The 144179-nt window shown below is 44.6% G+C and overlaps 4 protein-coding genes across 6 annotated transcripts in view; 2 read left to right on the top strand and 2 right to left on the bottom strand.

Annotated features, from left to right (window-relative positions):
• Window positions 1-26245, bottom strand: part of atp2a1 (ATPase sarcoplasmic/endoplasmic reticulum Ca2+ transporting 1) — a gene marked incomplete at both ends in the record, with an annotated part of 37977 nt that extends 11732 nt beyond the window's left edge. The window contains 19 exons of the mRNA XM_084181497.1: window positions 3016-3218; window positions 3552-3772; window positions 3966-4189; window positions 4605-4716; window positions 5320-5538; window positions 5700-5825; window positions 6092-6223; window positions 8022-8124; window positions 8210-8298; window positions 14395-14561; window positions 14847-14988; window positions 15429-15584; window positions 15910-15995; window positions 16513-16593; window positions 18590-18728; window positions 19112-19216; window positions 21459-21541; window positions 24771-24788; window positions 26128-26245. Coding sequence (XP_084037623.1) covers window positions 3016-3218; window positions 3552-3772; window positions 3966-4189; window positions 4605-4716; window positions 5320-5538; window positions 5700-5825; window positions 6092-6223; window positions 8022-8124; window positions 8210-8298; window positions 14395-14561; window positions 14847-14988; window positions 15429-15584; window positions 15910-15995; window positions 16513-16593; window positions 18590-18728; window positions 19112-19216; window positions 21459-21541; window positions 24771-24788; window positions 26128-26245 — 2524 coding nt within the window. The remainder of the gene's footprint in view (window positions 1-3015; window positions 3219-3551; window positions 3773-3965; window positions 4190-4604; window positions 4717-5319; window positions 5539-5699; window positions 5826-6091; window positions 6224-8021; window positions 8125-8209; window positions 8299-14394; window positions 14562-14846; window positions 14989-15428; window positions 15585-15909; window positions 15996-16512; window positions 16594-18589; window positions 18729-19111; window positions 19217-21458; window positions 21542-24770; window positions 24789-26127) is intronic.
• A 56361-nt stretch (window positions 26246-82606) lies between these two features.
• On the bottom strand, window positions 82607-97526 carry LOC311144104 (ADP-ribose pyrophosphatase, mitochondrial-like). Of its 2 annotated transcripts, none has more exons than XM_084180076.1 (8): window positions 97108-97526; window positions 96647-96931; window positions 96432-96521; window positions 85135-85221; window positions 84379-84490; window positions 83958-84104; window positions 83755-83839; window positions 82607-83515 (listed from the first exon to the last, which is right to left on the bottom strand). In XM_084180076.1, exons 2-8 carry the CDS (start codon window positions 96826-96828, stop codon window positions 83370-83372), a joined length of 849 nt encoding a protein of 282 aa, XP_084036202.1. In that variant the 5' UTR covers window positions 96829-96931; window positions 97108-97526; the 3' UTR covers window positions 82607-83369. The 2 variants fall into 2 exon arrangements, with proteins under 2 accessions (XP_084036202.1, XP_084036203.1); XM_084180077.1 differs by having other exon boundaries at window positions 83273-83515; window positions 97126-97470.
• A 6653-nt stretch (window positions 97527-104179) lies between these two features.
• On the top strand, window positions 104180-120307 carry LOC311144836 (mitogen-activated protein kinase 1-like). The gene is made up of 9 exons (XM_084180992.1): window positions 104180-104577; window positions 106075-106257; window positions 107650-107839; window positions 108531-108647; window positions 108768-108882; window positions 110538-110669; window positions 112080-112189; window positions 118644-118770; window positions 118913-120307. The coding sequence occupies exons 1-8, from the start codon at window positions 104375-104377 to the stop codon at window positions 118761-118763; spliced, it is 1170 nt and encodes a 389-aa protein (XP_084037118.1). The 5' UTR covers window positions 104180-104374; the 3' UTR covers window positions 118764-118770; window positions 118913-120307.
• Window positions 120308-124138: 3831 nt separating this feature from the next.
• LOC311137641 (lysophospholipase D GDPD3-like) lies at window positions 124139-142990 on the top strand. Of its 2 annotated transcripts, none has more exons than XM_084172155.1 (10): window positions 124139-124737; window positions 125053-125095; window positions 131453-131588; window positions 131853-131898; window positions 133595-133713; window positions 135102-135191; window positions 135370-135503; window positions 135834-135893; window positions 136008-136059; window positions 142090-142990. In XM_084172155.1, exons 1-10 carry the CDS (start codon window positions 124599-124601, stop codon window positions 142216-142218), a joined length of 948 nt encoding a protein of 315 aa, XP_084028281.1. In that variant the 5' UTR covers window positions 124139-124598; the 3' UTR covers window positions 142219-142990. The 2 variants fall into 2 exon arrangements, with proteins under 2 accessions (XP_084028281.1, XP_084028280.1); XM_084172154.1 differs by having other exon boundaries at window positions 124180-124737; window positions 131399-131588; window positions 142090-142517.
• Window positions 142991-144179: the final 1189 nt, after the last annotated feature.

Below are 144179 nucleotides of genomic sequence, written 5' to 3'. Positions count from 1 at the left end.
TGAAGTATCGAGATGAGGACATACTTTGTTATTTGCTTGTGTGGAAATTCGCTTTGCATCACTTTTAATTTAATTTATATTTTTTACCTACTGTGTTCCTTTATCACGAGGATGTACAGAAACGGTATAACATTAATTTGATTATTGCTTTGGCTACAGTTTGTATCCCACCACCATGCCAATAAAGCACTGCTCAATTTGAATGTGGTGTGGTAGAGGGGGGCAGGGAGTCTAGGCTGTACGCCAGAGAAGGCTCCTCAGAGGAGGAAGGGCTGTTTTTTGTTGTTGTGAAACATAAAACACGTTATCCTTTTTAGATAAAACTATACTAAATATATTCACGGCACCAAATACTTCATTAAAGGTCTACAGTAGCCTCAACAGCACTCTGTAGGGTAGCACCATGGTGTAGCTGGAGGACAGCTTGTTTCCGTCCTCCCAATCAAAAGATCAGAGAATGAATCTAGTACTGAAAGCATAAAATGTGGTGAGTAGTTGACTCAGAGAAAGACAATAGTTGAACAGTTTTGAACAAATTCATTTCTTCAAAAATGATGGAGAAGCGAGAGAGAGAAAGCTAGCTATATATATATATATATATATACAATTTATTTTTTTCACCCTCACTTACTTAGCTAGTGAATGCAGCTAACTAGTTTAGCCTACTTAAACACCTGGCTCAAACAGAGAGGGATGCTATGTTAGCTAACTAGCTATGGCTATCCAACACTGGAACTCTTCTAAGTCAAGGTAAGCTTTTGGTATTCCCATTGGGGCCCGCCGGTGTAACTACTAAACTGCTTGCTGACTGTACTGCATGATTGTAGCGGGTTTACTAACGCGTTGGTTCTAGTAGCTATGTTGACTATGACGTTAGATAATATGGTGACGATGTAGGCTGTTAGCGGTTATGACAGCTGATATGTTGTGCACTGAAGTCCCCAAGCGAAGGGAAATGTGAGAGGAGGAGATCACGTAGATGCGAGAAGGAATTATACTACAAGAAAAGTGATCATGCTGTTTGTATGTGGCTGCTATGAACTGTGTTTGCGTGTGATCAGGGGTGTATTCATTCTGCCGATTCTGTTAAAACGTTTTTTTAAACGGAAGCAAACGAACAAAACGGGGATAAACGTCCCTGAATTTGTCCAATAGAAACTCTTGTTTGTAACTGTTGGACTAATGATTACACTCTAGATCGGCTAGATATAGGCAATAGTGTGCAAGGCAGAAGAAACAATATCCACCATAGCATACTACTTAAACAACATCCACACTAGCAAACTACTTAGAATGAGGCAATGTATTGGTCATGCATTCACAATGGTATTCTACTGACCCCAACAGTTGTTGAAAGAAAAAGAGAGGAGGAAAGCAGAATGGACAGCGCATTTGTAATTGTATTGTTTTGTTGTGTATTTGGTGTTTTTGATGTGTTCCTGACTTCACAGAATACATTTCCATGCAAATGGACAATAAAAGTGTTGTGTCATATTATATGGTACAGTTGAAGTCGGAAGTATACATACACTTAAGTTGGAGTCATTAAAACTCGTTTTTCAACCACTCCACAAATGTCTTGTTAACAAACTATAGGTCGATTAGGACATCTACTTTGTGCATGACGCAAGTAATTTTTCCAACAATTGTTTACAGACAGATTATTTCACTTATAATTCACTGTATCACAATTCCAGTGGGTGAGAAGTATACATACACTACGTTGACTGTGCCTTAAACAGCTTGGAAAATTCCAGAAAATGATGTCATGGCTTTAGAAGCTTCTTATAGGCTAATTGACATCATTTGAGTAAATTGGAGGTGTACCTGTGGATGTATTTCAAGGACTACCTTCAAACGCAGTGCCTCTTTGCTTGACATCATGGGAAAATCAAAAGAAATGAGCCAAAAAAATCTACAAAAAATTGTAGACCTCCACAAGTCTGGTTCATCCTTGGGAGCAATTTCAAAACGCCTGAAGGTACCACGTTCATCTGTACAAACAATAGTACGCAAGTATAAACACCATGGGACCACGCAGCCGTCATACCGCTCAGGAAGGAGACGCATTCTGTCTCCTAGAGATTAACGTACTTTGGTGCGAAAAGTGAAAATCAATCCCAGAACAACAGCAAAGGACCTTGTGAAGATACTGAAGGAAACAGGTACAAAAGTATCTATATCCACAGTAAAACAAGTCCTATATCGACATAACCTGAAAGGCTGCTCAGCAAGGAAGAAGCCACTGCTCCAAAACCGCCATAAAAAAGCCAGACTAAGGTTTGCAACTGCACATGGGGACAAAGATCGTACTTTTTGGAGAAATGTCCTCAGGTCTGATGAAACAAAAATATAACTGTTTGGCCATAATGACCATCGTTATGTTTGGAGGAAAAAGGGGGACGCTTGCAAGCCGAAGAACACCATCCCAACCATGAAGCACGGGGTTACCAGCATCATGCTGTGGGGGTGCTTGCTGCAGGAGGGACTGGTGCATTTCACAAAATAGATGGCATCATGAGGAAGGAAAATTATGTAGATATATTGAAGCAACATCTCAAGACATCAGTCAGGAAGTTAAAGCTTGGTCGCAAATGGGTCTTCCAAATGGACAATGACCCCAAGCATACTTCCAAAGTTGTGGCAAAATGGCTTAAGGACAACAAAGTCAAGGTATTGGAGTGGCCATCACAAAGCCCTGACCTCAACCTATAGAAAATGTGTGGGCAGAACTGAAAAAGCGTGTGCGAGCAAGGAGGCCTACAAACCTGACTCAGTTACACCAGCTCTGTTAGGAAACATGGGCCAAAATTCACCCAACTTATTGTGGAAAGCTTGTGGAAGGCTACACGAAACGTTTGACCCAAGTTAAACTATTTAAAGGCAATGCTGCCAAATACTAATTGAGTGTATGTAAACTTCTGACCCACTGGGAATGTGATGAAATAAATAAAGTTTAAATGTATTTAAACTTTCGACTTCAACTGTATGGTATCGTATCTTATCCTATCGTACCTCCGATGGCGAGGTATCTGAAGAACAGCCATCCAGAGATAAGGGGCTCCTTGGGGGAGCGGGGGAGCTTGCCCATGATGTCCAGGTCAGGGGGGTTGAAGCCCAGGGCAGTGGCAGGGAGACCATCAGTCACCAGGTTGACCCACAGCAGCTGGACAGGGATCAGAGCCTCCGGCAGACCCAGGGCAGCGGTCAGGAAGATACTGAGAAAGATGGAGGGATGGATGAGGAGAGAGAGAAAGAAAAGGAGAGCGAGGGAAAGAAAGAAACAAAGAAAGAAAGAGAAAGAAAGAAAAAAGGAGAAGAGTAAGTTGTGACTAGAACTGTGTGTGGCAGTCATATTGCTGTTCTTGGCCACAGGGGTGTCTTGGTCACACTCATACTTCTGTATTGGCTGTCAAGTAGTTATGCTGCTACTACAGTGAATCTCTGTCTTCCAACAAGTCCCTCTGGATTGGCGGTCAACCACGGTTATGTCTGAGCCGCGATGTGGTCACGATGTGTTCACTTCAACCCCTTCCCCACCGAACACTCACCAGACTACCTCACCAACGTTGGAGGAGATGAGGTAACGGATGAACTGCTTCATGTTGTTGTAAATGGCTCTGCCCTCCTCAACGGCTGCCACAATGGAAGAGAAGTTGTCGTCAGCCAGGACCATCTCAGAGGCAGACTTGGCAACGGCAGTGCCAGAGCCCATGGCGATGCCGATCTCTGCCTTCTTCAGGGCGGGGGCATCGTTCACTCCATCTCCGGTCTGGTGGAGGGGGAAGAAGAGAGAGAAAAGAGAAGAGAAGGTAGAGAAGGAGGATGACTGTTAGTGATGTGTTCTGTGTGATATGAATCGTATTTCGGCAAATATTCTGTTTTATGTAAATTGGATGGTTGTACAATAAAGCTTTTCAGTTTTGAATAGGAGTGTATCCTCTGTTCCTGTTCCCTCCCCTCACCATGGCGGTGATCTCGTCGAAGCCTTGCAGGAACTCAACGATCTTGGACTTGTGAGAGGGCTCAACACGGGCATAGCAGCAGGCCTTGCGGACTGCTTTTTTTTGCTCGTGGAGGGGCAGGTCGTCAAACTCACGGCCAGTGAAGGCTCGGCCAGTGGTGTCCTCATCCTCTTTGAAGATGCCAATACGACGGCAGATAGCCACGGCTGTTCCCTTGTTGTCACCTGGGAGGGAGGGAGAGAGAGAGAGAGAGAGAGAGAGAGGGAGAGAGAGAGAGAGAGAGGGAGGGAAGATAATGAGTTGTCATAAGATATTGTTTCTCAATTTATTTCAGTCCTCTCTGAGACCACCAGAGTGAAATATAATGGAGGAAAGACAACCAACGGAGAAGAGGTAGATGGATGGAAACTGTGGGAGTGATAAAGACATGGAGACAGAGAGAAAAGGTGAGTTAGGGTTGCAAAAATCGGGTAACTTTCCCAAAATCCCCAGGTTTTCAAGAAATCCTGGTTGGAGGATTCTGGATTTCCTATTTATACCGTCTTTATTCCGGGAACTTCCAACCGGGTTTTCTGGAAACCAGGGAATTTTTGGAAAAGCACCAGATTTTTGCAGATTTTTGCAGTCCAGTATACTGACCAGTGATCATGATGACGCGGATACCAGCAGCCCTGCACAGCTCGATAGCTCCAATGACCTCCTTACGAGGGGGGTCCAGCATGCCCACGCAGCCCACGAAGGTCAGGTCAGTCTGAGGACCACAGACAGAGAGAGAGAGGGGAGACGTAGGGTAAGTGCTTTGGAAATGAAATGAGTTGTTGTTCAAATAAAGCTTGAATGCAATGAATTTAGATAGAAATTCCAGTAGTACTGTTTGTATTTACCTAGTAATTATTATTATTATTAAATGTTTTGTTGTTTTTACCCCATTTTCTCCCCAATTGCTAGTTACGACCTTGTCTCATCGCTGCAACTCCTCAATGGTCTCGGGAGAGGCGAAGGTCGAGACATGCGTCCTCCGAAACATGACCTGCCTACTTCTTAACACACTGCACGCTTAACCCGGAAGTTAGCTGCACCAATGTGTCGGAGGAAACACCGTTCAATACCACAAGGAAACGCTAGAGCGCGATGAGCCAAGAAAAGCCCCCACGCAAACCCCCCCCTAACCCGGATGGCACCCGACCACCCTATGGGGCTCCCGGTCACGCCTCAGCACTGCGATCCAGTGCCTTAGACTGCTGAGCCACTCAGGAACCCCTTTAATTACCTAGTAATTAATACAGTAGGTACTTAAATTCCTCTTCCCCCCCCCTCTCTCTCTCCCTGACGCCCCCCCCCCCCCCTTTCTCACCTCGTAGTCGCCGAACTTGGTGGCGTCTTCGAGGTTCATCTCTTCCATGCGGAGGGGTGTGTCGCGGGTGGCCAGTGCCAGGCAACGCAGGGTGTCACGGCCGGTACCCCACTCTTTGATCACAGCCATGATCTTGTTCTTGACAGGCTCGGACAGGGGCACACGGGTGGTGCCAACGCGCACATATGCACACCTCTCAATAACACCTTCGGGAGCGCCCTAGGGAGAGAGGGAGAGAGATAACGGTCAGGACTCAAGGAACATTTTGGAACTTTCTAAACAATCACTGCAAGATTGCTATAGAGATTGTTGATATGACAACGTCACTGGGACGTTTACCCTGAACATTTCCATAGAGACGGGTGCCGGTGTTCTCTCACCTTGACGAACATTTTGTTGCCGACGGCGGCCTTAGAGGACTTGGCTGGGGAGCAGAACACTGACATGGACTTCCTGTCTCTGGAGAACTCAAGGGTGAACTCCTTCTTCATCAGCTGCTTAATCACCTGGGAGAGAGATGGAGAGGACAGGGGTTAGACAGGGAGGGAGGAGAGGGTTTGAAAAGGAGGGAGGAGTTAGAGAGGGATGGAGGGAGGGAGAAATGGGAGCTAGGCTGGAGAGGGGAGGGAGGAATGAGAGGGATGGGATGGGGAATAGGGGAAGGGGGAGTAGGGGGAGAGGGGAGCCAGAAGGAAAAGACGGAGGTGAGAGAGGGTGGACTGGAGAGGAAAGGAGAGAGGGAGGAAGGGGGGGGTTAGGAAGGAAGACTTACAGAGCAACAGGCGTTGGCCCTGTCGGGCTTGGACATGCCGCGCACTTCAGTGTTGAACACGTTCATCTTCTCAACCAGGCAGCACAGAGCGGTCTCAGTGGCCTCGCCCACCTTCTCATAGATGCCCTTAGACTGCAGGAGAGAGAGAGGGGAAAGACACTATCAGATCTGGGCTAGACTAATGCACATATCAGCTACAGAAAATAACAGCTACACATACAGTGGGGAGAACAAGTATTTGATACACTGCCGATTTTGCAGGTTTTCCTACTTACAAAGTATGTAGAGGTCTGTAATTTCTATCATAGGTACACTTCAACTGTGAGAGACGGAATCTAAAACAAAAATCCAGAAAATCACATTGTATGATTTCTAAGTAATTAATTTGCATTTTATTGCATGACATAAGTATTTGATCACCTACCAACCAGTAAGAATTCCAGCTCTCACAGACCTGTTAGTTTTTCTTTAAGAAGCCCTCCTGTTCTCCACTCATTACCTGTATTAACTGCACCTGTTTGAACTCGTTACCTGTACAAAAAACACCTGTCCACACACTCAATCAAACAGACTCCAACCTCTCCACAATGGCCAAGACCAGAGAGCTGTGTAAGGACATCAGGGATAAAATTGTAGACCTGCACAAGGCTGGGATGTGCTACAGGACAATAGGCAAGCAGCTTGGTGAGAAGGCAACAACTGTTGGCGCTTTATTAGAAAATGGAAGAAGTTCAAGATGACGGTCAATCACCCTCGGTCTGGGGCTCCATGCAAGATCTCACCTCGTGGGGCATCAATGATCATGAGGAAGGTGAGGAATCAGCCCAGAACTACACGGCAGGACCTGGTCAATGACCTGAAGAGAGGTGGGACCACAGTCTCAGAGAAAACCATTAGTAACACACTACGCCGTCATGGATTAAAATCCTGCAGCGCACGCAAGGTCCCCCTGCTCAAGCCAGCGCATGTCCAGGCCCGTCTGAAGTTTGCCAATGACCATCTGGATGATCCAGAGGAGGTATGGGAGAAGGTCATGTGGTCTGATGAGACAAAAATAGAGCTTTTTGGTCTAAACTCCACTCGCCGTGTTTGGAGGAAGAAGAAGGATGAGTACAACCCCAAGAACACCATCCCAACCGTGAAGCATGGAGGTGGAAACATCATTCTTTGGGGATGCTTTTCTGCAAAGGGGACAGGACGACTGCACCGTATTGAGGGGAGGATGGATGGGGCCATGTATCGCGAGATCTTGGCCAACAACCTCCTTCCCTCAGTAAGAGCATTGAAGATGGGTCGTGGCTGGGTCTTCCAGCATGACAACGACCCGAAACACACAGCCAGGGCAACTAAGGAGTGGCTCCGTAAGAAGCATCTCAAGGTCCTGGAGTGGCCTAGCCAGTCTCCAGACCTGAACCCAATTGTAAATCTTTGGAGGGAGCTGAAAGTCCATATTGCCCAGCGACAGCCCCGAAACCTGAAGGATCTGGAGAAGGTCTGTATGGGGGAGTGGCCCAAAATCCCTGCTGCAGTGTGTGCAAACCTGGTCAAGACCTACAGGAAACGTATGTTCTCTGTAATTGCAAACAAAGGTTTCTGTACCAAATATTAAGTTCTGCTTTTCTGATGTATCAAATACTTATGTCATGCAATAAAATGCAAATGAATTACTTAAAAATCATACAATGTGATTTTCTGGATTTTTGTTTTAGATTCCGTCTCTCACAGTTGAAGTGTACCTATGATAAATATTACAGACCTCTACATGCTTTGTAATTAGGAAAACCTGCAAAATCAGCAGTGTATCAAATACTTGTTCTCCCCACTGTATACAGATACTGAGTGCTGACACAGTACTGCACACACATGCACACGTACGCATGCACACGTACGCATGCACACACACGCACACACATAGAAAGCTTCTCCTTACATCGTTGTAGTCCAGAGAGGAGTCATTGCACAGAGCACAGATGGTGGACAGCTCCACCAAGCCATCATACTGGCCACACTTCACTAACGCACCATTCTTAGTACTGAGAGAGAGATGGAGAAGACAGCAAGTCAAGTAGGTGTGTGTCTGTGTGTGTGTGTGTGTGTGTGTGTCCAGACTATACTCACACTTCTCCCTCTGGGGTGTACTTGGAACCGGAGATGTCGAAGGAACCCAGAGAAACGCTGTCTCCGTCCACTTTGTCAATAATGAACATCTGGAATCACATTACAAAGACACAACACACACTGCTTATCTATGCACTTTAAAAAAGCCAACTGAACCAATTTCTTAATCAGCGTTATTTTGTGAGTTGGGTGGACTTTAGAAGGACCATAAATTGATCTAATATGTGTGTGTAATTTTTGGAGTAAAATTACAAATTAATGTTTGCCTTTGGAAGGCAACACTGTATACATTTACGTCATTTAGCAGACGCTCTTATCCAGAGCGACTTACAGTTAGTGAATGCATTATTATTATTATTATTTTTTCATACTGGCCCCCCGTGGGAAATGAACCCACATCCCTGCCGGCCAAACCCTCCCCTACCTTGGACGACGCTGGACCAATTGTGCGCCGTCCATGGGTCTCCCGGTTGCGGCCGGCTGCGACAGAGCCTGGACTCGGACCAGGATCTCTAGTGGCACAGCTAGCACTGCCATGCAGTGCCTTAGCCCACTGCGCCACTCGGGAGTCATGTATGTTAGGTCTGCTACAGTATATGCCCAAATGTTGAGCATACTCACAATACTATTGCAGTTGGCTGCCTTACAATTGTACTTTGAATCAACAAACTCTGCTCGAGGTGAGCTGAATTTGAACAAGCTTGATGAGTAAAATTACAAAATGTATATTTGCTCAAAACCACTGAAAACCAGAGCCATCATTATCCTATTTCCCAGCATGCTTTATTGCAGTTTGAGTTTTTCAATTCCTGTGTTTTTGCTTTCATAAAGTATTCATACCGCATGATTTATTCCACATTTTGTCGTTACAGCCTGAATTCAAAATGGATTAAATGTATTGATTTTGTCACCCATCTACACACAATACCCTATAATAACAAAGTGAAAACATGTTTTTAGACATTTTTGTTTTAAACAGGCTATGTCTAAATACACTTACAGATACCACAATTGCTTCCCGTGGGCAGATAATATTAAAACAACGCAGACTATGGAGGGTTTTACGCACATCTAAACTTTTCACACAGTAGCTGGATAAAGATCCAATATAAACAGAAAGGGAGAATGTCCACTCACCCTTATACTGATCCCAAATATAATGTTTTATATACATATTGGAACCATCTTACAGATCACATTCACAATTCTCGCATTAACACCTTAACGCCAGCCGAAAATAGAGCCCTATGGGGTATTGTGTATAGGCGAGTGACACAAAGGCCTCTATGTTCGGCTGGCGTTTAGGCGGCACTTGTGTCAAACGCATGTTAGTTTGCAATTTCGTTATGTAAAAACTGGCGCACTGGCATTTTCCAGCTCTAACGCCAGGTACGGTAATTTACCTGCCTTATATCAGCACGCTTGCGCTCAGATGGGAGGGGTAGAAATATTTTAGGCGTGTCCTTAAAAACATGATCTTAAGTGCTAATTTCAGGCAGAGCCGGTAGCGATATTTAAGACCAACCAAAAGCTGGTTTTAGCAGTAACTCAATTGATTATGGCATGAATTTTGACAGCGGAAACGCAGCCTATCCAGCCGTGACGCACACTGCCCATATGCGCATGTAACAAGAGTAGCCTAATGTGCTTTTGGTGCCTGTATACTTCCTATTTAGAAACATAAAAAAAAAAAAAAAAATCCCATTTCGTTTAATTTGGTTAAAAACCAAGCATTGCCTTCCCTCCTCTCAATTAAGGCTTGTTTTTGTCCTGCCCAATGCAATCGCGAAGTAGTCATGACTGTTGATAAAGGGTTTGGCTCCTGAGACCGCTTGGAAATAAATCTTAATCACCAAACCTTTATTAAAATATGAAGTCTGAGAGGAGTAAAACAGTGAGCTGACGTTCCCTTTTTATCTATGCATTGTAGGCAGGCCCACATTATTTTTGCCATGTAGGTCCCGTTTTGGAAGTGCATCCCTCCAGGATGTAAGTAGGCTACGTGTCATGCCCATCAATAAACGAGAGACGAGAACCTCGGTGAATAAAGGTGAACCTCATATTTAGAATTTATCTGTAACCTGTAACAATTGCTTGTTTTTTTTCCGTTTAATCTGTTCAAAACCCAAGTCCTCCCTTAAACCTACTATAATGAAGGCTGGTTCAACAGCAATGCGTGTATTTTTATCCTGGTGATTTTATGATATCATTACATTTTACATGTATGTATTGTATTGTTTTTTAAACAACAACAACAGATTGCTTGTTTTTCGTTAAATTTTATTACAAGCAATCTTATTAGAATGAGTCACCTTTCTGGTATGGTTCCGATTATGTTAATAAAAAATAGGCCTATTTGGGAGGGAGCAGTATAACGGCGAGTGGACATTCTCCCTTTCTCTTTATATTGGATCTTTGTCCAGCTACTGTGAAAAATTTGGAGGTGTATAAAACCCTCCATAGTCTGCATTGTTTTATAATAATAATATGCCATTTAGCAGACGCTTTTATCCAAAGCGACTTACAGTCATGTGTGCATTTTTACGTATGGGTGGTCCCGGGGATCGAACCCCCTACCCTGGCGTTACAAGCGCCATGCTCTACCAATTAAGCTACAGAGGACCGCATTATATGCCCACAGGGGAAATTATGGTGCCTGTAAGTGTGACATAGCCTATTTAAAACAAGTTGTTGTTTCGTTTTGTTTAGATTAAAATTATTCGTTGTCTTTGTAGGCCTTATCAATAATGAATGTAATATTGCTAATTGACAATGTTTGGCATGTCCATGCTCAGCCATGCAATTACTTAGAACAATTTGGGCTGAAAATGGGTTCAAGTTAACGTATTTGGCAAATATAGGTCTACATTTTGTTATTTTGTTTCTGTAAGCCATTTCACAAACTATAATGGACTAACATTGGAATTGGAGTTGATTCCAAGGCAATACATAAATTACCGTATAAAATACCGTAAATACACAACTTAAAGCAACAACATATTTCGCCATGGAGCACGTTCTGATTGGTCAGTGAGCCAAGCCTCAACACACCCACATCTTGTTTATTCATCAAAACGCAGCCCTTTCGCGTCTACGCCAGATAATTGTAATAGTGAAAACAGCCCAAGGGCTCTATTTTCGGCTGGCGGTAAAGAGGCGCAAGTGCCAAACACACGTAAATTTGCAATTTCGTCAATTTCACACTAGCATTTTCCAGCCCTAACGCCAGGTTCGGCAATTACCTGTCTAACATCAGCTCACTTGCGTTGTTGTGGGAGGGGTGGCAATATTTGAGGCGTGTCCTTAAAAACACATGCAATTTCATGCAGTGATAATGGGAAGTTTTAAGACTCACAAAAAGCAGGTCTTAGCAGTAATGCAGTTGATAATTGAATGGATTTTGAGAGCGGAAGCGCAGCCTATCCAGCCATGGTGCACAGTGAGTGCCCATGCAAGAGAGATGTGATTTTATGCTGGTGAATCTAGTATTTAGAATCATAAACTATTGGTTTCCCCCCCATTTCGTTTAATTCGATTAAGAACCAAGCATAGGCTACCCTTCCCTTAATCAAGGCTGGTTTAGCAGCATCACATAGGTGCATCTTTGTATCCTGGCCATTAGCCAACTAGCCTATGAATAAATGATTTTTAAATGGTATACTGAGCGTGCTTTGAAATATTTGAGAGGTTTTTGCCCTCAAGCTTTTTCATTAGGTATTCAAAATTCACATACCTGCATACTTCATTTTGCTTGTTTGAGTAGGCTATCCATCCCCATATTCAAAGAGCGCCCCTCACCCGATTACCAAAGACAACCGCGCTCCTCCAAACTATTAAATCCTCCTATAATGCCATATCAATGCTGTATTTCTTTCAGAATCTCCCTAGGACATAGGCAATGATACAATTGACAGGAGCCTAGTTTGTATATTGACGTGCAAATGTTATGCATAAAGACATTTAGGCTTACCTGTGCACACATGCCAAGGAATGAGATAAGCGATTTATGATATCAAGCTTCTGACCCAATACTTATTAGAAATATTGTTGTTGGTTTAAAACGCAGATTGAATGTTTTTCGTTTAATTTGATTGAAAACCAAACTTATTAGAAATATTCACATCCATGGGTTTTTGGTGATGAAGTAGGCTGCTACATGACTCGAATGCAATGTAATTTCATCTGCTATTTCTGGAGTGCAAATATGATCTGTAAGATGGTTCCATTATGTTTATAAAACATTACATTTGCCAGTAGTATAATGGTGTGGACATTTCCCCTTTCTCTTTATATTGGATCTTTATCTGTGAAAAGTTTGGATGTGCATAAAACCCTCCATAGTCTAAGATGCCTTGTCTGTATTATATGCCCACAGGGAGCAATTATGGTACCTATAACTGTATTTAGACATAGCCTATTTAAAAAAAGTTGTTGTTTCGTTTTTATTAGAATTTGACTCGAATTATACACTGTCTTTTTAGGCCTTATCAATAGCCTAGTGAATGTAATCTTGCTTATTGACTACGTTTGGCATGTCCATGTCCAGACTGCAATTTACAGTAGGCCTAGCAGCCCTTATATTATTTTATTTATTTATTTTACTTATATCAGTGCAAATGCTATAGCCTATTTAACAATATATTTCCATACTGAAGCAATGCAATGCTTATATAGACAGGTGGACTGCAAACATGTTCAACATATTTTGCAAATATGGGGCAGGCTATTTAACGAACTAGGCTATAACGGAGTAACATTCTAATTGGAGTTGATAACAACGCAATACATAAAAGAGCGTAAATACACAACTTGAAGCAACCACCTATTTAGCCATGGAGCACGTTCTGATTGGCCAGTGAGGGGCAAGCCACGACACGTTTATTCATCAAAACCCAGCCCTTTCGCGCCACCGCCAGCAACTGCGCCTATAATTGTGGTGGTGAAAATAGAAAAAAAAATTCTGACACCCCCCCAAACCTATAGCGCTACCGCCAGTGCTTACATTTATCACTGCATTAGGTTTGTTAAAATAGAGCCCAAAATCTCAATTTAATCTATTTTAAATTCAGGCTGTAACACAACAAAATGTGGAAAAAGTCAATACTTTCTTAAGGCACTGATTGGTTGATTACATTGGCTGATTGGTTGATTGCACAAAAATATATAACATACACTGAGTGTACAAAACATTAGGAACACCTTCCTAATATTTAGTTGCACCCCCTTTTGCCCTCAGAACAGCCTGAATTTATCAGGGCATGAACTACAAGGTGTCGAAAGCATTCAACAGGGATGCTGGCCCATGTTGACTCCATTGCTTCCCACAGTTGTGTCAAGTTGGCTGTACAGTATGTCCTTTGGGTGTTGGATCATGCTTGATACACAGGAAAACTGTTGAGTGTGAAAAAACCAGCATTGTTGCAGTTCTTGACACACTCAAATCGGTGCGCCTGGCACCTACTACCATACCACGTTCAAAGGCACTTAAATCTTTTGACTTGCTCATTCACCCTCTGAATGGCGCACATACCCAATCCATGTCTCATTGTCTCAAGGCTTAAAAATCATTCTTTAACCTGTCTCCTCCCCTTCATCTACACTGATTGAAGTGGATCAATAAGGGATCTTAGCTTTCGTACTGGATTCAACTGTCAGTGTTCCTAATGTTTTGTACACTCAGTGTACATTTTCAGAAACTAATCCAATCTGTTAGTAGTTGGACGTTTTGCACCTGTTACTGAAATATCTGTTCCAGTTTATATGATTTAGGTAGTCTCAATAATCAATCTTCCCTACCCCGGCAGTCATTCTCAATGCAGGTTGCGGGTAATTAAAAGTTGAAATTGTTGGATATCCTCACTCTGGATTCCAATAGGAATTACAGATGTAATTCCAATAGGAATTAAACATCACTTTGCAAGCCAGCATTGAGGTTTGAATCAACGTACAATTGTAAGGCAACCAGCTGCAATAGGATTGTGAGTTTGCTCAACATTTGATCAACAAAAGTGGAACAAACTCACAATCCTATTGCAGCTGGTTGCCTTTCAATTGTATGTTGAATCCACATATATTTTTACAGTGTGGTGGATCTCTGGTGCGTTTGTGTGTATGTGTGTGTTTGAACGCACAGCGCGCGTGTGTGTGTGTGTGTTTGTGTGTTTGTACGGCGTGTGTGTACCCACCTTGGTGACACACATCTGGTTGGTGGTGAGGGTGCCGGTCTTGTCGGAGCAGATGACGGAGGTGCAGCCCAGGGTCTCCACAGAGGGCAGGGAGCGGACGATGGCGTTCTTCTTGGCCATGCGGCGGGTACCCAGAGCCAGGCAAGTGGTGATCACAGCGGGCAGACCTGGGAGGGAGAGAGAGGGGGAAAGAGAGGGGGAGAAGGGGGAGAGATGGTAGAGAAAGAGAAAGAGGGGGAAAGAGTGTTATTAGTTATACAGTGAACCATGTTCTTGTGATGAGAAACCTTGCTCCAGACCTGAAGACTTGCATTAGCTTTGCTACATAGGCTTTAGCTCAGCAGGTTAACACAGTCTAGAGGGTGATTGGTTGATTGACTTTTGTCCACTTTACTTTGACCCATCTAGACTTTTTAGATTAGATTAGTGCTAGTCCAGTATCAGGTGCTTACCCTCAGGAATGGCAGCCACAGCCAGGGCCACAGCGATCTTGAAGTAGTAGACGGCCCCGCGGATCCAGGAGCCTCCATGGACGGGGTCGTTGAAGTGGCCGATGTTGATCATCCACACGGCAACGCAGATCAGGGAGATGACCTGTTATGGAATAGACAACAAAAGGTTGTCAGATAAAGCCTGATTAAAAAATATATATAATACAATTGTCATCATTACACTATTGGTTTCCTTACATTGTAAGTCTATGGACAAGATATGACTTGGTTTTATTTCCCTGGCACTGTTTCCAAATGCTTACATTTGACCATTTGTGGCACAAATCCCATTGTAATTTTGTAATTTGGGTGAAATATCCCTTTAAGTTGCATCAAATCAAAACGGGCAAAAATTGGCTACTTGACCATTTTAAGGCAGTGGGGAAACTAATCTTGTCAAGTTGCAACAACTAAAATAGTGTAGTAGTAGTAGTGTAGTAGTAGTGTTGTATTAGTAGTAGTGTTGTAGTAGTAGTAGTAGTAGTAGTAGTAGTAGTAGTGGTAGCAGTGTAGTAGTAGTGTAGTAGTAGCTGTCTGTCTCACCTTGGAGAGCTGCTCTCCAAACTCGTCCAGTTTGGCCTGCAGGGGGGTCTTCTCCTGCTCTGTCGCAGCCATCTGGTCGCGGATCTTCCCGATCTCTGTAGAGACACCGGTCGCCACGGCTACGCCGATAGCCTTGCCTGAAGCGATGTTGGTGCCCTTGAGGTACGGACAGAGGGAGGGAGAGAGAGGGGAAGAGGGAGCGAGGGAAAGGGAGGGAGAGAGAGAGAGGGGAGAAGGAGATACAGAAAGAGAGAGGGGAGAATGAGATACAGAAATAGAGAGGGGAGAAGGAGATAGTGGAAAGAGAGAGAGAGAGAGCGGTCAATGAATGGCTGTAAGGGTGGAGGAGATGGAGAGTAGAAGAGGCTCATATAGGGAAGGGCAGGAGTGTGGAAATCGACAGTTAGATTTATGGAGAGATTCCGAGATTGAGGAATAGAAAGATAGATGGATAAATATATACAGTAGGAGAGGCCCTCACAGAGAAAAGCATGTTCTTCTTGTCCTGGTTGACAGCTCTCATGTCCGGGACGGCATCGGTGTGCTTGATCACACTGACAGACTCACCTGAGAGAGGAGAGAGACAGAGAGACAGATAGTGAGACAGAGTTTTACAACAAAAAGGTTTTACATGTATTTATTTTAGGGCTGTCAAAAGATAAAAAATATTTAATTGAGTTAACTCTCAGGATTTAATTGCAAATTCCAAATGTAATTTACGATTTTTCATACAAAAAACATTACAAGAATATTAATGTTTTTAGTTTGTATAAAATAATGGTTATCCAAATAGATTTATTTTATTTTGGCCAAATTGAGAAATCACACTTTATTTAACCTCAATGTCAACTTGTTTTTACATGGCATTGTAGATTTTAGCTGTATAGATTATGAATGTAGGATGTTTTCAGTGTATTTTCAATGCTTTCAGACAATGCGATAAATCTTGAGAAAAACAAAGTGCACTAAAATTACTAAAAGTTAACTCGAGTTAACTGATTAACTCTGACAGCCCTAATGTATTTCCATTGTAGTTCTGTAAAGAGGGTTAAGACTGATAGACAGAGTTGATAATATCACTCACCAGTGAGGATGGACTGGTCAACACGCAGAGTAGTAGAGTTTATTTTGACGAGTCTGATGTCAGCGGGGACTTTGTCACCAACTGGGAAAGAAAGAACACACATAGACAATGTTAGTTCAAAGTAGCTCTCTCAACCTCACGCATATACACACAAACTACACTCCACTTCAGAGTTAATTTTACGAATGTTCAAACATAATTACTACATTTTAACTCAGTCTTTATCACAATCAAGGTTTCCCCTGGTTAACATTGTGCTTATTCTGACTTTTTACAGTGCATTCTGACAATACACTGCTTTTTTACACTGTCAAAATATCACTATTTGAAGTTTTGACTCTTCAGTATGTCAAAACAGAGAGAGAGAGGGTGTGAAAGAGAGAGGTAGAGAGAGAGGGAGAGAGAGAGGGGGAGTTGATAATAGAGAAAAGTCCCCTCATCCAACTAGTCCTGAGACTAAAGTTTATTAACCACTACCAACCCAACAACGCCTCAGGACAGCACTCAGACCATCTGCCCCAACCACATTATATAACCCCAAAAAAGTACATTATATTACCTATTGAGAAAACATTTGTACTATTTATAACAACACTGTACATAGTTAATAATAGAACATTTAAAACACTCTTTTGAAATGTGTGTGTTTAATGTTAACTGTTAATTTACCTACCCCAAATAAATGTATGGATGATGGTTACACTATTTATTACTTGTAAGTTATATACAATGTATATAACTTTCTCTCTCTTGTTCTCTCTCTCATTCTTTCTATACCTCCCTCTCTCTTACCCTCTGATTGCCTTAAAAGGACCCACTGTCTCAAGGACACAAGGACAGCCTCCCTCCCTCCCTCCCTCCCTCCCTCCCTCCCTCCCTCCCTCCCTCCCTCCCTCCCTCCCTTCGTCACAAAATGACACTTAGTCATTGTCATACACTCTCTATCCCTCTCTCTCTTTCTCACCCTCTCAAATACACACGGGCACACACACACTCATTCACATGTCCAAGCCACACATCTAGTGCATTGGTGCACGTCCCGTGTGGCTCATTTGGTAGAGCCTAGCACTTGCAACGCCAGGGTTGTGGGTTCAAAATAAAAAATGTATGCACTCACTACTGTAAGTCACTTTGGGTAAGAGCATCTGCTAAATGACTAAAATGTCAAATGTAAAAGTAATGCATTGATTATAGTGTATATTCTTAGTAGATCACCTGCTAAATTTGGAAATGTTGTGCCCGCAAATGAATAACACGCAATAAACATTAAAATGTGCCCTTATTAGTAAGATCTGCCCCGTTTATCTATACTAGGATCAGATTAGCCAACCCTAAACCTAACTTTAACCATTAGAGGGATAAACCAATCTGACCCAGGACCAGCCGCTGGTATACATCCCAAATGGCACCCTATTCCCTGCATCAGTGGTTCGCAACCTTTTTCGGTTATTGTACCACCAACTGAATTTTGCTCTGCTCTGAGTACCCCTGAAGTACCCCCTCATGTGCATTTTACCAGTAGTCCAATGGTGTCATGAGTCTTCAAGTACCCTCTGTGGATAGGCCAAGTACCTTCAGGGGTCCTAGGGCCTACATAGTGCACTACTTTTGACCAGAGCCCTATGGCTATAAAGTAAATAGAGTGCCTTTTGGGATGCTCCCTGTGTCTGTCAACCAGGCAATATTCACTATGGGTGTTAGGCCTTGTTTTGGTTGGTATAATATATTAGCAAACCCTAAAGACGTGATGTCAATCTGAGAGGACTTTGAGACTCATTTTGTGACAAATTGTACACTTTGTGATAAAAGTTGTTGTAAAAATCTCTAAACCTTCATCTCTGATAAGCAAGGTAGATTATTTCGCTTACACCAGATCTACATTCATTTTTAGTGGCTAGTGGGTATTGGGGCTAAGGGTCGACTTGGGACTGGGCCTACAACTCTTGGGTCTATATGGGTAGATGTTGCCCTTGGGCTCGAATCTAGAATCAGCTTACCCCAAAATCGCAGCCCTTTAGTCATTAGGTATACAGTTCTTACCTGAATCTGAATCTCTGAATCTGAATCTGAAGCTTACCGGACACCTCCACCACATCTCCAGGGACGATCTCCCTGGCCTTGATCATCTGGACGTTCTTCCTGTCCGACCGGTAAACCTTCCCCATCTCAGGCTCATACTCCTTCAGAGCCTCGATGGCGCTCTCTGCATTGCGCTCCTACAGGGCAACAACAACCCCACAGAACATCAGTTCCTCCTAACCTCCCTTCCAGAAGTGTAAAGCCTGACTTATGCCAATATGCCCACCCCCTACCCCCGTCACATCCACCCCCTCCCCGCTCCCTCGTCCCATAACCCCCTATGTGTGAATCCTTGTGCATAGTTTCCAAATGACCACCACAAGGCCAATATGGACCCGCTGCTTGTGGTAACCCGATCGTCCCTCTGTATTTTTACTGTGGGTTTGGGGGCTGCTGCATTTTCCCCTATAACACCCCTCCCCCCACGGGTAACACATTCGGACCCTGAGTGGTTAAACTAACGCATGTGATGTATTATATGTGTGTGTGTGTCTGTGTGCGTGTATTTCCACTAACTGACCTGCCAGACTCCAACGATGGCATTAGCGATGAGAATGAGGAGGATGACTAAAGGTTCCACGAAGGCTGTGACTGTTTCCTCACCTTCCTCAAACAAGGCCAGCACCTGAGAGAGAGAGAGAGAGAGAGAGAGAGAGAGAGAGAGAGAGAGAGAGAGAGAGAGAGAGAGAGAGAGAGAGAGAGAGAGAGAGAGAGAGAGAGAGAGAGAGAGAGAGAGAGAGAGAGAGAGAGAGAGAGAGAGAGAGAGAGAGAGAGAGAGAGAGAGAGAGAGAGAGAGAGAGAGAGAGAGAATTTATGTTTATTGATAATGGAATGCACTTTTACAACATTTGACAAAATGCGGCCATATCAGAAACAGTCTATGCCAGCCTTTTTTTGTCCTTGTGAGTGCATGTGTGATAGAGGGAGTTATTGTGTGTGTGTATGCGCGTGCGTGTGTGTGAGTGTCACATGTTGTTGTCACTGGTCTGTTTAGGAAATGGGCTGTGTTGACATGGACACAGAACAGTTCTGATCCACTGAAGCAGAGTAAGAAGCAATCTAACCCACAGAGAAATCCCTCCATCCCTCCATTAATGTATACATCGATCCATTATCCTTTATTCCCTATTCCTTTGTCCAAACCATCCTCTTAACCTTCTTCTACCGCCTCTCCCTTCTCTACTCTGTTGTTCCTTTGTGCAAAGATTTGACTCTTCTATCCTCTTTTCTCTTTCTTTCTTTTTTTTTGTTTGCTTGTTTCTTCATTTCCTTATTTTCTTGTCTCTATCCATTTATTCTCTCATTCTCTCTCTTTTAAGATCTCTATATCATGCATCCTCTCTGTCTCTCTATTCCAAAATATACTGCATTGAAATCGATTGTAGCCTTCTGACACGTACCATACTATCATAGAAACTTAATTTGAAAGTACATTACAAACATTACACTGATATTGCCAATGCATTTATATTTATACAGTATATTCACTTTATATTATGCATTTATGAAGTACATATTATCATTACAGTGTCTTCCTCAACCATATACTGTATGTACCTATCACCTATCTGTTTGTTTGCCTTTGCAACAAACAATGGCATTGTGCAAAACTATCTCTCTCGCTCTCTCGCCGGCAATCCTTCGTTCCTTTCATCCCTGACCTTTGTTAAAGGATACAGTTTCTCAGCCTGGCTTGAGACTTTCTTAAAATAACGCGCCCTCTCTCCCCTCGTGCCCTCTTGCCACACACACACACACACACACACTACATCGCACACACACACCATTCTTTCTAAGGCCATAATGACAGCTGGTCAGGGACAGGACAGAGTGTAAAGGGTTGGGGGTGGGGGGGGTTAAAACATTGTGTCACCCCTCTACCCCAAAACAGATTTGAAAAGAGAGAGCAAGACAGGAGAGCAGAGGGGAGACAACAGTGAAATTAAATAGTGAGAGAGAGGGAGGGGGGGGGGGGGGGGATTCCTTGAGCGAGTGTGTGCGTGAGTGAGTAAGCGAGGGAGGGAGGGAGAGAGGGCGGACATCAATCCATATGAAATATAACCTGACGGGTCACAGCATGTGTTCTGTGTGTACGCAAAGCATAATTGACCTGTGTGTGTACAGTATGTGTCTTTCATAGTGCAGGTATGTAACCTTGTGTGCATGCGTGTTTGTGTGTGCGTGTGTGTGTGTGTGTTCGCTGTCAGTGTCCTCAGGGCCTCTGCCACCATGCACAGCTGCTACGCTGAAACATCTACCCATCCTGCACTGGGGTAAGGAGAGGACGTGGCAGGAGGAAATTGACAGGAAGTGACCTCACAGTGACCTTACAGGTGCTAACACCAACAAACACACACATACACCCAAACCTATCGACCTGTATAGACCCTACCCCCTATGCACTTGTGGAGATCTGAGAGGACTCAATAGGTATTATCAATACATTAATATCTTCCCCTTGCTCTCATTACACCAATCATTGAGGAGCAGACTAGATAACATAACTTTGTATTGTACCAATGAAGCTAGAGACAGAACATCTAAAGTCATTCGCCATTCTAACGCAGCAATTAATCTAGTGACTAGAGCCTCATGTCTTTACCTTGTCTTGTGTCATTACTGTGTAATCTTTTCCCTGTAACCCATAGCAATATCTACATGCCATAGTTCCCTGTAGCTCAGTTGGTAGAGCATGGCGTTTGCAACGCCAGGGTTGTGGGTTCGTTTCCCACGGGGGACCAGTATGAAAAAAAAAAATGTATGCACTCACTAACTGTAATTCTCTCCGGATAAGAGCGTCTGCTAAATGACTAAAATTTAAAAAAGGATAGTCGGTCAAAATCAGTGACTACGTTTTGTCTACTTACAAAAGAAATGCAGGCAGCCAGCAGCAGGATTCTGACCAACAGATCCTCAAACTGCTCTAAGACCAACTCCCAGATGGTCTTACCTGAGAGAGAGAGAGAGAATAATGTCACTGCATGTGTGTGTGGATCTGCGTGTGTTGGCAGGAGTGTATTAGCACTATACAACACTAAAAAAAAACGGTAAAATGAAATCGCAATACTACTATCTCACGATTGTTTTGTGTGGTGACACATGCAGACAAATCAGACCTAAAGAGGAGTGCACTCTTCAAGACACTTGCCAACATCGTGCAATGTGGAAACCAACATAAATGTTCCCTAACAACGCGCATGCCCGACCACCTGAGGATCTTTTTCAGCCATCTATTTCTTGTGTTTAAGGGGTGCAAAATCCACTTGTCACTTAAATCACACTGGATTGATTGCTTTCATTTTACTCTTTCATACTCTTGCTTGTTCCCGTTAACGTTACGACTGCGGATACATTGGCTTTCCGTTGAATCTATAAGAACACTAAAGCTTCGTCTGGAATTTAACGCACCGTCTCGACTCTTCACAAAAAAAAGAAAGATAATGTTATTTTGATGGGTGTTCATTTTTTGTGGAATTTATACAAATAATAATTTAATACAGTTGAAATGTTTACAAATTAGATGCGCTGAAGTGAAAGCAACTTCTGAAAATGAACTCTCGGGTTATGGTGATATTACACTATATATACAAAAGTATGTGGACACCCCTTCAAATGAGTGGATTTGGCTATTTCAGCCACACCAGTTGGTGACAGGTGTATAAAATCGAGCACACAGCCATACAATCTCCATAGACAAACATTGACAGTAGAATGGCCCATACTGAAGAGCTCAGTGACTTTCAACATGGCACTGTCATAGGATGCCACCTTTCCAACAAGTCAGATCGTCAAATGTCTGCCCTGCTAGAACTGCCCCGGTCAACTGTAAGTGCTGTTATTGTGAAGTGGAAATAGGAGCAACAACGGCTCAGCCGCAAAGTGGTAGGCCGCACAAGCTCACAGAACGGGACCGCCAAGTGCTGAAGTGCGTAGCATGTAAAAATGTCTGTCCTCGGTTGCAACACTCACTACCGAGTTCCAAACTGCCTCTGGAAGCAACGTCAGCACAATAACTGTTTGTCGGGAGCTTCATGAAATGGGTTTCCATGGCCGAGCAGCCGCACACAAGATCACCATGCCAATGCCAAGCATCAGCTGGAGTGGTGTAAAGCTCGCCACCATTGGACACTGGAGCAGTGGAAACGCGTTCTTTGGAGTGATGAATCATGCTTCACCATCTGGCAGTCCGACGGACTAATCTGGGTTTAGCAGATGCCAGGAGAACGCTACCTGCCTGAATGCATAGTGCCAACTGTAAAGTTTGGTGGAGGAGGAATATTGGTCTGGGGCTGTTTTTCATGGTTCGGTCTAGGCCCCTTAGTTCCAGTGAAGGGAAATCTTAACGCTACAGCATACAATGACATTCTAGACGATTCTGTGCTTCCAACTTTGTGGCAACAGTTTGGGGAAGGCCCTTTCCTGTTTCAGCATGACAATGCCCCTGTGCACAAAGCGAGGTCCATAAAGAAATGGTTGGTTCGGAAGAACTTGACTGGCCCGCACAGAGCCCTGACCTCAACCCCATCGAACATCTTTGGTATGAATTGGAATGCCGACTGCGAGCCAGGCCTAATCGCCCAACATCAGTGCCAAACCTCACTAATGCTCTTGTGGCTGAATGGAAGCAAGTCCCTGCAACAATGTTCCAACATCTAGTAGAAAGTCTTCCCAGAAGAGTGGAGGCTGTTATACCAACAATGGGAGGACCAACTCCATATTAATGCCCATGATTTTGGCATGAGATGTTCGACGAGCAGATGTCCACATACTTTTGGTCATGTAGTGTATGTCTGATCTCGCAAACAATGTAAAGTAGGTGTAATCTAGAGCCAAGCGTGTTGATTTTTAATCCGAGGGTATCTTGCTATTGACACACTTGTTGAATTATGCAAAAGTACGTGACGACAGTAATTAATGAGGCAGTCTAGACAGTGCAGGTGAGTGCAGATAGGTTAGACAGAGCAAGTGTTTGGTGGTTGCAGCCCTGTTTCTCCCCTTTATGTTAATGTATTAATATATGCAAATACACCCAGTGTATTTATGCAAATGAGGCACATATAATGTCCTTAGTTTAACACACAAAAAAATACCTGATACAATAAGAAAATGTATATATGAGTGCATTCTAAGGAAAAAAACTATATTATTTGTCCGTGCCAGTAAAATGTTTTATGTGCTATAATGTTGTCAATATCTGATGGATTATAACAATTCCAAAGGTTGGGAGTGTCTTCATCCATTGTCCAACTGTTGCATATCATACAATTGTATCAAAACTAACATTTGCTTGTTGGTCTTAATTTAAGGTTAGGGTTAGGCATAAAGTTAGCAGTGTGGTTAAGTTTAGGGTTAAGGTTAGGGTTAGGTTTAAAACACAGGAGGCTGCTGAGGGGAGGACGGCTCATAATAATGGCTGGAAAGGAGTGAATTAAATGGTATCAAACACATGGATACCATTCAATTTATTCTGTTCCAGCCATTACTATGAGCCCGTCCTCCCCAATTAAGGTGCCACCGGCCGCTTGTGGTTTAAAATCAGATTTTAAGAAGATCAATTGTAGAAATCGGTGGGGTTTATGACTTTGTGGTTGTTTTAACTATTGACGACTCAACTGAAGCATCTGACGCAATTACGCAAGTTTTTAGTTCTGGGTTTTTCGAGGTTTTATGTGACAGATGTGATGGGTAAGTTAGGACACAGATCTGTGCATAGGAAAATCATTGTCTTTCAGGGTTATGACAAGTTTGACAACAAGAGCAATCCCATTCACATCCTCCCCTTCCTTCTCTCTGAAGTGTGTAGCCACTCCCTGTCAAGCATCGGATTGGATAAAAATTATGGCTACTCTACACCAACCAATCCAATGATTTTAAACCCTAGAGGGGGCGTGAACAGAGAGATAAATGGGCGAATCGGAATGTCTGGAGGGTTCGTGATGACAGAATTCACGACGACACGACTGACAGGAAGTCCATCATCCCAGGCAGGAAGCAGAACAACAGGTGTGTGTGTGTGTATGTAAGTGTCTGTTTGTGTGTGACATGGTGACAAGAAATAAAGAAGTAGTGTGACTGATGGGATGTGTAACCTCCCGGACACTGGGACGGAAATAGGAGTGTGTGTGCAGACCGACCACAGACAGGTGTGTGAGGGGCAAAGATAAACGTTTGGAACTCACCAATCTCAGCTGGCAGCTCTGTGAAAGGGGAAAGAGAGAGAGAGGAGATTATTAGCACAGCATTGCTATTTGCTACTAACATCACTAATTGAGAATAACATTAGGCCTACTACCTCTAACTTTGATAGCAGAAATGCTCTTTATAAACTGTGATTAAACATAAAGGACCAGATTTACTAAGCCTTTGTTTCCACCTGTTTAACGGTCAGATCAGGTCATTGAAAATACAGGTCCAAACTTTTGCACTTGATACAAATATCTATAGTTAATTAACTAAAAACCTTTACTTTGCTCATGTCATCCACCTTTTGATTGATAACTTACGTCAGGACTGAAATCTCTCTGAACTAATTTCAAATCTTCAAATTATGCAAAAACAAAAAACGTGAACAAACCAAAGAACTGGCATTGCACAACTGTGATTCTACTTTATTTCTAAAGGATCAAACTAAGTGGTTTTCTTCAGCAACAGTTTGCAAACAAGTGTTAGGGCCTTGGTTTGTCCCAGGTCAGCCTTACAATAGCCATAGCAAACCTCTGTCCTTCTCACTGACCTCTGATTGGTTAGCCAATCAGAGCCTTGAGTCGGTCATTGCTTTTCATTGGTTGGAAGAGACAATGATTTAAGCATGGATGACCAAGAAGAAACATTTTCATACAAATATTATCATAAGCCTCATAACTTAACGTTTACCTCTGTATATCTAGTCTGATGCTTAGCCACTCAATGGTATTATCAAGTGTGCTAACTGCAAATACACAAAAATAAAAGGACTGATACAACAGATATGCAAGTCGAAGTTGTCAGGAACTTCTGGAAACCAACCAACCAACCACAATAGAGAGCCTGTACTGGACTGATCACAAACTACACTACCCAAGCATCCCTTGGTGCCGCTGACCTTCAAATGGTATCTGCCGCACCATCACAAGGTCACGTGAACTATTTTGGTTGCCAAGCGCCAATGTGTCAGTCAGCCAGCCAGCAGCCAATCACAAAAAGTCAACATTCAACCTTCCCCTCGTCATAACCAAAACAAAGACTAACTGTTCCCCAAGAAAAAACTATTTCCAAGTCAGAGGAACACCTGTTGCTGTCTGTCTGTCTGTCCCTCAATCGCATCCATTCTTTCCACAGCATTTAGCACCAATAAACCCCATTTTGGGTCCGAACCTCTACACCCAACCAGATCCTCCTCCTTTTTCTCCTCCTCTTCCTCCTCCTCACCATCATCTTTCCAACAAGCCCTATCCCTCCTCTTATCCACCTCCATGTCCCTCTGTCCATCCCTTGGTTTCTCTATCCTTTTCCATCAATCCATCCATCCATCCATCCATCTCAGTCTCTCTTTCTCACCATTGTGACCATATCTGGCCAGGTTCTTCTTGAACTGTTCTGGTGTAAGGCCGGTGGTCTGGTCGACACCAAAGTATGACACAACCTCTTCCGGCTCTTTTGCGTGTGCATTCTCCATCCTCACCAAACAGGAGACGCTTCAGAAGAAGAGAACAAAACAAAGACACGTTTAGGACACGTCTATCCGGTAATGCGTGGCTTGGTGCAGTAAGTAGGTAGGTAGGTAGGTAGTTCTCCAGTTATGAGGTTTTACAACCAGATAAATTAATTGTTACCCACCACTTTATAAAAGTGTGGGATTGGGCTACAAACTGTCAACTCCCTTCGTTCTCTCTCTCCCCACTCTCTCTCGCTGCTCTCTCTCTCACCTCTCCGGCAAACTGGAGCCCTGGACTGACAGAAAGTGCAACCTGGCACAGGCTTCTGAAAAGTTTTATACAGACACAAAAGTGGGGCGATTGGTGCTCACTCACCATGCGCCTGCGCCTCATTGGCTGAGGGGAGCAAAGGTGGGTGGGCCGGGAGGGTCCTATGGGGGGGGGGGGGGATTACGCGTGGAAGAATTTGGCACCAACTGCAGAGGGGGTCCGCTGTCTGCCGTCAAACTGAAAATAAAGTATGTTTTTGGATCGAGCATGGTCAGTAGAACAGGGAAGTGGAGATGGGGACAGGGGTGCTTTGAATGAGAGGTAGGGGGCATTGAATGATGGGCCCAGTGTGCTACTGTATGTATGGCAGATAGGACAGAGGGAAGGGGGGGGGGTACAGAGAGGGAGGCAGATAGAGAACAGAGACAGAGACAGAGAGAGTTCTAAACTTCCTTAATAAGCACGTCTTGAGAAAAAAACTAATTTGGATTCATACCAAAACATTGCACAACTGATCATATTTACACCTTACACATCCTGATAGATAAACATGTCCACCAAAATATGACCAAAATGTATGCTTGCTTTATTGACTTCCAAAAAGCATTTCGTTATATTTGGCATACAGGACTGTTCTACAAAGTTATTGAAAGTGGTGTACTGGGTAAAAAATATTACATAATTAAATCCAATGGCATAACAGATATTACTATTTAGGGGTGAAACAGTATTTTGGATACATTTGGCATACAGGATTGTTCTACAAAGTTATTGAAAGTGGTGTAGGGGGTAAAACATATGACATATTTAAATCAACTGGCATAACAGATATGACTATTTAGGGGGTAAACAAGTGCAGCATCAAAATTGGCAAGAGAAGAACATAATTATTTAACCAGAGGCGGGGCCTTTGCAAGGGTTGCAATCTCAGCCCCCCACTCTTCAATATTTACATCAACGAATTGGACACTATTCTAGAAAAATCCTCAGTCCCTGGTGTTAGTCTCCACAATTAAAAGGTTAAATGCACTTGTGCTTGCTGTCATCCACAGCACATGGCCTACAGCAGAGCCTGGACCTGCTAGAGCAGACAAAAATAATGATTTTCCAGAGAAGATCCAGATCTTTTAGGAATTAGACCAAAGTTCTCAATTGGTACAAATTATATAGAGTACTACACACACTACAATTACTCAGGTTTAAAAATAAGCTCAACTGGACACTTAAATGAGGCAGAGAATGAACTGAGAGAGAAAGCAGGCAGGGCATTTTACACCATTAAAAAACTAATTCAAATTGAAATACCTGTAAAACTTTGGCTAAAACGAATTGAATGTGGCATTGAACCAATTTCTTATAATTATAGTGGTCTGGAAATATTTCAAGATCATGTGGGTTGTCTATAATAATTCATAATTCCCTTAATGTTTTTAAAATATCCGGGAAAAAATCCCTGAATGCATTAAATATAACACTGCAGTATGGAAGGGAACATCTCGTAACAAAGAATAACACTGTTTGACATCTTTGAGTTATAATCGAAGTTCAAACTAATATAAGAAATGTGCATTTTTTGCATTAATTGTGGCATATCCTTTTGATAAAAGATTTGTCAAATGAATGAGACTTTCATGTTTCACGTCTCAGTTGAATTGGTTTGAATGAAATTCTACTTACTTCAATTCAAATTCAATTCAAATTCATTGTTTGAATTGGTCCCAACCCTGCTGTTTACACAGCAGGAATATGGTGCGGTTCGGACAAAAGTTGGATTCAGACGTTTATTTGATAGTGAGGGACACATTTCACTTTACGTCTGGTAAGTAGAGTTCCTAGAGATTATACATATGCCTTTGGTGATGGGGATTTTTTTTTTTTTGAGGGGGGGGGGGGGGGGGGGGTGAAGCCAGCTATATCGGAGCAGGTTCATTTTCTGTCTCCTCTATCTTCTCGCAACCAAGTATGTTTCCCAGACAATTCTGGGTTACATTGCAGCTAAGGGAGGACCATGCACCACCTGTGGCTCAACCTTGATGAGACTGAGTCTGATGTTATCTTTGTACCACCCTTTTTAGGCACACAGAGCTCCAATCCCCGTAATCTTGGCCATGCGTCAATTTCTGCCGATTAACCAAAACATATGAGTCAATCAAAACTTTTATTAAAAGTACATTTCAACATTGCAGTGTTGGCTTCTTCATTTCATTAACAAAATAGTTACCAAAATATTCGTCAAACACCTATTTTTCAGTGTGTTGACTAAAATATGAATGTATCTCTGTGACTAAAATCTGACTACTAGGTGGACTGGACAATAGTTTTTGGAGAGATTGAGAGCTTTTTAGTGATAAGCACAATTAATATTAGCAGCACAGATGTGCAGCGCAGTTCTGTTCAGCAGTGGGAAGGACCTGGTGAGTTTAGGAGGAGCAAGCGATGAGTGTGGGCAGACAGGCAGACAGGCTCCGCTCCGCCTCTGATTATATACATCGCGCAGAAGACTCTCTTGCTTCCCCGGAGCTAACCAGTCACCACCAGCCTTCTATTTAGCTGCCCTTTGCCTGGTTAAGAAACACGAGCTGCTTTATGAAATAAAAAACAATAGCAGCATTGAGTTTAATAGTAAAACAACAGTCTAGCTATGTTTTTCTCTTCCTTGAGTATAGAACAAAGAAAAGTAGTAGCTGTCTTTGAATTTGTAGTCTTGCTCAACCCTCCCACTTTTCCCACTATACTTTATAGCCAGGTTCTGTAGCCAACGTAACCAAGTCTCCCTCTTTTCCTCAGAGAAAACGTCTTGATTCTATCCCTTACCGTTCAAAAGATATGACCAATAATACTGGCGCTACGTTTTTTTCTTTCTATCATGCAATGGCGGGCCGCATTTTACATTCATAAAGCATATCGCGGGCCGTTCTAAAACTAGGCTACTTGCGGACCGGACAGTTACCATTTGTTTAGCTACACCTTATTCAGTCATGTTACCTCATTAGCTACTGTAGCTATGTCTAACAACCTGGGGTGCATTCAGCAGTATGTAATGTTTTGGAACGTTCAGATAGAAATATGCTATGTAGAACAAACATGCCTCTGACATGTTGAATAAGGAATAACATTGACTCTATTCATGGATTTTCTATCTGCAACGTTCGAGAACGTTTTGCAACTGAACGTGGCCCTTGTAACATTTCCAGTAGCCTACATGCTACTGTAACATTTCCAGTAGCCTACATGCTGAATTAGGAATTTACATGGCCAGATAATTCTTACATATTGTCATATACAGTACCAGTCAAAAGTGTGGACACACCTACTCATTCCAGGGTTTTTCTTTATTTTTAATATTTTCTACATTGTAGAATAATAGTGAAGACATCAAAACTATGAAATAACACATATGGAATCATGTAGTAACCAAAAAAGTGTAAACAAATCAAATATATTTTATATTTGAGATTCTTCAAAGTAGCCACCCTTTGCCTTCATGACAGCTTTTCACGCTCTTGGTATTCTCTCAACCAGCTTCACCTGGAATGCTTTCCAACAGTCTTGAAGGAGTTCCCACATATGCTGAGCACTTGTTGGTTGCTTTTCCTTCACTCTGCGGTCCAACTAATCCCAAACCATCTCAATTGGGTTAAGGTCGGGCGACTGTGGAGGCCAGGTCATCTGATGCAGCACTTCATCACTCTCCTTCTTGGTCAAATAGCCGTTACACAGCCTGGGGGTGTGTTGGGTCATTGTCCTATTGAAAAACAAATGATAGTCCCACTAATGATAGTCCCACTAAGCCAGATAGGTTGGCATATCACTGCAGAATGCTGTGGTAGCCATGCTGGTTAAGTGTGCCTTGAATTCTAAATAAATCACAGACAGTGTCACCAGCAAAGCACCCCCACACCATCACACCTCCTCCTCCGTGCTTCATGGTGGGAACCACACATGCAGAGATCATGCGTTCAACTACTCTGCATCTCACAAAGACACGGCGGTTGTAACCAAAAATCTCAAATTTGGACTCATCAGACCAAAGGACAGATTTCCACCGGTCTGATGCCCATTGCTCGTGTTTCTTAGCCCAAGCAAGTCTCTTCTTCTTATTGGTGTCCTTTAGTAGTGGTTTCTTTGCAGCAATTTGACCATGAAGGCCTGATTTCATGTGGTCTCCTCTGAACAGTTGATGTTGAGTTGTGTCTGTTACTTGAACTCTGTGAAGCATTTATTTGGGCTGCAATCTGAGGTGCAGTTAACTCTAATTAACTTATCCTCTGCAGCAGAGGTAACTCTGGGTCTTCCTTTCCTGTGGCGGTCCTCATGAGAGCTAGTTTCATCATAGTGCTTGATGGTTTTTGCGACTGCATTTGAAGAAATGTTAAAATAGGGCTATCTTCTGTATACCACCCCTACCTTGTCACAACACAACTGATTGGCTCAAACGCATTAAGAAGGAAAGAAATTCCACAAATTAACTTTTAACAAGGCACACCTGTTAATTGAAATCCATTCCAGGTGACTACCTCATGAAGCTGGTTGAGAGAATGCCAAGAGTGTGCAAAGCTGTCATGAAGGCAAAGGGTAGCTACTTTGAAGAATCTCATATATAAAATATATTTTGATTTGTTTAACACTTTTTTGGTTACTACATGATTCCATATGTGTTATTTCATAGTTTGATGTCTTCACTATTATTCTACAATGTAGAAATTAGTAATAAAAAAAAAAGAAAAACCCTTGAATGAGTAGGTGTGTCCAAACCTTTGACTGTACTGTATGTTTCTCATATTTCTGCTGTTGGGAAGAGAATGTAATGTTATGCAGACAAATATGTTTGTAGGACAAGGCTATGTAAGTTTTAGCACATGGAAGTCAGTGATTTATGTTTAGTATAGGTTAATGAGGCAATGCAAATGTGATGTGATTCAAATGTGAGTAAAATTAAAGTTGGCATTTAGTTGACTAAAATTGCCCACTGTTTTCATCATTTTGACAATAACTAGACTAAATCATTATTCAAATTACAAAAATGTAACAATGATATTTTTGTCAAAATGACTGAGTAAACTAAATCTAAATAAGAGTTCCAAAAGTATCACTGCTTGACAGTAAAACACAACAACAAAATGTTTGAAAATAAAATACATTAAAAACAAGAATTTAAAAAAGAGAGAAATAAATAACTGATAAAGAATATGATGAGCATGTTTTAGCAATTAATAAATGAATGTGGCTATTCACTTCAGATCTCCTTATTGTTTGGATGCTCCGTCGATTTGGACTTGAGTGTCTGCTGAATCAATCCTTAGGTCTCTGTAATGGATGTAGTTATTGTAATGTAGTGGTTCTCCGACCGAATTAAAAAGAAAGTCACACACTATTTGACCAATGTTTCAGCTAAAGAGCCTTTATCATCAGGGATGAATCACCTCATCAGTGGTTCTCAGAACCATATATCTACTGAGCAGCTGTGAAACGCTAGAGGGCTATGGGGGCTATGGCTATGGGAACTGATAAAATGTGCAGGATGTGGGGGCAGTACTTTGAGGAATGACTATGAGCGAGGCTAGTAGGGGTAGTGATAGAAGAAGTGGTTGCAGACCTGGGTTCAAATACCATTTGAAATCAATTCACATACTTTATCTGGGCTTGATTGAGCTTGCCTGACCCAATGCAATGAAACCAATAGAACAGGGTTCCCCAACTGGCGGCCCGCGGGCCGAATTTGGCTCGCAGGAGGTTTTATTTGGCCCCTCAAGTTTTCTGAGCAATTTTATTTTATTATAATTTTTTGTTTTTAATCATTGTTGGACATAAAATACTGTAATAACAGCAGGAAATCAGCACCAAGTGATTTTAAGTTTGGAAATCTGTTCCCAAGTATCCCTATGCATAATAGAGAGACACATGATTGTATACAAATGTAAGCGACATTTAAAATTATTATGTTTTAGTCAAATATTATATCTGTTTGGGCTTCTTGCGGTCAATTTGCAGTCTACAAATTATTATGTTCCGGCCCCCTGACCATCCGCTCAATAAAATATTGTCCGGTGGCTGAATCTAGTTGATGATCCCTGCAATAGAAAGTCGCAAAACTGCAAACCCCACCCATCTGGCACTCCAGGCAGGCTAAAGCAAACGCTAAAAGTATTTGAAAACATTCAAATAGTGTGTTGTATTATTAGGAGAGTGCAAAGTTTGAGGTAGCCCACTGTAACCGTAGCTACAGTAGCAGTTGTGCTGCCTCAGTATAAATAGCCCTCTGTGATGCAGTCAGACAGGGGTATGGCGCGATTCACAAATGTCTGTGTTATTTCGGTGTAGTGGGGGAATGTGTTAATCCCGTTAACGCAACATATGTAGGGGTTGAGTGTTGAAGGTTAGGTTACGGTTGTTCTTGTTCGTAGTTGTGGTGGGAGGAAGGGGTAGAGTGAAGTGAACAGACAGTTCCTTTAAGCAGGCTGACCTGACATCTTGTCATTTTGACAAACTTACATGCTACATGCTTATATGCTCTGTGGCTCACACTATTCTAATTTACAGTACCAGTCAAAAGTTTGGACACACCTACTCATTCAAGGGTTTTTCTTTATTTTTAATATTTTCTACATTGTAGAAAAATAGTGAAGACATCAAAACTATGAAATAACACGTATGGAATCATGTAGCAACCAAAAAGTGTTAAACAAACAAACAAACAAATATATTTCAGATTCTTCAAAGTAGCCACCCTTTGCCTTGATGACAGCTTTGCACATTCTTGGCATTCTCTCAACCAGCTTCACCTGCAATGCTTTTCCAACAGTCTTGAAGGAGTTCCCACACATGCTGAGCACTTGTTGGCTGCTTTTCCTTCACTCTGCGGTCCAACTAATCCCAAACCATCTCAATTGGGTTGAGTTTGGGTGATTGTGGAGGCCAGGTCATCTGATGCAGCACTCCATCACTCTCCTTCTTGGTCAAATAGCCCTTGCACAGCCTGGAGGTGTGTTGGGTCATTGTCCTGTTGAAAAACAAATGATAGTCCCACTAAGCGCAAACCAGATGGGATGGCGTATCGCTGCAGAATGCTGTGGTAGCCATGCTGGTTAAGTGTGCCTTGAATTCTAAATAAATCACAGACAGTGTCACCAGCAAAGCACCCCCACACCATCACACCTCCTCCTCCATGCTTCATGGTGGGAACCACACATGCGGAGATCATGTGTTCATCTACTCTTCGTCTCACAAAGACACGGCAGTTGGAACCAAACATTTCAAATTTGGACTCATCAGACCAAAGGACAGATGAGTGTAATGTCCGTTGCTCATGTTTCTTGGCCCAAGCAAAGTCTCTTCTTCTTATTGATGTCCTTTAGTAGTGGTTTCTTTGCAGCAATTTGACCATGAAGGCCTGATTCACGCAGTCAGATTCATGTGGTCTCCTCTGAACAGTTGATGTTGAGATGTGTCTGTTACTTGAACTCTGTGAAGCATTTATTTGGGCTGCAATTTCTGAGGCTGGTAACTCTAATGAACGTATCCTCTGCAGCAGAGGTAACTCTGGGTCTTCCTTTCCTGTGGCGGTCCTCATGAGAGCCAGTTTCATCATAGCGCTTGATGGTTTTTGCGACTGCACTTGAAGAAACTTTCAAAGTTCTTGACATTTTCCGTATTGACTGACCTTCATGTCTTAAAGTAATGATGGGCTGTTTTTTCTCTTTGCTTATTTGAGCTGTTTTTGCCATAATATGGACTTGGTCTTTTACAAAATAGGGCTATCTTCTGTATACCAACCCTATCTTGTCACAACACAACTGATTGGCTCAAATGCATTAAGAAGGAAAGAAATTCCACAAATGTACTTTTAACAAGCCACACCTGTTAATTGAAATGAATTCCAGGTGACTACCTCATGAAGCTGGTTGAGAGAATGCCAAGAGTGTGCAAAGCTGTCATGAAGGCAAAGGGTGGCTACTTTGAAGAATTTCAAATATAAAATATATTTTGATTTGTTTAACACTTTTTTGGTTACTACATGATTCCATATGTGTTATTTCATAGTTTTGATGTCTTCACTATTATTCTACAATGTAGAAAATAGTAAAAATAAAGAAAAACCCTTGAATGAGTAGGTGTGTCCAATCTTTTGACTGGTACTGTATATCCTCCTCTCTTAGCCTACCTCATTCCCAACCTCCTTTTCTCTCATTGTGATATCATTTTTGTTACAGTTTCATCCACCCAGGGTTGTAGGTGTTGGAACTCAGCTTAAAACTGACTAGTTTGATATTACTTCTACATTTACATTTACGTCATTTAGCAGACGCTCTTATCCAGAGCGACTTACAAATTGATGCATTCACCTTATAGCCAGTGGGATAACCACTTTACAATGTGTTTTTTATTTTATTTTTTATTTTATTATTAATTTTTTTTGGGGGGGGGTTGGGGTAAGGGAGGGGTAGAAGGATTACTTTATCCTATCCCAGGTATTCCTTAAAGAGGGGGGGTTTCAAATGTCTCCGGAAGGTGGTGAGTGACTCCGCTGTCCTGGCGTCGTGAGGGAGCTTGTTCCACCATTGGGGTGCCAGAGCAGCGAACAGTTTTGACTGGGCTGAGCGGGAACAATGCTTCCGCAGAGGAAGGGGAGCCAGCAGGCCAGAGGTGGATGAACGCAATGCCCTCGTTTGGGTGTAGGGACTGATCAGAGCCTGAAGGTACGGAGGTGCCGTTCCCCTCACAGCTCCATAGGCAAGCACCATAGTCTTGTAACAGATGCGAGCTTCAACTGGAAGCCAGTGGAGTGTGTGGAGGAGGGGGGTGACGTGAGAGAACTTGGGAAAGTTGAACACCAGACGGGCTGCGGCATTCTGGATGAGTTGTAGGGGTTTAATGGCACAGGCAGGGAGGCCAGCCAACAGCGAGTTGCAGTAATCCAGACGGGAGATGACAAGTGCCTGGATTAGGACCTGTGCCGCTTCCTGTGTAAGGCAGGGTCGTACTCTCTAAAAAAGCACAATGGAATTGTCACATAATCTTCTGTCCCATGTTAAGGTTGTGGGACTTCCCCTACAAGTTGTTCAATGTCATTTCAGCAAGCCATGACACCCACCATCTCCGATTGTTCTGAAGATGTTTCTGTAGTTAGAAACAAGTAAGATTGGCATTCCTGAAACATTATTTTGTTTAAATTAAAATTGATCTCTGAGAAATTAAGCTAACTGATTGCACCTTTATTGGCAATTTTAATTTATAGGATTCAGATAATATTCAATAAATCTAGTACCCAACATCCGATTTGGACCACACTTTTTCCTACCAGTGAGTAAGACAAGAGGACTCCATTTTTTTTGTCAGAAGCCACCCATGGACGCCCCCACACCCCATGCCAATCCATTTGGGTGCAATCAAATAGCTTAATTCCTCAGAGATCAAATTATATTTAAACAAAATAATGTTTCAGGAATGCTAATCGTATCTGTTAGTAACTATAGAAACGATTTCAGAACAATCTGAGATGGTGGGTGTCGAAATCCTCTTTCTTGTGCTTTTTGAGATGGAACGACCCCCTACTCAACCACTCCTCATCACCGCCTGCATCCACCACCCTCCTCAGGACCACCTGCATTCAGGACCCCCTTGTCATTTCCTCTTCATTTTACCAGAAATGACTTTTGATTCTTGACCCAGTATTCTATAACCGCCTCAGTCCTCGACACACTTAACACTCTGCCTTGTCACTCCCCTTACAGCTCTTACCCTTAGCTGGCCCCTACACACTCATTGTGAATGTGCAAATGACCTAAGCATAGCATAGCCATAACATAACCATGACTCAACTTCTCCCTGGAGGAGTCAATACTTCTGGCAGCACCTTCGGTCTGCATATCTACTCTCATTGCTGTGTGTGGCATGCGTATAAATCAGGAGGAATCGTTGGACTCAGTTGGCCACTGAGGGTTTGAGGTTTACTCTCATAACCAGAGAGTGACAGCTTTTCTTGGAGACGGACGACCCGTCTCATCTTGCATCTTGCACCTCTACTTGGAGAAGCAATTGGAGCCCCCCTGTTTTTTTTCAACACCTCCTAACCCCCATTACCAACCATCTCATCTTCATATCAGTCTAAAGTCTACATCCAAAGTACACCTCCAAGAGACTGTAAACAAGCGATCACTCACTTGTAAACAACCATTAAGTCTATGTCTAAAATGTAAATAGGCCCTACTGACCAACAGCTCTATATGTCACATTAGCTGGTACATAACCAGCAATCTAAATGACAACCAAATGTAATTCAAAGGCTATTTAGCTAGTAATGATCCATGCAAACTGGCTAGCTCTAAGACCAAGGTTACAGTAACATGCTATGTTATGTCATGCTAACTAACTAGACCTAACATGCTATGCTAACTAGCTAGCCCTATCATGATATACTATGCAAACTAGTTAAACCTAACATGCTACTATAAATAGTTAGACTTCACATGCTATGCTATGCTAACTAGCTAGACCTAACATGCTATGCTAACTAGCTGGTGCTAACATTGAATGCTGTATGTTGAATGCCATAGCAGGGAGGAGAGTTTCTTCACAGGTGACAGCTAGCCTGGGGTGCCACTTACTGTTGGCCCAGGGTGCATCTCTCATTGACAGGTTAGCGCTGAAAGAATTAAGAAAATTACATTCCTGCCTTTTAACCCTCTGTCTCTCTCTCCGACTGCCTCTGCCATATTAGGCTGGTGCAAGCTGGGTCGCAAACCATGTTGAAGACAGAATGACAGATCAATTAAAAAAGAAATGGAGGGAGTAGGACACCAACACACAGAGAGAGAGAGAGAGAGAGAGAGAGAGAGAGAGAGAGAGAGAGAGAGAGAGAGAGAGAGAGAGAGAGAGAGAGAGAGAGAGAGAGAGAGAAATAAATAAATGTCTTCTGTTTGCTGATGATCTGGTGCTTCTGTCACCAACCAAGGAGGGCCTACAGCAGCACCTAGATCTTCTGCACAGATTCTGTCAGACCTGGGCCCTGACAGTAAATCTCAGTAAGACAAAAATAATGGTGTTCCAAAAAAGGTCCAGTTGCCAGGACCACAAATACAAATTCCATCTAGACACCGTTGCCCTAGAGCACACAAAAAACTATACATACCTCGGCCTAAACATCAGCGCCACAGGTAACTTCCACAAAGCTGTGAACGATCTGAGAGACAAGGCAAGAAGGGCCTTCTATGCCATCAAAAGGAACATAAAATTTGACATACCAATTAGGATCTGGCAAAAAATACTTGAATCAGTTATAGAACCCATTGCCCTTTATGGTTCTGAGGTCTGGGGTCCGCTCACCAACCAAGAATTCACAAAATGGGACAAACACCAAATTGAGACTGCATGCAGAATTCTGCAAAAACATCCTCCGTGTACAACGTAAAACACCAAATAATGCATGCAGAGCGGAATTAGGCCAATACCCGCTAATTATCAAAATCCAGAAAAGAGCCGTTAAATTCTATAACCACTTAAAAGGAAGCGATTCCCAAACCTTCCATAACAAAGCCATCACCTACAGAGAGATGAACTTGGAGAAGAGTCCCCTAAGTAAGCTTGTCCTGGGCCTCTGTTCACAAACACAAACAGACCCCACACAGCCCCAGGACAACAACAACAACAACAACAACACAATTAGACCCAACCAAATCATGAGAAAACAAAAAGAGAATTACTTGACACATTGGAAAGAACAAACAAAAAAACAGAGCAAACTAGAATGCTATTTGGCCCTAAACAGAGAGTACACAGTGGCAGAATACCTGACCACTGTGACTGACCCAAACTTAAGGAAAGCTTTGACTATGTACAGACTCAGTGACCATAGCCTTGCTATTGAGAAAGACCTGGCTCTCAAGAGAAGACAGGCTATGTGCACACTGCCCACAAAATGAGGTGGAAACTGAGCTGCATTTCCTAACCTCCTGCCAAATGTATGACCATATTAGAGACACATATTTCCCTCAGATTACAGCGATCCACAAAGAATTCGAAAACAAACCCAATTTTGATAAACTCCCTTATCTACTGGGTGAAAAACCACAGTGTGCCATCACAGCTGCAAGATTTGTGACCTGTTGCCACAAGAAAAGGGCAACCAGTGAAGAACAAACACCATTGTAAATACAACACATATTTATGTTTATTTATTTTCCCATTTGTACTTTAACTATTTACACATTGTTAAAACACTGTATACATACATAATATGACATTTGAAATGTCTTTATTCTTTTGAAACTTCTGAGTGTAATGTTTACTGTTAATATTTATTGTTTATTTCACTTTTGTTTACTATCTACTTCCCTTGCTTTGGCAATGTTAACACACGTTTCCCATGCCAATAAAGCCCTTAAATTGAAATTGAAATTGAATTGAGAGAGAGAGAGAGAGAGAGAGAGAGAGAGAGAGAGAGAGAGAGAGAGAGAGAGAGAGAGAGAGAGAGAGAGAGAGAGAGAGAGAGAGAGAGAGAGAGAGAGAGAGAGAGAGAGAGAGAGAGAGAGAGAGAGAGAGAGAGAGAGAGAGAGAGAGAGAGAGAGAGAGAGAGAGAGAGGGGTTACATTTAGAGATGAGGGAGCAAAGAGAGGAAGAGTGCTTTAGGAATAACTTGCATTGAGACTCAATGGTAACAAAACAGTCAATGGAACATTGGATATAAGGCCATTGGGTTATGCAAAGGAAACTTGAAGCCTCCATAGAAAAAACATAAATACACAAAACATGGACACACACAGACAATTGCAGATATGAAGACAGTGATACTCTCACTGAGACATGGGGACGCAGAGATATGGCAACGCATAAACAGACCTACACACAAGTAGAGAACAACATGGAAACACACTCAGACAGATATACAAGACACATACTATGGACATGCTCCTGAGTGGCGCAGTGGTCTAAGGCATTGCATCGCAGTGCTAACTGTGCCACTAGAGATCCTGGTTCGAATCCAGGCTCTGTCGCAGCCGGCCGCGACCGGGAGACTCATGGGCGGCGCACAATTGGCCCAGCGTCGTCCAGGGTAGGGGAGGGAATGGCCGGCAGGGATGTAGCTCAGTTGATAGAGCATGGCGTTTGCAACGCCAGGGTTGTGGGTTCGATTCCCACGGGGGGCCAGTATTTAAAAAAAAAATGTATTCACTAACTGTAAGTCGCTCTGGATAAGAGCGTCTGCTAAATGACTAAAATGTAATGTAAATGTAAAATGTAAATGTATGGACAAACACAGGAAAATGGTGGTGGTGGTTAGGGTTACAATAGAAACAATGGCCTGTGTGTGAAAAGTGAGAGAACATATATATGATGGCCTTGCAGACACAAGTATGAACATCTTGGGTTATTCCGGGGTAAGAAAAAATGTCTATGTGTGTACAGTATGTGCTAGTTGGGGTGGAATGGTGCTAAGCTCCAAGCGCTGGTCCTATCCCTATTCATGGGGCTTTAAGCTGGTGGACCCGCAACTTAGACAACTGATCTACTCTTACACACACACTGCTTCACTGCACACACACACACACACTCACACTTCATGCCAGAATACCCCCCTTGAAACAAACACTCACACCCACCCTGTACAAACACAGATCATCTTACACCCTGCACACGCATATGATCACACACCTAACTCTTTGCACACACAGACGTACAATCACAATCACACACATCTCTTTTAAACCAAAGCAGTGGTAGTAGTGCACGTGTAGTGCTATAACAGGCTGCGTGTATGCAGATGAGTAATGACATTGTGTCGTCATAGGGAGCGATGGAGGAGAGGATAAATCGTGCCCCCAGGCCTATAAATCACCTTTACACAGAGTATTACCTTCCAGCTCTGTGGCCAAAGACAAAATAAGCAGCCACTGAAACAGGACACCAGGGAATGATAACATACAGTGCCCCAGAAAAATGTGGAATACCCCTTATTCCACATTTTGTTGTGTTACAGCCTGAATTTTCTGGCCCATCTCCACACAATGCCCCACAATGACAAAGTGAAAACATGGTTTTAGAAATGTTTGCAAATGTATTAAAAATGAAATACAGAAACATCTCATTTACATAAGTATTCACACCCCTGAGTCAATACATATTAGAATCACCTTTGGCAGCGATTACAGCTGTGAGTCTTTCTGGGTAAGTCTCTAAGTCTTTAAAAAATTCTTCAAGCTCTGTCAAGTTGGTTGTTGAGCATTGCTAGACAGCCATTTTCAAGTCTTGCCATAGATTCAAGCCGATTTAAGTCAAAACTGTAACTAGGCCACTCAGGAACATTTAATGTCATATTGGTAAGCAACTCCAGTGTATATTTGGCCTTGTGTTTTAGGTTATAGTCCTGCTGAAAGGTGAATTTGTCTCCCAGTGTCTGGTGGAAAGCAAACTGAAGCAGACTTTACTCTAGGATTTTGCCTGTGCTTAGCTATATTTTGTTTATCTTTATCCAAAAAAACGTGCTAGTTGGCCTCTCGAGTGGCGCAGCGGTCTAAGGCTGCAGTACTTGAGGCAGCACTACAGACCCAGGTTCAATCCCAGGCTGTGACACAGCCAGCCGTGACCGGGAGACCCATGAGACGCCGCACAATTGGCCCAGTGTCGTCCGGGTTAGGGGAGGGTTTGGCCGGCCGGGATTACCTTGTCCCATGCATGTATTGGAATTATTTTATTCTGTACAGGCTTCCTTCTTTTCACTATGTCATTTAGGTTAGTATTGTGGAGTAACTACAATTTTGTTGACCTATCCTCAGTTTTGTCCTATCACAGCCATTAAACTCTGTAACTGTTTTAAAGTCACCATTGGCCTCATGGTGAATTCCATGAGCGGTTTCCTTCCTCTCCGGCAAATAAGTTAGGAAGGACGCCTGTATCTTTGTAGTGACTGGGTGTATTGATACACTATCCAAAGTGTAATTAATAACTTCACCATGCTCAAAGGGATATTCAATGTCTGCTTTTTTTTATTTAATTTTAAGCTACCAATAGGTACCCTTCTTTGCGAGGCATTGGAAAACCTCCATGGTCTTTGTGGTCGAATCTGTGTTTGAAATTCACTGCTCGACTGAGGGACCTTACAGATGATTGTATGTGTGGTGTACAGAGATGAGGTAGTCCTTAAAGAAATAATGTTAAACACTATTATGGCACACAGAGTGAGTCCATGTAACTTATTATGTGACTTGTTAAGCACATTTTTACTTGTGAAATTATTTAGGCTTGCCATAACAAAGGGGTTGAATACTTATTGACTCAAGACATGGCAGGGAGCTCGGCCCCAGTGATGTACTGGGGTGTCTGCTCTACCCTCTGTAGCGCCTTGCGGTCAAGGGCGGTGCATTTGCCACACCAAGCGGTGATGCAGCCAGTCAAGATGCTCTCGATGGTGCAGCTGTAGAACTTTTTAAGGATCCGAGGGCCCATGCCAAATCTTTTCAGCCTCCTGAGGGGGAAGAGGCGCTGCCGTGCCCTCTTCATAACTGTGCGGGTGTGTGTGGACCATGTTAGGTCCTTAGTGATGTGGACGCCAAGGAACTTGAAGCTCTTGATTCATCGCTGTCGGTGATCAGGCCTACCACCATCGTGTGGTCAGCAAACTTGATGATGGTGTTGGAGTCGTGCGTGGCCACGCAGTCGTGGGTGAACAGGGAGTACAGGAGGGGACTAAGCACACACCACACAGGGGCCCCCGTGTTGAGGGTCAGCGTGGCGGAGGTGTTGTTGCCTACCCTCACCATCTGGGGCCAGCCCGTCAAGAAGTCCAGGATCCAGTTGCAGAGGGAGAGGTTCAGTCCCAGGGTACCTAATTTGGCGATGAGCTTGGAGGGGACTATGGTGTTGAACGCTGAGCTGTAGTCTATGAACAGCATTCTCACATAGTTATTTCCCCTCTTGTCCAGGTGGGAGAGGGCAGTGTGAAGTGCAATTGTGGATCTGTTGGGGCGGTATGTGAATTGGAGTGGGTCTAGGGTGTCTGGGATGATGGTGCTGATGTGTGTCATGACCAGCCTTTCAAAGCACTTCATAATTACAGATGTGAGTGCTACAGGGCGATAGTAATTTAGGCAGTTTATCTTGGAGCTCTTGGGAACAGGGACAATGGTGGTCAGCTTGAAACATGTTGGGATTACAGACTGGGACAAGGGTAGATTGAAAATGTCTGTAAAAACACTTGCCAGCTGGTCTGAGCATGCTTTGAGAACGCGCCCTGGCCTTGTGATTGTTAACCTGTTTAAGCGTTTTGCTCACATCGGCCAGAGCGAGATCACACAGTCATTCGGAGGCACAGGCACAAGGCACAGAGTTATATTCCTCGAAGCCAGCATAAAAGGTATTTAGCTCATTTGGTAGTCCTGCATTGCTGGGCAACTCATGGCTGGGTTTCCCTTTGTAATCCGTTATCGTCTGTAAGCCCTGCCACATACCTACTTGCGATGCACATCATTTTATTATCAGAGCGTGCCAGTGGATTTCTCGTAAGTATGCTTTAATGTAGGGGTCTCCAACCCTGTTCCTGGAGAGCTACACTCCTGTAGATTTTCACTCCAACCCCAGTTGTAACTAACCTGGTTCAGCTTATCAACCAGCTAATCATTAGAATCAGGTGTGCTAGACAAAGGTTGGAGTGAAAACCTACAGGACGGAGCTCTCCAGGAACAGGGTTGGAGAGCCCTGCTTTAGTGATTAAGTGTTAGGATCTGGTACAACTACATTTACCCACCCCCAAAATGAATATTCATGAGCAATTCCCCCCACCCACAACTTCTAACCTGAATGCATTTTTAGAACATTTGAAGGGGTTGGGCAAAGACTGAAATTGGGGTTGAGAGTTAACCTTTAAGGCAGTGGTCACCAATTTTTCTGATTCAAGATCACTTTCTGAGTCAAAATGCAAGCTGAGATCTACCGCTCAGATTTTTTTTTAACTTTACTTAAAAAACGTAAGCCTATGCAACATTAACCAATTAAAAACAGTACTGTAGCTATTAGGTTTGTGCAGTAAGCTATAGGCCCAATACATTATCACCGCATATTGCTATGCTTGAATTGCCCTGCCAATGTTGTTCTTCTCCGACCATTTTGAAATTATATTTTTTAAAAGGAAGGTATATGATCACACTGGTAATAGATAATTTGTTGTATTACTTGTGAGGCACAGCTGAGTGAGCATAATAATGAGAATGTTTAATTTTTTTCTTTGCTGGACTGATGGCCTGCATCTGATGGTCAGTCTGATGGGAGGGAGAGCGCAGCGGTGAGGTTGCCTCTCACCCGATTCACCGTCCCTCTGCTCTCCCTCCGTTGAGAAATGAGGACATAGTCCTCCAGCGGGATTTACTATAAGCGTCCGCATGTGTCCCGCTCCTTGAAAGTGGCAGCTCTAGCCTTTAGCTCAGAGCGGATGTTGCCCATAATCCATTGCTTCTGATTGGGATATGTACGTAAGGTCACTGTGGGGACGACGTTGTCAATGCACTTATTAATGAAGCATATGACTGATGTGATAAACTCCTCAATGCCATCGGATGAATCCTGGCACATATTCCAGTCTGTGCTAGCGAAACAGTCCTGTATCTTAGCATCCGCTTCATCGGACTACTTACGTATTGGGCACGTCACTGGTACTTCCTGTTTGAGCTTTTGTTTGAAAGCAGGGATCAGGACAATAGAGTTCTGGTCAGATTTGCCAAATGGAGGGCGAGCGAGAGCTTTGTTTACAATAGTGCTCTACGTTTTATTACTGGCGACAGACAGGTTTAGTACACATCACTGCATTCTCTACCAGAAAGTAGGTTGGCCCTCTTTGATATCAAGTAGGTCCATTCATTGCTCTCTTTTCATTTATAAAGCTCTTTTACAAAAACTCACGGTGTACCTAACATCATTGTTAACCTTTATATGTATGATTTACCATACCTGGTCTCAGGGATGGCAAACTCTGGAAATTCCTTTGGTCTCTCCAAAACCCTCTAAGATTTTATGATTTGGTGCCTCTATGGCAATTCAGAAGCTGATTGAATACTTTTTTACTGAAGAATTGTGTTTTTGGATCTCTGTTTTGCGTAATGTATTGTATTGATGTGTATATTTTTATCCACAAAAGAGACCTTGTTCTCAGCACGACTTCCTGTCAAAGTAAAGGTTAAATAAATAAATCAAACAATGCAAGAGCGCAATTAGCTACGCAAAAAGGCGATGAGTTGAAGATAGTTGTTGGATAGATGTGCTTGGGCAATACATTTGCCTCGATGGAATATTGAGGAGACCCCAGGAATCAAAACCCCAGGAATCAATACAAATACATCTTGAGGATTCGATTCAAACTAAATACTGCAAAAAACACACAGAAATCAATTCTGTTTCAGAACATCCCCAGGTGTCATTCTCATCGACAGGGCTGTAGTGGAACAGGTTGAGAGCTTCAAGTTCCTTGGTGTCCACATCACCAACAAACTATCATGGTCCAAACACACCAAGACAGTCGTGAAGAGGGCACGACAAAGCCTATTCCCCCTCAGGAGACTGAAAAGATTTGGCATGGGTCCTCAGATCCTCAAAAAGTTCTACAGCTGCACCATCGAGAGCATCCTGACTGGTTGCATCACCGCCTGGTATGGCAACTGCTCAGCCTCCGACCGCAAGGCACTACAGAGGGTAGTGCGTACGGCCCAGTACATCACTGGGGCCAAGCTTCCTGCCATCCAGGACCTCTATACCAGGCGGTGTCAGAGGAAGGCCCTAAAAATTGTCTAAAGACTCCAGCCACCCTAGTCATAGACTGTTCTCTCTGCTACCGCACGGCAAGCGGTACTGGAGGGACAAGTCTAGGTCCAAAAGGCTTCTTAACAGCTTCTACCCCCAAGCCATAAGACTCCTGAAGAGCTAATCATGGCTACCCGGACTATTTGCATTGCCCCCCCCCCCCCCCCCTCTTTTACGCTGCTGCTATTATCTATGCATAGTCACTTTAACTCTACCTACATGTACATATTACCTCAATTACCTCGACTAACCGGTGCCCCCGCACATTGACTCTGTACCGGTACCCCCTGTATATAGCCTCCCTACTGTTATTTTATTTTACTGCTGCTCTTTACTTATTTGCTATTTTAATTTTTTACTTATCTATTTTTTACTTTAAAATATTTTTTATTTTCTTAAAACTGCATTGTTGGTTAGGGCTTGGAAGTAAGCATTTCGCTGTAAGGTCTATACCTTTAGCGATAGAGAAGAACATGGTGGGTGGAGAGTGAGTGACTAGTGACAGATGGTAGGAAATGTTTTGGCTATGAATGGATTGAGAACAATTGGGAATATCTGCTATTGACTGGGGATAATTTACAATGGGAGAGGTTGCTGGGCTACAAAGAGGACAGAGGGGAAAATAGTTAACTGCACAGAAGGTCCCATTTCTCCGGTGACAGTTGACAACACTTGCTATTAATAGGTAGGGTTATCCTTGGGTATTTTAGGTAAAGGGAGACAGGTGGGGGGGTTTGCAGTTGAGGATTTCCCAGAGAAGACAAAGGGGATAAGCTAGTGTTCCTGTACCCTTCCGGCCCCCTTTAACACTGCAATTATTCTCCCTATCTCTCTCTCCTATTTCTCTGTTCTTTCTTCTTTACTCTTTCTCTCACTTGCTTTCTAAACTGTCACTCCTCAATACTGTCTTCCCCTATTACTTACTTATTTTCTCTGTTCTCTGGCTTTCTCTCAATCTCAATCTTCCCCTCTCTCTCCATCTCTCTCCCTCTCTCTCTCTTCCCCTCTGAGTTATATTTAGCTGCAGGGGGTTTGGTGGTAGAGCCATCAACCCCTCGGCCTCACTGCCACTCCGAGCCTTACAAGGCCTAGGCAGGGACACGGTTGCCTGGTAACCGCCTGTGTTTTCACCTAAACTGTGAAGGTCCAGTGCTCGACCCCCACCTAGCCTTCACCGTACTAATTATCACCATCACTACCACCACCATCATCCTCATCCTCCTCGTCATCCTTCACAGTGTTAATGCGGCCGCTTGATAAACAGATGTCCAGTGGAATGACGGTCTGTCCTCTTGCTCGTCTACGGTGCTTCATTGAGCTTTAGAGAGGAGAATGGTATGTGCTCAAACAAATGGGGAAAAGGTGCTTGAAGGCTGTCATCTGAAAGTATGGTGGCCTGGGGTGGACTAGCCTAGCAGTTACTGAAGCCGCTGCCTACAGAGTACTGGAATGCCGATGTTGGCATGGATTTGAACAAACTTCTCCTTACTTACTATCTCTTTCTAATAATCTTTCAAAACCTTTTTTTTTAAAGTTGAAAGTATGAGTTTATTTATTATACTCACTGTTGATTTCTCCTCCATCATCACCACCGGCAGCATTACCTTTTTACTCCACCTCCTCCTCTTCCTTCACCTCCTTTTTTAAATATACATTGTAGACAGTGAAACAACAGAAGAGAGGAAAATATTCAGCCTCTCTTGGAGGACAATGGAAGTAGATTTCAAAAGTGCTTCTTTATTATTAAAACCAATGTGTTTCAGTGTTGCCTGAAACAACCGCATACAAGAAGCCTTCTTCAAAACGTTTGAATGAGAGCGAGAGGCGTATGAGAGCGAAAAGGAGAGAGAGAAGGAGTGAAAGAGAGAGGCCACAAGGATAAGGAAGGTCAGAGGCATTATCAGCAGCTGCTGGAGAGACTGAGGTCATAGGAGGAGAAAGCAAGGCAGGGGAAGAGATTACAGTATACCTGTCTCCTACTATATGGCCTGAACCCCAAATGGCACCCTATTCCCCATAGGACTCTGGCCAAAAGTAGTGCAGTATATAGGGAATAACCTCTCCCTGAACGTCAGCAAAACAAAGGAGCTGATCGTGGACTACAGGAAACGGCGGGCCGAGCACGCCACCCCCATTCACATCGACAGGGCTGTAATGAAGCGGGTCGAGAGCTTCAAGTTCCTCGGTGTCCACATCACTAAGGATCTATCATGGTCCAAACACAACAACATAATTGTGAAGAGGGCATGACAACGCCTCTTCCCCTCAGGAGGCTGAAAAGATTTGGCATGGGGCCTCAGTTCCTCAAAAAGTTATACAGCTGCACCAATGACAGCATCTTGACTGGCTGCATCACCACTTGGAATGGCAACTGCTTGGCATCCGACCGCAAGGCGCTACAGAGGGTAGTGCGTACGGCCTACTATGTCACTGGGGCTGAGCTCCCTGCCATCCAGGACCTCTATACCAGGCGTGTCAGAGGAAAGGCCTAAAAAGAGTCAAGACTCCAGCCACGTCATGGACTGTTCTCTCTGCTACCGCATGGCAAGCGGTACCGAGTCTGGAAGCAACATGACCCTGAACAGCTTCTACCCCCAAGCCATAAGACTGATAAATAGTTAGTTAAATAGTTAACCAAATAGCTACCCGGACTACTGTTTACTATCAATCACTTTATTCCTAGTTATAAGCACATATCTACCTCAATTACCTTGTACCCCTGCAAATCGATACTGGTACGTACCCCTTGTATATAGTCAAGTTATCGTTACTCATTGTGTATCTATTATTACTTTATTATTACGTGTTTTACTTTTCTATTATTTCTCTATTTTCTTTCTTTCTGCATTATTGGGAAGGGCCCGTAAGTAAGCATTTCACTGTTAGTTGTTTACATAGCATGTGACAAATAAAACATTTCTTTGAATAGGGTGCCATTTGGGACACAACCTATATGATTTCATCAGAAGTAAATTGGATAAGGATCGGAGTACAATCCAACTCCTGGCCAGACTGACATCTTTATGGATTTGACCCCAATCCTGATTTACATGCAAAAAGTGCAAAGTCAAGTTGTTGTGGCAGCCAGGTTCAGATAACATAACTAGAGAAAATAGGGAGTGTGAGAGTGACAGAAAGACAGAGAGAAAAGAAAGGAAGAGGGGAGGGGAGGGGGAGAGAGAGGAGAAGAAAGACACAGTGTTCTATTACATTTATAAGGTAACACAAGCTGAGGGTGTTGTAACAGGTGTCTGAGAGAGAGAGAGAGACGGAGATAGTTTGGGGCAGTCGGTCCAAGGCATAGACAGAGGACACAGATAAAGGCAGATTGTTGTCGACTGACAAGGAGGAAGCAAGATTGATGGCCAATGACAGTCCACTCCTTATAAGTGCACTTTGGATAAGTGCAAACTGTTTAGGTGCACTACAGTTTGCCAGTCCCAATTCAATTACTGTGCACTGTTCCTAATTGCTCCTGATAACTACATACTCTGGTGTATGTATGCTGGCCCGTACCCAAATGGCACCCTATTCCCTATATAGGGCACTACTTTTGACAGGGCCATAGGGCACTGGTTAAACCAGGCATGTGCATGCCCTTACACAACCTCTCTAGCAGACTGCCCTCTGCAGGCCAGTAGACTAAAGGATAATTAAATATATTCACTGTCTAAGCCAGGGGTGTCAAACTCATTTTAGCTCAGGGGCCACATGGAGGAAAATCTATTCCCAAGTGGGCCGGACCGGAAAAATCATGGTATATATAACTTAAAAACAACAACTTCAGATTGTTTTCTTTGTTTTAATACGATCAACATACAACATAAAGCTGGAGCCTAAGGACAGTGTGTCCAAAATAGTACAAGCACAACATCACTATTAATCATAAAACACGTCAAGTTTATTTGAAAATTCTAAAGAAAAAGAACACACAAACACACAATGCCTCAGTGATTAACAGAACTGTTTCACAGATCACAGAACTATATCAGTGTGTCATTTCTCAGACAGAAATGTAGATAAAAAATAATGAAATCCTGTTCCCCAAACAAGTGCAAGAACCACAGAGTCAAGAATAGGTTAAATATACAAATAAAATAAAAACAATAGCACATCAACATAAAAACATATAAACATAAAGCTGGAGCCTGAGGACAGTGTCCAAAAGCACAACATCACTATTAATCATAAAACACCTCAAGTTATTTGAAAGTTCTGAGGACAAAGAACACACAAACACACAATGCCTCAGTGATTCACAGAAGTATATCACAGATCACAGAACTATATCAGGGTGTCATTTCTCAGGCAGAAATGTAGATAAAAATAATGAAATCCTGTTCCCCAAACAAGTGCAAGAACCACAGAGTCAAGAATAGGTTAAATATACAAATAAAATAAAATCAATTAAAAACAATAGCACATCAACATAAAAACATATAAACATAAATCTGAAAGCGTTGCTCAAACTCCCGTAACAGTCCCGTTATTTTATCTTTGAACCGCTTCATGTCTGCCACATGTTGGGTCGCGCACACATTTTTCAGACAGCGGAAGTGAGCTGCATCACCACCGGCAAGTTGCGTCTCCCACAATGACAGCTTCAACTTGAAAGAACGTATGCTGTCATAATACTGCGTGACAACTTTGTTGTGCCCTTGCAGCTGTTTGTTCAAGTTATTCAGGTGCTCTGTAACATCCACCATAAATGCAAGGTCCTGCATCCATTCTGCGGAATGAAATTCTAACACTGGTTTGCCCTTTTCTTCCATGAACTGTTCAATTTCTTCTCGTAAATCAAAGAAACGCCTCAGCACAGCACCTCGGCTTAACCATCTTACCTCAGTGTGGTATGGCAGGCCATAGATGTGGTCTTTCTATCTGAGAAGGCTGTCAAACTGACGGTGATTCAGGCTTCTGGATCGGATGAAATTAACAGTTTGGAAGACCACCTTCATGACGTTATCCATCTTTAATGACTTGCAACACAAAGCCTCCTGGTGCAAAATACAGTGAAAAGTCAAAAAATCACGTCCTCCATTTGCAGACTGCACTTTCTCTCTGAACTTTGTCACAACGCCTGCTTTTTTCCCGATCATTGAGGGCGCACCATCTGTAGCCAGGCTGACAGCGCGGGACCAGTCCACTCCGACCCTGTCCAGCGCGCCGACGAGTGCGGTAAAAATATCAGCTGCTGTCGTTGTATCTGTCATCGGCACCAACTCCACGAACTCCTCGGTGACGGTCAATGTGTCATCAACTCCGCGTATGAAAATGGCCAGTTGTGCAACATCTGTAATGTCCGTGCTTTCATCAATTGCAACCGAAAACGCAATAAATGACTTTACTTTTTGCTTCAACTGGCTGTCCAAATCCACTGAAAGATTGGAAATCCTGTCTGCAACTGTGTTTCTTGTCAGGCTGATATTTGCAAAAGCCTGCCGCTTTTCAGGGCACACAATCTCCACTGCCTTCATCATGCATGTTTTTACAAATTCACCCTCACTAAATGGTTTTGAAGCCACTGCGATTTCATTAGCAATGAGGTAGCTAGCTTTCACTGCAGCGTCACTGATGTCTCGGCTGTGAGTAAACACAGACTGCTGTTTCTTCAGACCCGCCAACAGTTCATTCACCTTCTCTCATCTCCGCTGTCCTTGAAAGTTGTCATATTTGTCGGCATGAAGACTCACATAGTGGCGACGAAGGTTATATTCTTTCAACACTGCAACATGCTCTGAACACACCAAACATACAGCTTTCCCATTCAATTCCGTGAATAAATAGGATGACCATTTGTCTTGGAACACTCTGCACTCTGCGTCCACTTTTCTCTTTTTTGACAGAGACATATTGGGGCAATGAGGGTGCCAAAGCACATAATGTTAAAGGTAGAAGCCGTAATAAATATCGCGGACAAAACAAAGTAGCTCATTGGCTGCACTTGCTTGACCTACTTGCTCTGCCCCGGTATAAACAGTTTGCTTGCTTAACACAATTGCTATTGCGCCATCCAGTGGACGCAATTGGAACAGCAGTTTATTTTATTGAAAAATTGCAGCGCATTTTTATACTTTACAAAATTATTATTATTATTATTATTATTATTTTATTTTTTATTTTTTCAAAATCATCTCGCGGGCCGGATTAAACCCGTTTGCGGGCCTGATCCGGCCCGCGGGCCGGACATTTGACACCCCTGGTCTAAGCTAACCTGACTGTATGAGCGATAAGAGGAGATTTGTTAGTGTCCATTTTGAAACCTGAGGCCGGGTGGATTTTCTTCTATTGAGGTTACAATTTACATTGCACGCACATGCCTGGTTTAACGTCTCTAGAACCGACACGCCCCTCTCCCCACCATGCCACCCTAATCAGAGAGGTAGAAAGAGAGGGAGGGGGGTAGAACGAGAGAGAGGGCAGAGGGGATAGAGACAGAGAGGTACAGTGGCCTAGAGTAAATGAGAGAGAGAGAAACAAAGAAAGAGAGAGAGAGAACAAGGGAGTAGAGGTGATGAAACTCAGAGAGACAGAGGAGGAGGGAGATGGGGAAGAATCCAAGAATCTACTTACCATCACAGCCCAACAAATACATACAAACAACCAAGGTTCTACTCCTAGCACAGACCAACACGTTAGTATGTATACTTGCACAACAAAGAAACTTCTGCCAGACCCTAGGAGATACACTATATATACAAAAGTATGTGGACACCCCTTCAAATTAGTGGATTCGGCTATTTCAGCCACACCCATTGCTGACAGGTGTATAAAATCAAGCACACAGCCATGCAATCTCCATAGACAAACATTGGCAGTAGAATGACCTTACTGAAGAGGTCAGTGACTTTCAACGTGACACCGTCATAGGATGCCACCTTTCCAACAAGTCAGTTCGTAAAATTTAGAAAACTAGAACTACCCCGGTCAACTGTAAGTGCTGTTATTGTGAAGGAGAAACGTCTAGGAGCAACAACAGCTCAGCCGCGAAGTGGTAGGCCACACAAGCTCACAGAACAGGACCGCTGAGTGCTGAAGCGCATAGCATGTAAAAATTGTCTGTCCTCAGTTGCAACACTCACTACCGAGTTCCAAACTGCCTGTGGAAGCAACGTCAGCACAATAACTGTTTGTCGGGAGCTTCATGAAATGGGTTTCCATGGCCGAGCAGTCGCACACAAGCCGAAGATCACCATACACAATGCCAAGCGTCGGCTGGAGTGATGTGAAGCTCGCCGCCATTGGACTCTGGAGCAGTGGAAACGCGTTCTCTGAAATGATGAATCACATTTCACCATCTGGCAGTCCGACGGACAAATCTGGGTTTGGCAGATGCCAGGAGAACGCTACCTGCCCCAATACATAGTGCCAAATGTAAAGTTTGGTGGAGGAGGAATAATGGTCTGGGGCTGTTTTTCATGGTTCAGGCTAGGCCCCTTAATTCCAGTGAAGGGAAATCTTAACGCTACAGCATACAATGACATTCTAGATGATTCTGTGCTTCCAACTTTTTGGCAACAGTTTGGGGAAGGCCTTTTCCTGTTTCAGCATTACAATGCCCCCGTGCACAAAGCGAGGTCCATAAAGAAATGGTTTTTCGAGATCGGTGTGGAAGAACTTGACTGGCCTGCACAGAGCCCTGACCTCAACCCCATCAAACACCTTTAGGATGAATTTGAACGCTGACTGTGAGCCAGGCCTAATCGCCCAACATCAGTGCCCAACCTCACTAATGCTCTTGTGGCTGAATGGAAGCAAGTCCCCGCAGCAATGTTCCAACATCTAGTGGAAAGCCTTCCCAGAAGAGTGGAGGCTGTTATAGCAGCAAAGGGGGGACCAACTCCATATTAATGCCCATGATTTTGGAATGAGGTGTTGTGATGAGCAGGTGTCCACATACTTCTGGTAATGTAGTGTACTATAATAAAAACATCTAAAAATACAAACACACCACACACAACAAAAGGAAAATCACAACCCTAAATGTCAAAACAATGCCTCACAACAATGCACATATTGGCGTAATACTGTATATACAGTGGGGAGAACAAGTATTTGATACACTGCCGATTTTGCAGGTTGTCCTACTAACAAAGAATGTAGAGGTCTGTAATTTTTATCATAGGTACACTTCAACTGTGAGAGACGGAATCTAAAACAAAAATCCAGAAAATCACATTGTATGATTTTTAAGTAATTCATTTGCATTTTATTGCATGACATAAGTATTTGATACATCAGAAAAGCAGAACTTAATATTTGGTACAGAAACCTTTGTTTGCAATTACAGAGATCATACGTTTCCTGTAGGTCTTGACCAGGTTTGCACACACTGCTGCAGGGATTTTGGCCCACTCCTCCATACAGACCTTCTCCAGATCCTTCAGGTTTCGGGGCTGTCGCTGGGAAATACAGACTTTCAGCTCCCTCCAAAGATTTTCTATTGGGTTCAGGTCTGGAGACTGGCTAGGCCACTCCAGGACCTTGAGATGCTTCTTACGGAGACACTCCTTAGTTGCCCTGGCTGTGTGTTTCGGGTCGTTGTCATGCTGAAAGACCCAGCCATGACCCATCTTCAATGCTCTTACTGAGGGAAGGAGGTTGTTGGCCAAGATCTCGCGATACATGGCCCCATCTATCCTCCCCTCAATACGGTGCAGTCGTTCTGTCCCCTTTGCAGAAAAGCATCCCCAAAGAATGATGTTTCCACCTCTATGCTTCACGGTTGGGATGGTGTTCTTGGGGTTGTACTCATCCTTCTTCTTCCTCCAAACACGGCGAGTGGAGTTTAGACCAAAAAGCTCTATTTTTGTCTCATCAGACCACATGACCTTCTCCCATTCCTCCTCTGGATCATCCAGATGGTCATTGGCAAACTTCAGACGGGCCTGGACATGCGCTGGCTTGAGCAGGGGGGCCTTGCTTGCGCTGCAGGATTTTAATCCATGACGGCGTAGTGTGTTACTAATGGTTTTCTTTGAGACTGTGGTCCCAGCTCTCTTCAGGTCATTGACCAGGTCCTGCCATGTAGTTCTGGGCTGATCCCTTACCTTCCTCATGATCATTGATGCCCCACGAGGTGAGATCTTGCATGGAGCCCCAGACCGAGGGTGATTGACCGTCATCTTGAACTTCTTCCATTTTCTAATAATTGTGCCAACAGCTGTTGCCTTCTCACCAAGCTGCTTGCCTATTGTCCTGTAGCCCATCCCAGCCTTGTGCAGGTCTACAATTTTATCCCTGATGTCCTTACACAGCTCTCTGGTCTTGGCCATTGTGGAGAGGTTGGAGTCTGTTTGATTGAGTGTGTGGACAGGTATCTTTAACACAGGTAACGAGTTCAAACAGGTGCAGTTAATACAGGTAATGAATGGAGAACAGGAGGGCTTCTTAAAGAAAACCTAACAGGTCTGTGAGAGCCGGAATTCTTACTGGTTGGTAGGTGATCAAATACTTATGTCATGCAATAAAATGCAAATTAATTACTTAAAAATCATACAATGTGATTTTCTGGAGTTTTGTTTTAGATTCTGTCTCTCACAGTTGAAGTGTACCTATGATAAAAAATTACAGACCTCTACATGCTTTGTAAGTAGGAAAACCTGCAAAATCGCCAGTGTATCAAATACTTGTTCTCCCCACTGTATCTTCAACAGAGTCAAAGTCAAAACAAATCTGCTGCTCAGAGAGGCTCTGATAGGTGTTTTTCTCAATGTCAAACCAATTAAACAAGTGATAATCATGCCAAATAATGACTTCCCCTCTCGTTATAATCTGACATTGGATCCTCGGCTGGTGATACCCCTGCTTCAGCCGGTCTTTTAACACTCCCTATTAAGAGACCGATTTAGGTTAACAAACAATTTGATATGTGATACCCGACACAGCCTTGGGCCAATCTCTCGCTGGGGGTATATAAAGAGATTTGTTCCAACACTTTGCACAAGGGGCTATTTATACTAGTGCCACATGTTTTTGTATGTTTGAAGTGTGGCCTGTCATTTAATTGCTGCAGAGAGAGAGAGAGAGCGAGAGAGAGCGAGAGAGCGAGAGAGAGCGAGAGAGAGCGAGAGAGAGAGCGAGAGAGAGAGAGGTCCTGGGACGAAACTGTGCCCTGTGCCGAATATGGAAATTCATATTTGTTGTTATCCCAAATCAACTAATTCCAAATTCAACCAACCCTAGCAGGAGAACTGAGAGGATAGAGTAGGTATAAAAAAATAGACTTTGGCCACCACCTTGTGGCTAAATGTTTGTTTTGGTAAAACTTCAGAAGTGATTATGCCTACACACCAACATAATTGTATGCTTGGGCATGGAATTTTAAGCAATGCATGTCTCCTCACAGAAAATCTAGAATATAACTGCCACAATTCACTGCAGTGCACGATTAGTTGACATTGGGTCAAAAAAGTTTCCATCATCTTTCAAACAGCCCAGGTAGCATGCAGCAAATTGAGTGGAACATTTTTAGATGAAATACGTTCTTTTTTTCGTTTGACAGAGAATTAAAAGTCCTGTGGATATCGATATGTTCTTTAGCATCATATCCTTGTTTTAGCGCATGTACCTCCACATAGTCTAGCGGATAAGAACCAAATATATGCAAGATCGTTCCACTTTATGATATACAGTTGAAGTCGGAAGTTTACATACACTTAGGTTGGAGTCAATAACAATAGTACGCAAGTATAAACACCATGGGACCACGCAGCTGTCATACCGCTCAGGAAGGAGACGCGTTCTGTCTCCTAGAGATGAACGTACTTTGGTGCGAAAAGTGCAAATCAATCCCAGAACAACAGCAAAGGACCTTGTGAAGATGCTGGAGGAAACAGGTACAAAAGTATCTATATCCACAGTAAAACTAGTCCTATATTGACATAACCTGAAAGGCCACTCAGCAAGGCCACTGCTCCAAAACCGCCATTAAAAAGTCAGACTACGGTTTGCAACTGCACATGGGGACAAAGATCGTACTTTTTGGAGAAATGTCCTCTGGTCTGATGAAACAAAAATAGAACTGTTTGGCCATAATGACCATCGTTATGTTTGTCGGATAAGGGGGAACACTTGCAAGCTGAAGAACACCATCCCAACCATGAAGCACGGGGGTGGCAGCATCATGCTGTGGGGGTGCTTTGCTGCAGGAGGGACTGGTGCACTTCACAAAATAGATGGCATCATGAGGAAGGACAATTATGTGGATATATTGAAGCAAGACATCAGTCAGGAAGTTAAAGCTTGGTCGCAAATGGGTCTTCCAAATGGACAATGACCCCAAGCATACTTCCAAAGTTGTGGCAAAATGTCTTAAGGACAACAAAATCAAGGTATTGGAGTGGCCATCACAAAGCCCTGACCTCAATCCTATAGAACATTTGTGGGCAGAACTGAAAAAGCGTGTGCGAGCAAGGAGGCCTACAAACTCTGTCTGTCACGATCGTCTAATGAGGGAGAGGACCAAGGCGCAGCGTTGAAAGCAAACATATTTATTTTATCAAGATCACACGATCAAAACAACGAAACGTGACGTCCTTGGTTACAAAAACAAACCAACACGGAACAAGAAACCACAACACAAAGTGAAAAGACCGATAGTTAAATATGGCTCCCAATCAGAGACAACCAGCTGTCACTCGTTGCCTCTGATTGGGAGTCACTCAGCCCAACATAGAAAATCAAACATAGAATACACACCCTGGCTCAACATAACATTGTCCCCAGAGCCAGGGCGTGACAGTACCCCCCCCTAAAGGCGCGGACTCCGACCGCGCCAACTAAATCCCACAGGGGAGGGACCGGGTGGGCACTCCGCCTTGGCGGCGGATCCGGCTCCGGGCCTGATCCCCACTCCCTCTCCAACCCCCCAAAGTACCCCTGGTCCGGTCTGGCCCCGCTGGCCGGAGCCGGACTGACGATACGCACCCCTGGCTTGGTGCGTGGAGCAGGAATGGACCGGACTGGGCTGGCGACGCGCACCACAGACTTGGTGCGGAGAGCAGGCACGGGCCGTGCCGGACTGATGACGCACACCACTGGCTTGGTGCGGGGCGCTTGGATGGGCCGGACTGGGCTGGCGACGCACCCCGTAGGCTTGGTGCGTGGAGCAGGGACTGGCCGGGCTGGGCTGGCGACGCACACCGTAGGCTTGGTGCGGAGAGCAGGAACGGGCCGGACAGGGCTGACGAAACGCACCACAGACTTGGTGCGGAGAGCAGGCACGGGCCGTGCCGGACTGATGACGCACACCACTGGCTTGGTGCGGGGAGCTTGGATGGGCCGGACTGGGCTGGCGACGCACCCCGTAGGCTTGGTGCGTGGAGCAGGGACAGGCCGGGCTGGGCTGGCGACGCGCACCGTACACTTGGTGCGAGGGGCTGGAACAGGCCGGACCGTACTGGGGACACACACCACTGGCTCTACCTCGGGATCTGGAACGGGCCGGACCGGACTGGTAACACACCCCAGTACCTCTCGCCGTGCCTCTACATCCTCCATCCCCTCTTCGACCAGTGGCCCCCGTAACCTGGCGGCCTCCTCTGGCAACCCGCTGGACCGCTCTATCGCGGCCTCCTGCTGGTCCGACGTCGTGAGCCCCCCCTAAAAAATTTCTGGGGGTCTCTCCTCCCCGTGGGCCAGGCCTCCATCGTTCTCGCCAGACTCTCACCCCACTGCTCCAAAGTCCAACCTCTCTCCTCTTCTCTTGGCTTGGCCCAGTCGAGACTCCTACTCAACTGCTCCCAAGTCCATCCTCTCTCTTCTTCACGCTGCTTGGTCCTGTTATGGTGGTTTCTTCTGTCTTGATCGTCTAAGGAGGGAGAGGACCAAGGCGCAGCGTTGAAAGCAAACATATTTATTTTATCAAGATCACACGATCAAAACAACGAAACGTGACGTCCTTGGTTACAAAAACAAACCAACACGGAACAAGAAACCACAACACAAAGTGAAAAGACCGATAGTTAAATATGGCTCCCAATCAGAGACAACCAGCTGTCACTCGTTGCCTCTGATTGGGAGTCACTCAGCCCAACATAGAAAATCAAACATAGAATACACACCCTGGCTCAACATAACATTGTCCCCAGAGCCAGGGCGTGACACTGTCAGGAGGAATGGGCCAAAATTCACCCAACTTATTGTGAGAAGCTTGTGGAAGGCTACCCGACACGTTTGACCCAAGTTAAACAATTTAAAGGCAATGCTACCAAATACTAATTGAGTGTATGTAAACTTCTGACCTACTGGGAATGTGATGAAATAAATAAAAGCTTAAATAAATCATTCTCTCTACTATTATTCTGACATTTCACATTCTTAAAATAAAGTGGTGATCCTAACTGACCTAAGACAGTGATTTTTTACTAGGATTAAATGTCAGGAATTGTGAAAAACTGAGTTTAAATGATATTTGGCTAAGGTGTATGTAAACTTCTGACTTCAACTGTAAGTATTAAGGAACATTTTAAAGATTGGAGGTAGTCTGGTAAGTACTCTACATTACCAAAAGTATGTGGACACCTGCTCCTCGAACATCTCATTCCAAAATCATGCGCATTAGGCTTTCTACTAGATGCTGGAACAAACATTGTTGCGGGGACTTGCTTTCCTTCAGTCACAAGAGCATTAGTGAGGTCGGGCACTGCTCGCAGTCAGCATTCCAATTCATCCCAAAGGTGTTCGATGGGGTTGAGGTCAGGGCTCTGTGCAGGCCAGCCAAGTTCTTCCATACCGATCTTGACAAATCATTTCTGTATGGACCTCGCTTTGTGCACGGGGGCATTGTCATGCTGAAACAGGAAAGGGCTTTCCGCAAACTGTTGCCACAAAGTTGGAAGCACAGAATCATCTAGAATGTCATTGTATGCTGTAGTGTTAAGATTTCCATTCACTGGAACTAAGGGGCCTAGTTCAAACCATGAAAAACAGATCCAGACCATTATTCCTCCTCCAACAAACTTTACAGTTGGCACTATGTATTGGGGCAGGTAGCGTTCTCCTGGCATCCGCCAAACACAGATTCGTCCGTCGGCCATTCTTCACTCTAGAGAACGCGTTTCCACTGCTCCAGCGTCCAATGGCGGCAAGCTTTACACAACTCCAGCTGACGCTTGGCATTGCGCATGGTGATCTTAGGCTAGTGTGCGGCTGCTCGTCCATGGAAACCCATTTCATGAAGCTCCCGACGAACAGTTATTGTGCTGACGTTGCTTCTAGAGGCAGTTTGGAACTCGGTAGTGAGTGTTGCAACCGAGGACAGATGATTTTTAGCACTCGGCGGTCCCGTTCTGTGAGCTTGTGTGGCCTACCACTTCGTGGCTGAGCCGTTGTTGCTCCTAGACGTTTCCACTTCACATTAACAGCACTTACAGTTGACCGGGGCAGCTCTAGCAGGGCAGAAATTTGACGAACTGACTTGTTGGAAAGGTGGCATCCTATGATGGTGCCACGTTGAAGGTCACTGAGCTCTTCAGTAAGGCCATTCTACTGCCAATGTTTGTCTATGGAGATTGCATGGCGGTGTGCTCGATTTTATACACCTTTCAGCAATGGGTGTGGCTGAGATAGCTGAATCCACTAATTTGAAGTTGTGTCCAATTTTGTATATGTAGTGTATCATATTAAAAACAGCAACTATTTCTCTCCACCCCATGGAAAAATTTGTAGAACTGCATGAAATTAGTTATAAAATTGCAAAATCTTTTCTCCGCCCCATGGCAAAATGTGTAGAATTGCATGAAATTAACTCTAAAACTAAAACATTTCTCTCCGCTGTCAAGAGGGGGGCTGCTAAAATTGTACATGTGGTACGCAGACTCGCGAGCAACTGCGGCCCCTCATGATGAGTTCAGATCTTTTGTGGCCCCCACCCCCATCAAAATTGTGCCACCAAATTTCACACACAGCTGGGGCATGTCTAAAGAAGTATCATGGCTATAGTGCCATCACATATTTTGTCCATTACCCCCCTGACGGCCATTTCCAACATCGCCACCAACCAGCTGCATGGGGCAATATGATTCACATGGCCATATCTCCCTACATAATTGGTACATACAGCTCAATGATGGCTTAAAATGTTTGAGGGGGTCTGGAAAACACAATAAAATGGTCTGAATATGTCATATGTACGTATCCTTTAAACTTTTAGTAGAACATTGGTGAAAACGCATGCCAAATCAGTTGTTGGGTCAACGTTTACATGTAAACACTATAAAAAGTAATATGGGTGTTCCCTGAAGTCTACTGATTGCAGTGATATGTAATATGATATTCTGTTTTGTGTCACGTTTAAGAGAAATTACAGGAAATCTGCCCTGTACACGTCACTTGGTAAAATCTCTTAGGAATGTATTGTGTCCAGCAGAGAGACAGGTAACCCATTTTATCAAAATACTTTTATGATGAGACCTTTCAGCCTTTACACAAGTAAGCAAAAGTCTAAATAAATATGTCTAGCTTAGTGCCATTGCAGATTTAACCTATTATACTCAGTAGTGTAGTGCTATTCATTTGGGTGCCGGAGTCCAAAAAAAAGAAAATGACGTCACTGTTTTGATAATGCCCCAGAAGCTGGTGTTTGGAGGATATATTGGCATGGGTGGCAAAACGTGTCAATATATCCTCCAAACGCCGGCGACGAGGGCATTATCACTTTTATACAACGGGTTACCAACATATTCAAACAATGATTTACTTATTTTCATTAAAAACATTATTTTTTATACTATTTCATCCTTCCATAAGATATAGTCCCGACACAAATCTAGGGTTGCTACCCAAGCCGGCTGGTCGTTCGTTCTATTGGTTCGGTTACCTAAGACGCAACACAGTCATTCAGTCTTTTTGTTCTGTATCTATGAACACGACCCATTGCCATACTGGCTGGCAACGTTCTTATCCCTTGCTTGCTAGCTAGCCAACTAGGGCTAATTTACAGTCACGTCAAAAAGCCAGAATAACAGCAAAGTAGCTGCATTTGAATTTGTTTAAGCTGTTTTCTAGTGACGTATTTGGATACATCCATAACAATGAACTAATGAGGCGTGATTTCGCCTGGCATAGAAAATGTGCTCACTTGTCAGGACACTGTTGTTCAAAGGATCTAGCCAACAACACAGCTAACACAATCACTTCAAACTGAAGCTCGAAAGACTGCAAACTAGCTGCACTTTGTTTTGTTTGATATTTTTCCAATGTATATTTCTTTGTATTTATTTACCTTTAACATTTAAGTCATTTAGCAGACGCTCTTATCCAGAGCGACGGCTTGAGGTGGAATATACACGGCTGTGACTATAACCGAAGAGAATTCTCTTGGGAGGTAATACGGTCGGCATTTTTGATTGTGAGGTATTCTAGGTCAGGTGAACAAAAGGACTTTAGTTTCTGTATGTTATCACAATCACACCATGAGTAGTTAATCTCACCCCCACCCCGCCCTTCTTCTTCCCGGAGAGATCTTTATATATCCATAAGAATGATGCCAGCTGATTCATGATTTCGACTGGCAGAGAAACACTGCCTGCCTTTCTGTCTCATCCCGACCCCCGACACGTTCATTACTATGGGACAGCTGGAGATCGAATTTGAATATGAACCAAACTCTGCATTCCACAGTAAGAACATCATACCAAAGGTCAAGCATGGTGGTGGTGGTGTGATGGTTTGGGGATGCTTTGCTACCTCAGGACCTGGACGACTTGCCTTAATAGAAGGAACCATGAATTCTGTTCTGTATCAGAGAATTCTACAGGAGAATGTCAGACCATCCGTCTGTGAGCTGAAGCTGAAGCGCAGCTGGGTCATGCAGCAAGACAATGATCCAAAACACACAATCAAGTCTACATGAAAATTGCTAAAAAGCAACAAATTGGAAGTTTTGGAATGGCCTAGTCAAAGTCCAGACCTAATCCCAATTGAGATGTTGTGGCAGGATTTGAAATGAGCAGTTCATGCTTGAAAACCCACACGTCACTGAGTTAAAGCAGTTCTGCATGGAAGAGTGGGCCAAAATTCCTCCACAGCGACGTGAGAGACTGATCAACAACTACAGGAAGCATTTGGTTGGAGTCATTGCAGCTAAAGGTGGCACAACCAGTTATTGAGTGTAAGGGGGCAATTACTTTTTCACACAGGGGAATTGGGTGTTGCATAACTTTGTTTATGAAATAAATGAAATAAATATGTAATTGTTGTGTTATTTGTTCACTTATGTTCCCTTTATCTAATATTAGGTTTTGGTTGAAGATCTGATAACATTCAGTATCACAAATATGCAAAAGTAGAGAAAATTAGAAAGGGGGAAAATACTTTTTCATAGCACTGTAAATTAGTTTGAGGCCTGAATGCTGATTGGCTGAAAGCAGTGGTATATCAGACCATATACCATGGGTATGACAAAAAAATATGTTTACGTTGGTAATCACTTTATAATAGCAATAAGGCATCCTGGGGGTTTGTGTATATATATATATATATATATATATATATATATATATATATATATATATATATATATATATATATATATATATACAGTATATATAAGTAGAGAAAATTAGAAAGGGGGAAAAATACTTTTTCATAGCACTGTAAATTAGTTTGAGGCCTGAATGCTGATTGGCTGAAAGCAGTGGTATATCAGACCATATACCATGGGTATGACAAAAAAATATGTTTACGTTGGTAATCACTTTATAATAGCAATAAGGCATCCTGGGGGTTTGTGTATATATATATATATATATATATATATATATATATATATACAGTGGGGAGAACAAGTATTTGATACACTGCCGATTTTGCAGGTTTTCCTACTTACAAAGCATGTAGAGGCGTGTAATTTTTATCATAGGTACACTTCAACTGTGAGAGACGGAATCTAAAACAAAAATCCAGAAAATAACATTGTATGATTTTTAAGTAATTCATTTGCATTTTATTGCATGACATAAGTATTTGATACATCAAAAAAGCAGAACTTAATATTTGGTACATAAACCTTTGTTTGCAATTGCAGAGATCATATGTTTCCTGTAGGTCTTGACCAGGTTTGCACACACTACAGCAGGGATTTTGGCCCACTCCTCCATTCAGACCTTCTCCAGATCCTTCAGGTTTCGGGGCTGTCGCTGGGCATTACAGACTTTCAGCTCCCTCCAAATATGTTCTATTGGGTTCAGGTCTGGAGACTGGCTAGGCTACTCCAGGACCTTGAGATGCTTCTTACAGAGCCACTCCTTAGTTGCCCTGGCTGTGTGTTTCGGGTCGTTGTCATGCTGGAAGACCCAGCCACGACCCATCTTCAATGCTCTTACTGAGGGAAGGAGGTTGTTGGCCAAGATCTCGTGATACATGGCCCCATCCATCCTCCCCTCAATACGGTGCAGTCGTCCTGTCCCCTTTGCAGAAAAGCATCCCCAAAGAATGATGTTTCCACCTTCATGCTTCACGGTTGGGATGGTGTTCTTGGCGTTGTACTCATCCTTCTTCTTCCTCCAAACACGGCGAGTGGAGTTTAGACCAAAAAGCTCTATTTTTGTCTCATCAGACCACATGACCTTCTCCCATTCCTCCTTTGGATCATCCAGATGGTCATTGGCAAACTTCAGACGGGCCTGGACATGCGCTGGCTTGAGCAGGGGGACCTTGCGTGCGCTGCAGGATTTTAATCCATGACGGCGTAGTGTGTTACTAATGGTTTTCTTTGAGACTGTGGTCCCAGCTCTCTTCAGGTCATTGACCAGGTCCTGCCGTGTAGTTCTGGGCTGATCCCTCACCTTCCTCATGATCATTGATGCCCCACGAGGTGAGATCTTGCATGGAGCCCCAGACCGAGGGTGATTGATCGTCATCTTGAACTTCTTCCATTTTCTAATAATTGCGCCAACAGTTGTTGCCTTCTCACCAAGCTGCTTGACTATTGTCCTGTAGCCCATCCCAGCCTTGTGCAGGTCTACAATTTTATCCCTGATGTCCTTACACAGCTCTCTGGTCTTGGCCATTGTGGAGAGGTTGGAGTCTGTTTGATTGAGTGTGTGGATAGGTGTCTTTTATACAGGTAACGAGTTCAAACAGGTGCAGTTAATACAGGTATTGAGTGGAGAACAGGAGGGCTTCTTAAAGAAAAAGTAACAGGTCTGTGAGAGCCGGAATTCTTACTGGTTGGTAGGTGATCAAATACTTATGTCATGCAATAAAATGCAAATTAGATACTTAAAAATCATACAATGTGATTTTCTGGATTTTTGTTTTAGATTCCGTCTCTCACAGTTGAAGTGTACCAATGATAAAAATTACAGACCTCTACATGCTTTGTAAGTAGGAAAACCTGCAAAATCGGCAGTGTATCAAATACTTGTTCTCCCCACTGTATATATACTACCGGTCAGACATTTTAGAAGAACGACTCATTCAGGGTTTGTCTTTATTTTTACTATTTTCTACATTGTATAATAATAGTGAAGACATCAAAACTATGAAATAACACATATGGAATCATGTAGTAACCAAAAAAGTGTAAAACAAATCAAAATATATTTTATATTTGAGATTCTTCAAAGTAGCCACCCTTTGCCTTGATGTCAGCTTTGCACACTCTTGGCATTCTCTCAACCAGCTTCATGAGGTAGTCACCTGGAATGCATTTCAATTAACAGGTGTGCCTTGTTAAAAATGTATTTGTGTAATTTCTTTCCTTCTTAATGCGTTTGAGCCAATCAGTTTTGTTGTGACAAGGTAGGGGGGGGTATACAGAAGATAGCCTTATTTGGTAAAAGACCAAGTCCATATTATGGCAAGAACAGCTCAAATAAGCAAAGAGAAACGACAGTCCATCATTACTTTAAGACATGAAGGTCAGTCAATACTGAACATTTCAAGAACTTTGAAAGTTTCTTCAAGTGCAGTCGCAAAAACCATCAAGCGCTATGATGAAACTGGCTCTCATGAGGACCGCCACAGGAATGGAAGACCCAGAGTTACCTCTGCTGCAGAGGATAAGCTCATTAGAGTTACCAGCCTCAGAAATTGCAGCCCAAATAAATACTTCATAGAGTTCAAGTAACAGACACATCTCAACATCAACTGTTCAGAGGTGACTGTGTGTATCAGGCCTTCATGGTCGAATTGCTGCAAAGAAACCACTACTAAAGGACACCAATAAGAAGAAGAGACTTGCTTGGGCCAAGAAACATGAGCATTGTGTCAAGATAGATGTAGGTGGGTGTGGTGGTGGAATCAGGCGCAGGACGCAGAACGTTAGTCCAAAAGACTTTAGTAGAGCACAAAAATACAAACACGAATAAATGCCCTGAGGCAAAACTCCGCACGTAGGCGAATAACAACGGGCGCACAAACAGGTGCGCAAAAACACTCCAAACAAATGGAGAAAATGCTCAACCGAGCAAACAGTGGAAAATACAGCCTACCGGCACGACAGTAAAACAATCACACACAACAATTGACAAACACAACGAGAACTTATAGGACACTAATTACACTAAACGCTAACAGGTGTAACAACAATCAGACAAAAGCAAACGAACATAGAAACATGCAACGGTGGCAGCTAGTACTCCGGAGACGACGAACGCCGAAGCCTGCCCGAGCAAGGAAGAGAGGCAGCCTCGGCCGAAACCGTGACAGTACCCCCCCCTTGACGCGCGGCTCCAGACGTGCGCCGACTCCGGCCTCGGGGACGACCAGGAGGACGCGGAGCAGGGTGCGTCGGGTGCCCACGATGGAATTCCGTCAGGAGAGACGGGTCTAAAATGTCTCTCCTCGGCACCCAGCACCGTTCCTCCGGACCGTACCCCTCCCACTCCACTAGATACTGGAGACCCCCCATCCGACGTCTCGAATCCAAGATGGACCGCACGGAGTACGCCGGTGCCCCCTCGATGTCCAATGGGGGCGGAGGAGTCTCCAAGATCTCACTTTCTTGGAGTGGGCCAGCTACCACCGGCCTGAGAAGAGACACATGGAACGAGGGGTTAATACTTTTATACTCAACAGGCAGTTGTAATTTGTAACACACCTCGTTCGATCTTCTCAGGACTTTAAATGGCCCTACAAACCGCCGACCCAGTTTCCGGCAGGGCAGGCGGAGGGGCAGGTTTCTGGTAGAGAGCCAGACTCGATCACCAGGTGCGTACACCGGTCCCTCACTGCGGTGGAGATCGGCGCTCGCCTTATGACGACGGAGGGCCCGCTGCAGGTGGACGTGTGCAGCGTTCCATGTCTCCTCCGAGCGCCGCACCCACTCATCCACCGCAGGAGCCTCGATCTGGCTCTGCTGCCAAGGTGCCAGAACCGGCTGGTAACCTAACACACATTGGAAAGGGGTTAGGTTAGTGGAGGAATGGCGTAGGGAATTCTGGGCCATTTCGGCCCAGGGAACGTACCTTGCCCACTCCTCCGGCCGGTCCTGGCAGTATGTTCTGAGAAACCTACCCACATCCTGGTTTACACGTTCCACCTGCCCATTACTCTCCGGGTGGTAACCCGAGGTGAGGCTCACCGAGACCCCCAACCGCTCCATAAAAGCTCTCCAGACTGGAGGTAAATTGGGGACCTCGATCAGACACGATATCCTCGGGTACCCCGTAGTGCCGGAACACATGGGTGAATAGTGCTTCGGCAGTTTGCAGGGCAGTAGGAAGGCCCGGCATAGGGAGCAAACGCCAGGCCTTAGAAAACCGGTCCACAACGACCAGTATAGTGGTATTCCCCTGTGAAGGAGGAAGGTCAGTGAGGAAATCCACAGAGAGGTGAGACCATGGTCGTTGTGGAACGGGCAGGGGTAGTAACTTACCCCTAGGCAGATGTCTAGGCGCCTTACACTGGGCGCACACCGAGCAGGAGGAAACATAAACCCTCACATCCCTCGCCAACGTGGGCCACCAGTACTTGGCACTAAGACAGTGCACTGTCCGGCCGATACCAGGGTGTCCAGAGGAGGGTGACGTGTGAGCCCAATAGATCAATCGATCCCGAACCTCGAGCGGAACGTACTTCAGACCCTCTGGGCATTGAGGTGGACTAGGGTCGGTGCGTAACGCCCGCTCGAGTTCAGCATCGACCTCCCATACTACCGGTGCCACCAGACACGACTCCGGCAGTATGGGCGTGGGCTCCACGGACCTCTCCTCCGTGTCATACCGCCGAGACAGTGCATCTGCCTTACCGTTCTGTGACCCAGGGATGTACGTGATCTTAAATGTGAACCGGGTCAAAAACATATTCCACCTCGCCTGGCGAGGGTTCAGCCTCCTCGCTGCCCGGATGTACTCCAGGTTACGGTGGTCCGTCAAAATGAGGAAAGGGTGTTGAGCCCCCTCAAGCCAGTGCCTCCACACCTTTAGGGCCTGTACCACGGCTAACAGCTCCCTGTCCCCCACGTAATAGTTTCGCTCCGCCGGACTGAGCTTCTTGGAATAAAAAGCACAGGGGCGGAGTTTAGGTGGCGCGCCGGACCGTTGCGACAGCACGGCTCCTATACCGGCCTCTGACGCGTCCACCTCTACCTGAAATGGCAAAGAGGGATCCGGATGAGCCAGCACCGGAGCCGAGGTAAACAGGTCCTTCAGCCTCCCAAACGCCCTGTCCGCCTCGGCTGACCACTGCAGACGCACCGGACCCCCCTTCAAAAGAGACGTTATGGGAGCTGCCACCTGTCCAAAACCCCGGATAAACCTCCTGTAATAATTCGCAAACCCCAAAAACTGCTGCACCTCCTTCACAGTAGTTGGCGTTTGCCAATTACGCACGGCTGACACCCGGTCTACCTCCATCTTCACCCCTGACGCAGACAACTGATAACCCAAAAAGGAGACCGACTCCTGGAAGAACAGACACTTCTCTGCCTTGACATACAGGTCGTGCTCCAACAGTCTCCGCAACACTCGGCGCACCAGGGCCACATGCTCGACTCGGGTAGGCGAGTACACGAGAATGTCATCGATGTACACGACCACCCCCTGCCCCTGCATGTCCCTGAAGATCTCATCCACGAATGATTGGAAAACTGAAGGAGCGTTCATCAACCCGTATGGCATGACAAGATACTCGTAATGGCCCGAGGTAGTACTAAAGGCTGTCTTCCATTCATCGCCCCCCCTAATGCGCACCAAGTTGTACGCGCTCCTGAGATCTAATTTAGTGAAGAAACGCGCCCCGTGCAATGACTCCGTCATGGTCGCAATCAGCGGGAGTGGATAACTGTACTTCACCGTGATCTGATTGAGACCACGGTAATCAATGCACGGGCGTAATCCTCCATCCTTTTTCTTCACAAAAAAGAAACTCGAGGACGCAGGGGAAGTGGAGGGCCGTATGTATCCTTGTCTCAGAGATTCGTCTATGTACGTCTCCATAGCTCTCTTCTCCTCCTGAGACAGAGGATACACATGGCTCCGTGGGAGCGCAGCTCCTGCCTGGAGGTCTATCGCACAATCTCCCTGCCTATGGGGAGGCAACTGCGTCGCCCTCGACTTACTGAACACAATAGCCAAATCCCCATACTCAGGGGGAACGTGCAATGCGGGCACCTGGTTTGGACTCTCCACCGAGGTAGCCCCTACGGAAACGCCTAAACATCGACCCACACACTGGGCAGACCACTCCATCAGAGCCCTCTCCTGCCACGAAATAGATGGGTTATGGGTACTCAACCAGGGCATGCCCAGCACCACCGGATACGCAGGCGAGTCGATCAGAAACAGCTGGATCGTCTCCTGATGACCCCCCTGCGCACACATCCTAAGTGGCGCTGTGACCTCCCTGATCAAGCCCGCACCCAACGGACGGCTATCTAGGGCATGAACGGGGAAGGGAACGTCAACAGGTAGAAGGGGAATCCCTAAGGCTAAACAAAACTTCTTATCAACAAAATTCCCAGCCGCGCCTGAATCTACCAGCGCCTTATGCTGGGAATGAGGTGCTACCTGTGGAAAACGCACAGGTATACAGAAATGTGCAACAGAGAGCTCTGGGTGAGTGGGGCGCCTACTCACCTGGAAGGACTCCCCAGTGCGGGACCTGTCGTCCTCTCCCCTAGGAGGCCATCCCCAGCACCTAGCCGCGGTGTGTCCTCCCCGACCACAGTTGGTGCAGGAGATGGACCCCCTCGTAAGCCGACCCCTCCTCTCTCTAGCGCCAGCGCCCCCGAGCTCCATGGGGCACGGCTCGGAGGCGCTGGAGGGTGAAATGGACGGACCCCCCTCGGGACGTCTGCGGGTAGCTAGCAGGTTATCCAGCCTGATGGACATGTCGACCAACTGGTCGAACGAGAGGCTGGTGTCCCTACAGGCCAGCTCCCTACGGACGTCCTCGCGTAGACTACATCTGTAGTGATCGATGAGAGCCCGCTCATTCCACCCTGCATCCGCCGCTAGAGTACGGAATTCCAAGGCGAACTCCTGGGCACTCCTCTTCCCCTGCCGGAGGCAGACCAGACGCTCCCCCGCCGCTTTCCCCTCCGGGGGATGGTCAAACACCGCCCTGAAGCGGCGGGAGAACTCGTCGTAGGTGATGGTGTTAGCGCCGATTCTCCTCCACTCCGCGTTGGCCCATTCCAACGCCTTCCCGGAAAGGCAGGAGATCAGGGCGGACACGCTCTCATGTCCTGAGGGCGCCGGGTGCACGGTGGCCAGGTAAAGCTCCACCTGGAGAAGGAATCCCTGACACCCGGCCGCGGTCCCATCGTAGGCCCTCTGGAGCGAGAGTCGAACTCCTCTGGGTTCCGGAGCTGGAATGGGCTGACTAGCCGATGGTGCGGGCAGGGAGGATGGCGGTGAAGGAGTCCCTCGGGTCTCCCAGCCTCGGATGGTGGAGATCACCTCCTGCAGTGCGGACCCCATCCGCAGGATCTGGTCATCTTGTTCGCAGACCCTGTCCTCCAACGTCGCCTGTGCTGCTGCGGCTCCTGCTGACTCCATCGAGAGGTGTGTGATTCTGTCAAGATAGATGTAGGTGGGTGTGGTGGTGGAATCAGGCGCAGGACGCAGAACGTTAGTCCAAAAGACTTTAGTAGAGCACAAAAATACAAACACGAATAAATGCCCTGAGGCAAAACTCCGCACGTAGGCGAATAACAATGGGCGCACAAACAGGTGCGCAAAAACACTCCAAACAAATGGAGAAAATGCTCAACCGAGCAAACAGTGGAAAATACAGCCTACCGGCACGACAGTAAAACAATCACACACAACAATTGACAAACACAACGAGAACTTATAGGACACTAATTACACTAAACGCTAACAGGTGGAACAACAATCAGACAAAAGCAAACGAACATAGAAACATGCAACGGTGGCAGCTAGTACTCCGGAGACGACGAACGCCGAAGCCTGCCCGAGCAAGGAAGAGAGGCAGCCTCGGCCGAAACCGTGACACATTGGACATTAGACCGGTGGAAATGTGTCCTTTGGTCTGGAGTGCAAATTGGAGATTTTTAGTTTGAACCGCCGCGTCTTTGTGAGATGTGGTGTGGGTGAACGGATTATCTCTGCATGTGTTTTTCCCACCGTGCAGCATGGAGGAGGAGGTGTTATGGTGTGGGGGGGCTTTGCTGGTGACACTGTCTGTGATTTATTTAGAATTCACACTTAACCAGCATGGCTACCACAGAATTCTGCAGCGATACACCATCCCATCTGGTTTGGGCTTAGTGGGACTATCATTTGTTTTTCAACAGGACAATGGCCCAACATACGTCCAGGCTGTGTAAGGGCTATTTTACCAAGAAGGAGAGTGATGGAGTGCTGCATCAGATGACCTCAACCCAATTGAGATGGTTTGGGATGAGTCGGACCGCAGAGTGAAGGAAAAGCAGCCAACAAGTGCCCAGCATATGTGGGAACTCCTTCAAGACTGTTGGGAAAGCATTCCAGGTGAAGCTGGTTTAGAGAATGCCAAGAGTGTGCAAAGCTGTCATCAAGGCAAAGGGTGGCTATTTGAAGAACCTCAAATCTCAAATATATTTTGATTTGTTTAATACTTTTTTGGTTACTACATGATTCCATATGTATTATTTCATAGTTTTGATGTCTTCACTATTATTCTACAATGCAGAAAATAGTAAAAACAAAGAAAACCCTTGAATGAGTAGGTGTTCTAAAACTTTTGACCAGTAGTGTACATACACATATATACACACACATACATACACATATAAATACATACATATACACATACATACATATACACACATATATATACATACATATATACCTTTTTAAAACATATATTTTCCTTTATTACTTTCTAACCCTACCACCCCTCCCCTAATTGGAGTAAACTAGTGAACAACAACGCTTAGGCCTCTACTTCCAGCTTATACATACTATATACATTTTATGGACACTGTCTATTTTACAATAGTTCTATTTGGTTTGTTTTTACTCCTGTCCTTCCTCTACCCTCAACCTCTCCCATCTATTTCTGATGTCCATCCGGTTTGTCAGGGTTGAGTGTAGAAGGAACGTGGAATCACACGCAGGACACAGAGATTCAAAAACAGATGTCTTTAGTGAAGTCCGTTAGTACAAGCCAACACGGCAACAGGCCACAGGCGAAACATACGCACACCGGACTGTCCAAAGTAAATACGCACAACGTGCAGGACTCTCTTAAACAAAACGAATACAGAGAGCACAAAACAGAGGACCAACAACAACACGTGACATCGAACAATTACACACAACACCTGACCAAACACAAGAGAACTAAATAGGGTGCCTAATGAACACTTAACAATAAACAGGTGTAACAAACAGACAAAACCAATCAAACATGAAACATCGAACGGTGGCAGCTAGTACTCCGGAGACGACGACCGCCGAAGCCTGCCCGAACAAGGAGAAGGAGCCGCCTCGGCCGAAACCATGACAGTACCCCCCCTTGACGCGCGGCTCCAGCCGTGCGCCGGCCCCGGCCTCGGGGACGACCAGGAGGACGCGGAGCAGGGCGCGTAGGATGACCACGATGGAACTCGGTCAGAAGAGACGGGTCTAGGATGTCCCTCCTCGGCACCCAGCACTGCTCCTCCGGGCCGTACCCCTCCCACTCCACGAGATATTGGAGACCCCCCATCCGGCGTCTCGAATCTAGGATGGCCCGAACAGTGTACGCCGGAGCCCCCTCGATGTCCAACGGGGGCGGAGGAGTCTCTTCTATCTCAAAGTCCTGGAGTGGACCAGCTACCACCGGCCTGAGGAGAGACACATGGAACGAGGGGTTAATATTTTTGTAATCAATGGGCAGTTGTAACCTGTAACACACCTCGTTCAATCTCCTCAGGACTTTAAAAGGCCCCACAAACCGCCGACCCAGCTTCCGGCAGGGCAGGCGGAGGGGCAGGTTTCTGGTTGAGAGCCAGACTCGATCTCCAGGTGCGTACACTGGCCCCTCACTGCGGTGGAGGTCGGCGCTCGTCTTCTGTCGACGGATGGCTCGCTGCAGATGGACGTGTGCAGCGTTCCACGTCTCCTCCGAGCGCCGCACCCACTCATTCACCGCAGGGGCCTCGATCTGGCTCTCATGCCAAGGTGCCAGAACCGGCTGGTACCCTAACACACACTGGAAAGGGGTTAGTTTAGTGGAGGAGTGGCGGAGAGAGTTCTGTGCCATCTCGGCCCAGGGCACATATCTCGCCCACTCCTCCGGCCGGCCCTGGCAATATGACCTCAGAAACCTACCCACATCCTGGTTGACACGTTCGACCTGCCCATTACTCTCCGGGTGGTAACCCGAGGTAAGGCTCACCGAAACCCCCAACCGTTCCATAAACGCTCTCCAGACTCTGGAGGTAAACTGGGGGCCTCGATCAGACACTATATCCTCGGGTACCCCGTAATGCCGGAAGACGTGAGTAAATAGAGCCTCAGCGGTCTGTAGGGCAGTAGGAAGACCCGGCATGGGAAGGAGACGACAGGCCTTCGAGAACCGATCCACAACGACCAGGATGGTGGTATTCCCCTGTGAGGAGGGAAGGTCGGTAACAAAATCCACCGAGAGGTGAGACCAGGGTCGTTGTGGAACGGGCAGGGGTTGTAACTTACCCCTGGGCAAGTGTCTGGGTGCCTTACACTGGGCACACACTGAGCAGGAGGAGACATAAATCCTCACATCCCTGGCTAACGTTGGCCACCAGTACCTTGTACTAAGGCAGTGCACCGTCCGGCCAATACCTGGATGTCCAGAGGAGGGTGACGTGTGAGCCCAATAAATAAGCCGATCCCGGACCTCGAGCGGGACGTACGTCCGACCCACCGGACACTGTGGAGGGCTAGGGTCGGTGCGTAATGCCCGCTCGATCTCCGCATCGACCTCCCATACCACCGGTGCAACCAGACAAGACTTAGGTAGTATGGGAATGGGCTCCACGCACCTCTCCTCTGTGTCATACCGCCGAGACAGGGCATCTGCCTTCCCGTTCTGGGACCCAGGGATGTAAGTGATCTTAAACACGAACCGGGCTAGAAACATAGTCCACCGAGCCTGGCGAGGATTCAGTCTCCTAGCTGTCCGAATGTATTCCAGGTTACGGTGGTCAGTCAGAATGAGAAAAGGGTGTTGAGCCCCCTCAAGCCAATGCCTCCACACCTTTAGGGCCTGTACCACGGCTAACAGCTCCCTGTCCCCTACGTCATAATTCCGCTCCGCCGGACTGAGCTTTTTCGAATAAAAAGCACAGGGGCGGAGTTTAGGTGGTGTGCCGGACCGTTGTGAAAGAATAGCCCCGATACCGGCTTCAGACGCGTCCACCTCCACTTGGAATGGTAAAGTGGGATCCGGGTGCGCCAGCACTGGAGCCGAGGTAAACAGGTCCTTCAGTTTCCCAAAAGCCCTGTCCGCCTCAGCTGACCACCGCAAGCGCACTGGACCCCCCTTCAGAAGGGACGTTATGGGAGCTGCCACCTGTCCAAAACCCCGGATAAACCTCCGGTAGTAATTCGCAAAACCCAAGAACTGCTGCACCTCTTTAACCGTGGTTGGGGTTTGCCAATTACGCACGGCTGACACACGGTCAACCTCCATCCTCACCCCTGACGCAGACAACTGATAACCCAAAAAGGAGACCGACTCCTGGAAGAACATACATTTCTCGGCTTTGACATACAGGTCATGCTCCAACAATCTCCTCAATACTCTGCGCACCAGGGCTACATGCTCGACCCGGGTAGAACTGTACACCAGAATATCGTCTATGTACACCACTACTCCCTGCGCCTGCATGTCCCGGAAAATCTCATCTACAAAGGATTGGAAGACTGATGGAGCATTCATTAACCCGTATGGCATGACGAGATACTCGTAATGACCGGAGGTTGTACTAAATGCTGTCTTCCATTCATCGCCCTCTCTAATGCGCACCAAGTTATATGCGCTCCTGAGGTCCAATTTTGTGAAGAACCGTGCCCCGTGTAATGACTCCGTCATAGTCGCAATCAGCGGGAGTGGATAACTATATTTCACAGTCACCTGATTTAGACCGCGGTAATCAATACACGGGCGCAAACCTCCATCCTTTTTCTTCACAAAAAAGAAGCTCGAGGACGCGGGTGAAGTGGAGGGCCGTATGTATCCCTGTCTCAGAGACTCGGCAATGTATGTCTCCATTGCCCTCTTCTCCTCCTGTGACAACGGATACACATGGCTCCGCGGGAGCGCAGCTCCTGCCTGGAGGTCTATCGCACAATCCCCCTGTCTATGAGGCGGCAACCGTGCCACTCTTGTCTTGCTAAACACGAGTGCCAAATCCTCATACTCAGGTGGAATGTGCAACGCGGGCATCTGGTTCGGACTCTCCACCGAGGTCGCCCCTACGGAAACACCCAGACTTAGCCCCTCACACTGAGCAGACCACCCTTTAAGAGCCTTCTCTCGCCACGAAATAGTAGGATCATGGGTAATCAACCAGGGAAGCCCCAGTACCACCGGATACGCAGGAGAGTCGATCAGATAGAGCTGAATCGTCTCCTCATGACCCCCCTGCGTCTCCATCCTAAGTGGCGCTGTGACCTCCCTAATCAACCCGGATCCTAACGGACGACTATCTAGGGCATGTACAGGGAAAGGATTATTAACCGGAAGGAGGGGAATCCCTAACTCTACACAGAATTTGCGATCTACAAAATTCCCAGCTGCGCCTGAATCTACTAGCGCCTTATGCTGGGAACGAGGTGCAACCTGTGGAAAACAAACAGGTATGGTTATGTGTACGACAGAAAGCTCTGGGTAAGTGGGGCGCCTACTCACCTGGGAGGACTCCCCAATGTGTGGTCTGCCGTCTCCTCCACCAGGGGACCCTCCCCAGCACCTAGCCGCGGTGTGCCCTCCACGGCCACAGTTGGTGCAGGGGACGGCCCCCCTCGGGCTCCTTCTTCTCCTTCCTCTAGCGCCAGCACCTCCGAGCTCCATCGGGCTCGGCTCGGAGGCGCTGGAGGGTGGAATGGGCGACCCCCACCTGGGACATCTGCGGGTAGCGAGCAGGGTGTCCAGCCGAATGGCCATGTCAACCAACTGGTCAAATGAAAGTGTAGTATCCCTGCACGCCAACTCTCTGCGGACGTCCTCCCGGAGGCTGCAGCGGAAGTGGTCTATGAGTGCCCGCTCATTCCACCCTGCATCTGCCGCTAGAGTCCGGAACTCCAGTGCAAACTCCTGAGCGCTCCTCATCCCCTGCCGGAGGTAGAATAGACGCTCCCCCGCCGCCTTCCCCTCTGGTGGATGGTCGAACACTGCACGGAAGCGGCGGGAGAACTCCGCATAGGTGATAGTAGCGGCGTCTATTCTCCTCCATTCGGCGTTGGCCCACTCCAACGCCTTGCCGGTGAGACAGGAGATGAGGGCGGAAACGCTCTCGTGTCCCGAGGGCGCCGGGTGTACGGTGGCAAGGTAGAGTTCAACTTGTAACAGGAACCCCTGACACCCGGCAGCGGTGCCGTCGTACGCCCTCGGGAGCGAGAGCCGAATCCCACTGGGTTCCGGTAGTCGGACGGGCGGGCTGACCGATGGTGATGGTGCGGTAGGTGGGGGTGTGGGTACCCCGCTGGTCTCCCATCGATGGAGGGTGTTCATCACTCGGTCCAGGGCGTGCCCGATTTGGTTGATTCTATCCTCCTGACCACGAAGGCGCTCCTCCATGATCTCGGTGGGTGCGGGTGCTCCTGCTGATTCCATATAGATGGTGTGTAATTCTGTCAGGGTTGAGTGTAGAGGGAACGTGGAATCACACGCAGGACACAGAGATTCAAAAACAGATGTCTTTAGTGAAGTCCGTTAGTACAAGCCAACACGGCAACAGGCCACAGGCGAAACATACGCACACCGGACTGTCCAAAGTAAATACGCACAACGTGCAGGACTCTCTTAAACAAAACGAATACAGAGAGCACAAAACAGAGGACCAACAACAACACGTGACATCGAACAATTACACACAACACCTGACCAAACACAAGAGAACTAAATAGGGTGCCTAATGAACACTTAACAATAAACAGGTGTAACAAACAGACAAAACCAATCAAACATGAAACATCGAACGGTGGCAGCTAGTACTCCGGAGACGACGACCGCCGAAGCCTGCCCGAACAAGGAGAAGGAGCCGCCTCGGCCGAAACCGTGACACGGTTTGATTTCTATTTGCCATATCTTTCAAACTGTGCTCTTTCACAAAAGTTCTTAACCTTAACCTATATACGTTTTACGGCCACAGTATGTTTTACATTAGTTATCTTGTTGTTATTAGTTGTTATTAGTCCCAACCTTCAGCTCCATTCAACCCCTCCTATTTATCTCTTAACACCATCCATATTGGATTTCTATTTGCCATATATACAGTGGGGGAAAAAAGTATTTAGTCAGCCACCAATTGTGCAAGTTCTCCCACTTAAAAAGATGAGAGAGGCCTGTAATTTTCATCATAGGTACACGTCAACTATGACAGACAAAATGAGAAAAAAAAATCCAGAAAATCACATTGTAGGATTTTTAATGAATTTATTTGCAAATTATGGTGGAAAATAAGTATTTGGTCAATAACAAAAGTTTCTCAATACTTTGTTATATACCCTTTGTTGGCAATGACACAGGTCAAACGTTTTCTGTAAGTCTTCACAAGGTTTTCACACACTGTTGCTGGTATTTTGGCCCATTCCTCCATGAAAATCTACTCTAGAGCAGTGATGTTTTGGGGCTGTCGCTGGGCAACACGGACTTTCAACTCCCTCCAAAGATTTTCTATGGGGTTGAGATCTGGAGACTGGCTAGGCCACTCCAGGACCTTGAAATGCTTCTTACGAAGCCACTCCTTCGTTGCCCGGGCGGTGTGTTTGGGATCATTGTCATGCTGAAAGACCCAGCCACGTTTCATCTTCAATGCCCTTGCTGTTGGAAGGAGGTTTTCACTCAAAATCTCACGATACATGGCCCCATTCATTCTTTCCTTTACACGGATCAGTCGTCCTGGTCCCTTTGCAGAAAAACAGCCCCAAAGCATGATGTTTCCACCCCCATGCTTCACAGTAGGTATGGTGTTCTTTGGATGCAACTCAGCATTCTTTGTCCTCCAAACACGACGAGTTGAGTTTTTACCAAAAAGTTCTTCTTTAAGAGGCTCCTCTGTCCTCCACTCGTTACCTGTATTAATGGCACCTGTTTGAACTTGTTATCAGTATAAAAGACACCTGTCCACAACCTCAAACAGTCACACTCCAAACTCCACTATGGCCAAGACCAAAGAGCTGTCAAAGGACACCAGAAACAAAATTGTAGACCTGCACCAGGCTGGGAAGACTGAATCTGCAATAGGTAAGCAGCTTGGTTTGAAGAAATCAACTGTGGAAGCAATTATTAGGAAATGGAAGACATACAAGACCACTGATAATCTCCCTCGATCTGGGGCTCCACGCAAGATCTCACCCCGTGGGGTCAAAATGATCACAAGAACGGTGAGCAAAAATCCCAGAACCACACGGGGGGACCTAGTGAATGACCTGCAGAGAGCTGGGACCAAAGTAACAAAGCCTACCATCAGTGACACACTATGCCGCCTGGTACTCAAATCCTGCAGTGCCAGACGTGTCCCCCTGCTTAAGCCAGTACATGTCCAGGCCCGTCTGAAGTTTGCTAGAGTGCATTTGGATGATCCAGAAGAGGATTGGGAGAATGTCATATGGTCAGATGAAACCAAAATAGAACTTTTTGGTAAAAACTCAACTCGTCGTGTTTGGAAGACAAAGAATGCTGAGTTGCATCCAAAGAACACCATACCTACTGTGAAGCATGGGGGTGGAAACATCATGCTTTGGGGCTGTTTTTCTGCAAAGGGACCAGGACGACTGATCCGTGTAAAGGAAAGAATGAATGGGGCCATGTATCGTGAGATTTTGAGTGAAAACCTCCTTCCATCAGCAAGGGCATTGAAGATGAAACGTGGCTGGGTCTTTCAGCATGACAATGATCCCAAACACACCGCCCGGGCAACGAAGGAGTGGCTTCGTAAGAAGCATTTCAAGGGTGGCCTAGCCAGTCTCCAGATCTCAACCCCATAGAAAATCTTTGGAGGGAGTTGAAAGTCCGTGTTGCCCAGCGACAGCCCCAAAACATCACTGCTCTAGAGGAGATCTGCAATGAGGAATGGGCCAAAATACCAGCAACAGTGTGTGAAAACCTTGTGAAGACTTACAGAAAACGTTTGACCTGTGTCATTGCCAACAAAGGGTATATAACAAATGATTGAGAAACTTTTGTTATTGACCAAATACTTATTTTCCACCATAATTTGCAAATAAATTCATTGGTCCTCTGTAGCTCAGCTGGTAGAGCACGGCGCTTGTAACGCCAAGGTAGTGGGTTCGATCCCATACACAAAAATGTATGCACGCACGACTGTAAGTCGCTTTGGATAAAAGCGTCTGCTAAATGGCATATTATTATTATTAAAAATCCTACAATTTCTGGATTTTTTTTCCTCATTTTGTCTGTCATAGTTGACGTGTACCTATGATGAAAATTACAGGCCTCTCTCATCTTTTTAAGTGGGAGAACTTGCACAATTGGTGGCTGACTAAATACTTTTTTCCCCCACTGTATGTTCTTTAATGCAGGGCCGACAGACAAGTTCCTTACTTTTCCCCCTTCCACTTTCCTCTTCCATTTTTGCGGTAATGCTACAATAAGTTGGTTGTAATTTTGGGTAGTGCAGACATTTCCATATGTTTTTGTTAGCTGCATGTGCGACACAATTCATTTTTTAAACATTTAAAAAAAAAAAAATGTTTTTTTAATCAATTAGTATATTTGAGTTTAACCACAATATTTGTTGTATTATTTGTTCTGTCGTTTCTGGTGGATGAAATTGAAATTGCAACCATCTTTCTATGACTTGTTTTAGAAATAGTGATATTTGGGAGATGATTTCCTTTTCAAATAACTGAAAGTGAGAGGTTGTAATCTGGATAAAGGGGAAAAGACCATTCTTGAACATAGGGTGAGTCATTCTTACTAATTTGCTAGAGAACCAGTTCGGATTTAAGGATAACTTTTGTATGACAGAAGTCTTTAGTGAGAGGTATAATGCTTTAACATTTAATAATTTCTGCCCTCCGAATTCATATTCATTATATAAATAGGCCCGTTTAATTTTGTCTGGCTTGCCGTTCCAAATAAAATGGAATATCTTTTTCTCATATTTTACATTTACATTTTAGTCATTTAGCATATAATTTAAAAAACTGTTCGCTAGGTGTAGGCAAGACCATGAGCAAATAGGTAAACTGGGAAATTACTAAAGAGTTAATCAGGGTGATTTTTCCACAAATAGACAGGTATTTACATGGTAGAAAGATCTTCTCTATTTTTGCTAACTTTCTATTAAAATGTATTGGAGTGAGATCATTTCTTTCTTTCGGGATATGTATACCGAGTATATCCACATCACCATATGACCATTTTATTGGTAAACTACACGGTAATGTAAAAGTTTAATTTTTTAGTGATCCAATACATAATATAGTACACTTGTCATCATTTGGTTGTAATCCAGAGAGGTTAGAAAATGTATATAGATCCTCTATGAGGCTGTGGAGGGATCCAAGTTGTGGATTTAAGAGAAAACATGAATCATCAGCGTACAATGACACCTTTGTTTTTAAGCCCTGGATTTCTAATCCCTTGATATTATTGTTGGATTTGATTTTAATAGCTAACATTTCGATGGCCATAATAAATAGATATGCCGATAGTAGACAACCTTGTTTTACTCCTCTTGACAGTTTAAAACTTTCGGAGAAATAGCCATTATTTACTATTTTACACCTAGTGTTACTATACATGATTTTAACCATTTTATAAGAGATTCTCCAAAATTGAAATGTTCCAGGCATTTATATATAAACTCCAGTCATACTTTATCAAAAGCCTTTTCAAAGTCAGCTATGAATAGCAGGCCTGGTTTCCCAGATTTTTCATAGTGTTCTATTGTTTCCAGTACTTGCCTTATATTATCTCCAATGTATCGTCCATGTAAAAAACCTGTCTGATTAAGATGAATAATGTCCGACAATACCTTTTCTACAACACTGAAGTGTAAGTGGCCTCCAATTTCTTTAATGGACTGGATCTTTATATTTCCCACTTGTATCCTGTTTCAGTAATAATTAAATCAGACCTTCTTGTTGAGTGTCTGATAATCTACCATTTACATTGGAGTGGTTAAAACATGCTAATAACGGTCCTCTGAGTATATCAAAAAAGGTTTGGTATACCTCAACTGGTATGCCATCCAGCCCTGGAGTTTTCCCGGACTTAAAGGCTTGAATTGCATCAAGAATTTCCTGTAATTTCACCTTCACATTAGTATTTCTGTACGGCTGTTAATTTTACATTATCAATAGAAAGAAAATCCATACAATTAGCTTCGGTTAGAGGAGATGGAGGAAACTGAAACGAAAACATATGCTTAAGGTACAGTGCCTTGCAAAATAATTCATCCCCCTTGGCATTTTTCCTATTTTGTTGCATTACAACCTGTAATTTAAATGGATTTTTATTTGGATTCCATGTAATGGACATACACAAAATAGTCCAAATTAGTGAAGTGAAATGAAAAAAATAACTGGTTTTAATACATTCTAAAAAATAAATAACGGAAAAGTGGTGCGTCCATATGTATTCACCCCCTTTGCTATGAAGCCCCTAAATAAGATCTGGTGCAACCAATTACCTTCAAAAGTCACATAATTAGTTAAATAAAGTCCACCTGTGTGCAATCTAAGTGTCACATGATCTGTCACATGATCTCAGTATATATACACCTGTTCTGAAAGGCCCCAGAGTCTGCAACACCACTAAGCAAGGGGTACCACCAAGCAAGCGGCACCATGAAGCCAAGGAGCTCTCCAAACAGGTCAGGGACAAAGTTGTGGAGAAGTACAGACTTTCCTAAACTTTGAACATCCCACGGAGCACCATTAAAACCCATCCAACTTGAAGGAGCTGGAGCAGTTTTGCCTTGAAGAATGGGAAAAAATCCCAGTGGCTAGATGTGCCAAGCTTATAGAGACATACCCCAAGAGACTTGCAGCTGTAATTGCTGCAAAAGGTGGCTCTACAAAGTATTGACTTTGGGGGGGGTGAATAGTTATGCACACTCAAGTTTTCTGTTTTTTTGTCTTATTTCTTGTTTGTTTCAGCCCAAAAAATATTTTGCATCTTCAAAGTGGTAGGCATATTGTGTAAATCAAATGATACAAACCCCCAAAATATCCATTTTAGGGTGAATGGGCAAGACAAAAGATTTAAGTGCCTTTGAATGGTAGGTGCCAGGCGCAACGGTTTGTGTCAAGAACTGCAACGCTGCTGGGTTTCTCAAGCTCAACAGTTTCCCTTGTGTATCAAGAATGATCCACAACCTAAAGGACATCCAGACAACTTGACATAACTGTGGGAAGCGTTGGAGTCAACATGGGCCAGCATCCCTGTGGAACACTTGACACCTTGTAAAGTCCATGCCCTGACAAATTGAGGCTGTTCTGAGGGCAAAAGGGGTGCACAGCTCAATATTAGGAGGGTGTTCCTAATGTTTGGTATACTCAGTGTACATTGTGCCAAGAAAGTAAGTTGGTCATTTCACAGGTGTGTATTGTCTTTTCATAAAAATGTTTTGAAGGTGGGAATAGAGACAGGCTTATGTCACACAGACAGGCATAAGGGAGAAAACCATGTTCACCCTGGCAAAGACAATAAAAGCAAAAGTATAATAATAATGTCTTTACATAACACTTGGCTTCATCAAAAAACTAAATAGACCGATATAGTTTAAAATGCCTTTATTTTTGATTATGGCATTTTCAATTGAAGCAAATGTTAAACTCAGACGCGTTTCAAAATCATGGCATTGGTCAGGGAGTAACAAAGGAACTATGAGAGCATGTCTTCTTTTGAACAAACCATGTTCCCATCAGCCCTAATTAAAGAAGGAGTGGTTACAGAGTAGTCATTGGTGGACACCACATAGTAAACAGTAAAAAGTAAAAGGTAATATACATAATAAATATAAAACATAGAAAAGGGTAATAGGGCAAAAAACAGACCACCAAGTAGTTATAGCAAACTAGGACCCTACAGAAATGGTGAGAAATAGATTTTTGTCCTTCCATATTCAAGGCCATAACTACTTAGACCTTTCTAATGCTTCTAACCTTAATATGCATTTTAATAGTATATATATTTAGAATGTATATTACCTTTAGCTTTTTACTGTTTACTATGTGGTGTCCACCAATGACTACTCTGTAACCACTCCCTCTTTAATCAGGGCTGATGGGAACATGGTTTGTTAAAAATAAGACATGCTCTCATTGTTTCTTTGTGACTCCCTGACGAAGGCCATGATGCCGAAACATAGTGATTATGCTGCAGGGCCTTGCTCGGGCCAATCCTCTTGAACGCGAGGACAGTGTGTCACCACTTGTTGAGGTCACACTACCTCAAACTTCCATCATTATATTCTACTCAAACTTGCACCAACATCAGTGCGAATCATCTTAGTCCTTCGGTCAAACACGGTTTCCTTGGTTACCAGTGAGCATGCCTCTCCTTGGCGACCACCTCCAAGAAATGGGAATGGCTTGCATAGAGGGATAGGATGGAGTCAAGGTCGATCCAGTGGACTTGCCCGGCATCATCGCCTGCTTGCAATGGGAGCTTGCTCACACTGTTCCCTAGGTAACCAGAGCAAAAATCTACATTTCAGAGAACTGCAATGTGTGTACAAATAAAGAGCAGAATGGGGAAAAATTAAAAGGATAAGGAAACATGTTGCATGCTATCCTGCTGTGAGAATAGCCAAATCTTGATTGTTTTCATTGAATTTAGTCAACATTTTTTCCACATAGATAAGACTGCCTTAACTTGTTGTTTATCAGTGTCTATAATATTATAAGAGTAATCATTGATATACCTGTATCATCATGGAAGTTGACAGCAACTGTTTCCATCCAAGAGTTGTCATTATTTCTTGGGTCATCTACATAGCCCTTATAAACCTCAGAAGTAGAAGAGGGACAGAGAGAGAGAAAGAAAACAAGTGTTTTACGTCAACTACACAAGTGAATCCAAAATTAAAACAAATATATGAGGATAAATTATTTATAGCCTGCTGACCTCCAGACCTGGCGAGTTGAACAGCTGAGTGATGTGCTTGTGGATCCGCTCTCTGTCCTGGGGGGAAGCTGCCAGGGAGTTCAGAGCCTCTTCAGAGAACTCACGCTGCAGGGTGAGGGACACCAGCTCCCCCGGGTCTACCATACCCTACACACACAAATACACACACACAGTCATCATCCATAAGAATACGGTGAGGTGTAGAGCCATGTATGATGCCCTATGCTCCCAAGAAGGCCAAGATGACACAGATGTTCAGAGCAGGTGAGAAAGAGGAAGGAGGAGCAGGTGAGGAAGAGGATGGAGGAAGAGGAGGGAGGAGTAGGTGAGGAAGATGAGGGAGTAGCAGGTGAGAAAGAGGAGGGAAGAGCAGTTTAGACAGAGGAGGGAGGAAGGAAGGAGTTTAAAGAATCCCACTGACCCCTGGGATGGCCCATTCTCCACAATCTCTCCTCTTGATGGACACAAACTGCAGAACTGGCAGTTTGGACACTGGGTGCGACACTTGCTGTCCAGCTGAGTCTCTCTTCCACCTGTAGGGCGGTGGCACATACAGTAGAGACAGGTTCAACTACGGAGACTACCCCTAACTCCATAGGCCAGGGGTATTCAACTCTTACCCTACGAGGTCCGGAGCCTGCTGGTTTTTTGTTCTACCTGATAATTAATTTCACACACCTGGTGTCCCTGGTCTAAATCAGTCCCTCATTAGAGGGGAACAATTAAAAAATGCAGTGGAACTGGCTTCGAGGTACAGAGTTGAGTTTGAGGGTCATAGGCACTTCTGAGAGGGGTGTAACCAATATGGCGAGAATGCCACATAGCCTTTCAGAGGGCAAGGTCAGGGTGGAGCCTGGGTTTGGGGCCATTCCATTTAAATTCCAGTCAATCCAGGAAGTACACTGAAATTCAAATGATTTTCAATACATTTCAATTAGGAACACTTATAATTTGGTTTACTTTCTGAATTGACTGGAATTGAAATGCAGTTGACCCCAACCCTGGATAATACCATATTGCTTACACCAATTATCTCTTGCCTAGGGGATAGGGGTGGCCCAAATTGGGCACAGGAGTTGGTTTGACTTTAAAGAGAGTTTGTGGGAAGGTTATGGTTAAGTTATCTGAAAAGTAGTTGCATAGTTTAAGAGATGATGGAATAAAGTGGGAAAGTTACCTGGTAACAATGGGATCTGCTGCGTGATTGGGTCCCCACCGTCCCAGCAAACCTCTCCCAGTCAAACCAGTGCGGCCGCGAGGATTTCTAGAGGGGAACAAGAGTTAGCTTACGTATGATGAATTGCTACACAATCAATTATTTAAAATTGATATGAGGTCATATACACTACCGGTCAAAAGTTTTAGAACACCTACTCATTCAAGGGTTTTTCTTTATTTTTACTATTTTCTACATTGTAGAATAATAGTGAAGACATCAAAACGATATGGAATCATGTAGTAACCAAAGAAGTGTTAAAGAAAATCTAAATATATTTCATATTTGAAATTCTTAAAATAGCCACCCTATGCATTGATGACAGCTTTGCACACTCTTGGCATTCTCTCAACTGATGTGGAAAATAATCACTATACTTTCTTTAAAATCAAAGTTCTTCCAAGATTGACTTTATTTACAATTTCAACAAAGCCGAGTTGATCTGCAGAGTAGCTCCCCTCTATCTCCTAGCTCCCCGTTTATATAGTCATACACACATACAGTGCTATGAAAAAGTATTTGCCCCCTTTCTAATTTTATCTACTTTTGCATATTTGTGATACTGAATGTTATCAGATCTTCAACCAAAACCTAATATTAGATAAAGGGAACATAAGTGAACAAATAACACAACAATTACATATTTATTTCATAAACAAAGTTATGCAACACCCAATTCCCCTGTGTGAAAAAGTAATTGCCCCCTTACACTCAATAACTGGTTGTGCCACCTTTAGCTGCAATGACTCCAACCAAATGCTTCCTGTAGTTGTTGATCAGTCTCTCACGTCGCTGTGGAGGAATTTTGGCCCACTCTTCCATGCAGAACTGCTTTAACTCAGTGACGTGTGGGTTTTCAAGCATGAACTGCTCGTTTCAAGTCCTGCCACAACATCTCAATTGGGATTAGGTCTGGACTTTGACTAGGCCATTCCAAAACTTCCAATTTGTTGCTTTTTAGCAATTTTCATGTAGACTTGATTTTGTGTTTTGGATCATTGTCTTGCTGCATGACCCAGATGCGCTTCAGCTTCAGCTCACAGACGGATGGTCTGACATTCTCCTGTAGAATTCTCTGATACAGAGCGGAATTCATGGTTCCTTCTATTAAGGCAAGTCATCCAGGTCCTGAGGCAGGAAAGTATCCCCAAACCATCACACCACCACCCCCATGCTTGACCTTTGGTATGATGTTCTTACTGTGGAATGCAGTGTTTGGTTTTCGCCAGGCATAATGGGACCCAGTCACAGATAACATAAGACAACTGTAGAATTTGACCCAATGACAGGTCAGATGCCCATTTTACACAAACACAAGCCTAGTGAGAGGAATTCACTAAGCTCTTGCCTAGCAGCAGCAATGTACCAATGTTTAATTATGACTCCTTGTTTGTCATGTGTGTAATTAACTTTGGTTATCCAATAGTTTACAAAAAAATCTTCCTCACAACCAGCTTCACCTGGAATGCTTTTCCAATAGTCTTGAAGGAGTACCCACATATGCTGAGCACTTGTTGGCTGCTTTTTCTTCACTCTGCGGTCCGCCTCATCCCAAACCATCTCAATTTGGTTGAGGTCGGGGGATTGTGGAGGCCAGGTCATCTGATGCAGCACTTCATCACTCTCCTTCTTGGTAAAATAGCCCTTACACAGCCTGGAGGTGTGTTGGGTTATTGTCCTGTTGAAAAACAAATGGTAGTCCCACTAAGCCCAAACCAGATGGGATGGCGTATCGCTGCAGAATACTGTGGTAGCCATGCTGGTTAAGTGTGCCTTGAATTCTAAATAAATCACAGACAGTGTCACCAGCAAAGCACGCCCACACCATAACACCTCCTCCTCCATGCTTTACGGTGGGAAATAAACATGCAGAGATCATCCGTTCACCCACACCGCGTCTCACAAAGACACAGCGGTTGGAACCAAAAATCTCAAATTTGGACTCCAGACCAATTTCCACCAGTCTAATGTCCATTGCTCGTGTTTCTTGGCTCAAGCAAAGTCTCTTCTTCTTATTGGTGTCCTTTAGTAGTGGTTTCTTTGCAGCAATTCGACCATGCAGGCCTGATTCACACAGTCTCACCTGAACAGTTGATGTTTAGATGTGTCTGTTACTTGAACTCTTTTATTTGGGCTGCAATTTCTGAGGCTGGTAACTCTAATGAACTTATCCTCTGCAGCAGAGGTAACTCTGGGTCTTTCATTCCTGTGGCGGTCCTCATGACAGCCAGTTTCATCATAGCGCTTGTTGGTTCTTGAATTTTCCGTATTGACCTTCATGTCTTAAAGTAATGATGGACTGTCTTTTCTCTTTGCTTACTTGAGCTGTTCTTGCCATAATATAGGCTTGGTCTTTTACCAAATAGGGCTATCTTCTGTATACCCCCCCCCTACCTTTGTCACAACACAACTGATTGGCTCAAACGCATTAAGAAGGAAAGAAATTCCAGAAATTAACTTTTAAGAAGGCACACCTGTTAATTGAAATGCATTCCAGGTGACTACCTCATGAAGCTGGTGGAGAGAATGCCAAGAGTGTGCAAAGGCAAAGGGTGGCTATTTGAAGAATCTCAAATATAAAATATATTTTGATTTGTTTAACACTTTTTTGGGTACTACATGATTCCATATGTGTTATGTCATAGTTTTGATGTCTTCACTGTTATTCTACAATGTAGAAAATGTAGAAAATAATAAAAATAAAGAAAAACCCTTGAACAAGTAGGTGTTCTAAAACTTTTGACCGGTAGTGTACAGTCGTGGTCAAAGGTTTTGAGAATGACACAAATATTAATTTTCACAAAGTCTGCTGCCTCAGTTTTTATGATGACAATTTGCATATACTCCAGAATGTTATGAAGAGTGATCAGACGAATTGCAATTAATTGCAAAGGCCCTCTTTGCCATGAAAATGAACTTAATCCCCAAAAAAACTTTTCCACTGCTTTCAGCCCTGCCACAAAAGGACCAGCTGACATCATGTCAGTGATTCTCTCGTTAACACAGGTGAGTGTTGACGAGGACAAGGCTGGAGATCACTCTGTCATGCTGATTGAGTTAGAATAACAGACTGGAAGCTTTAAAAGGAGGGTGGTGCTTGAAATCATTGTTAATTCCTCTGTTAACCATGGTTACCTGCAAGGAAACACGTGCCGTCATCATTGCTTTGCACAAAAAGGGCTTCACAGGCAAGGATATTGCTGCTAGTAAGATTGCACCTAAATCAACCATTTATCGGATCATCAAGAACTTCAAGGAGAGAGGTTCAATTGTTGTGAAGAACGCTTCAGGGCGCCCAAGAAAGTCAAGCAAGCGCCAGGACCGTCTCCTAAAGTTGATTCAGCTGCGGGATCGGGGCACCACCAGTGCAGAGCTTGCCTAGGAATGGCAGCAGGCAGGTGTGAGTGCATCTGCACGCACAGTGAGGCGAAGACTTTTGGAGGATGGACTGGTGTCAAGAAGGGCAGCGAGGAAGCCACTTCTCTCCAGGAAAAACATCAGGGACAGGGATTGGACTGCTGAGGACTGGGGTAAAGTCATTTTCTCTGATGAATCCCCTTTCCGATTGTTTGGGGCATCTGGAAAAAACTCTGAGAGCAACTTCTCCCAACCATCCAAGAACAGTTTGGTGACGAACAATGCCTTTTCCAGCATGATAGAGCACCTTGCCGTAAGGCAAAAGTGATAACTAAGTGGCTCGGGGAACAAAACATCGAAATGTTGGGTCCATGGACAGGAAACTCCCCAGACCTTAATCCCATTGAGAACTTGTGGTCAATCCTCAAGAGGCGGGTGGACAAACAAAACCCCAGAAATTCTGACAAACTCCAAGCATTGATTATGTGTCACGGATTCTGCCGAGGCTGCTCCTCCTCCTTGCTCGGGCAGGCTTCGGCGTTCGTCGTCCCCGGTGTTTTTCCCTCCTGTTTCGGAGGTTTTGTTTTGCTCTTTATATTTAGTAAAGTAAGTCTGCTAGTATCTCTGTGTCCTGCGATTGACTTCACTCGCCGCATACACATCGCACCTGACAGAATAACACACCACACCATGGAGTCAGCAGGATCAGCGGTGCCAACGGGATCATTGGAGGAGCGCGTAAGCAACCAAGACGCCATGATCCAGAAACTGGGCACCGCCATGCAAGATGTTATGAACACCTTGAGCCGATGGGAGAGAGGAGGTTTGCCCACACCTCCTCCAACAATACCACCACCCTCAGCCATACCCATCGTTCCATCTCCGGAGTCCAGTGGGATTCGGCTCTCGCTCCCGAGGGCTTATGATGGCACCGCGGCCGGGTGTCAGGGTTTCCTGCTCCAAGTAGAACTCTACCTGGCAACCATTCACCCGGCGCCCTCGGGATACGAGAGCGTTTCCGCCCTCATCTCCTGTCTGTCCGGCAAGGCACTGGAGTGGGCCAACGCCGAATGGAGGGGAATAGACGCCGCTACAGTCAGTTATGCAGAGTTCCCACGCCGCTTCAGGGCGGTTTTCGATCATCCCCCCAGAGGGGAAAGCGGCGGGGGAGCGTCTGTTCCACCTCAGACAGGGGAAGAGGAGCGCGCAGGAATTCGCACTGGATTTCCGGACTCTGGCGGCCAATGCGGGATGGAATGAGAGGGCCCTCAACGACCACTATAGGTGCAGCCTACGGGAGGACGTTCGCCGAGAGTTGGCCTGCAGGGACACCAACCTAAGCTTCGATCAGCTGGTGGACATGTCGATTCGTCTGGATACCCTGTTGGCTACCCGCGGACGTCCGGAGCTGGGGCCGTCCATTCCATCCCCCAGCACCTCCGAGCCGAGCCCTATGGAGCTCGGGGGTGCTGGTGCTAGAGAGAGGAGGAGAGAGACCAGGAGAGAGGCCGTCCCCTGCACCAACTGTGGCCGCAGAGGACACACTGCGGTTCGGTGCTGGGGAGGGTCTCCTAGGGATCGAGGCAGCAGGCCACGCAATGATGAGTCATTCCAGGTGAGTAAGCGCCCAACTCACCCAGAGCTCTCTGTTGTCCACATGTGTATCCAAGTTGTGTTCCCCGAGGTTTCTTCTCACTCCCAGCATAAGGCGCTAGTCGATTCAGGCGCAGCTGGGAATTTTATTGATCGCAGTTTCTGTTATAAGTTAGGGATTCCCCTCATACCAGTTGATGTGCCCTTCCCTATCCATGCCCTAGACAGCCGCCCTTTGGGGTCGGGATTGATTAGGGAGGTCACAGCGCCACTTAAGATGAAGACGCAGGGGGGTCATGAGGAGAGTATACAGTTGTATTTGATTGACTCTCCTGCGTTTCCCGTGGTGTTGGGGCTTCCCTGGTTAATATCTCATGACCCCAACATTTCATGGCAACAGAGGGCTCTCAGGGAATGGTCTGATCAGTGTGTCGGGCGGTGTATAGGTGTTTCCGTAGGGGCAACAACGGTGGAATGTCCGAACCAAATGCCTGCACTGCACATTCCTCCTGAGTATATAGATTTGGCACTCGTCTTCAGTAAGAAGAGGGCGACTCAATTACCACCTCATAGACAGGGGGGTTGTGCAATAGACCTCCAGGCAGGCGCTGCACTTCCGCGTAGTCATGTGTATCCTCTGTCTCAAGAGGAGACGGCGGCTATGGAGACATACGTCACCGAATCTCTGGGACAGGGATACATACGGCCCTCCACTTCTCCTGCGTCCTCGAGTTTCTTTTTTGTGAAGAAGAAGGATGGGGGTTTGCGCCCGTGTATTGATTACCGTGGTCTCAATCAGATTACCATTACATACAGTTATCCTCTCCCTCTGATTGCGAGTATGACGGAGTTATTACACGGGGCGCGATTCTTCACAAAATTGGATCTCAGGAGCGCTTACAACCTGGTACGCATTAGGGAGGGAGATGAATGGAAAACAGCATTTAGTACCACCTCGGGTCACTATGAGTATCTCGTCATGCCCTACGGGTTAATGAATGCTCCTTCAGTCTTCCAATCATTTGTGGACAAGTTTTTCAGGGATTTGCATGGACAGGGTGTAGTGGTGTATATTGATGACATTCTAATATACTCCGCTACACGAGCCGAGCATGTGTCCCTGGTGCGTCAGGTGTTGGGTAGGCTGTTGGAGCATGACTTGTATGTGAAGGCGGAGAAATGCCTGTTTTTCCAGGAGTCCATCTCCTTCCTGGGACATCGGTTGTCCGCGTCAGGGGTGGAGATGGAGATTGACCGCGTTTCAGCCGTGCGTAACAGACTCCCACCACGGTGAAGGAGGTGCAGCGGTTTTTGGGTTTTGCCAATTACTACCGGAGGTTTATCCGGGGTTTTGGACAGGTAGCAGCTCCCATCACCTCCCTGCTAAAGGGGGGCCCGGTGCGTTTGCAGTGGTCGGCTGAGGCGGACAGAGGGTTTAGACATCTGAAGGACCTGTTCACCTCGGTTCCGGTGCTGGCACATCCGGACCCCTCTTTGGCGTTCCAAGTGGAGGTGGACGTGTCCGAGGCGGGGATTGGTGCTGTACTGTCTCAACGCTCGGGCACGCCTCCTAAACTCCGTCCCTGTGCCTTTTATTCTAAGAAGCTCAGTCCGGCGGAACGTAATTATGACGTGGGGGACAGGGAGCTGCTAGCGGTGGTTCAAGCCCTAAAGTTGTGGAGGCATTGGCTTGAGGGGGCTAAACACCCTTTCCTCATTCTGACTGACCATCGTAACCTGGAGTACATCCGGGCAGCGAGGAGACTGAACCCTCGTCAGGCTAGGTGGGCCATGTTTCTTGCCCGGTTTGTATTTAAGCTCACGTATATACCAGGGTCACAGAACGTGAAGGCAGACGCCCTGTCCCGGCAATATGACACAGAGGAGAGGTCCATTGAGCCCACTCCCATACTTCCGGAGTCTTGTCTGGTGGCACCGGTGGTGTGAGAGGTCGATGCGGAGATCGAGCGGGCGTTACGTACAGACCCTACTCCTCCTGAGTGTCCAGAGGGGCGGAAGTACGTGCCGCTCGAAATCCGTGATCGACTGATATATTGGGCTCACACGTCACCCTCCTCTGGTCACCCTGGTATTGGTCGGACAGTGCACTGCCTTAGTGAGAAGTACTGGTGGCCAACCTTAGCCAAGGACGTGAGGGTTTATGTTTCCTCCTGCTCGGTGTGTGCCCAGTGTAAGGCACCTAGACACCTGCCCAGGGGGAGGTTACAACCCCTACCCGTTCCACAACGGCCGTGGTCTCACCTATCGGTGGACTTTGTCACGGACTTTCCCCCTCCCAGGGGAATACCACGATTTTGGTCGTTGTGGATTGGTTTTCTAAGGCCTGCCGTCTCATTCCAATGCCAGGTCTCCCTACTGCCCTACAAACTGCTGAGGCCCTGTTTACACACGTCTTCCGGCACTACGGGGTGCCTGAGGATATAGTGTCTGATCGGGTCCCCAGTTCACCTCTAGAGTCTGGAGGGCGTTTATGGAACGTTTGGGGGTCTCGATTAGCCTTACCTCGGGTTTTCACCCTGAGAGTAATGGGCAGGTGGAGAGAGTAAACCAGGATGTGGGTAGGTTTCTGAGGTCCTATTGCCAGGGCCGGCAGGAGGAGTGGTCGGGGTATATCCCCTGGGCAGAGATAGCCCAAAACTCACTTCACCACTCCTCCACTAATCTTACTCCTTTTCAGTGTGTGTTGGGGTATCAGCCGGTCCTGGCACCCTGGCATCAGAGCCAGATCGAGGCTCCTGCGGTGGATGACTGGTTTCGGCGCTCGGAGGAGACATGGAACGCTGCGCATGTCCATCTGCAGCGGGCTATCAGTAGGCATAAGGCGAGCGCCGATCGCCACCGCAGTGAGGGTCCAGTTTATGCACCTGGAGATCGAGTCTGGCTCTCGACTCGAAACCTGCCCCTTCGCCTGCCCTGCCGGAAGCTGGGTTGGAGGTTTGTGGGGCCATTTAAAGTCCTGAGGAGATTGAACGAGGTATGTTATAGGTTACAACTGCCCATAAATTACCGCATTAACCCCTCGTTCCATGTGTCTCTCCTCAGGCCGGTGGTAGCTGGTCCACTCCAGAAGAATGAGATACGAGAGGCTCCTCCGCCCCCACTGGACATCGAGGGGGCTCCTGCGTACTCAGTCCGGTCCATCGTGGATTCGAGACGTCGGATGGGGGGTCTGCAGTATCTCGTGGAGTGGGAGGGGTACGGTCCGGAGGAACGGTGCTGGGTCCCTAGGAGGGACATCCTAGATCCCTTCCTCTTGACGGAGTTCCACCGGAGTCATCCGACTCGCCCTGCTCCGCGTCCTCCTGGCCGTCCCCGAGGCCGGGGTCGGCGCACGGCTGGAGCCGCACGTCAAGGGGGGGTACTGTCACGGATTCTGCCAAGGCTGCTCCTCCTCCTTGCTCGGGCAGGCTTCGGCGTTCGTCGTCCCCGGAGTACTAGCTACTGCCGATCGATGTTTCGTTGTTTGTCTTGTTTTGTCTTGAGTAGTTACACCTGTTGTCTATTATGTTTGATTGTATATCCTATAATTACCCTTGTCTCACGTTTGGTATTTGTGTGTTATTGTTTTGTTGTCTAGGCGGTATCGGCATTGCTGTATTTCATATCTTGTATGGTGTCACGATCGTTATGTGAAGCGGACCAAGGCGCAGCGTGATAGGCGTACATATTTTATTGAACGTACTCACACGAACAAAAACAACAAACCAAACGATACGTGAAGTCCTAGGTTAATAACACAAACCTATACGGATCAAGATCCCCCAAAACAAAAGTGCCAACAGGCTGCCTAAGTATGGTTCCCAATCAGAGACAACGAGAATCAGCTGCCTCTGATTGGGAACCACCCTGGCCAACATAGAAAACACGAAAATAACACATAGAAACTCCACACCCTGGCTCAACATATAAGAGTCCCCAGAGCCAGGGCGTGACAGTACCCCCCCCCCAAAGGCGCGGACTGCGACCGCGCCAACCAAACCCAACAGGGGAGGGGCTGGGTGGGCATTCCGCCTCGGAGGCGGATCCGGCTCCGGGCGTGACCACCACTCTCTCGCTACCCCCCCGTAGCGCCCCTGGTCTGGTCCCGCTGGCCGGAGCTGGACTGGACACCGGTGGAGCAGGCACGGGCTGTGCCGGACTGACGACGCGCACCACTGGCTTGGTGCGGGGAGTAGGAACAGGCCGGACCGGGCTGGCGACGCGCACCACTGGCTTGGTGCGGGGAGCAGGAACGGGCCGGACCGGGCTGACGACGCGCACCACTGGCTTGGTGCGGGGAGCAGGAACGGGCCGGACCGGGCTGACGACGCGCACCACTGGCTTGGTGCGGGGAGCAGGAACAGGCCGGACCGGGCTGACGACGCGCACCACTGTCTTGGTGCGGGGAGCAGGAACAGGCCGGACCGGGCTGTCGACGCGCACAACTGGCTTGGTGCGGGGAGCAGGAACAGGCCTGACCGGGCTGGCGACACGCACCACTGGCTTGGTGCGGGGAGCAGGAACAGGCCGGACCGGGCTGGCGACGCGCACCACTGGCTTGGTGCGGGGAGCAGGAACAGGCCGGACCGGGCTGGCGACGCGCACCACAGGCTTGGTGCGGGGAGCAGGAACAGGCCGAACCGGGCTGGCGACGCGCACCACAGGCTTGGTGCGAGGGACAGGAACAGGCCGGACCGTACTGGGAACACACACCACTGGCCTTGTGCGGGGATCAGGAACGGGCCGGACCGGACTGGTAACACACCCCAGTACCTCTCGCCGTGCCTCTACACTCTCCTTCTCCCTCGTGACCAGTGGCCCCCGTAACCTGGCGGCCTCCTCTGCAAACCTGCCGAACCGCTCTATCGCGGCCTCCCGCTGCCTCGGCGTCCACGGTGTGAGCCCCCCCCTAAAAATGTTTTGGCCTTGTCTCTCCCCCGTGCTCATGGCCTCCATCCCTCTTGCCAGACTCTCACTCATCTCCTCCCAGGTCCATCCTCTCTCCTCGTCACGCTGCTTGATCCAGTCGAGGTGGGATCTTCTGTCACGTTGTTGATGTGGATGCGGTGGTGAAGTCAGGCGCAGGACACAGAGGATAAGTCAACACGACTTTACTGAGACTCATGAACAAATACAAAGTAAATGGCCTCAAAAACACCGGAGGCGAACTAATACGCGCAATGCGTAAAATACACTAAGTACACAAAGTACCGAACCTAGACACCAAACGACAGGCGGACATATTTTATTGAACGTACTCACACGAACAAAAACAACAAACCAAACGATACGTGAAGTCCTAGGTTAATAACACAAACCTATACGGATCAAGATCCCCCAAAACAAAAGTGCCAACAGGCTGCCTAAGTATGGTTCCCAATCAGAGACAACGAGAATCAGCTGCCTCTGATTGGGAACCACCCTGGCCAACATAGAAAACACGAACTAGAACACAACATAGAAAATAACACATAGAAACTCCACACCCTGGCTCAACATATAAGAGTCCCCAGAGCCAGGGCGTGACATTTGGTGTTTTTCCCTCCTGTTTCGGAGGTTTTGTTTTGCTCTTTACATTTAGTAAAGTAAGTCTGCTAGTATCTCTGTGTCCTGCGATTGACTTCACTCGCCGCATACACATCGCACCTGACATTATGCAAGAATGGGCTGCCATCAGTCAGGATGTGGCCCAGAAGTTAATTGACAGCATGCCAGGGCGGATTGCAGAGGTCTTGAAAAAGAAGGGTCAACAATGCAAATATTGACTCTTTGCATAAACTTATTGTAATTGTCAATAAAAGCCTTTGACACTTATGGAATGCTTGTAATTATACTTCAGTATACCATAGTAACATCTGACAAAAATATCTAAAAACACTGAAGCAGCAAACTTTGTGAAGACCAATATTTGTGTCATTCTCAAAACATTTCACCACGACTGTACATGTAGAACTCCGTAGCAAAACACTACTTAGTAACATGCTGCAGAATGCTAGCTTATCATTGGCTAGTCAATGATTGAATAGGGTCATACATTTGCCACAGCTGCTTCTGACAGCTCATGTTTACAAGTCAAGTAGGCATTATGTTGAAGATTTTAAAGATACACTCAGCAAGATTACATCAGCATCAACAGAATTCAAATCTGCACGGACTGATTTTCTTGGGGATTTCCACAATTTGAGCCAATAATGGCATCCTTGCCATATTTGAATGCTGTTGATGTTGTCTGTAAGTAGGAAGTTGTGTATTTTGATGTCATCTTGCTGAGGGTCACCATTGTAGAACTGTGTTGGATGAAGGCTCACAGTGGCATGCCCTGCTCCACTCTGTAGTCTCCCTCGTGACTCCGCCTGTCCACATTGCCATCCAGAGCGTTAAACCGCGGGGAGAAAGACCTGTGAAATAATACAACATTTTAATAATACTTAACAATCATTAATAATCAACTAATCAGTTATAACCACATGTCAGTAAAACAGATGACAAAATTGATTTGTAACCCTCTCTCTCGCTCACTCACCCGATGTCCTGATCGGCCCATTCAGGCTTGATGAGCACAGACCTGGCAGTGTAGCTCACTGGGCTGTACTGGGGCCAGTCGGTCTTCCAGTCCACTTTGTCATCAGGCACTGGGAACCGCTGTGTCTCTGAGCCTGGGTACTTTGGGCATCTGGCCTTGCTGTGAGGGGCCGAGGAGGGCATGGTGAAGACACTGGGCGGTAGCACACACAGACTATAGGCACTGGTACTGAGGCTTTTACTAACTCTGGCAGAAAACTGGTCAGGAGGGCATGAGGTGGGAGGCCTGGGGAGGGAGAGAGATTTAATATCTAAAAGTAACATTTGAAGTAACCTTAGCAATGTATGACAATAATAACATAAAACAGAGGGTAGCTACAATGCAGACAACAAGGCAATAGTAGTCTACAGAAGGTGAAAAGAACAGATACCTAATGATACGAATAGAATTATCATACTTACTTCAGAATGATTCCATACCTGATTCCTGAGGTGCAGAGGCAATATGGAAATCCTAAAAGGGTAAGTGCTATTCGAATCGGCCCAACCCTGTTTCCAACCCAACCCAGTTTCGTCACACTCGTATCATAACCAGTCAGTCAACACAATACAGTCCTGTATACACACTGATAATGCTGCATTAAGCAGGAAATACAGTCAAAGCCCGCTGCTATGCTTTAAAAAAAAGGAGCACACCGAATCGTATAGGAATATTTCAGTGTTGTTGCGGACGGCGCAATCAGAAATAATTTGGAAGCTGCCTTTGCTCATATGATTCGATGTTTCATTCCGTTTCAACCCACTGTACCAAATATTTGTCTAACTAACCCCAGATAGACCACGGCCTGTCGTTTCCAATTGGAACACATGAGTCATAGTGGGCAGAACAAGCAAGGAGGGGGGCAGAGCCAAGCACGAGCTAGCGAAATCCTATTGGCGCGTTCTAGCATCATTAGCATATTTCTGTTAGGGAACATCTACTCTATGAAGTGCGTGTGTGCAATAACTCAATTCGCCCTTGCACTCCTTCTAAACAACGCAATTTTTAAAACTTTGGTAAAGGGTAAAATCTACAAAACTTAGTCCACTCTGTTCGTAGCAGATTGTAGTTTGGGGAACAGAAAACTGTATTGAAATCAAATGTTTCATCGATGTGAAAATTAGCATAACGTCTGCCAAAATCCATCTCGTTCCATCTTCTCCCACTGCCGGCCACTGGGCTTCCGCTCATCACCATATTTGGTAGTGAGTGGAAACGCCACCCGGATGCTTCACACCTAAACGTCTGGTGAAATATCTGGCTCATTGTTCTTTCTGTGACTGTACTGTCTTTGGTTTCAACGTTTGTTTCTGCTTCCGCATGTCGTCATGACGTCAGCGCCCAGTCTTTGATCACAAATAGAACAATGAGCCAGATATTTCACCGGATGTATAAATCTGAAGCATCCGGTTAGCGTTTCCACTTGGTGTAGACACGAGCGCGGGATCAGAGAGTAAGAGATAGAGAGCGGCCCAACTCGGCGGAAAATCTGTCTCCCTCCAGCAGGTGGCGTTTTTCCATTGTTTCGTACACCAAGCAAATAGTTTTTGTATGGAGGTCAATGAGTGTCGAATTTGGTCCCCCAAAAAATGTATGTCTTTATTTGCTATGTGAGGTTTATTTGATCGAATAGAAGTTTCGTAATGCTTAAGTTGTTACAAGTGTACTGATATAAGTAGGACATGTGACATCCCGGCAACTTTTAGAAAAAAACACTTTATATTGGAGTTGTCTCAAGATGGCTATGCATATTCATGGCATGAGGCTAGTAGCATAGCATCTCTCTCCATTGAATACAGGCGGTTGACGTCAACAACCCTCATCAAATATTCAAAAAAGGATTATAATAATTAGATGTATCCACCAAACCAAAGAAAGGATAGCTAGACAGCCCGCTGTGCCGCTTTGTGGACAATGACTCTCGTTGTTAGGGTGGAGAGACATGTATCTTGTCAGTATATCCATAATCTTTGGCGGGATACAGATTTGAGGAAAGAAAAGGAACACGAGACGGACGGAGGAGGTGCGATGACGTGAAAGCGTAAGAATGGCGCTGTTAAGATCAGAGATTAGTCTCCTGAGTATACATCTTCGTTCAAGGTGTATATACCTACATCTCCTGATTTCAAACAAAGTAATCTTACTTATAGGTCTTCATACTCTCTTGAAAACCTAGATGATCTCTAAATGGAGTCTTTTATTTAATTTTTTATTTAACCTTTATTTAACCAGGTAAGCCAGTTGAGAACAAGTTCTCATTTACAACTGCGACCTGGCCAAGATAAAGCAAAGCAGTGCGATAAAAACAACAACACAAGAGTTACATATGGGGTAAAACAAAACATATATTCAAAAATACAACAGAAAAATATATATACAGTGTGTGCAAATGTAGCAAGTTATGGAGGAAAGGCAATAAATAGGCTATAGTGCAAAATAATTACAATTAGTATTAACACTGGAATGATAGATGTGCAAGAGATGATGTGCAAATAGAGATACTGGGGTGCAAATGAGCAAAATAAATAACAATATGGGGATGAGGTAGTTGGGCGGGCTAATTTCAGATGGGCTGTGTACAGGTGCAGTGATTGGTGAATGGAGTCTGATGGCAGTGGTGAGCGCTCTGAGGTTGAGCCAGTCCAGGATGAACAGGGCCTACTTGCACTGACAGGTGTAGTGGAGACTTTCAGTGGAGACTTCCGATGTTTGCCCTGAAAATCCTACCAGAGATGATTTTTGGAAAGAGTGGATTCATGCTTTTTGGCCGACCCATACATTGTGTCGGGCTGGGTAAAGGACAAACTGGGAATGGTTACATCTTTGAAAATATGCAATGCATGCTAGAACGCGCCAATAGGATCTCGCTAGCTGTGCTTGGCTCTGCTCACCTCCTTGCTTGTTCTGCCCACTATGATTAATTTGCTCCCATTGGAAACGACCCAGTGGAAGCGACCGTTAATATTATACCTCAGTGATTTATCTTGGGTTAGTTATAAAAATCTTTGTTTTGATCCCAAATTATACCCTGCTTAGTCCCCTACCCTCCCTCCTGGTCATGACTAGAAGGGATCCAGCTTTTGTCAAATTAATGTCAAAAGTAGATTTTTTGCATTTTAGCTAACCCTAACCCTTTTCCTAACCTTAACATAATTTTCCTATCCTGCTATGTTAATTCTCCTAACATACTGCATAAATTCTCCTAACCTGCTACGAAAAGTCAAATCTGATGTTAACAAAAGCTTCTAGCCATGACCCTCCCTCCCAAGCACTTGTGACAGACATTCCTACCTAAGCAATGTGGTTGCTAACAATGTTCCCTCAATTTTTTTGGGGCACTGAGCAAATTGCAGGTCTGCTGAGCGCAAACTTAACATTGTGAAAATTCTATGGAACTTCCAGCGCGTGTTTACTGTGAACACTGAGGCTGTACCCACTTTAAGTTACAGTTTTAACAGTGGCCATGTAGGCTACTGTGGCTATTTGATCATAGTGTAGGCCTACCAGAGTAGCCTACCATAAAAAACAATGGAGAAAATGCATCCCATAACATTTGAACATGGAAATAGCTGTTTTAGCAGCCAATGTGTGGTGTTCAATGTAGGCCTACATTCCATGAGACTTTTGAAAAAAAACATGCAGGGCTTGCCATAAACCTGTTTATCTACTTGTTCTTCAGACAAGGAGGTGACTGAAAATGTTGTTTTCTTGTTTGATGCAAGAAAACACTTTACAAAATAAAAAGCATTATTATTCCCATACCATTATTACAGAGGATCAGACAAATTATGCTACCCTCTGCCTATTGGCTACTTAGCTTATTCAAGCCTGTCTCAAAATACAACACTGCCCCTTTAAGACAAAAAATAGCTATTTACCTGACTCACTTTTCAAAGATGTCTAGAAATATATATGTTTTGTGCTTGTGTAGGAAGCAATCACTCCCCTATTACTGACTACAAATAATGTATAACTGGGCTAATAACTCACTAACTAGCAAAGGATATGAACAAAATGTGCACACATGGCTAAATGCAGCTCTCGCTTTGATCTCAAAACAAGTGTATCTACTCACGACCACTCATGCTGTAAACACAGTCCACTTCAAAGTAAATGGCACAGATCCATATATGGCAATGGTCTATTTGCATATAGGCCTACTGCAGCTCTGATTGTTTATGCCACACTGGTCTGTGTAGAGTAAGGGCTGAGTAGTGCATGTCAATGCAATAGAATCCTACTCCGATGCGTTCTGCCTACAACAAAATCTCTTGTATAGTTCATTTTGTTTCGGGTATGTTGCATTGAAAGTGGCTAATATTGCGTTGATTTGATCACAATTGCCACAGTAAAGGGAAACGTTGATTGTGTTAACAGGGAAAACTGTAGAACAGTGGTCACCAACCTTTTCTGAGTCAAGATCACTTTGAGTCAAAATGCAAGCTGAGATCTACCGCTCATATTTTTTTGTAACATTACTTAAAAAACGTAAGCCTATGCAACATTAACCAATTAAAAACAGTACTGTAGCAATGAGGTTTGTGCAGTAAGCTATAGGCCCAATACATTATCACCGCATATTGGCTTTGCTTGAATTGCCCTGCCAATACATTGTTGTTTGGGGCATTTCAAAATTTGAGTTAGTCTATATGATCACACCGGTAACAGATCCGTTGGTGTATTACTGTTGAACACAGCTGAGTGAGCATCAGCATACATTTAAATAATTAGCTTTTTATTTTATTGGGCTGATGGTGCCTGCATCTGATGGTCAGTCTCAGCGGAGGGAGAGAGCAGCAGACTGAGGGTCCGCCTCTCAACATCCCTCCGCTCTCCCTTACCAAAAAGGGACACCGTCTTCCAGATGATGGCAAAACTCGAGTCACACCACATTATTTCTGCCTCATGCACAAATTCATGTTGTTACTCCTATGAACAGAGAAAGTGAAATATTCCTCGATATTAAAAAAGACCCAAGTCGCTAATAATAACAACAACGCAAGCCTATAGATACACTTTCCTACTCATTTATTACTTCTGCAGTACTTGTTTAGCGCTGAGTGAAAATAGGAAGAACTCATATTTTATGGCTTATGAAAGTGTTGAATACAAAGTGTTCCGAGTGGCGCAGTGGTCTAAGGCACTGCATCGCACTGCTAGCTGTGCCACTAGAGATCCTGGTTCGAATCCAGGCTCTGTCGTAGCCGGCCGTGACCGGGAGACCCATGGGGCGGCGCACAATTGGCCCAGCGTCATCTAGGGTAGGGGAGGGAATGGCCAGCAGGGGATGTAGCTCAGTTTGTAGAGCATGGCGTTTGCAACGCCAGGGTTGTGGGTTCGATTCCCAAGGGGGGTATGGAAAAAAAATTATAAAATATAAAAATATGATTTAAAACGAAAAAAACAAAACATGTATGCACTAACTGTAAGTCGCTCTGGATAAGAGCGACTGCTAAATGACTTAAATGTAAATGTTGACAGTGCTGCGTAACATTTACATCATTTAGCAGACGCTCTTATCCAGAGCGACTTACAAATTGGTGCATTCAATTTATGATAGCCAGTGGGACAACCACTTTTTAAAATTATTTTTATTATTATTATTATTTGGGGGGGAGGGGGGGTAGAAGGATTACTTTTATACTATTCCAGGTTTTCCTTAAAGAGGTAGGGTTTCAAGTGTCTCCGGAAGGTGGTCAGTGACTTCGCTGTCCTGGCGTCGTGAGGGAGCTTGTTCCACCATTGGCGTGCCAGAGCAGCGAATAGCTTTGACTGGGCTGAGCGGGAACTGTGCTTCCGTAGAGGTGGCTAGCAGGCCAGAGGTGGATGAACGTAGTGCCCTCGTTTGGGTGTAGGGTCTGATCAGAGCCTGAAGGTAAGGAGGTGCTGTTCCCCTCACAGCTCCGTTGGCAAGCACCATGGTCTTGTAGTAGATGCGAGCCTCAACTGGAAGCCAGTGGAGTGTGCGGAGGAGCGGGGTGACATGAGAGAACTTGGGAAGGTTGAACACCAGATGGGCTGCAGCGTTCTGGATAAGTTGTAGGGGTTTAATGGCACAGGCAGGGAGCCCAGCCAACAGCGAGTTGCAGTAATCCAGACGGGAGATGACAAGTGCCTGGATTAGGACCTGTGCCGCTTTCTGTGTAAGGTAGGGTCGTAGTCTGCGAATATTGTAGAGAATTAACCTGCAGGATCGGGTCACCGCTTTGATGTCTCCCGATTGGCGCAGTGGTCTAAGGCACTGCATCGCAGTGCTAGCTGTGCCACTAGAGATCCTGGTTCGAATCCAGGCTCTGTTGTAGCCGGCCGCGACCGGGAGACCCATGGGGCGGCGCACAATTGGCCCAGTGTCGTCCAGGATAGGGGAGGGAATGGCCGGCAGGGATGTAGCTCAGTTGGTAGAGCATGGCGTTTGCAACGCCAGGGTTGTGGGTTTGATTCCCACGGGGGGCCAGTATGAAAAAAAATATATATATAATAATAATGTATGCACTCACTAACTGTAAGTCGCTCTGGATAAGCGCGTCTGCTAAATGACTAAAATGTAAATGTAATGTTAGCGGAGAACGACAGGGTGTTGTCCAGGGTCACGCCAAGGTTGTTTGCACTCTGGGAGGAGGACACAATGGAGTTGTCAACCGTGATGGCGAGATCATGGAGCGGGCAGTCCTTTTCCGGGAGGAAGAGCAGCTCCGTCTTGCCATGGTTCAGCTTGAGGTGGTGATCCGACATCCACACTGATATGTCTGCCAGAGATGCGATTCACCACCTGGTGACAGGTAGGACGCAATCCAAGAGTGAGCCGCGCCGGAGATGCCCAACTCGGAGAGGGTGGAGAGGAGGATCTGATGGTTCACAGTATCAAAGGCAGCAGATAGGTCTAGAAGGATAAGAGCAGAGGAGCGAGAGTTAGGTTTAGCAGTGCGGAGAGCCTCCGTGACACAGAGAAGAGCAGTCTCAGTTGAATGACCAGTCTTTTTACAGAACTGTTTGGTGATCGACTAGGAATGCCTTGGAGATTGACCAGTCGATCGCGATCGACCAGTTAGTGACCACTGCTCTAGAAGGTCTCGGGACTACTGTGCGCACGCAGCAGTTTAGAGGGAACATTGGTTGGTTATCCTATCCTCTATATTCATATATTGCTTACACCACCCCTATCTGTGTTTATCAAAACTTTTGTGTAATTGTTGTTGCTTTGGATAAAAGCGTCTGCTAAATGGCATATTATTATTATTATTATTATTGTTCATACTTGAGTCATTTTCTATTAAGGTATCTTTACTTTTACTTAAGTATGAAAATAGGTTACTTTTCCACCACTGGAAAAATGCACTTACTATGACCGTGATATGTGGTTGTCCCACCCAGCTATTTTAAGATGAATGCAATAACTGTTCAGTTCTAATTTTTCTATTCAGCCTGCCATCCAGATGGTGGCAGTAACGCATCACAGTTGGGATGTCAACCGCTGCTGAAACTCCAAAGCAAAGAAGACTACGAAGAAGAACTAGAAACGAATGCATTTACCCACTCTGGAGGGGGGCCTTGATCGACTCTTCTTCATCCGTCAACGAAACGAACCAAGGAAATATATTTAACCTTCCAATCAACCTGAAGTCAATTTTAGAGTTGCGCCAGGCACCCTCCCAAATATTGACTGAAAATAGTAGATTTTTAGACTGAATCATGGCGGATTCGAGCAACAGTGCTGCGGCGGCTGGAGCCACAGGCTCGAATACTGGCGCCTCCGGGGCTGTTGCGCCGGAGGGAGCGACTGGAGCTGCGGGGATCAAGCCCGTGTTGGAGGTGGTAAAGGGGCAGAACTTTGACGTTGGCCCCCGCTATGTCAACCTCTCGTACATCGGGGAAGGGGCCTACGGAATGGTTTGGTAAGAGAAAATATACGATGTTCGTCGTAAAAACGTTGACTTCAGTATAAAAAAACAAGCAAGCTAAGCTTCGTCTGAAGGCGTTGGCTAACTCCCTGCCTCCTCATATCGCCTATTCATTGACATAATAACAACTATCTAGCTGTAAATGCACAATTCTGCACTTACCCTTGTTGTGTATTCATTTGCACTTAACGTTACCACTGGTAGTGATAAACTATTTCTACGTAGTTAACTGGCTAGCTAGCAACAGATTGCCAGCGTTTGGCTCACTTAGCTAGCTAGCTACACTAGTAGTTAGGTTAGTAGGTAGCTACTAGCTAGCTAGCTAACGTTACGTTTTGTGGTTTTAGTATGTCCTGATGCCCACTATTGTATCCCAGTATCGTGCACAATTGTATAAAATGAAAAAGCTAGTTTCTACAAGACACAGCATACGTCATTTGTAGTAAATTGTGGCAAACAACGCTAGCTATCTAGCTAGTTTGCAAACTAACTAGCTATATAATAACCGCAGGCTAACTCGCTAGCTAACAACGTTAGCTTACAATTAGCTAAGTCGCTAATAGGCGTGGTTATTATGAGGCTGCCAAGTTCTTTTTCAATACAGGAAGTGGGAGGAAGTGATTGCGCAGGTCTTTGTAATCTTGATACAGTATAAACAGTCCATTGTTCACACAGCTTGAGTCGTTTTTTGATGGGCCAACTGTTACTAGCTAGTTAGTTAACCAACCTCACTGATGATAATGACGATAACACTTGTTTTCTAGTAGAAAATGTCTCGAGGTTTTCTGTGCAATATTGCACAGTGCACAAGCTGCGCGTGAGAGTTTAAGCAAGATCAAATATTGAGTTTAGCTCGATTTCAGATGTTTTCATTGGTCCTTTTATGCAAGAGGAAACCGCACTTTACAGCTCCAGCTATATGCAGTATCAACAGTTTATCTACCTCTGGTAGGTGTAAGTCAGCAAAGCAAGTTTTTACTTGCGAGTAATGGCAAGCACTTCTGGCCTTATCCAAGTTATCTAAACAATGGCTAGATAAAGTGTTACACCATTATTTCATACTTGACATTTTTTTAACCAAATGCACAACACACCATAGCATGCACACCACACTCTGAATGTAATCAAAATAGTGTATAGACTTTTACATTTCCTTGACAGTTTTATTTGCTATGTTGTCAAATAGAGCAAAACCCCTCTTCTGCAATGGTTCCTCTTAGTTGGTCGTCTCATTGTGCTCATGCTCAGGTGTCAGTCATCACTGTGTCAGTCATCACTGTGTCACTATTATAAAGAACTATCATGTAATGTGCTGGGCTTATTGTGCTGGTTGTAACTGGAGCCCCCTCTCCCCCATCTCTCTCTCATCTCTCTCTACCCTCCCCTCCACCCCCCCCATCTCTCTCTCTCTCTCCCTGTCTCTCTACATCCCGTCTCTCTCCTAACTCTCTCCCATATCTCTCTCTCTTCTCTCTCCTCCACCCCACCCAGCTCGGCCCATGACGGCATGACGGATTCTCGCGTGGCCATTAAGAAGATCAGTCCATTTGAGCACCAGACGTACTGTCAGCGCACCCTGAGGGAGATCAAGATCCTGCTGCGGTTCCGCCATGAGAACATCATCGGCATCAACGACATCCTGAGGGCCCGCCGCATCGAGTGCATGAGGGATGTGTATTCTTTTACCCGGAAAGGGAAAGGGGGATACCAGTTGTACAACTGAAGGCATTCAACTGAAATGTCTTCCGCATTTAACCCAACCCATCTGAATCAGAGACGGAGGCTAATGGGGAAACTGTCTGGCTCTCTGTGTGTGTGATCTCTGCACACTTAATAGTACATTACTAGTGGTGGGGTATGCTAAATAAGTACAACAGAATAGGCCTAATTAAAATAATAGTGATAAAGGAAACAAAATATGCTGGGTAGTGCATGCCCAGAGCTCATGGCTGAACAGTACCCGGATTGAAATTGGAGTGGGAGAGAAAGCCAACGGTCAATATATATATAAAAAAATGTTTTACATCCCCTCCACTCACCTGCAAAATTACGCAAGCATGGCTCCTCACTCCACTCAGCTCACATGCTCTGGTGTGGTATTTAAAAATTATTCTGCTTGTCTCCAGTCATGTAAAATGACGTAGAATTGCATGAAATGGGTTTATCAAAGGCAGTTTTTTCTCGGACCCGCAAATACCATGATAGATTTATGCAATGCTTTTATTATAAAGTAGATATTTTCACCCCTACCCTTGTCTGCTGTGGTCTGCAAACCCACAACCTTCTGGCCTGCAGCCCTGCGCACTATCAACATGTATACGTTGCTATGTAATGCTTACGAGACAAATAACAGTTTCTAAAACTGCATATCTAAGGCTCTGGTCTGTCCAAGGAGTGAGGGTAAACGGTAGACATGTTCTCTGCTATCCACTTTGTTTTCATTATTATTTAGGGTGTAGGGGAGGGTCACTTTTTTACGTGTTCAGGGAGGGTCGGGTACAAATATATTTTACTGAAGGGAGGGTCATCCATTTTAATTTCAGAGGTCCAATTTTCTCCAGGTATCCCTCATTATAAATAACATACCGTCCCTAAATGTTTTGCATGAGCTCAGTATTTCCTTGTTCCTAGGTTGACGAAAACAAAGGTTAAGAAAATGTAGTACCGGTAATTCCATGCAGAAGCATTGGAGAAAAAAACAAATTAATTGGACCTGCGCCAGAGCGGAAATTACTGGAAGTGAATGTTAGCTATACAGGGGGGAACTAGGCGATTATTACGATGGGTGTGTAAAGGCCTTTATGCTTTCTAAAACTCCACCAAAAATTCACACTTAACACATGGAATTGGTTACAGTCAGGTTCAAATGGATATGTGGTTGTTGGCCCGCAGTGCCCGTAACTGTCATATGCCTCCTCATCCTCTGTTGGCCCCTTGCTGGTTCCCAGCTATATACTACTGAACCTCATGGAGACAGACCTTTACAAGCTTAGATCTAACAGAATAATAAGGGTTATGGTTGGGTCCCTCTCTGTTCGTTAGGTTCCTTAACCCCTTGTTTCCCAGCTACATAGTGCAGGACCTGATGGAGACAGACCTGTACAAGCTCCTGAAGACCCAGATGTTGAGTAACGACCACACCTGCTACTTCCTGTACCAGATTCTGAGAGGCCTGAAGTACATCCACTCTGCCAACGTGCTGCACCGCGACCTCAAGCCCTCCAACCTGCTCATCAACACCACCTGTGACCTGAAGGTAATAATAACCAGAATACTACTACTAACCCTAACCCGATAACTACAATACAACTGCTAACCCTAACCCTATATCTACAATATTACTACTGCTAACCCCAACCCTATAACTGCAATACTACTAATACTTACCCTAACTGTGACCTCAAGGCATGGTTAGCTACCCCCTATCCATTGATTTAAGATCAGGGCCAATATTTATAAAGCGTTTCAGAGTATAAGTACTGTTCTAGGGTCAGTTTTGCCTTGTCAATTAATGGACAGGAGGCACCTGATCCTAGATCAGCACTTCTTCTCTGAGACACATATCAATACACCCCTGGTTACCCTAGCTATCACCCAATCATAACCCTAACCATTAGGGAGTGGGGAAATCTAACCTTGGACAAGTGGTTGGGCTCCATCGTGTGAAGAAAATGATCTACTCTATACTGTATAGACTGATCTTAACCAGAAGATGGCGTAGTGGGGATTTGCTTGCATGAACAGGGGTGTATTTATTCAGCCGATTCTGTTGCAAAACGTTTCTTAAGTGGAAGCAAACAAAACCAGGAGGGACTCAACTGAATTTGTCCAATACAAACTCTCGTTTTAGTTGCAGGCAAGTGTTTGGACTAATGATTACACCCCAGGTCATTGTGTGTACATGTCTGCATGCTGCTCTGCGTGTTTTAACGACCCTCCTCTGTCAGATCTGTGACTTTGGGCTGGCACGGATAGCTGACCCAGAGCATGACCACACAGGCTTCCTGACAGAGTACGTGGCTACGCGCTGGTACAGGGCCCCCGAGATCATGCTCAACTCCAAGGTGTGTGTGTGCATTGATTCCATGTCTGTAGACCATGTTTTATCTGTCAGGGCTACTCCTAGTCCTTTGATAGTGTGTATGTGAATTAATGTGTTTGTACTAACTCCGTGTGTTGTTCAGGGCTACTCCAAGTCCATTGATATCTGGTCAGTGGGCTGCATCCTGGCTGAAATGCTGTCCAACAGGCCCATCTTCCCAGGGAAGCACTACCTGGACCAGCTCAACCACATACTGGGTGAGAGAGAGACACAGGATGCGACCCAAATAGCAGCCTAATCCCTATCTAGTGCGCTTCTTTTAACTAGAGACTTATGGGCCCTAGTCAAAAGTAGTGCACTATGTTTGCAACGCCAGGGTTGTGGGTTCGATTCCCACGGGGGGCCAGTATGGGAAAAAAAATATGTATGCACTCACTAACTGGAAGTCCTTCTGGATAAGAGCGTCTGCTAAATGACTAAAACAATTCTGAGTTACAGCTCATATAAGGAAATCAGTCAATTGAAATAAAGAAATTAGGCCCTAATCTATGGATTTCACGACTGGGAATACAGACATGCATCTGTTGATACCTTTAAAAAAAAAATGGTAGGGGCGTGGATCAGAAAACGAGTCAGTATCTGGTGTGACCACCATTTGCCTCATGTAGCGCGACATCTCCTTTGCTGACCAGTTGATCAGGCTGTTGATTGTGGAATGTTGTCCCACTCTTCAATGGCTGTGCGAAGTTGCTGGACATGAACAGGAACTGGAACACGCTGTGAGCATCCCAAACATGCTCAGTGGGTGACATGTCTGGTAAGTATGCAGGCCGTGGAAGAACTGGGACATTTTCAGCTTCCAGGAATTGTGCACAGATCCTTGCGACGTGGAGCTGTGCATTATCATGCTGAGACATGAGGTGACGGTGGTGTATGGATGGCACGACGATGGGCCTGAGGATCTCATCCCGGTATCTCTATGCAATGAAAGAGCCATCGATAAAATGCAATTGTGTTCGTTGTCTGTTGCTTATGCCTGCCCATACCATAACCCCACCGCCACCATGGGGCCCTCCGCAAACCGCTCGCCCACACAACGTCTGCCATCTGCCCGGTACAGTTGAAACTGGGATTCATTGGTGAAGAGCACACTTCTCCAGCGTGCCAATGGCCATTAAAGGTGAGCATTTGCCCACTGAACTCGGTTACGACGCCGAACTGCAGTCAGGTCAAGACCCTGGTGAGGACGCATATGAGCTTCCCTGAGACGGTTTCTGACAGTTTGTGCAGAAATTCTTCGGTTGTGCAAACCCACAGTTTCATCAGCTGTCCGGGTGGCTGGTCACAGACGATCCTGCAGGTGAAGAATCTGGATGTGGAGGTCCTGGGCTGGCTTGGTTCCACGTGGTATGCGGTTGTGAGGCCGGTTGGACGTACTGCCAAATTCTCTAAAACGACGCGGTAGAGAAATGAACATTTAAATTCTCTGGCAACAGCTCTGGTGGACATTCCTGCAGTCAGCATGCCAATTGCAAGCTCCTTCAACTTGAGACATCTGTGGCATTGTGTTGTGTGACAAAACTGCACATTTTAGAGTGGCCTTTTATTGCCCCCAGCACAAGGTGCACCTGGGTAATGATCATGCTGTTTAATCAGCTTCTTGATATGCCACACCTGTCAGGTGGATGGATTATCTTGGCAAAGGAGAAATGCTCACTTACAGGGATGTAAACAAATTTGTGCACAAATGGGATCTCATGAAACATGGGACCAACACTTTACATGTTGTGTTTTATTATTTTGTTCAGTATAAATGCATTTTATATTTCCATTTTCAAAGCATTTCAACTGTTTGCTACATTGTGTCCTACTGAACAGCACCAAGGTATAAAGTGTTTGTTTGGTTGTGCAGGCATCCTGGGCTCTCCCACTCCGGACGACCTGAACTGCATCATCAACATGAAGGCCAGGAACTACTTGCAGTCTCTGCCTGAGAAACCCAAGATCCCCTGGAACAAGCTGTTCCCCAAGGCAGACAGCAAGGGTAGAACACACACACACACACATTATTGCATTACATTATAGTAATTTATCTTACCCAGAGCAACTTACAGTTAGTGCATTCATCTTAGGGTCACTAGGTAAGACCATCACAGTCATAGTAAGTAAAACTGTTCCTCAATAAAGCAGCTATCAGCAAAGTCAGTGCAATGTTTCGTGCAAGAAAGGCAAGTACAGCAGCATTTCTAGTTTTTTTCACACATGTACACATTCTCACATGCATGTACACACACATTCACATGCTAACACACACAAAATGCATACATTCACAGTTTTCACATACATTTGCAAGCATTACATGCATACGCACATACTCACACTTTCCCTTTTCCTAGCTTCACTAGCGGCCCCTGTTCTTCTACTCTGGTGTGAGCTTATGGGAATACCAGCTTTAGGTACACAGAGTAGACTTCAACCTAGTTAAAATGGTGACATTAGGTGTCTATCCTTCCCTTTCATGTGCGATTGTGGTATTTATGGCTAATCTTTTGATTTTGGAAATAACTATCCCTTTAAAGGTCATGAACAGTAAAAATCATGTTTTTCATGAAATTTGATGATATTTGGATGAAACAAGATCGAAGTATGATGACCAAAGTATGAAAATGACTGTTGCTTCTACATTGATAAAGTTGGATCATAAAGTTAGTAGTCCCCTCCCCCATGTCAAACGCTTGGATTCAGGAGGTGGGATTATTAAGGGGATAGGGTGACATCACCCTAACTCATTTTAATACACCAATGGTAATATGATATTCTCTTACCTAATTTAAATAAGTATAGCCTTGTAACCAACATCAGCGAAGGCGTGTTTGCAGAGGGGCGTGGTTTATATAGCTAGATAGTTACTCTACTGGTGCCAAAATGTAACTGTAGGGTGTCGGCAAATATATAATTAAAATTGTACACTATTCATCTATGGCAAGGATACTTGTATGTCTCCCCTTTCATCTGTGTCTGGTGTTAGCTAGCTAGGTCTTCAGCCAGCATGGCACAAAAGGGGTGAATTGCATCCCAAGAGACATGCCAAACATTGATGCAATTTCGATGTTCTTTGAGTTGCTTTGTGTATCACAAAATTAGCTTTAGATGATTTTACTGCAACACTACTCACTGCATCCAAGTTGCTTGACCTAGGTGTTTCAAAGAGCTGTCAGTCTTGGCGAGTTCATGAATGTAAGCTCCCCGCCTACTCAGACGGTCTTTTCAAACTTCCTAATAGTTAGCCATGAGAGGGGGAAAATTCATTTTTCTCAAATGTTGAGCATTTTATATCCAAAACAAATATTATGGGTGATATTTTAGTAACTCAAAAGGCTATTTTACATGGGAATCAGACTGTTCAGGACCTTTAACAACACTTTCCCATCTCTCCCTCCTCTCCTCCCTCCAGCTCTGGATCTGCTGGGCCGCATGTTGACCTTTAACCCTATCAAGCGCATCACGGTAGAGGAAGCCCTGGCTCATCCCTATCTGGAGCAGTACTACGACCCCACTGACGAGGTATGACAGCAGCAGCCTGCCCTCACGTACAGTATTGCCCTCACATACTGTAGTGCCCTGTCCAGAAACAATCAAAGGCCCTTTTCACATATGAAATTCGATACCCTGGTTCAGTTTCCTGAAGCGTTTGAGAATTCTACAAAATAAATAAATATTGGTATGAACATAACATGATTCAACAACTGAGACATAAACTAAACAAGTTCCACAGACATGTGACTAACAGAAATTGAATAATGTGTCCCTGAACAAAGGGGGGGTCAAAATCAAAAGTAACAGTCAGTATCTGGTGTGGCACCAGCTGCATTAAGTACTGCAGTGCATCTCCACATGAGGGAGGAGGATGTCTTCTCTGTAACGCACAGCATTGAGATTGCCTGCAATGACAACAAGCTCAGTCCGATGATGCTGTGACACACCCCCCAGACCATGACGGACCCTCCACCTCCAAATCGATCCCGCTCCAGAGTACAGGCCTCGGTTTAACATTCATTCCTTAGAAGATAAACGCGAATCCGACCATCACCCCTGGTGAGACAAATCCGCGACTCGTCAGTGAAGAGCACTTTTTGCCAGTCCTGTCTGGTCCAGTGACGGTGGGTTTGTGCCCGTAAGCGACGTTGTTGCCGGTGATGTCTGGTGAGGACCTGCCTTACAACAGGCCTACCTCAGTCCAGCCTCTCTCAGCCTATTGCGGACAGTCTGAGCACTGATGGAGGGATTGTGCGTTCCTGGTGTAACTCAGGCAGTTGTTGTTGCCATCCTGTACCTGTCCCACAGGTGTGATGTTCAGATGTACCGATCCTGTGCAGGTGTTGTTACACATGGTCTGCCACTGCGAGGACGATCAGCTGTCCGTCCTGTCTCCCTGTGGCGCTGTCTTAGGCGTCTCACGGCACGGACATTGCAATTTATTGCCCTGGCCACATCTGCAGTCCTCAAGCCTCCTTGCAGCATACCTAAGGCACGTTCACGCAGATGAGCAGGGACCCTGGGCATCTTTCTTTTGGTGTTTTTCAGAGTCCGTAGAAAGGCCTCTTTAGTGTCCTAAGTTTTCATAACTGTGACCTTAATTGCCTACCATCTGAAAGCTGTTACTGTCTTAACTGTTCCACAGGTGCATGTTCATTTAATTGTTTATGGCATGGGAAACAGTGTTTAAACCCTTTACAATGAAGATCTGTGAAGTTATTTGGATTTTTACGAATTATCTTTGAAAGACAGGGTCCTGAAAAGGGGACGTTTCTTTTTTTGCAGAGTTTATGTTGTCACTCCAACTATAGTAATAAAGCCTAATATCGTGCAAGCCATTTTAGCATTTGAATGCTGAAGGTGCTGCGCAGATGTGCAAGATCTGGGAGAGCCCACCTCCCTCCCGTTGGTCAGGGTGTGAGGCTTGGCACAGTGCGCAGGTTGACTGGGCTACTGATAGGCGTATAACGTTTCACCAAACCCACTGTAGCACGGAACTTCTCATATCCCACTCTGGAGTAATGTGATGGGCTGTCACTGCAAAGTAGCCCTGGAAGGCCATTCATACAGTATGTAGTAAGTGCAACACAAGGTGCATTGGACAATTCATTGACCACTTTGGCTTTAGCTTGCTTATACGGAGTGGGTACTACTTGTTTTCTGAAATGGCTGTGGGAAGTTCATAATGTGGCTCAAGCACTTTCACGAGGTGCTGAAACCCCCTATTCTTCTCAACCACTGAGAATGGGTGCATATCCGCGGCTGTTTGAATGCAGAGGGGAGACAAAGGGTTTTATTTTTTTCATTTCAGTTTTGCTCTTGTGGTAGGAATACTGGGGTGACGTCGGCGTGTCAACATGTCAAATCCAATTTTATTGGTGCCATACACATATTTAGCTGATGTTATTGCGGGTGTAGCCATATGCTTGTGTTCTTAGCTCCAACAGTGCACTAATATCTAACAATTCACAACAATACACACACCTAAAGTAAAATAATGTAATTAAGAAATGTAGAAATATTAGGACGAGCAATGTCGGAGTCCGGAGTGTATATGTATGTGATGGGATGTATAGACATTATCGACAGTGTGGGTAGAATATTTAGTATATTTGTAGAATATGAGGATAGAATAGTGTGTATACAGTTGAAGTCGGAATTACATACACCTTAGCCAAATACATTTAAACTCAAGTTTTTCACAATTTCTGACATTTAATCCTAGTAAAGATTCCCTGTTTTAGGTCAGTTAGGATCACCACTTTATTTTAAGAAAGTGAATTGTCAGAATAATAGTAGAGAATTATTTCCAGTGGGTCAGAAGTTTACATACACTCAATTAGTATTTGGTAGCATTGCCTTTTAAATTGTTTAACTTGGTTCAAACATGTCGGGTAGCTTTCCACAAGCTTCCCACAATAAATTGGGTGAATTTTGGCCCATTCCTCCTGACAGAGCTGGTGTAACTGAGTCAGGTTTGTAGGCCTCCTTGCTCGCACACGCTTTTTCAGTTCTGCCCACAAATCTTCTATAGGATTGGTCAGGGCTTTGTGATGGCCACTCCAATACCTTGTCTTTGTTGTCCTTAAGCCATTTTGCCACAACTTTGGAAGTATGCTTGGGGTCATTGTCCATTTGGAAGACCCATTTGCGACCAAGCTTTAACTTCCTGACTGATGTCTTGAGATGTTGCTTCAATATATCCACATCATTTTCCTTCCTCATGATGCCATCTATTTTGTGAAGTGCACCAGTCCCTCCTGCAGCAAAGCACCCCAACAGCATGATGCTGCCACCCCCGTGCTTCACGGTTGGGATGGTGTTCTTCGGCTTGCAAGCCACCCCCTTTTTCCTCCAAACATAACGATGGTCATTATGGGCAAACAGTTCTATTTTTGTTTCATCAGACCAGAGGACATTTCTCCAAAAAGTACAATATTTGTCCCCATGTGCAGTTGCAAACCGTAGTCTGGCTTTTTTATGGCGGTTTTGGAGCACTGGCTTCTTCCTTGCTGAGCGGCCTTTCAGGTTATGTCGATATTGAACTCGTTTTACTGTGGATATAGATACTTTTGTACCTGTTTCCTCCAGCATCTTCACAAGGTCCTTTGCTGTTGTTCTGGGATTGATTTGCACTTTTCGCACCAAAGTACGTTCATCTCTAGGAGACAGAACGCGTCTCCTTCCTGAGCGGTATGACGGCTGCATGGTCCCATGGTGTTTATACTTGCATACTATTGTTTGTACAGATGAACGTGGTACCTTCAGGCATTTGGAAATTGCTCCCAAGGATGAACCAGACTTGTGGAGGTCTGAGGTCTTGGCTGATTTCTTTTGATTTTCCCATGATGTCAAGCAAAGAGGCACTGAGTTTGAAGGTAGGCCTTGAAATACATCCACAGGTACACCTCCAATTGACTCAAATTATGTCAATTAGCCTATCAGAAGCTTCTAAAGCCATGACATCATTTTCTGGAATTTTCCAAGCTGTTTAAAGGCACAGTCAACTTAGTGTATGTAAACGTCTGACCTACTGGAATTGTGACACAGTGAAATAATCGCTCAGTAAACAATTGTTGGAAAAATTACTTGTGTCATGCACAAAGTAGATGTCCTAACCGACTTGCCAAAACGATAGTTTGTTAACAAGAAATTTGTGGAGTGGTTGAAAAACAAGTTTTAATGGCTCCAACCTAAGTGTATGTAAACTTCCGACTTCAACTGTATATACAGCAATAGTTGAATAGGATGGCATGGACTAGAATACAGTATATACATATGAAATGTGTAAAACAGTATATAAACATTATTAAAGTGACCAATGATTCAATGCCTATGTACATAGGGCAGCAGCCTCCAAGGTGCAGGGTTGAGTAACTGGGTGGTAGCCGGCTAGTTACAGTGGCTAAGTACCAGGTGGTGATACAGCCCGACACGATGCTCTGAATGATGCATCTGTAAAAGTTTGAGGGTCTTAGGGGCCAAGCCACATTTCTTCAGCCTCCTGATGGTGAAGAAAGCACAACAGTGCTGTTTGAGGTGTTGGCAGCTGCATAGGCTATTCTCGTTGAGCAGTGGCAACATACTCTCTTTGTCCATTGCCTTTTAATCTACTGGGAAGCCAACATTTTCCAAACTGGAGATTTTAAACGATGATGGAGAATCCTCCTGGTTTATCGACCCCACCACTCGCCATTGTACAGAATTAGGTCCCGGCTGTGCATCACAAAAGGACAGTTTGAAATGCGCCAATTAAGATTTTGATTACGATGTTTGCATAGGCTCTAGTTTCAACGGAATAGACTGAAATGTATTTTTCAGCTCAGATTTACTCGAGGCATACAACGCAGCGTAGGCATAGCCTATAGGCCTAGTGTTTTTATATATTTTATTTTAATGTATTTATTAGGGTTCACAGTGCGTACCGAACCGAGGTCCCTGTACCTAACGCTTCGGTACGAATATGTGTACCTTACACCCCTAGTTACTGATATTCCCTAGGGTTGTTCGGCATGCAAAATTACTTTAATTAATGACTGTCACAGTTACATGCTTAGTTCGACACTGAAGGAGAGGACGCATCAGTTGTCACAAAATATGAGATTTTCGGAAGGTAGAAAGAAAGTAATATGAGCAACAACAAAAAATGTGAATCAGCAATTCGGAACGTTTGAATCGATTTTCTGACCGCTGCATTTGGATCGGTTTGGGGTCCGTGGACCGACGCAGTCGTATCTTAAACATTTGAATCAGGGACTGATGCATATCGGTAAATCATTACATCCCTATGGATCATGGTACCAAACGCTCCAGGATCATATGTGAAAGCGCCCTACGGTGTTTATGATTTTGTGTACTGTTTTGAGTGTACTGTAGCCTATTTGTTGTATACTGTTATAAAATATACTGAACAAAAATATAAACGGAACATGCAACAATTTCAATGACTTCACTGAGTTACAGTTCATATAAGGAAATCAGCCAATTGAAATAAATTCATTAGGCCTTAATCTATGGATTTTACATGACTGGGCGGGGGTGCAGCTATGGGTGGGCCTGGGAGGGCATTCCCACTGGGGAACCAGGCCCAGCCAATCAGAAATGTTTTCCCCACAAAAGGGCTTTATTACAGACAGAAATACTCCTCAGTTTCATCAGCTGTCCGGGTGGCTGCTCTCAGACAATCCTGCAGGTGAAGAAGCCGGATGGATGTGGAGCTCCTGAGCTGGCGTGGTTACACGTGGTCTGCAGTTGAGGCCGGTTGGACATACTGCCAAATTCTCTAAAACGACGGAGGTGGCTTATGGTAGAGAAAATAACATTCAGTTCTCTGGCAACCGCTCTGGAGGACGTTCCTGCAGTCAGCATGCCAATTGCACGCTCCCTCAAAACTTGAGAGATCTGTGGCATTGTGTTGTGACAAAACTGCACATTTTAGAGTGGCCTTTTTATTTTCCCCAGCATAAGGTGCACCTGTGTAATGATAATGCTGTTTAATCAGCTTCTTGATATGCCACACCTGTCGGATGGATGGATTATCTTGGTGTAGGAGAAATGCTCGCTAACAGGAATGTAAATACATTTGTGAAAATTTAGAGAAATACGTTTTTTGTACGTATGGAAAATGTCTAGGATCTTTTATTTCAGCTCATGAAACATGGGACCAACACTTTACATGTTGCTTTTATATTTTTGTTCTGTGTATAAACGCAACATGCAACAATTTAAAAGATTTTACTGAGTTACAGGTCATATAAGGAAATCAGTCAACGGAAATGCATTCATTAGGCCCTAATCTATGGATTTCACATGACTGGGAATACAGATATGCATCTGTTGATACCTTTAAAAAAAAAAAAAATGGGGCGTGATCCGAAAACCAGTCAGTATCTGGTGTGACCACCATTTGCCTCATGCAGCGCGACGCATCTCCTTCGCATAAAGTTGATGAGGTTGTTGATAGGGGCCTGTGGAATGTTGTCCCACTGCCTTTCAATGACTGTGCGAAGTTGCTGGATATTGGTGGGAACTGGAACACGCTGTGAGCATCCCAAACATGCTCAATGGGTGACATGTCTGAGTATGCAGGCTGTGGAAGAACTGGTACATTTTCAGCTTCCAGGAATTGTGTACAGATCCTTGCGACATGGGGCCGTGCATTATCATGCTGAAACATGAGGTGATGGCAGCGGATGAACGGCACGACAATGGGCGTGTAATGTGTAATGATCATGCTCATTAATCAGCTTCTTGATATGCCACACCTGTCAGGTTGGTTGGATTATCTTTTGCAAAGGAGAAATGCTCACTAACAGTGATGTAAACCAATTTGTGCACAACATTTGAGAGAAATAAGCTTTTTGTGCGTATGGAAAATTCTGGGATCTTTCATTTCGGCTCATGAAACATGGGACCAACTTTACATGTTGTGTTTGTATTTTGTTCAGTGTAGTATTTTCATTGTTTGTGTGTGTGTGTATAGCCTGTAGCAGAGGAGCCGTTCACCTTCACAATGGAGCTGGATGACCTGCCTAAGGAGAAGCTGAAGGAGCTCATCTTTGAGGAGACAGCCCGCTTCCAGGCCACCTACCAGGGCTCCTGAGATAGAGGTACATCTACATATATACTCACATCACTCCATAACGATTACTAGAGCTTTAAAAAAGATAGGTGGGCATTCTGCTCACGCACGCAGACACTTTTAGCTGTGTTTTTTTGTCATTTTTTATCTCCTGTTCATTTGTGTTTCAGCTTTGAAGACGAGTGACAAAGGCACACGGAGGCTTGAAACAGGAAGACTCTAAACGACAAGATACAAAAAAGCATATATACAGCATACAAAAAAAAGGACCAGAAACATGTACATTTAACCGTTTTTTTTTTCTTCTTCAATTTCTATCGCGGGAAGCTGTTTTTGGGTGGGGGGGACTGTTGTCTACTTAAAGGAAAGATTCACCCATTTTGAATGTTAGTTTGTTTTTGTGCATATCTGAGTGATGTGCTATTGATTCCCGGGTTATTTCATGTTTTCATGTATATCTGAGCTATTGCCATTCAAGCAGGCAGAAATCCGGACGGTATGTTGTAGCATTGCGATAAAGCCGCTCTCATTACACTGGAAGTTAATAGGAATATGACTTTTAGATCGCAAAAACGTCTATAATGCATGTCAGATTTCGATACTGGCCGATGTCATAACGCTGGAGGTTGTCTGAGCTATCATATTTTTGCGATATTCCTACCTCGAGATGTGTAATGTACACCACATTTCTCCTATTTGTCTGCCTCTTTAGTCCATGGCCGTTGCAAATGTCAGACTCCACTCTGCGAGGCACATCGATCTGCAGGTTAAACATGGTGAGATTGTACACTCCTAAATTGATAGTGCAGTTTGAATAGGCGATTTTACAACCAACTATTTCACATGCTGAGATTGACTCTGGTGTTATTGTGTGTAGCTACATTTGCTAGCTAGCTTGCCAGCCAGTCCATAGAAAGAATTGCATTGTGGGTTTTGTAGTCGACTTGAGCTGCAGCAGATTTCCACAACTATTTTCACGTTGCTACCAACCTTATTATAACAGCAAAATGAAACTGTTCACCAAAAAAAGATTGTTCTCAGTGTTATTTAACACTGTAAATTATAGGAATTAGTGGTTTTGGGTGGATATTTCCTTTAAGTACTACTGCGCTCATTTTAACCACCATCAGGATACTCTTCCCTCTTTCTCTTCTTTTCCTGCTTTTCTGCGTGGAGTGTGTACTGTTTAAAAAGCAAGAACTTAATCTTACTCCCATCTGACCAACTCCATTTACCACTCTCTTCCCTGTGAGCCTATGTTCTCTATTTTTTCCCTCTCTCTGTGAATCTGTGTTCTTTCTTTCCATCTCTTTCTCACTAGTCACAGTATATGTTACTGTATTAACCAACTGTCTGTCTTGCTCCATGGAATTATTGTTAAAAAAGAACAGGAAAAAAAAAAAGGAGATAGACGGGCGCTATTTGGGTGTGTACATATAAATGGTTTTGTTTGAGTGATCTCGTGGCGGTTTGGTTTGTACACCGTTATTTGAATGTTTATAATCCGTCAGGAGTCGTATTTGTATGTTTTGAAGTTTATATTTGAGAATAATTTTTTTGGAACACTGATTTCTAGACATTCTTTACTTGCGAAAACATGCTGGTAGTTTTATATTTCGTTCTCTTTTTGTATTTTTCTTCTTTTCTTTAGAACTATGTATGTTGTTCATCTGAATGAACATGCATACGTTCTTGAAATGTACCAAGGAGGCATGAAATGTACCAAGGAGGCATGGCGTGAGACAGGTGAATGGTTTGAATCGTCTTTGTACTGTAACCCACAGCTGGCTTTCTCCATCCACACTTATTCAAAGAGGACGTCAGAGTTTTCAGATAGAAATACATGGCCTAGAACGGGCACGATTACGTGATTCCCTATTCTATCTATGTTAGTCTCTGACTCACAAACGCCGATCAGCGACATGCCACAGACTCTCATCACTCCTTAAATGGGAGGTTAAGAAAAACTGCCAATCTTTGTTGGAGAGGGGTACCTAATAGTATGTGTCTCTTCTCCCAAAACAAAATGTCACCAAAACCACATTCAAGTTGAAATCAGCCTCCATATTAGAAAAATTCAAATTTCTCCTGTCTCTGCCATTCACCTCTCTCTCTCCTCCCTTGTGTCTGGTATTATTTCAGGGAGGACAGTGGATGTGTAAATACTGTATTTAGTTGTGGAGGGTGGCAGGCAGAATCAGCAGATATACGGCTGATATTTACTTTACGCTTGTGTTAAACTGATAATGGTTGCCACGGTTACGGTGTCTATGGTAATTAGAGTGGCTGATTTGCTCTTTGTTTCCTCCTAATGTGCCGTGTTTCATGGTGGGCGTCGCTCAGAGCTTAACGCATCGCTGTCACATTTTCCACTCACATCTAACAGTGGACCGCTCCATTTTGCCGTAGCACATCCCCAGCCCCTCAGAATCCATAAGCCTCTATTCACGGTAGAGGTGGCCCTATTTTCAGATCTGGGATCAGTTTAGCCTCTCCTAATCCTTACATTTAGCCATTCAAGGAGGCGGAGAGTAAATCTGAGTCCAGGGCTGTGTTCAGTACGTTTTTAAGTTCTGGAACGTTCAATTGAACAGAAACTGTATTGAACGACCAGTTGAAAAACAGGGAGGAGGAACGCTGTCAGCATGGCTACTGCCCTTTTTATGAGCAAACGTACCTCAAAGTCTGTTCAAGAATGTTTTGGGGAAACGTGTCGTTCAGTACAAACCGTTCCGCGACGTAGCAAATGTTAAAGCGAACTGAACGCACCTCTGATCGATCAGTGCATATGGGCAGTATCATCCATTCCACACCCCTCAATTACCAGCCATGCTTTACTCAAAGGGCTTTCCCCCTCAGGTCCCACCCACCTTCCGCTTATCTCGCTTCTGATTGGCCGAGACCTCCCAAACCAAATCCCAGGTTGCGCTGCCATTCGCTTACTCATTTATTTTTATATTTCCTCCTGTACATTTTTGTTTGCTCGTCCCTCTTTTTCACCAAATCATGGATATAAATAAAATCAGATCTGATTCAAAGGGGAGGAGCATTGCTTGAGTGACATCTGTCAGTCATGTTGGGGGAAGAGGGGTTATTCGCGTCAATCATGTGACTCAATCAGCGCACCTGCACTTTGCCACACTGACCAAACTTTTTCCCCTTCTGTTTTTTCTTGTTTCATTTTTTCAACCGTTTTAGTCTTGAGTCAAGACATGGGCCTACTCTTTTGCATTTTTTTTTGCTTTCCATTCTGCTTGCGTATTCTGGGCTGATTCTTCATGGAATCTCACTGGAGCCCATCACACTTTTTGAGTGTGTGCGTGTCGAAAGTGTCTTAACACACATTTGCAGTGGACCACCCTGGTCTGCACTGTTTCGTTGTGTGTGTGTGTGTGTGTGTGTGTGTGTATAGTCTGTGGTTGAAACACCGCAGACACTACTCCAATCGGCAGTATGTATGTGTCTCTCTGCGTTTGTTTATCTTTTTGAAACGCATTCCAGAGGCTTTCCCCTTCTTTCTATCTGCATGTTTGGATTCTTGTGACTGTCTGTCGTTCTCTGACCAAAAGCTGCTTTACTATCCCCCCCCCCACCAGCGACACGACCCAACTGACCGCCAGTCTCACTGGAGGACCATGCGAATGAACCAACGGGACCATGTTTGCAATACGCAGTCACTCACTTTTTCACAGACACACGCATACACACAAAACACACCACAAATGCACACGCGCACACAATGCATGAATAAAAACATTTCCTTTTTAAATGGCTGTTCTTATTGCTATCATTGTTATTGGTGTGTTTTTTTTTTTACATAAGGGAGTTACAAAGTTATCTTTTTTGTTTCTCTTATGTGTGTGCTATAACTGGCAGTGTTTTCACTCTTTCTGGAACCTATTTCTCCCCTTTATTCTTTTAAATTAAGATGATATGCCATATGAGTAGGTTGTCAGAGATATGAGCTGTTGAGGGTTATCTTCTATGTATATTCTATGGGTATTATGAATTAAACTATTAACAAAGAAACAAAATTATATACATATAATAAATACAATTCCTGATACTGGTAAACTGTGTTTGTTGATTTTCTTGATGTATGACTTATGGTCTGTTCTTGTTACTACTGCTGAATGGCAGTGTGGATAGCGTTATAGAAATATCTTAGAATAGTAGTGAATTTATGTAGCTGTTAACGTGTCACAACCTGCTTATAAGAGCAATCTCCTCTCTCCTGTTCCAAGCCAAGCTGTCTGTCCGGTTGGACAACTCTTCTTACTCCTCTTCCTCTGCATGTCTCTGCATGCGTTCGGTATTCTCCGACAGGGCTCATCCTCTGTTTACTTCATCAAGGTTTGGGAATAGGTAAAGCAAGGCTAGACTTTAGTTTAATAGCTAATGCAGGATTGAGTGAGAGACTGCATTTGATATACTGGTTGGTTACAGAAGGCAAAGGGCACTAGCATGTCTTACATTTTAGAGTACCTGCTTCGACTGGACCTTGGATTGTGTGTGTGACCTCCGTTGAGGAAGGAATGCTATACTGGGGAGTGAAAGATTATTTCTCTAGCATACATGCTATGTTGTTGCTTCCCTCCGAATAATCTAGTTCAGTCACTCTTGTTTCCTACCTTTCAGCATTTCTATTGATGTAAACAATGCTGTGCTATACAGTGTTCTGCTGAAGTTGCATCCCTGTGTGTGAAAGAGCATTTACATAGCTTTTGACACCTATCCTTTGTTAGGTACACTGTGTGTTTTGTGCCAGTGTGTGTGTGATAACTGAGTTTACATACCCATCCTTTGTTAAATACAAAGTTGCCTGACAGCATCGAAACCTGCCATGCATCAACGCTTGCTCACACGCCCTTTACCAGCCTATACTGTTAGCTCTCTCATATCTGTTGCTAGAGGTAACACCCATTCTGTTATCATTACATTCATATTCGCACCCATAAACGCATGTTATTTGAGGCTTGCTTTTAATGCATTTGATAGCTGCACTTCGTGCAGGATAGTTCCATCATTTTACATGATTACTTTATCGCAGACACAGTGAAAGAGTGAGTGTCTGTGCAACAAAACACAGTAAAGAGAGAGAATAACAATATGCCACAGGGTAGGGAAAGAGAGGGAGAAAAAGAGATGTGAGATGGACTAGTATTTCATTTACTGATTTTACAGCTTTGTGTGGGTCCCAGTGAGAGCGGGAACGAGGGAGAGTGCGAAGAAGATAGGGTTGACTACAAACAGAGCCCAGGGAGGGAAGGAGAGTAGCGCTAGGTGAGGTTATGAGTGCAAGTAATGGGAGTGACACCTTGTAAGAGACCTTGTGACACTTCCTTCGAATGCCTCCTTTGGTCGTACCTGTTTGTCAAGTCCTGTTTTTTTTTTTTACTGTATGAAAGTTGTTACAACATTCTGGTCTAGGCTGACTGGTGACCAATGGACTGACTGAGAGAGAGAGAGAAACCGAGTGATCAGAATAAGGGAAGGCGTAGTGGAGTGGAGGATAGAAAGAGAAAATAATTGTGTGAAAAAGTCGAGTGAAGTTTACAATATGAGCAGGTCAATTCAATGTCTTTAGATGCATTTGAAGAGGATTTGGAGTGGTTCCTTCATCGGTTGTTAGTTACCAGTGTTATGAAGCAGCTCGGCGGGGGATAGCTGAAAATATTCAAGGTATTTTATTACAACTTGCAGAACAAGGGGACTCATCTCTGGCAGGTTTTTTTTCCATCACTTGTAGGTGTCCTATTCATTTACTGTTAGAGGATCCAAGGACGTCTGCCTTTTAATCCTGAGCCTAATTGCCATCGGACACTTTTGAGGACTGTTTTTGGAGGGGAATTGATTATGGCCAGTTCCCTGTACTTTATCCTCCCGGCCCTAGGGGGCTACACCCTGACGTCACTCTACCTGTTGAAGAACCCTCAGATCCTCCACAAGAAGAAACGTGCTGCCTTCCACTGCACCCACATCTCACACAGAGGAGGTAAGGAAGGAACGGTGGAGGGATGTAGTAGTTACCTTGCAGCTTCACCTTTCCTCTGTAACCATTGATGTGAATGGGCTGGACTAGTGAAAGTGGAATGTTTGGAGCCTGTGGTGTAGCTGCAAGCAGGAGTACTGAGTGACTATTGATTTGGCCCACAGTCACACTGTATCTGGATAAATATGTGGCTCTGATCTGAACTATCCTGTAATTTCAAGTCTGTGGGGATCAAGGAAAAGTAGGCTATAGAGTGAGAGTCTTGGAGCTGGATATGACACTGATGTTCTTTGCTTTTCTCCTGATCTGTGTTGGCAGGAAGCGGCGAGAGGATAGAGAGCACCATGGAGGCCTTCACACAGTAAGTGACCAACCCTGACCAAACCTGACTTCAGATCAGTTACAGTGCTTATCATAAGTATTCACCCCCCTTGGATTTCTTCACATTTTATTGTGTTAGAAAGTGGTATTAAAATGGATTTAACTGTATTTTTTTTCAACGATCTACACAAAATACTCTGTCAATATTTTTTTTAAGTTAACGAGTCAATACATGTTAGAAACACCTTTGGCAGCAATTACAGATGTGATTATTTTTGGGTAAGTCTCTAAGAGCTTTGCACACCTGAATTGTGAGATATTTGCCTGTTATTCTTTAAAAAAATCTTCAACCTCTGTCAATTTGGTTGTTGTTCATTGCTAGACACACAGCCATGTTCAAGTCTCGCCATAGATTTTTAAGCAGATTTACAGTACCAGTCAAAAGTTTGGATACACATACTCATTCCAGGGTTTTTCATTATTTTCATTATTTTTACTATTTTCTACATTGTAGAATAATAGTGAAGACATCAAAACTATGAAATAACACATATGGAATCATGTAGTGACCGAAAAAGTGTTAAACAAATGAAAATATATTTGAGATTTGAGATTCTTCAAATAGCCACCCTTTGCCTTGATGACAGCTTTGCACACTCTTGGCATTCTCTCAACCAGCTTCACCTGGAATGCTTTTCCAACAGTCTTGAAGGAGTTTCCACATATGCTGAGCACTTGTTGGCTGCTTTTCCTTCACTCTGTGGTTCAACTCATCCCAAACCATCTCAATTGGGTTGAGGTCGGGTGATTGTGGAGGCCAGGTCATCTGATGCAGCACTCCATCACTCTCCTTCTTGGTAAAATAGCCCTTACACAGCCTGGAAGTGTGTTGGGTCATTGTCCTGTTGAAAAACAAATGATAGTCCCACTAAGCCCAAACCAGATGGGATGGTGTATCGCTGTAGAATGCTGTGGTAGCCATTCTGGTGTGTTTTACGGTGGGAAATACACATGCGGAGATCATCCAGCAATTCGACCATGAAGGCCTGATTCACACAGTCCCCTCTGAACAGTTGATGTTGAGATGTGTCTGTTACTTGAGCTCTGTGAAGCATTTATTTGGCCTGCAATTTCTGAGGCTGGTAACTCTAATGAACTTATCCTCTGCAGCAGAGTTAACTCTGGGTCTTCCATTCCTGTGGCGGTCCTCATGAGAGCCAGTTTCATCATAGCGCTTAATGGTTTTTGCGACTGCACTTGAACAAAACTTTCTTGAAGTTTCGTATTGACTGACCTTCATGTCTTAAAGTCATGATGGGCTGTTGTTTCTCTTTGCTTATTTGAGCTGTTCTTGCCATAATATGGACTTGGTCTTTTACCAAATAGGGCTATCTTTTGTATACCCCCCCCCCTACCTTGTCACAACACAACTGATTGTCTCAAACGTGTTATTAAGGAAAGAAATCCCACAAATGAACGTTTAAGAAGGCACACCTGTTAATTGAAATGTATTCCAGGTGACTACCTCATGAAGCTGGTTGAGAGAATGCCAAGAGTGTGCATAAATGTAATCAAGGCAAAGGGTGGCTATTTGAAAAATCTCAAATACATTTTGATTTGTTTAACACTTTTTTGGTTACTACATGATTCCATATGTGTTATTTCATAGTTTTGATGTCTTCACTATTATTCTACAATGTAAAAATAAAGAAAAACCCTTAAATGAGTAGAGTGTCCAAACTTTTGACTGGTAGCGTAAGTCAAAACTGTAAGTAGGCCACTCAGGAACATACACTCATTGGATGCTGCTGAGGGGAGGACAGCGCATAATAATGTCTGGAATGGAGTCAATGGAGTGATATCAACCACATGGAAACCAAGTCTTTGATGTGATTGATACCAATCCATTTACTCCATTCCAGCCATTATTATGAGCCGTTCTCCCCTAAGCAGCCTCCACTGCATTCACTGTCTTCTAGGTTATTGTCCTGCTGAAAGATGAATTCATCTTCCAGTGTGTGGTGAAAAGCAGACTGAACCAGGTTTCCATTCAGTTAATACTCTCGTTACAACACAACTGTATGTGAGTCATACTCTCACGACTTTGATTGAAGAGCTAAAATCACGCCTGACAATTCTTCTGCTCTTCACCTCGATGTCTGTAGGAACGATTCATGCCACAAACAAACATTTTTGGAACATGAGACTGACTTTTTGCCAACTAAACTGACCCGTTGTTTGCAAACCAATTCGTTATTCTATGGATTGCTTGGCCTGGCTGTAGCAATGAGTACGATGGCTAACATGACCGAAACGATGAAGGCTAACAAACTGGGTTCGGGACCATGCCCAAATGAATAAAAATATATTCACGTTTGTTGTCTTGTATGTGCTCGGTGCATTCTCTGGCTGCCCTCGCTCGAATCAGTTCGTGTGTGGGCCTAGATGACGTTTTCAATAACCGTGGCTTGCCCACGGCTGGCACTGTTCTCCTAGTCCAAGGCACAGGTTCTCTTGACAATTGTGTAGCATTCTTGTGAGGCCTTGACTTCCTCTCCCGGTTGCCTGTACCTCGGCTGAGTCTGAGTTGCAGGACGTGGAGATGGGCTTTGGTCGGAGCAAATGTCTTGTCTGCCTGGTCTTGGTGTATGCGGTAGCTGTCTGCACCCAACCCGGCTCTTGTGCGCTCTGTCGCCGGTTACTGGATGCTACTCGAAGAGAGAGGGCGGCCAGGTTCGGTGGGTACCCCCCGCCGCCTCTGTCTGCCTTGGTCTAGCACCGCTTGCCTCTCTTCCCAGATTCTTTGTTGATGAAGGATCCGGTCCCACTTTGGTGATCCGGTCCTACGTAGACCTTCGAGACCAGGCTAGCTAAACAAGCACTGCATTGCGTGCTAGCCACGTTGGCTAACTCGCCGAGGCGAGCTAGATATTACTTGGTATTCCTGCCTTCCCATGGTGGAGCTGCTTGGGTAGCTCTCTTGTTTAGTATATGTAGAGTTAAGTCATTTGGTTGTTCTAAATGGACCATGCTGCGGTCAAAGAGGCTAGCTAGCTTAGACTAAAAAGCTTCTTGCCTAACGTCGGCTAGGATGTGTAACTTCCGGTGAGTGAAACTTACTAGCTTTCCCCCAGCACCTCCGATGAGGAAGCAGCCCCCGAGCACTTGGCTCAGGTAACTTCCGGAACGAGGATCCTTGGCACGGGTGTGAGTGACCAGTGCGCCCCTCTACAAAAACATTACTGTGACAACAGTGCCCCCACGTTTGGTTATGGTCCAAACAAGGTACTATGTCAGCCCTTGCCAGAGCCCCCGTGCCCCTTAAGTGGTTGGTAGCAGAGTCAAGGGAATTAGCAGGGTTGGACACGACCATGCTATTATCCCACACAAGTCTCTTTGGTGGTCAAAATCTGTCCCAGTCCCGATGGTGGTGTCCCGGCCTTTCAGATGGCACTTCACGGGTGGCTTGCTGTCTGCACCGACCAATGGCGCGCATGCGCAGTGTCACCCTGGATCATGCCAACACTGATGTCGGGGTACAGGCTACAATTTGTTGTGCGTTCCACACGCTTCTGCAGCATCATCATTTCGACATCATCATATCCTCCCGTCTCCAGAAGCAGGCAATCCGAGTGGTTCCTATGTCGAAGATCCAGGACAGCTGGTACGGATGGTATTTCCTGGTTCCGAAAAGGGATGGGACTGTACGTCCCATTCGAGGCCTACGTGCCCTCAGCAAGCACCTCAGAGTCTACAAATTCGGAATGTTCACGAGCCGCCGGCTATTACAGCAGATTGGCTGGTATTACACACATCCATGCTACTGTCACATATTCAGTCTGTAGGCTTCATAAGAAACCAGAAAACAGCCATCTGACTCTCAGCGCATTCCGCTTCTGGGTCTTGAGCTAGACTCACTCACGTATGATGGCGCCAGAGGGGATGGCTGCCATTTTATGGACTCTTAACCAACCGTGCTATTTTGTGTGTTTGTAACTTATTTTGTACATAATGTTGCTGCTACCGTCTCTTATGACCAAAAAGAGCTTCTGGACATCAGAACAGCGATTACTCACCTTGAACTGGACGAATTGGTAAGGAGTCAGCGACGAGTGGCTAATCTGCCTTTGCCATCGATAATATTGGCCAACTTACAATCGTTTGATAATAAAATGGATGAACTACAGGCACGAATATCCTACCAACGGGACATTAAAAACTGTAATATCTTATGTTTCACCCGAGTCGTGGCTGAAAGATGATATGAATAACATACAGCTGGTGGGTTATACACTGTATCGTCAGGATAGAACAGCAGCCTCTGGTAAAATAAGGGGTGGAGGTCTATGTATGTTTGTAAACAACAGCTGGTGCACGATATCTAAGAAAGTCTCAAGGTTTTGCTCGCCTGAGGTAGAGTATCTCATGATAAGCTGTAGACCACACTATCTACCAAGAGTTTTCATCTATATTCTTCATAGCTGTCTATTTACAACCACAAACCGATGCTGGCACTAAGACCGCACTCAATGAACTGTATACGGCCATAAGCAAACAGGAAAACGCTCATCCAGATGCGATGCTCCTAGTGGCTGGGGACTTTAATGCAGGGAAACTTAAATCTGTTTCACCTCATTTCTACCAGCATGTTCAATGTGCAACCAGAGGGGAAAAAAACTCTAGACCACCTTTACTCCACACACAGAGACGCAAACAAAGCTCTCCCTCGCCCTCCATTTGGAAAATCAGACCATAATTCTATCCTCCTGATTCCTGCTTACAAGCAAAAACTAAAGCAGGAAGCAGCAGTGACTCGGTCAATAAAGAAGTGGTCAGATGAAGCAGATGCTAAGCTACAGGACTGTTTTTCTAGCACAGACTGGAATGTGTTCTGTGATTCTTCCGATGGCATTGAGTACACCACATCAGTCACTGGCTTCATCAATAAGTGCATCGATGACATCGTCCCTACAGTGACTGTACGTACATACCCCAACCAGAAGCCATGGATTACAGGCAACATCCGCACTGAGCTAAAGGGTAGAGCTGCCGCTTTCAAGGAGTGGGACTCTAACCCGGAAGCTTATAAGAAATCCTGCTATACCCTCCGACGAACTATCAAACAGGCAAAGCGTCAATACAGGACTAAGATCGAATCGTACTACACCGGCTCCGACGCTCGTCAGATGTGGCAGGGCTTGCAAACTATTACAGACTACAAAGGGAAGCACAGCGGCGAGTTGCCCAGTGACACAAGCCTACCAGACGAGCTAAATTACTTCTATGCTCGCTTCGAGGCAAGTAACACTGAAACATGCATGAGAGCATCAGCTATTCCGGATGACTGTGTGATCACGCTCTCCGTAGCCGATGTGAGTAAGACCTTTAAACAGGTCAACATTCACAAGGCCAGATTACCAGGACGTGTACTCCGAGCATGCACTGACATTTTCAACCTCTCCCTGTCTGAATCTGTAATACCAGCATGTTTCAAGCAGACCACCATAGTCCCTGTGCCCAAGAAGACTAAGGTAACCTGCCTAAATGACTACCGACCTGTAGCACTCACGTCTGTAGCCATGAAGTGCTTTGAAAGGCTGGTCATGGCTCACATCAACACCATTATCCCAGAAACCCTAGACCCACTCCAATTTGCATATCGCCCCAACAGATCCACAGATGATGCAATCTCTATTGTGCTCCACACTGCCCTTTCACACCTGTCATTTTGGGGTATTGTGTGTGTATATGGGTGAGATTATTAATTTTTTTAATCCATTTTGAATTCAGGCTGTAACACAACTAAATGTGGAATAAGTCAAGGGGTATGAATACTTTCTGAAGGCACTCTAGGTCCATTATAAACAGTTTTGATTTGGTTGATTTTTGTATTTTTACTCAAACCACCCTCAGGCCGGATTGGACCCCCTCGTGGGCCGGATCCGGGCCGTATGTTTGACACCCCTGACCTAGATTCAATCAGATCAAGCATTAACCCACGCTAACCGACACCCGCATAGCTGGTGTTTTGGCTGTGTCAGAGCCGGGAACTGCATTGGAGCTGTCAAATCGGTGAACAGCTGCTCGTGTGGTCATTGTCACAAAGCCACACCCGTCCCACTCACATTAGAAGTTCAGAACTAGAAAGTGTAGGCTATATAGATATAATGAAACTCAAATTGAAAATCATTCAACAAAACGTTTCAGCCTAATCGATGTGTAGATTGTATCACAGTGTTGGAACTTGTAAACATGGCTACATGGGATTTCTACTAATGTGCCAATGTCCGCAATAAGTATGATGCCGGGAGCCACTGATTGACTCTAACGCAGTTCCACCTAGGACACCGTCAAAACAACAGCTAAGTGGGTGTTTCATCCCCCCCCCCCCCCCCAGTGCGGTGGAGCAGGGTACTGGTATGCTGGAGCTGGACTGTCACCTGACTCGGGACGGTCATGTGATCGTGTCACATGACGAAAACCTCCTGAGGCAGACCGGCCATGATGTCACCATCTCCTCCCTAAACCTAGAGGTCAGAGGTCAAATGTATATTAAAACCATATAAATAGAATGTAAAACTCCCTGTGATTGTTGCTTGAGCGCTCTTTATATTACCATAGCTATTCTGACCATAATGTGTATGTATTATAATGTGTATACATGTAGGCCCCCTTTATAATCTTTTCCATAAGCTGTTTATGAGCTTTTATAAGCTGTTCTATACAGCTTATTAAGCCAGTAGTGAGACAGTTCATTCATTTTGTAGTATAAAATACTAATTGTGTTTTCTTTTCAGGAGTTACCCCTGTATAAGGACAGACTGGAGGTCACGTTCTATGCAGGTATCTACTGTAGCACATACACTCTATGGCCAAAAGTGGTCGTCGAACATCTCATTCCAAAATCATAGGCCTTAATATGGAGTTGGTCCCCCCTTTGCTGCTATAACAGCCTCCACTCTTCTGGGAAGGCTTTCCACTAGATGTTGGAACATTGCTGCGGGGACTTGCTTCCAATCAGCCACGAGCATTAGTGAGGTTGGGCACTGAAGTTGGGCGATTATGCCTGGCTCGCAGTCGACGTTCCAATTCATCCCAAAGGTGTTCGATAGGGTTGAGGTCAGGGCTCTGTGCAGGCCAGTCAAGTTCTTCCACACCGATCTCGACAAACCATTTCTGTATGGACCTCGGTTTGTGCACGGGGGCATTGTTATGCAGAAACAGGAAAGGGCCTTCCCCAAACTGTTGCCACAAAGTTGGAAGCACAAAATTGTCTAGAATGTCATTGTATGCTGTAGCGTTAAGATTTCCCTTCACTGTAACTAAGGGGCCTAGCCCGAACCATGATAAACAGCCCCAGGCCATTATTCCTCCTCCACCAAACTGTACAGTTGGCACTATGCATTCGGGCAGGTAGCATTCTCCTGGCAACCGCCAAACCCAGATTCATCCGTCGGAATGCCAGATGGTGAATTGTGATTCATCACTCCAGAGAACGCGTTTCCACTGCTCCAGAGTCCAATGGCGGCGAGCTTTACACCACTCCAGCCGACGCTTGACATTGCGCATGGTGATCTTAGGCTAGTGTGTGGCTGCTCGGCCATGGAAACCCATTTCCCGACAAACAGTTCTTGTGCTGATGTTGCTTCCAGAGGCAGAGTGTTGCAACCGAGGACAGACTGTTTTTACGCACTACCACTTCAGCACTCTGTGGTCCCGTTCTATGAGCTTGTGTGGCCTTCCACTTGGCGGCTGTGCCGTTGTTGCTCCTAGACGTTTCCACTTCACAATAACATCACTTACAGTTGACCTGGGCAGCTCTAACAGGGCAGAAATTTGACAAACTGACTTGTTGGAAAGGTGGTATCCTATGGCGGTGCCACATTGAATGTCACTGAGCTCTTCAGTACGGGCCATTCTACTGCCAATGTTTGTCAATGGAGATTGCATGGCTGTGTGCTTGATTTTAAATACCTGTCAGCAACGGGTGTGGCAGAAATAGCCAAATCCACTTATTTGAAGGGTGTCCACATACTTTTGGTGATGTAGTGTATGTCTCGATCAGACCGACAGCGTCATTGCATCAATGCTACGTAATAAATTCAATATTAAAACGTATTTAATTATGTAATCCAACGTTTTTTGTGGCTATGTGTGCAACAAAAGTTCAACATTCACCTTTTGCAACTATTTCTGTCAAGTCTAAGCATACCATTTTATGTATACGTTGCACCATACAGAACACACTGCAACTGCCTCTGCAACGCAATGCTGCAAGGCAAATGTAGCATTCCATTGGAAATTAATGTACTTCTGGTGTACCAAAATGGAATGACGCTGTCGGTCTAATCGAGGTAATACACACACAGAGATACACACCCTGAATCATCCACCATACTTCTCTGACAGAAGTGGGTCGATGGCATAGACAAATGCTCCTTGTGAAGTTTCGCACCAATGTGTGCATGCGTATGTATATTCACTGCCCCACCCTTCTCCCTCCCATCCTCTCCCTTTCTTCCCTCTGTTCCCACACCAGGCCGCTACAGCACCGGTACAGACAGGAAGTTCACACTGTTGGAGGAAGTGTTCAGGAAGTTTCCTAAGATGCCAATCAACATCGAGATCAAAGAGGACAACAGCTTGCTGATGGAGAAAGTACAGGACTAAGCTGAATTGAATCAAATCCAACTTTCAACTTTACATTGTTTTAAAGTGACCCAACTGAGCTGAATCCAATTAAATTCAACTTTATTTACAGAATATACTTTATTAATATAGCTGCGAGCAGCAATGAACGGGGTTCACAGCATTACAGAAAGGACACAAGATAGTTGGATAACAAAGCAAGCACTCTATCATGTAGGAACTATCTTCCTTTATGTGCAATCAGTGAAAGCATTACCATGGTTATCTCTCAATACCACAAGGATCTATTGTCCCACCAACTGGTCTAGTGCAGCAATCTAAGGTTACAGTGACTTTATAGTCACACAGCTTCTAAGGACATATACATAAGGATTACATACCAAATTTCATGGCCCCTTGTCCATCGGTTCAGTTCTTATAGCCTTGGTGTGATATGGTGCCATCTAGTGGTGTAATGTGGCCGTCTTTGAATGCAGCAACTAATCATTCTCCAATTCATTAGAGGCTAATTCATTGAGTCTATACCAAATCTGGAGTCAATCTGATTTATGGTTCGTGAGAAGAAGATTTTAAAAGTATTTTTAGCATTAGCATATGTGCTAACGTGTATTTATAGGTACAGTGCAGCCATATTTGAATGCATATGGTTCATGAGGAGAAGATGATTGCAGATGATTTTGAGCATAAGCGTTACATATGCAGAATTAGTTGTTAATAGTTTCTTTGTATTTTGAGATATCAATACCAATTTCAGTGTGGTTCATCTTAGAGACGTCCATGATAGCAGTTCCAAGTTGATAGGCCATTGTGATGTGGATTTACAAAGGATTTAAATGGACATGTAAACTCTGATTTTTGATTTGTCATTAACTCAGCCATCTCTTAACCAATCCCTTAGCTTGGTGTTATTTGGACTTATTGTTCATGAGAATACGTTTTTCATAGGTTTTCCAAAATTCCCAAGATGGATGAAAAAAATATCCTGATGGGGCCTTATGGGTCCTTGAGGCAAATTTGTTCAGCATGAGGAAAGACATCTAGGTCAAACGGGGCGGCGGATATGAGGGTTTAAGTGAGACCGCTTATAACAGTGCCACCTATAGGCCAATCGGTACCATTCCTTTTGACCAATTTTACTCATGGTCTCTAGTTTCTGTGTGCCAAATTAGAAAAAAAGTTACCAATCTATGCTTCAGTTATTTGACCATGTCAAGGAAATAATTATCTAAGAATAACCATAGGTTTCACAGCTTTGCTGAATGGCTAAGTCACAGACAACGAATAACTCCTCTCTCCCTTTCTGCCCCGGTCTCCAAACGTCTCTCTTCCGTCTCTCTCTTCCATTTCTCTCTCTCTCGCTCTCTCTCTCGCTCCATACCTTCTTCTGTCTCTCTCAGGTGTCCAACATGGTGAAACAGTATGATAGAGAGGACCTCACAGTGTGGGCGACTGTAGACTCTACCATTATGAAAAAGTGCTGCAGAACTGTAAGTGTCAACTAGGGGGAAATACAACAGGGACTCCAACTCCTATCCTAGGGAGAGATTTTTTTATTGCACTCTCTCAACCCACCCTCTCTCTCTTCCCTGTCCCTCCTGCTCTCTTCCATCCCGGTTCCTCTATCTCTCCTCTCACCACTCTCCTCCCCCCTCTCTCTCCTTGTAGAACTCCACCATGCCCTATAGTTTCAGTATGAGACGAGGGCTGCAGCTGCTCCTCCTTTACTACAGCGGCCTGCTGCCCTTTGTACCGCTGGGAGAGAGCTTCCTGCAGTTCTACCTGCCCCGCATTATCAACAGGTGTGTGTGTATGCGCGTGCGAGCATTTGTGTTTTTTTTGCGTATGGGTTCCAAGGTTAATGTGCTGATACAGTACCTATCTGACTTCGCCATCATCTGACTTCGCCATCATCTGACTTCGCCATCATCTGACTTCATCATCTGTTATGGGTGTGTGTGGTCACATGTTTATCTTTGAGTATAGGTGCACACGGATGTGTGGTGACATAGAGCTTTCTATTGTTCTATCTGTCTGGCAACCCTGTGTGTGTGTGCGTGCGTGTGCGTGTGTGTGTGCATGTGTGTCGTAAATTGTAACTGTATCATCTAATCTCATTCTATTTGGTGCAGGACATATATTCCTGAGGAGCGTCTTCTGAAGAACAGAATGGTCATCTATCTGATAGAAAAGTAGGTACATTTACTACAGTAACAAAGCAGTTCCCTTTCCCTACTAAAACAAAAGACCATATACAAGCTTTGATAAAAGATTAAACCATCTGCAAATGTTTAATGTTGTTCCAGATTAACAATGAGGAAGAGTCTATTCAAACATCTGGTCAACAGAGGAATTCAGGTACAGAGCAACCATCATCATCATTATCATCATCATTACTATTATCATCTTTATCATCATTTTCGTTACTGCCATCACTTCCTAGCACCTTCTGCTAACTTCTACCGCTTCAGTATGTCATGGCCCTTCAGTAGGCTCAGCAGAGCTCCTGTTACATCCCAATTTCACTTATCTAGCCCTTTAAGAACTGTAGACACTGAGGGTGTAGGGCAAGGGGCAAACATAGGAGGGGGTCCAATCCAGTCCGATTTTAGTGCAATTTCTCTGTTATACTGATCTATAATGGGCTTTTGGATGATCAGTGGGCAACGGCCGGCCCCCCTACCAAGATGGGTCGTCCCGGTTTTCTGATAGACTGAGGTCACGCAAACTCACATTCAAAGTAAAACGCGGCATCAGCAAAGAGACCTGCTCCGACTCTGTCATCAGTTAGATAGCCAAGATCATGGGTCGTAAAAAACGGAAAGGGTGCCTATAAACGTAGAAAGAGCACATTCTACATTGTCACCTCACTCAAAACGTCCTATTATTTGGCCAGCTAAAACCATGATTTGGTCAAACAGTAAAGTGCATTATCCTCATGATTCCTGTAATGAAAGTGTCTGCCCTCCCAATGTGCATGTGCCCTCGCTGGGGCCTGCTGCTGCGATGAGTGATATGGCTCTCCCCCCATGCGCTCGAGAGAAAAATGCTTTCTAAACGTAGAACAACCTTCGTCTCCTTGTTCATGTCGAAGAGAGGAGGGTCTCAGCTTTCTGTAGGTATAATTATTTATTTCTCAACTCTCAATATTTAGCTCAATCGCAACTATTTTACAACCAAGATATTTGATATGGCTTTGAGATATGGAGCTCATGGGTAGTAGCCTAAAACTGCGATGTTTTTTTAGCACATAACATTTACTGTTGGATGAATACATGGCTACTAGCAGTGGGTATTATATTTAGAGTTAGAAATGTAGTTAATGTGCTTTTTTAGTAGTTTCCACTTCTTCAGGTGTTGAACCCCACATTAATTAGCCAATGATATTAGTTAGTGCACATAAACATGTATGTAATTCGTCTCTATTGAATAAAAATAAATCTGGAAATACTGGAGTTAAACCCCAAATTCATGACAATCACTGGATTAGCACATAAAAATAATATGAAACATGCATTCCTGCGTGGACGTGAATACCTCAGTAGTCTATTTATTATACTTCTTAATAAAGCACTACGAATGACTTTATAAGATGATTACTCGTGATTTAGGTCTGGAGGCCTGTTATATAAATGAATAGGGTAGGTGTTGATTCAGGGGAACACATATGATAAGCGCTCATTTGCAATATAGCCTAAGGCCTAGATTCAATCAGATCAAGCGTTAACCGGCGATAGCTGCACTGCTGATGTTTTGGCGGTGTCGGAGGTGTAACAACGTTGGAGCTGTCAAATCGGTGAGCAGCTGCTCTTGATTATTGTCACAAAGCCACACCCGTCCCACTCGCGTTAGAAGTTCAGAACAAGAAAGTGTAGGCTATATAGAAATATTGAAAATCATTAAACAAAATAATGAGGATTTCTATCAGCCTAATCGAAGTGGCGCAGTGGTCTAAGGCACTGCATCGCAGTGCTAGCTGTGCCACTAGAGATCCTGGTTCGAATCCAGGCTCTGTCGTAGCCGGCCACGACCGGGAGACCCATGGGGCGGCGCACAATTGGCCCAGCGTCGTCCAGGGTAGGGGAGGGAATGGCCGGCAGGGATGTAGCTCAGTTGGTAGAGCATGCCGTTTGCAACGCCAGGGTTGTGGGTTCGATTCCCACGGGGGGCCAGTATGAAAAAAAAAAAAAGTATGTATGCACTCACTAACTGTAAGTCGCTCTGGATAAGAGCGTCTGCTAAATGACTTAAATGTAAATGTAAATTAACATCTCAAATTCCAGTGTTTTAAATTATAAACAAGGCTGCATGGGATTTCTCTTAATGCGACTCCGTGCAGCCAATGGCAATGTCTGCTTTAGGTATAATGCCAGGAGCTGCTTGTGGATTTGACAGTTCTAACACAGTTCCACCTCCAACATCGCCAAGACAACCGCTATGCGGATGTTGGCTAAAGCAGAAGAAGCACAGAGTAACAGCAGAGAAGATGCTGAGACAGATAGACACACAACAGGGAGGCAAACAAAATAGCTAGAGCGGAGGCACAGTTATAGTGGTGAGTTGTATCTCCAGTGGTGCTTTTACATATTGTATTTGTTTTAAACATGAACTGGTTAAAAAAGAGGAGGAGGACCATATTTTGCCAGTCACTGGTACAGAAATGGTTGAGAAACGCTGTACTTTACTGTCAATGTTATGTGTCAGCACTACTGCCTGTGTCTAAGTCTAACTCACAGTGGATGCGAATGTCAGACAGAAGACTCAAGCCTGGTGTAGATGTACAGTTGAAGTCGGAAGTTTACATACACCTTAGCCAAATACATTTAAACTCAGTTTTTCACAATTCCTGACATTTAATCCTAGTAAAAATTCCCTGTTTTAGGTCAGTAAGGATCACCACTTTATTTTAAGAATGTGAAATGTCAGAATAATAGTAGAGAGAATGATTTTATATCAGCTTTTATTTCTTTCATCACATTCCCAGTGGGTCAGAAGTTTACATGCATTCAATTAGTATTTGGTAGCATTGCCTTTAAATTGTTTAACTTGGGTCAAACGTTTCGGGTAGCCTTCCACAAGCTTCCCACAATAAGTTGGGTGAATTTTGGCCCATTCCTCCTGACAGAGCTGGTGTAACTGAGTCAGGTTTGTAGGCCTCCTTGCTCGCACATGCTTTTTCAGTTCTGCCCACACATTTTCTATAGGATTGAGGTCAGGGCTTTGTGATGGCCACTCCAATACCTTGACTTTGTTGTCCTTAAGCCATTTTGCCACAACTTTAGAAGTATGCTTGGGGTCATTGTCCATTTGGAAGACCCATTTGTGACCAAGCTTTAACTTCCTGACTGATGTCTTGAGATGTTGCTTTAATATATCCACATAATTTTCCTTCCTCATGATGCCATCTATTTTGTGAAGTGCACCACCAGTCCCTCCTGCAGCAAAGCACCCCCCACAGCATGATGCTGCCACCGCCGTGCTTCACAGTTGTGATGGTTTTCTTTGTCTTGCAAGGCACCCCCTTTTTCCTCCAAACATAATGATGGTCATTATGGCCAAACAGTTCTATTTTTGTTTCATCAGACCAGAGGATATTTCTCCAAAAAGTACGATCGTTGTCCCCATGTGCAGTTGCAAACCGTAGTCTGCCTTTTTTATGGCGGTTTTGGAGCAGTGGCTTCTTCCTTGCTGAGCGGCCTTTCAGGTTATGTCGATATAGGACTTGTTTTACTGTGGATATAGATACTTTTGTACCTGTTTCCTCCAGCATCTTCACAAGGTCCTTTGCTGTTGTTCTGGGATTGATTTGCACTTTTCGCACCAAAGTACGTTCATCTCTAGGAGACAGAACACGTCTCCTTCCTGAGCGGTATGACGGCTGCGTGGTCCCATGGTGTTTATACTTGCGTACTATTGTTTGTACAGATGAACGTGGTACCTTCAGGCGTTTGGAAATTGCTCCCAAGGATGAACCAGACTTGTGGAGGTCTACAATTTTTTTTCTGAGGTCTTGGCTGATTTCTTTTGATTTTCCCATGATGTCAAGCAAAGAGGCACTGAGTTTGAAGGTAGGCCTTGAAATACATCCACAGGTACACCTCCAATTGACTCAAATTATGTAAATTAGCCTATCAGAAGCTTCTAAAGCCATGATATCATTTTCTGGAATTTTCCAAGCTGTTTAAAGGCACAGTCAACTTAGTGTATGTAAACTTCTGACCCACTGGAATTGTGATACAGTGAATTATAAGTGAAATAATCTGTCTGTAAACAATTGTTGGAATAATTACTTGTGTCATGCACAAAGTAGATGTCCTAACTGACTTGCCAAAACTATAGTTTGTTAACAAGAAATTTGTGGAGTGGTTGAAAAACAAGTTTTAATGACTCCAACCTAAGTGTATGTAAACTTCCGTCTGTGATAGGGTCTGGGCAGTGGCTGATAGGGTCTGGGCACCACTCCCCCCATGGTGGGGGGGTGAGTTGGTGGCACGAGCAGTGGTGTGGGCTGGTGTGGATAAAATGCCTGGGCCGAATTCTTGTCCCAGTCCACCCCTGCGGCCCAGCTCACTAATAATCACCTAAATGAAAGCTAGACAGTCAGGGAGCATCAGAAATTCCAAAAACGATGAATAGAGGACTATTCATAGCAAATGTTGACGGCAAGGACCAATTTTCTGTGCGGCGCTCTTGAACTTGTTGAAGACCGAATGTGCCCCCGGGTCAAAATGAGTTTGACACTCCTGGTGAAGGGACAGGTGACTGAAATAGAACCAGGGTCATGTTAATTTGAGAACAGCGTAGAAAAACGTTGCGCAACAAAAAAGGAAATTGAGCGTTTCTCATTGAATATTCAGATATTTTAACTCCCTGTTTCACTTTGTTTTGGACAATTTTCTTTTGTTTTGTACCTAATGAATATGACCCAGCCCTCACTCATATCCACCCACATTAAAAAATACTATAGTAATTATTGTAGTGTTTTTGCGGATTTTAGTATACTAGTAATCACTTAAGTGTTTTTGCAGAATGTACTATACTGTAGTATTTACGGTAGTGTTTTTGCAGGCATTACTACTAAAAGAGCATATTTTCCATAACCCGTAGGTAGGTAGGTAGGACTGGGGTCTGAATGAATAGTTCAGAGCTACTGCTCTTTTCTATAACCTGTAGGGAACACAATATATGGTCTATACTTAGCATGTAGGTTTCTCACTTACAGTGCATTCGGAAATTATTCAGACCGCTTCACTGTTATGTTACAGCCTTATTCTAAAATTGGTTAAATAGTTTTTTCCCCCTCATCAATCTACACACAATACGCCATAATGACAAAGCAAAAACAGGTTTTTTGATATGTTTTCAAATTTCACATTTACATAAGTATTCAGACCCTATGCTATGAGACTTGAAATTGAGCTCAGGTGTATCCTGTTTCCATTGATAATCCTTGAGATGTTTCTACAACTTGACTGGAGTCCACCTGTGGTTAATTCAATTGATTGGACATGATTTGGAAAGGCACACACATGTCTATATAAGGTCCCACAGTTGATAGTGTATGTCAGAGCAAAAACCAAAAAGTGAAGGGGCCTAAATACTTTCTGAATGCACTGTATGGGTGGCACAAAATGGGATATGGGGGAGGGGAATGGGCATGTATTTATGCAAATTAAATACTGTAGTTCCTCAATATCTCTTTGAAGTCACATAGATCACATCATTACGCTCTTTTTGTTTACAAAGCCGTGCTCCACAGACTTCAGACTTACCTAACATCACTGTTAAGATTTAAAATAACTAGTTATCAAACCCTTTCACAGGTTTGGTTAACTCTGGAGACTCCTTTGGTGTCCAGAGTTAGGTAAATCAGCCTTTAATTTCTTTGCACCTTACTTGTGGAATGACCTACAATACACTTTAACATTTGAGGAATTGGTGCATCAATGGCATTTCAGACTGTTGTTAGGGGACCTTTTTACTGAGGAATGTGTCTGTTTTTTATGATTGTGTTTTTCTTTTCGTGTATTGTTGTGTATAATAACGTGTATTTTATTGTGTATATTAATGTGTAGTTTAATGTGTTTATTGTATTTTGATGTGTATTGTGGTGCTTATACAGGGCTCATCTGGAAAGAGACGTTGGTCTCAGCATTGACTCTCTGTCAAAATAAAGGTTAAATAAAAAAATAGTATTCTCTATAGTGTTTTTGCGGACTGTAGTGTTTCTGCGGACATTACTGTAGTATTTACTACAGTGCTTATTTTTGCGGATAATACTGTAGTATTCACTATATTATTCTACAGTATACTACAACATTCTAAAGTAAAAGTACTACACATTATCAAGGGATACTACAGTGTACGTCTGGCCCTATCTGTCCTCAGGTGCACCTGTTCGTCTGCAACGAGGATCCGGACATCGAGGCGGCGTTCGAAGCAGGAGCCACAGGCGTCATGACAGACTACCCCACCCTCTTGACTAACTACCTACACAGACACAGGAATCAAGATTGACAGCCCAAACCTCCAATCAAACTACTGATTCCCAAACAGGGTTCTTGACTGCAGCTCAAGCTACCTATCAAGAGACCTCCACGCGTACGTTGTTTATCACTGAAAGAACCACACTGAAATCACAATTTTCCTTCACAACTCCGGTCTCCACCAATGAGCAAAAGGACCGTTCTGTGAGGAAGTTGCCTGAAAAGCACAGATCCAAGACCAGCGTAACCTTCCCAAATCCCAACCTTAACCAAGAGGGAAAAACATAAAACCAACCTCTGATCAATGTCTTTAGGCAACTTCATTCCATCAAAAAAATTAATAATAATAATAATAATAAAAAAATCTTTATAAATAAATAAAAAATACAACAAGAAAGATAATAAAAAAATACATAAAATAAGATAATAAAAAAAAGGGAGGCACTCACTAACTGTAAGTCGCTCTGGATAAGAGCGTCTGCTAAATGACTAAAATGTAAAATGTAAATCTACACAAAAGGATGTCACTACACTTACTGTCTTTTGGTTAATGGATTGTGGCCAAATATTGACACACTGTTCACCTCTCTCTGCAACCTCTCTACAGCCTTCCCAAACCCTAATGGATCTATCAGTGGCTGTCTGGATGTTTTCTTTAATTCTATATCCTTGACGTTCTCTCATGGTATTATGATATTTACATAATGGAACTTACTTTTGGGGTCTTTATGACAGGCTATACAAATTGTATGTTTATCAATGCAAAGATGATTTAAATAAATACTTGTATAGTTTTAAGCGTTCTCAAGACCAGCCTCCATTTGTTTATACCACCGGAAAATAACGGCTTCCAACACACAGTATTTACTTGCTTCAATTCCTAATTCTCTCAGCCCAGGCCATGGTCAAAGTCTGCTCACGATTCTTAACAATAATCTACCAGCCAGTCCGGTCCCAGTGGGAAACAAAGGCTGCACTTTCCTGACCTGGTTCACTGTGTGTTGCATGCAGTATAAAAAATAGGTTAATGGAATAAGTGGATGAATTCAAACACAACTCTTTAGAGACGTGGTAAAAGATTAAGACCTTGTCCTTTAGACTTCGGAGAAATAGGGCTTCTGTGACGCACGCAGCAGCTACAATGAATAAGAGCTGGAAACACAGGGCACTGGACTGGTTCATCTAAATCTAGATAAGAATATCAGACTTGAGAGTTGAGTACAAGTCAGACCTTTAGCTAATGTAATTTTCTAATCGTCTAATAAAGTTTGATATACATGGTGGGATAAATATGTATTTTTATTTTGGGGTGTAAATAATGGCAGTGGCAACATGGTTATATAAATAAATATTGAGACCAACAAGGTTTGGTTTAGTTTTTCATGTATAATGATTTCATTCTGTTTTTAGAACAATCATTTCCCCTAGAGTTGCATTTTGCTCCATTGTTTTCATTTTTGTTGGTGTCTTTATGATGGTATGCCCATCTAACAGTGGCTTTATTAGTAGGCCTACATTTAATAGTCCTACAGTTATGAGTTATTATGTAATGTAGCAAGTACAGTGGGGAAAAAAAGTATTTAGTCAGCCACCAATTGTGCAAGTTCTCCCACTTAAAAAGATGAGAGAGGCCTGTAATTTTCATCATAGGTACACGTCAACTATGACAGACAAATTGAGGAAAAAAAATCCAGAAAATCACATTGTAGGATTTGTAATGAATTTATTTGCAAATTATGGTGGAAAATAAGTATTTGGTCACCTACAACCAAGCAAGATTTCTGGCTCTCACAGACCTACCATCAGTAACACACTACGCCGCCAGGGACTCAAATCCTGTAGTGCCAGACGTGTCCCCCTGCTTAAGCCAGTACATGTCCAGGCCCGTCTGAAGTTTGCTAGAGTGCATTTGGATGATCCAGAAGAGGATTGGGAGAATGTCATATGGTCAGATGAAACCAAAATATAACTTTTTGGTAAAAACTCAACTTG

This window comes from Coregonus lavaretus (genome assembly GCF_964263955.1).
Source record: "Coregonus lavaretus genome assembly, chromosome: 2".
In the NCBI taxonomy this organism is placed as follows: Eukaryota; Metazoa; Chordata; class Actinopteri; order Salmoniformes; family Salmonidae; genus Coregonus; species Coregonus lavaretus.
The sequence above is the reverse complement of the archived record's forward strand: the minus strand, read 5'-3'. Positions and strand labels throughout refer to the sequence as shown.

Coding starts and splice junctions, on each gene's coding strand:
- LOC311137641 (XM_084172154.1), top strand. CDS start 124,599: ATGGCCAGTTCCCTGTACTTTATCCTCCCGGCCCTAGGGGGCTACACC. Junction 135,192..135,369: donor TGAAAAAGTGCTGCAGAACT/GTAAGTGTCAAC, acceptor CTCTCCTTGTAG/AACTCCACCATGCCCTATAG. Junction 136,060..142,089: donor TGGTCAACAGAGGAATTCAG/GTACAGAGCAAC, acceptor ATCTGTCCTCAG/GTGCACCTGTTCGTCTGCAA.
- LOC311144104 (XM_084180076.1), bottom strand. CDS start 96,828: ATGCCCTCCTCGGCCCCTCACAGCAAGGCCAGATGCCCAAAGTACCCA. Junction 85,222..96,431: donor GTGGAGCAGGGCATGCCACT/GTGAGCCTTCAT, acceptor GTTCCCCTCTAG/AAATCCTCGCGGCCGCACTG. Junction 84,491..85,134: donor GCAGATCCCATTGTTACCAG/GTAACTTTCCCA, acceptor ACCGCCCTACAG/GTGGAAGAGAGACTCAGCTG.
- LOC311144836 (XM_084180992.1), top strand. CDS start 104,375: ATGGCGGATTCGAGCAACAGTGCTGCGGCGGCTGGAGCCACAGGCTCG. Junction 104,578..106,074: donor GGGGCCTACGGAATGGTTTG/GTAAGAGAAAAT, acceptor CACCCCACCCAG/CTCGGCCCATGACGGCATGA. Junction 107,840..108,530: donor ACACCACCTGTGACCTGAAG/GTAATAATAACC, acceptor CTCCTCTGTCAG/ATCTGTGACTTTGGGCTGGC.